The 125522-nt window shown below is 41.2% G+C and overlaps 1 protein-coding gene and 1 long non-coding RNA gene across 3 annotated transcripts; one reads left to right on the top strand and one right to left on the bottom strand.

The window, feature by feature from the left end:
• Positions 1–5339: 5339 nt before the first annotated feature.
• On the bottom strand, positions 5340–121177 carry LOC134225271 (cationic amino acid transporter 2). 2 transcript variants are annotated; one of them, XM_062705212.1, is made up of 8 exons: positions 120539–121177; positions 41192–41489; positions 40836–41120; positions 40048–40774; positions 17986–18176; positions 17658–17933; positions 15576–17507; positions 5340–6041 (listed from the first exon to the last, which is right to left on the bottom strand). In XM_062705212.1, the coding sequence occupies exons 2-7, from the start codon at positions 41433–41435 to the stop codon at positions 15715–15717; spliced, it is 3516 nt and encodes a 1171-aa protein (XP_062561196.1). In that variant the 5' UTR covers positions 41436–41489; positions 120539–121177; the 3' UTR covers positions 5340–6041; positions 15576–15714. The 2 variants fall into 2 exon arrangements, with proteins under 2 accessions (XP_062561196.1, XP_062561197.1); XM_062705213.1 differs by lacking the exon at positions 15576–17507 and having other exon boundaries at positions 120539–121158.
• Positions 105334–105903, top strand: LOC134220762 (uncharacterized). The gene is made up of 4 exons (XR_009982045.1): positions 105334–105511; positions 105575–105650; positions 105711–105780; positions 105837–105903. It is a non-coding gene; the product is annotated as an uncharacterized LOC134220762 (long non-coding RNA).
• Positions 121178–125522: the final 4345 nt, after the last annotated feature.

The raw sequence follows: 125522 nt of genomic DNA on the forward strand, positions 1-125522 counted from the left end.
TCCATGCGAGCGTATTCTGTCCAGCCGGAGTTTGGTTTTCTCGGAAAATCGGCAGCACAATTGCAAAGCGCCAACCAGACTTCACCGGCGGTGGAAAGGCTGCGGAGAAGGCAACATAATGGTTGCTACAGGCGGTGGCAGCAAGGCTCAGAGAAACATCATCAAGGGCGTCTCATCGAAGGCGTCGAGCATTATAAACAGCCTCGTAAACGACATCTTCGTGCGTGTCGAGCTGGCCAAGCCCGCCGTTTCGAAGGGTTCCAAAGAGGAGAGGAATTTGCGTACCGCGCACGCCGGAAATCTAAATTTTGAAATGAATTTCCACTACTGATGCCACTGTCAGCTAATTTATGATTTGCAACGGCTCCCTGCAAGGAGCGCATGTGCTGCTACCGACCGAATTTCGCCCGTCACCAAGCGATTCTGATTTGCATTTTTTGCAAATTTTTGTCTTGGCTCAACCTTCTCGTGTAAAAAGATGATTTTGTTTCCAATGACGCGCCTTTCCAGTAATAAACTCCTGAATCTTGGGAAAATCTCATTTGACTGCTAACGCAACTCAATAATGTGAGACGTCATCATTGTTTACTTCCCGCATTTTCACTGCTATCTATTCCAACTTTCTACCGTTACCAAGCGGTTATGATATGCAATTTAAAGAAAATGTTTCGGCTCCACCTTCTCTTGTGTACAATGGTAGATTTGACAAGAATCGATTTTGATCCACAATGTGCTTTTCTAATCATTCATAGACTAACGCAAAATGAACTCCCCCAATAAATTATGACGTTTGAGTGGGTCGCATAACGAACGCAAAATGAACTTTTGTTCGAGTGGACGACTCAATCAAATGTCAAAATCCATCGGGTGAGTGAATTTGATGAACTTCTGCATAGGTCTATAGCAAACAAACGATATTCCGTACACGGAAGAAAAAAAGTACCCAAAATTGAGTATTTTTAAACTTACTTTTGAGTTATTTTTTCTCTTCTCTTTCATCCACTCTTTCTTTTGTTGTCAAAAACAAAAGAGCCAAACAATCCAATGACGCCAGTTCAATACGGGAAGCCAATTTTGAGTTTTATTACCTGAGGTCGAAATTGAGTGAATTAAACTTACATTTGGGTAAATAAATTTTCCGTTGGGTATTTTTTTGACATGGGAGTAAAAGCAAACTTTCTCGTAACACGGTAGATCACTTTGACGTAGTGTGTTGCGGTGTAAGATCTACCAAACAGAGCCCTAGCTTAATCCATTTTCTAGTTAGGGCAATGAGTTGTGGTAATTAAGGATTCATCGTATTTAGTCCTCGCTACCAACAGCAGTCTCAGAAATAAAACATAATTAATGTTATCTTGCAGACAGTTGAAAGACTCGAATTCCTCTTGTTTGAGGCTAAACTGTATGCAGCGGAAACAACTTTTCAAGCAATTAGTTAAAAAACCTCGGTACCCGTCCCTAGGCTGAACTGATTGCTGGAAAAATCGAGTTAGGGGTTTAAATACGTACTAACTCTTCATGAACTGGTGAACAATGGTAGTGGGAATAACACACGGAAGTTCTTATTACAGAACAAATTCTCTTGCTTGAAATGGTCTTGTAGACAGAGCTGAATCCTGGGTTTGTAGCTTTACTGGTGATTTTCTAGAAGCAAGACAAGGATGTGGCTAGGGCTCCGATGCATGGCCAAAAACAGTATTACTGTTATGTTTTCTCAAGACAGGATTGATTTCCTATTGATAAGGGGCGCGCCTTCAATGGGATTGCTCTCTGTGAAGGGTCTAAATAGCGGGACCTTCTCATGGTGCTCTTGAGAAAACAAAACAACAACTGTATCGAAACCGATACTGCATTGCTTATCAATAGTAATGGAGTAATTCGACATGCACTTAAACACTAAGGATACGGGTAACGCTACAATAGATCTAATAACTGGTCGCAGTGGCACACCCGAACAGGAAAAAAAAAAAAAAAAAAGCAAACTACTTCGACTCTACTTACTCAATTTTGGCTTCCCGTACGGATGTTCGAGGTTGGGTGAATTAAACTCACTATTGGGTAGTTTATTTCTTCCGTGTACCTTGCTTAAAAATTTCACTTTTCTGCTAAAAAGCCACTATTAAGAAAACATTTTCAGTGGCACCACTGGTATCCGGGGACCGTAATCAATGCCATTTTTGCAATCAACTCTTTCTTCTCATACAATTTTGGTCCTGAGAAAAACCGATTTTCTTTCCACAATGCGCCACTAACAGTAACTAAACACTGAAAATAATACACACGTTCACACAACGTTCTTTTTCGTGTGGATCGAACGTGTTTCATCGACCGTCATTTTCACTTGCCATCCACGTTCAAGCCACAAGATATTGCCTGATTTTCTCAAAATTGCACGCGGCGAACCTTTCATGAAAGGTACCGCCGCGCTTTCTGCACCCCGTTTACTTGATTCTTATGGATGAATAGCATTGCGGTGTATCGTTTGTCGCGGCCGTACCTTTCGACAGTCATTCGCCGCGTGAAGTTTTGTGCAAGTACCCATTTGGGAACATTACAAACGCCGCGCAGTGTATCATATCCAGAAAATCTGACAATATAAATATGGATTGACACCACATGTAAAAACGTTGAGAAGAAAATAAACTGTTATTAAAAAAAGCTAGATTGATATGTTTCATTGGCATATACGTGTTCGAATGATTATACTTTCATTTGGAAATTATGAAGAAAAACACAATCCCGAAATCTGACATTTTCCACAAAAACAATCCATGAAGATTTAACGTGTTTCCCATTTCTATTCTTGATGAAATTCCTCTGTACCGAACGTTTCATTATTTGACGTATGCGACTGGAATTACATATTATTTTAGTATGGTTTACCAGTAGTGGAAATTCGCGTGTGAAACCAGTAGCATGAGTGTGTAAATTGTTTTCAGTGAACGCTAGTCCGAAGATTGTTGTTTTTGTCGATGGCCTCTCAATGTTCCGCTTTCTGCTGAGACTGCTGAACGGGTGTCATCGATGTGCCAGCTCTCCGAGAAAATTTAATTGAACCGAGGATTGGAGTCGAGCCCGTAAGTTGCACGATTTTGATGTCTGTGCTTGCGTTGTACTCAAGTTGTGTACTCTGTTACCTTCACATGATTTTTAAGCACTATTACGATTAACAAACTGATCCGAAAGACTATTGGTATAAAGTTCACTCCTCTTTTCTCTAGAATGAACCTGGGAGAATGAACAAAAATCGGCTTTCTTAATGATTTTTTTTCGTTTCTTCATTTTTACTCCTCACTCACTTTTCGCGAACATTTGTGGTAAGCAATTTCAATAAATTGTGTTTTGATGGGAGTAATTTAAAAAGAACGATTCCAAGCACACACGGAACCGCGAAACAACTCACTTTACGCCCTCAAATCCGCCCTTGCATGGAAGAAGCCAAAAATAAGTAAAATGCGAAAAAATCCGGTGAGTACTTTGCCTTTACTCCCGTGTTGAATTTTCACCCACTATGAAGTTTCACCAACTCAAATTTATGTTATTTTCACTCACTCGAGACTATGGTGAAAACAACTCAAATTTGGCTTCTTCCACGGAACAGCATACGTTGGGTCGATGCAGCTCTCTTTGTTTATAATATCATTCATGAGAGGGAGTGAGAAAACTACCTAATATTGAGTTAAAAATTTGAACTTCGTACTCAAAGTTGAGTTCTTACAACTTTTTTTTAGGTTCTTTATTTTTTCTGTGCAGAAAATATGGAGATTGTAAGTAAAAATATGGTTGTGGTTTCCCTCATAATTACGTCATTAAGATGTCCGTAACGAAACTAGATCTAAAATTAAGTTAAAATTTCAAAATAGTTTATGGGAAGGTCGGAAAAACCGAAAATTTCCACATTTTGAAGAAACATCTAACATTTTGGCGAGGCAAAACGCCTTAGTGGCACTAACGCGTCTCCACGGACTATCCATACCAGAATGCTGATTCGCCGACGCATGGTGCTTTATTCCGTAGGAGCTGCCAGCTGATGTGAATGTTATCAATATGATTGAGATTTTTGACAATTTTTGAATGGCATCAACTAACTATCTTGTTTAACTGATGCATAATGTAAAAATACCCATGAATAGCGTTACAAATAAGACAATAAAGCAGTGTTTGCTTAGCTAGGGCATATTGCCCCCCCCCTTCCCCTATTGATAATATTTAAAGAAAAAAATTAAAAAAATTAAAAATATTGATAATATTTATATTTAAAAAAAGTGGTGATATTCTGTTGCCGGAAAACTCATGAGGCAAAACGCCTTTTAGCTATAGCAGCTCCTAGGGAACAAAGCACCACGCGTCGGCGAATCAGCATTCTGGTATGGATAGTGCGTGGAGACGCAAGTACATTGTAGGTTAGTGCCACTAAGGCGTTTTGTCTCGCCAAAATGTTAGATGTTTCTTCAAAATGTGGAAATTTTAGATCTAGTTTTGTTACGGCTATCTTAATGACTGTAAATATGAGGGAAACCACAGAAGTCGTTTTGCCTCGGGGGGGCGTTTTGGGGCCCAAATTCAAGCCTGCATGGTGGGCCTGGGCGTTTTAATATTTGTGTCATATTTATGATATGCTGCAAATATTAATGCTGACAAGAAAATGCTCGGAAATACGACCGAAGTTTCAAGGATCCTTTTCAATACTGGTTGTGCATGTTCTATAAGACAGGACAAGACAAGACAAAATCTGATTAAATTGATCACAATCAAATATCTTAAAGATGAAACGTCTAGCTCAAATCTTTGTAGTGGTATGTGGCAGGACCATCATCATTATCATCATCATCATCATCATCAACAACAACACAATGATTCTATGCATACTAAAACATTACTAAAAATCGGTTTATTATATACGAAAATCGATTGTCTCGAGTGCATAATCATGTTTAGCTACTACACTATTGTTATGGCAGTTACAACGCAAAACCACTCACGCATAATACCGAGAGGATTGAACTTCCCCGAAAAATACTTTCAGTTAGTTGCCCGTAACATCACTTACGTGATGATATGAATCCTTTAAAAGCCAATCGCACATCATCATTGGCAGGTTGCCCCCCTCGTGATTAGCCCAAACCATTAGTGCAAACGCGAGCTCAAAACACGTGCCCCCCAGCCCAGTTGCGCGCACATTTGCACCGCTTGTAAGAAGATACTTACCCGCCTGTCCGCCGCCAGTTGATGATTTCATAAGCGTACAGCCCACAGACCGGCCCAGCTCTATGACTCGGAATGAATATCTTTCATGGTTTTTAGCTTTCGCTTTCGTTAAAATAAATTAAAACAAATACTAACGGTTGGCGGTTTTACTTTTTTCATATGCTCTTTTCTTTCGTTTAATCGTCTTCGCAGCGTGTGTGTTAACTGTTACAATTTTGTTTGGAATGTGTTTTTTTTCTCTGTTTTCATTGTACCCTAGTTATTATATATTTGTTTATCTCCTAATGTTTTAGTGAACGTTTTTGTTTTTGGTACCCTTTACTAATTTGAGCTAGCTGCAGCACAGCTGGGGCGCTATTAAGCATCACAACAGATTGACTCAGATAACCTAAACAGACACTAATTAAATTAATTTAGTCCGTTCAATACGTAACATCTCCTCGGTTTCTGTACATATGGCATGAATTATTTTTTATTGATTTATTTCCGTGTCTCTCTTATCTAATTTCCAGTAGACCTACTTTAATCGTAATTACTTTGATTTATAGAGGTTTCCTGTATTTGTTTCGATTATTTGGATACATAAATAAACATTTGTCTAGCTTATCAGCTACATAATTCTTCTTTTAGGGATTTAGCTTAAATTTCACAGTTTCTCAGAAGGAAAATATCACTTTTGCTCACTATTACGACAGGGTGCGAACAACGGTACTCCAGATCCCGGGGATGGGGATGCCGTTAACGCACATACTTCAGTTTGGTCCATCCGGTCATTCTGGAGTACACTTCATGGTAGCTGTTGCGGAATCCGTAGAACGCGTAGATGGTTAAACCTGACGGCGAGGGGATGGCCGATTTGCACCGTGGAGTACACGTGAAATGAAAGAGGAGTAAACATTTTAATGGTTTCAAGCTTACAGTATGTATTGCCTTGATGATAACTTCACTCTGGTGTGTTTTATATTTGTAACATCATTATGATGCATATTATCGAAGTGGTTGATTAATCAGTTAGGAAGGGTTAAATGCCATACGACGAATAGTACATGCACGCATTATCGAGAAACGCCCTTAAAATTTTTAGATAGATGAATATAATCAAGCAACTTTTATCTATCTAGAAGCAATCTATTACTAGCGATAGGAAGCTGCAAATCTCTAAACGTCATCGGAAGCTCATCATACCCGCGGCTGCGGCATCGTACAAAGCTGCAAAAGGTGTGTTGGAAGCGATAAATGATGTGCATGTTCAAAGGTGGCAAGGAACAGCGATATTATATGATGGCGATATGCAGAGGCGTTCAATCGGGTGGTGTCGACAATGTGCACTGTGCAGGTTGAGGATCGTTCCAGACTAACATTTGAAAAGGGCGTAACAGCCAAAATGTATTCCTTCTATTTTTATTCTTAGTTTATGCATTGTATCTTGCTCTTTTGTACTGCACTTTTATTTTAGTGATAATGCTCGGATAGACAACATAATCGAAAAGTGTCATCAATTGCAAGGTCATGCGCAAGCTACAACATTTTACGCTATACGGCAAGTGCTGACAGCGTTTGTTTACGAAATCAACAGGGTTGCTAAATCGCCTGGAAAAGTATTCGCTCATCTTTTAATATAGGATCCCTAGTTGGGACAACCAACTCTAAAGCGCATTTTACACCTCCCGTGAACGTGAACGTGAACAAACTGTTTTTCGATAATAACTTCTTGATACATACTCAAATCGTGAGGGAATCATGTTCAAATGAAAGGCAGATGCTGCATTTAGTAGTGAGATGCATAAAAACATGAAAAACATCAATAATATCAGATTTATGAGCATTCCACGGTCATGCCTGTGAAATCATCGTGAAATCGTATCTGCGGTGAACTCATCGCAAGTGTAAACGCGACGGTGAACATGAACGTGGAGCTGTGGTGAATTCAAAAATACAAGGAGAATAGATTGATTTGGATTGGGAGTTCACACCGACCGAGAATGTTTACTGTTCTCGTTGAATCGGTTTCGGTGGGTTCCTGCTTTGTGTGTCGTTGTCGCTCATTTTAATACTCGTATCGGTTTGGTTGGAAGAAAACTAACTATGTAGTTTCTCATAAATGAATTGTGTTTTTTTTATTATTTGGTAATATTATTTTTTCTTTTTGAATATTTATTCCATTACTTCAATCATTCGTATATTCAATCGAAAAATTTATATTTTCATAGATTACTTCATTCATAAAAAAAATAATTCATTCTTTTTCTTCTTCTTTTTCCTCTTCAATGGCTCTAAGATCATACTAATCTTGACCTGCTTCTTTACTCAATATTCCATTAACATTTCCACAGTTATTATATGATGTTTCTATTCTGTACCCGTCCATTGCATGGATATGTGTCTTATGTTGCAAGTACAAAGATACGCTATGGCCAGTGACTCGAGATTGCAGAAAACCCGAAAAAAAAACTTTTAGACCACAACGAAAATCGAGAATACTCCGCCTTTGCTGACAAGGCTAACTATAAACCATTGTATTTATTCATAATTTTATTTTATAATTTATATATGATGTAATAGTTAATTTATATACAAAATAAATACGACTGGAATATTTGTTTTTTTTTTTATAGGTGATTTATTTTTATTAAATTATATTAATTTGTACGGGTCTCCAGTTAGCCTTGCGAGCAAAGGCGTAGGATTCCCAACACAAATTCCAACGAGTTTTCATATTTTTTCTATATTTTATCTTTAGGAAATTTCTCTAAAATTGTGTTCATCTCTTCACTGTGGATTCATAGAGGTGCACTAAATATGGTAATATGAATTTTTCATGTATTCTGTAAAAATAAATAATATTTACAGATAATTGTTGATATTATTGTCCAAAAATGTTGTACAGACATTGATAAATGTTTGTGAAACAATAACTAATGAAGTAAATCATTTCGCAAATGTTTTGTTTTGTGATTTATTGGATAAAATACGATTTTTAAATACTTCTTGATAGAGCCGATGTCGAACATTTCCAAACCATACCCGATCGCACAACTAGACAAGAGTTATCATATTATTTGAGAGTCGATGTGACAATAGATAGGATGAGATCGGAAATATTCTTTTCTCATGCCTTTTCGCCCAAATTCCTCTATGCAATTATATAGCTCAATAATTGTGAGTTAATAGATGATGGAGTATTATTAATTTAATGATAATTTGTCAATTATACTATGAAAATAACAAATACTCGTATATTGCATTGAAAAAATTGATTCGAAGGGTTTTTGAGGTCAACAAGCTCAGAAGCTTATTTTATATTAGAAATAAATTCACAAAAATGCGCTTTGATGATTATTTTACCCCAAAAACACTTTAATTTTCAATTTTTGCCAACAAAATATGTATAGTGCTTTTTGAGGATCCACAATGAAGAGGAAAACACAATTTTAGTACAATATTTTAAAGATAAAAGGACGAAAAATATGAAAAAAAAAAGATTTATGGGACATTGGAGTAAAACGAGCTCAATAACTACATACAGTAGTATCCCGTCTATAAAAAATCACTCACTGAATTTTTTTGTAAATTTATTTTTGAATAAGATCTCATTCTCTTCTGTCGTCCGTGAAAAAAGTTATCCTATTTTGTAAAAAAAAATATATATTTAATGAGCTTTTAGACTTGTATGACCCCAAAGTCCCCTATAATTCAATACATTCAATGAAATATATGATTATTTGTTATTTTCATTATATCATTGGCAAATATCATTTAAATTGATAGTATTTTCAGTTTCGCTGGGAACAAATCGCGTCGATCACTTTTTATCACCTTTAAAATCGTCGCCAATATCTTTAATTTAAATCGTTGTAATGCAAAGCCAAATCATTAAAATAAAACATGCAAAAAAAATTGCTCAACTTCTGGAAATAATCTGATTATTGAAATCAAACAATTTTGTTCGTAGTAGATCTGACAGATCTTATGGCCATGTTTGCTGGCGACAATTTGCTTTGCGACGAATTCAAATTGACGCGGCCGGAAAATTCAAATAAAATGCATTTTGACGCTTATTAAACACCAAAATCCCTGAAATTTTCAACTTTTTCCAGCAAAATATATGTAGTGCCCTTTTGTCGATCCACAGTGAAGAGATAAACACAATTTTAGATCAATGTCCTAAAGATAAAATGACAAAAAATATGTAAACTCGTGATGTATGAGACATTGGGGCAAAACGAGCCCCATAACTACATACAGAAGTGTTCCACGTTCTTGATTCTTAAATTCTTTGGAAAATTCCTTTTTGAATAAGCCTTTAATCTCTTCTGTCAGTTGTCCGTAAAGAAAGTTATTATTTTTTCCTCTTTTGAAAGCGGATTACCTAATGTGCAATGAAGGAAAAAATACCATCATTATTGTTCATTAATTATAATTTGTTCATTTGCTTATTTATTGAGTCACTGATTTACTAGGTTTCAAAATAAATTTATTGATTTATTATTTTTTGTTGTTGATATATTAGATTTTTGAGTGATTAGTTTTCTAATTAGATTTCTTTTTAATTTATTAATTTACTGTTCATAAAAGCATAGATAGCAAATCATCTGAATATTGGACAGTTATGCTTGCAGCGGCAGTTTAGTAATTTATTAATTATTAATTGATTAATTTATCAATTTATTAATTTATTATTTCATTGATTTATAAATTTATAAATTTGTTTATTTATCAATTTGGTTATTTAATAATTTATTAACATACCTTTATAAACTTATTATCAAATATTTTTTTATTATTTTATTTTTGATTATTTTATTATATTTATTTTTTTTATTCAATAATTTATAAATTTTCTAAATCATTTCTGAATTTATTAATCTAAAAAATTATCCATTTATTAGTTTTTCAAATCAATAATTTTGTAATTTAATCGATTGTTCATTTTTTAATTTTAATTTTAACAACCCATTAATTTGAAGTCATTTATTTATTTATTAATTCTTTTGTTTATTCAAAGTCTTAGCTATATTAGTTATAAATGCTTGGCATACTTTTTCTGCTTTGCTAACTACTGAATCATTTGATATGCTTCCGATATGCTTGTGCATCGTCTCTGTCGTTCACGGTGAACAGATTTTCAGAATGCTTTTGCCATTCGAACGTGAACGAGCACCGTGGAATTTTTTACCTGATTTTCCAGAGAAAGCTTCTCTCCTCTCTGATATATACACCATATTCGCCATATATCCACCACAGCAATACAGGGAGAATGAAGAATCTAACAAGATGTGTAGATTGCCTCTCTGTCGTTTTCATCCTGCCTGTCTGTCTGCCCTTGTTTTTTTGGTACACACATGCTCGTATGCTCTTTGCGTTATGACCATCCACGAGGTACAGATATTAATAATAATTATCATTCAGAATGTTTGTGATTAGGTATACCTATATGAGTTTATTCAATGAAATTGTTTATTTAAAACAGTTTATGTGAGTAATTTACATAATTTGGATAATGACTATCAACAAAATCTTAGCACAGCAAAAATTATTGAATACATATTAAGACTTTCAAAAGTAAACACAACAATTAAATACGGTACGGATATACGATACGCGATCAATTGAATTTTATACACGAAAACTTGAGCAAAAATTGAGCAAAAAGTATTAAACAAATGTAAGCCAAAATAGAAAGTCAAAAATGATATCCAGCAAAAGTAAAAAAAAATTAATAACTCCTCATCAAATTAAACTTGTTACTACATGTCAAAATCAATCCTTCAAATGGGATAGAAGTCACTAGATAGAAAATTAGAAGAAATTACTTCTCTTTTCGTAAATTCGTATTTTCTTAACTATAATTGCATAATTGAACATTATTGTATTAATGTGTGGAACAGAATGAATCATGTGAATTACATGCTTCGTGGGAAGTTTTGCCAGAACTCCTTTGATGCGAAAAATCGAAAGATAATATTTGGATTCAGGTCAATTGATCACCGGAACTTGTTAATTCAGCTTTGAACGGTGCAAAATGTATACATTTGGTAGCTCAGTTGAAAATTTGCCATTCAGAAATCATTAAGTATATGTACCTACTGGCTTTTCATAACAAAAATCCCGAACATTTAAACGAAAAGATGATTAAAATTAATCAACTTGATCAATATCGTTCCGTAGATTACCCACTCAAATAATTCATATACATATATGCGACAATATGTTTCATTTTTAATTTTCTTCGTTTACTACTGCACACTTACTTGCTGCCTGCATTCATGGGCAATAATTCAACACTTCCAACTAGACTCGATTGTCCACGACGATGTTCACTGTGAAATTATCGCTCTTTCTCACCTCTTGTTCATGTTCATGTTCACGGGAGGTGTACAGAGGGCTTAAGTGGATCGATCGATTTCGCAATCGCTATCGAATTTTGGATCAAGAAAAATCCAACTCTACAATGGGTTTGTCAGTGGTGTACAACCACAATTGTTCTACGTTGGGTCAATTAAATCCAACTTTGAGGCAGTCGGTATCGCCATCGGAGGCAGAAGGGCCACATCATTGCATTGCATGATAAATTTTGCTAATCTACGAGAGCCTTGAGAAATGATTACCGAAGTAGGGTCCCGACTTGATTTTGACCCCAGCATATGTTGGACCTTGCGATATTTTCTTGATTTCTGAACTTAAGTCAATGCTGCTGTTAATTCCCTCAATGGCTTCAAGTAAACAAGATTGTTCTGCATTTGTTCAGCTAGTTTTCTGTGCCAAAAGAACTATATTTGGATAGTATTTCACTTCAACTAGTATGTTCAAGAAGAAAAGCGTTACAGTGCGTTACACTTCAAAGCATCATCGTCGAAAATTTTACAATGCACACAATAATTTCGTGTCGTAATTGTAAATTTAAAACGTAATTGAATTGAAAGATAATGTGTTGCTTAATAATTATTATTGACCGGAGTAAATTAAAAACTTTGATTAAACTAAATTGAGGGTGTCCAAAATGTATACATTTGGAAGTTCAACTGATGCCCATTTCAAATTTCCATTTCATAAATAAGATTTCCATCTATGAAGTGGTGTGATGTTCGCTTTTGTATCAAACGAGTGATTTGATAAACATGAGCAAATATTGGTGAGCAAAAATAGAAATAATTCGCGATGCACAAATAAAAAAAAACTTTTTGAATATGGGAACTTTAGACTTTTCTTGGCTCTTTGTAACCTGTTCCGGTAGTCTCATAGAATCTGAAATAGCGATCAAAACTAAGACCAAACCGTTCGACTTGTTTATTTGGGATAAAAAAATCTTTGTTTATTCTAGATTACTCAGAATATGCACACCACAGAACTTCGGACTTTATAGTCGGTTTGTTATTAATCTTCTGACTCTGGGGGCTTTGGATTTTTGATTTTCTAAAAAAGTCAAACGAAAAAAATCCCAAATTTGAAACGGAAAGTTGCCATCCAACTATCAACAAGACACCCGAATGGTGATAATGGAAATTTGATAGTAATTTACGTTATAATTGTTGTTTCGAAATGTCCAAAGTAGCCCCCGACTTGTCAAAAGAAGCCCCGAACGACGGTAGCTAATAAAATTATTCTGTTTCTCATACCGGACAGAGTGTATGTAATTAAGAGTGGCGACACTGTCAAAATTGGAACAAAATTCATCTGTCATTCCCATACAAAATCGTGTTCCAAACGAGCAGGAGACCTGTCAAATACGGCACATGTCGCCACTCTTAATTACATACACTCTGATACCGGAATATTTGCTTCTGGCACTCCCTGAGGGCTATTAGCGCCCTTGGCGGGGGCAACCTGGCCAACCGCACGTTACGGCGCTGCCCCAGGGTGTTGAGTTTTGCCAAAAACTGTTGATCTGTATTGATGAAATCGAAAGATTCCGTGCCAATTTGTTCAAAAACAGTTTTTTGTTGTTTTTTCGAAATTGTGTGAAATGGAGATAAGCAATTTCTCAAACAAATGATTCAATTACTTAAGTACCCTAAAATCTCTCTCGATCCTACTATATTTTTCTTCAACCTCGAAGCCTCCTTTCAAGAGGCTCGGAAGCCTCCTTTCAAGAGGCTCGGAAGCCTCCTTTCAAGAGGCTCGGAAGCCTCCTTTCAAGAGGCTCGGAAGCCTCCTTTCAAGAGGCTCGGAAGCTCCCTTTCAAGAGGCTCGGAAGCCTCCTTTCAAGAGGCATGGAAGGCTCCTTTCAAGAGGCTCAGGCCTCCTTTCAAGAGGCTCGGAAGCCTCCTTTCAAGAGGCTCAGGAAGCCTCCTTTCAAGAGGCTCGGAAGCCTCCTTTCAAGAGGCTCAGAAGCCTCCTTTCAAGAGGCTCAGAAGCCTCCTTTCAAGAGGCCTCGGAAGCCTCCTTTCAAGAGGCTCAGAAGCCTCCTTTCAAGAGGCTCAAGCCTCCTTTCAAGAGGCCTCGGAAGCCTCCTTTCAAGAGGCCTGGAAGCCTCCTTTCAAGAGGCTCGGAAGCCTCCTTTCAAGAGGCTCAGGAAGCCTCCTTTCAAGAAGCTCAAAGCCTCCTTTCAAGAGGCCCAGGAAGCCTCCTTCAAAAGGCTCGGAAGTCTCCTTTCAACAGGCCTGGAAGCCTCCTTTAAAGAGGCTGAGAAGCCTCCTTTCAAGAGGCTCAGAAGCCTCCTTTCAAGAGGCTCAGAAGCCTCCTTTCAAGAGGCTCAGAAGCCTCCTTTCAAGAGGCTCAGAAGCCTCCTTTCAAGAGGCTCAGCCTCCTTTCAAGAGGCCTGGAAGCCTCCTTTCAAGAGGCTCAGCCTCCTTTCAAGAGGCTCAGAAGCCTCCTTTCAAGAGGCTCGGAAGCCTCCTTTCAAGAGGCCTGGAAGCCTCCTTTCAAGAGGCTCAGCCTCCTTTCAAGAGGCCTCAGAAGCCTCCTTTCAAAGAGGCTCAGGAAGCCTCCTTTCAAGAGGCTCAGAAGCCTCCTTTCAAGAGGCCTCAAGCCTCCTTTCAAGAGGCTCAGAGCCTCCTTTCAAGAGGCTCAGAAGCCTCCTTTCAAGAGGCCTCAGAGCCTCCTTTCAAGAGGCTCAGGAAGCCTCCTTTCAAGAGGCTCAGAAGCCTCCTTTCAAGAGGCTCTGGAAGCCTCCTTTCAAGAGGCCTGGAAGCCTCCTTTCAAGAGGCTGGAAGCCTCCTTTCAAGAGGCTCAAGCCTCCTTTCAAGAGGCCTGGAAGCCTCCTTTCAAGAGGCTCAGAAGCCTCCTTTCAAGAGGCTCGAAGCCTCCTTTCAAGAGGCCTGAAGCCTCCTTTCAAGAGGCTCGAAGCCTCCTTTCAAGAGGCCTGAAGCCTCCTTTCAAGAGGCTCAGAAGCCTCCTTTCAAGAGGCTCGGACGCCTCCTTTCAAGAGGCTCGGAAGCCTCCCTTCAAGAGGATCGGAAGCCTCCTTTCCAGAGGCTCGACAGCCTCCTGTTTGGCTATACGTCTATACGTCGATACATACTGTATACGATTAACAATATTTTCTTATCCGTACACTTAACACACCTCGTGATTCATGTGGCACACACATTATCTTCTAGTTCCCCTCCGAGTATTGAACGAAGCTCTTTCCGCTAAAAAATCCTGAGAGTTCTCCGGCCAGCCTCTTTCGACGTCCACGTACAATATACATTCTGCAACAATAATCAATTTACGTTGTCCAACGTCTACATTGCGGTACAATTCTTCTGTTTTTTGGTGGAAGAACATTAAACGGAGGATATACCTACTCGAATAATTTCGTGGCCAGAACGGAGAATGGTCAAAGCCAAGACCGCGAGTTGAAGTTGAAAAACTTACAGACATTTATTTTGTTATCGATTATCGTTATTGTACTGTAGGAAACTTTGGTTTTTTAAACTGATTACAAAATTAAATAAAATTCAAAATGTTACATGAGACAAATTATTCTCAGGCAACCGTATGCATTTGAATAAGCCATAGGTGCAACTGTGCAACTATAACGCTATCACAGAACTAATAAGCACTATACTGGCTTAATTATAGCCATAATTAGCCAAAATAGCGAAATATAGTGCTAATGGTACCTAGATTATTGAGCAGTGCATGTTACAACAGGCATATATAAATCTTTAACCAGTAAATATACCAAAGCTGTTATGACTAATCGAGCGAAATGAAATAATTGAGACTACTATTGATGCTAGAGAAATTTGAAACAAATTAGTAACGTCAGTTGGGAGATATTAAACCATCTACTAATCCATAAAATGAAGTGTTTCTATGTTTACTGTTAATATCACATTAAATTAATCAAATTATGTAATAATGATAAAATAGACGATAGTACAGTAAACAATATAATAACAATGTTTAATCTGTAAATGAATATAGTTTGGTTATCATACCTCACTTCGCACTATCCCGTCCTTAGTTGTTGCCCGATCAAAGTCTCCCGCAACCGATGATCATTGCTTGTAGTCTGTTAACATCACCTTCCTGACTTGTTTCCCTCAATATGTACAACCTTACCAGAAAACACCGTCGTCACGCGTCGGGCAGGTACTGTTTCGGTAGCACGGTTTTCTTCAGATTGTTCTTAAACTCGGAAAAGGACATCCGATGTTCGAGCGAGTTCCGTATGCTGCTGGGCCGGGTGTCCGGATTGATCGCCTTCAGCACATCGTCGAATAGCAGCTTTTGCTTTTTCTTGGCAGTATCGAAGGACCTCGCCAGCTCCTGGAAAGCACTCGGCGTGGTAGGGAACACACCGGCGGATTTGGGCTCACCGTTGGCAGTATTGAGAGGAGCTCCCGATAACGGAGTGCTGTGGGGTAGTGTTCTGGCTGCATTCGTCTGGTTTGAGGAAGTTTGTCGGTCTATCATCAGAGGAGGTAGTGTTTTTGGTCGTATTTTGGGAGCGGGGCCTCGAGAAAGTATTTGCTCCAGTTTGGATTTGAACGCTTCGCGGGGATTATCAGAAGACTCAGTGTCGGTGTCGTAGGATGCTTTATCATCGACAGCCGGCGGTGTAGTCTGTGGATTGAGTTTTCGTAGGGTCACTTCACTGTACCCCGAGGGAATTATCGGTGGAGTGAGTATGCTTGGCCGTGTAGAATTGTCCCGCCCGATGGTGTTGTAAAGAATTGGATCGAACTTGGGCGGTTCAGGAACTGGAGTTTGCGCTTTCTCCAATTCACTTTCCGGTTTGACGGCGTTGAATAGTACCACATCAAACTTGGGAGGAGGAGGTACATTATCGGTAGGAGATTTTTCTGGACTATCAGTTCCACTTTCGTTATTTATGTTATTGTCTAAAAGCAGGATGAAATTAGGTTCACTATTACTGCGAGGTAGTTCTATGTTTCCGGCAGTGCTCTCTGAAATAGATTTTCTTTTAACCCGTTTCGATGGCATCTGCTGAGGTTGATGAGTAAGAAGCGTGCTCAATCTACTCATGAATTGTTTTTGCTTCTGACTATCCAGCCGATTATAGTGAACATCTTCTTCATCAGAATCTATGGGACTTTTTGCGTCTTGACCAACTACAAATGCTACGCGAGGGCGTATCGAAGGAGGTTCCTGTTCATGATTTAGAATAGATTGAGTTATCTCCTCATGCTCTTTCTCCTGAATTAGTGCCTCCTGGATGGGCTCCTCCAGAATGGGTTCCTCCTGAATTGGTTCCTCTTTTTCAATAAATGTTTCGGCTGGTCCTTCTTCAATGGGTGGCATGGATATTTCATCTTCGCGATGAATATCGGCAACAACCGATTGTTCTATGAATACAGGGCCAGCTAACGACTCATCGTCCAGTGAAGGATACATGTTATCCATGATTTTTTCCTCATCACTCAAAATATCGTCCAACAGGGCAATCGCTTTACTGGTTTCCTCAATCGAATCTGAGTTTCTTTCATTGATGTCTTCCACAAAATAAGCTTTTCCATTCGGTTCTATTTTCTCTGTCACCAGATCGGATAGTTCAGAAACTGCTATTATCTCATCCATACTGCTCTTTGGTGAAGGTGTTTTTAGCTTGGCCTTCGTTTGGATTACTTCCTCCTCCTTATCAACCTTCTCTTTATCCAATTGCCCCACCGGAATGAGCTGGAGATGCTTTTCATCGCCACTACTGATTGCTGTATTTAGATTTTGCGAATAATACCCATTCGGAGTAATCATGGTAGATCCTTCTCTGTTTTCAAAACCTGCGTTCTCCACACCCTCGGAAACGTGCAGATGTCCGTTTTGGCTCGGCCGGGCACTCGGTATTTGTTTGCTTTCCTTTTCAACAGTCTTTCTACCACAACAAACACACACTAAGTACATCGGTAGACCTGAGTTTTCGGATAGTGACGGAAGATAGTGGGAGCAAGGATTAGTCTACGTTAGGACATGCAGCATGCATAACTACTAAAGGGTCGAGACTTTTTTAGTACGGTTGTTAGTCAAGATCGAGTCTATACTTTAGTTCCCCTTCAACTTACCGATTGCCATCCAGATTCCGAAGCGGATCCACGTGTACACGTCCAGCATCAACATCAGGTAGATGTTGACGAAAATACTGATCGCAGGTAGCAGCGGCACGAAGGGCACCTTGAAAGGGGCTTCAGCCGTTTCCCGCGGTTGAATCGACATCAGAAGCAATATGAGCAGGAGCAAACCGAGCAAGGTACCGGCCAGCGTCAGCGCCCATGGCTCCATATCGTAGAGCGGTTGCTTGGCGTAGTAGATCGTTAGGGAGAGGGCCAATGCGACAAGGCCTGCGGAGGAGTTGATGGTTACTGTCCGTAAGCAACGGTAAGTAATACTCACAGTATAGGGTGACCAGCACTCCAACAACACTAGTGGACACATAGGAAGGTATCCTGACGCAGGATATGTTGAATAGTTGCCGAATGAAAGCGGAGCCCGTCATTCGGGAGCCGGATTTAAGGAGGTTTGAAGATTCGTAAATTTGCTTACTGGTAGATGGGATGGAGGATGTTTGTGGTTCTTCAGAAAATCTGTAGAATGTATTATCGATTATTAGTTCACCATTCATATTTAAACATTTGATTGATATATCATTCATTTGATTCATTTGTATAGCTTGCTCACGTATTGCAAATAGAGTTTAAATTTAGGAATAATATTTATTCAACTCCACAGCCGTTTATTTTTATTTATTTTACAAAAGTAATTACCAACGGTTTTCTTTCGATTAGCATTGATGATACACGAGCATTTCATCAATGATAACCAGCAAAAAAACGGATTAATCCACCTAGCATTGGAAATGCCTTTCTCATGCATTGCAGCATTTTATAAAAACAAACTTGTTTCAAAAATACAATGATTATCCTATTTTGTACTGTGTTTTTCTCTTTATACTGGTCATGATGGTCAATGGAACGGCAAAGGCAGGGGTTTTTTTACAGGGAGTAATGCTAATGCACTGACCCAGCACGCGTAGTATTTGCCAACCTACCACATGGCGGTGTACTAGACTGTGGGAGTCTCACCCACTCCTTGGGCTCCAACCCTAATTCTCCCGGGACAGCTTTCCAGCATTACTTCTGGAGGTTAGGCTGTACTTAATGTACACATTCACATATGCACTTACACCCAGTAGTACTGAGATTTTCATTTTCATTGAGACAGGTCACGCGATATTTACATTTTATTCTCTCCCGTTTTAATGGAAAACATAAGAATAATTCTCGCTGAGATCGGGCCACTATTTGCACGAGGTTCATAAAAATGCCTAAATTTGTATTCTTTCGAAAGCTTTCGGCGAGTATATTAAGGATCCGAGTTAAATTCTTCAGAGAGATGAACCCCTCGTTAGTTATACACGAAATCATTTTAATGGACCCCTCGATTTTTGTCAATTCTTGACTCACCAAAACTGTCATAACTCCAATATTTCTCAACCGATCATAGAGATCAGCATATCGTTGGAAAGAGGAAGAGTGTATCCTCAATTTGTAATAATTAACATAAAAGCAGCCATATTAAATTTGGCCGCCATCTTGGATTTCTTTTTGAAAACTATTTTTCTGCCAGGCTCGCAACCATCGATTTTGAATATTAATACATCGATGGAGCTTAGCTTACACACTTAAAATAAATCGCAGATTTCTGTGAAATTTCATCGAAATCTCAACAGCAGAACTGTTCGGTGAAAATTTTACAGATTTTTTGTTGGTTTTGACAGTTGAACAAAGGAAAATACCGCAGAAAATCGGTGAAATAATTACCGAACAAATCTGCTGTTGAGATTTCGGTGAAATGAAGCAAAATTCACCGAAATCTGTGAAATGATTTAAGTGTGTATATTGTGCATTGTGTCCCAAAATCTCAGGTGTATGTTTTTTCTTTCAAAAGTTATGTACGGTTTACCGAATTATTTTTTGAAGGGCCATCTGACCAACGAACATTATTTCCCGGTGGGAACTATGGCCGTATTCTGACAGGGAAGGGGGGGTTTGCTCCAAGGGCTCCATACACCTGTCACTGGCGAACAAAGCTCGTGTACTCTGCATCGAAGCTTAGAACCGGTGTTAGGGCGCAATCGTTAATGCGAACATTTTTATATTCGGTTAGTTACTGCAAATAAATTCTTTTTCGAGTCCCTATAATCAAGGGGGCCCTCCTTAGCCGTGCGGTAAGAAGAAATAATCAAGTAGGTATCTCAAGCATACCACACACTTAACTCATTTTACAGTATTCGGTAAATTTTACCGAAATCTCAACAGCAGAACTGTTCGGTGAGTGATGAACTTTGTTAATCTTAAAAATCACTCAAATAAAGAATAAAAAAAAAACTGTTCGGTAATTTTTTTTACAGATTTTTTTGTAATTTTTTCCATTGCTCAACTGTCAAAATCACCGAAAATCAGTAAAATTATTTACCGAACAGTTCTGCTGTTGAGATTTCGGTAAAATTTTACCGAATTCGGCGATTTATTTTGAGTGTGCACATCGTTATATTGTTGCATGATTGAGTGTTAAATTTTGATAAAATATCGAGAACAAAAGTGTGCATAAAAATTGCCTCGCCATAACAAAAAGGTGGTAGAGCATTAACACTGTTGTTTACATTTTAGAACCAAATCCAGATGTCGCACATGTCGGGGTAGCGATTCAGTGCTCCGCCTTCTCCCTCTGGTATGCTCCTCTCCGTAGGTGCAAACCCAAGCAACCAAAAGTTCGGATAAGAGGGGATGTTTTGGTCAGCTCGCATGTAAAGTAATTTTTTGTATGGTGAGAGCGCAAAAGTTAAATTTGAAGTTCCGTTTAAACACTAGAAGTACCGAGCCAAGATTTGTAACGTAAAGTACCAAGGTCGCAAAAAAACGTGGAACGGCAACTTTAAGGTCACTCCTGGCAGAATCCAAGTTTCAAAGTGCTCGCGTTTTCGGGGGCACACCACTCGATACGGAAGCAACGCACAACTGTCATTTTTTATTTTTCACGCATGCTGCGACGCAGCAAAGCTGAATCAACAAAAATGATAGTTGTCCGCCGCCTCCGTAACGATTGGTGTGCCTCCGAAAACGCGAGCACTTTGAAACTTGGATTCTGTCAGGAGTGACCTTAAGCACCGAACATTTTTTTTTCGGCAAACAATTTCTTTTAAAAAAATTGTCTCTTGGGGGGGGAGTATGTCCAACCAACACCCCCCCCCCTGGCACGCCACTGGTGGAAACTATAATTCCGAAAAATTCAATCCAGGATCCTTCCAAAACAAAACTTAACGCGTTTCTAAAAGTATGGCGATTTTAGATGTTAGGGAGGCGACGGTTTGAATATTGGGAATTTCCGCGTGATATACGTTATGGATGAAAATGTGTGAAGATTTCGGGCGAACACTTCTGTTCGTTCGAATCGCGCCGGACTAAGACAAGGTGATGGACTTTCGTGCCTGTAGTTCAACATTGCGCTAGAAGGTGTCATGCGGAAAGCCGGGTGAAACAGCCGGGGTACGATTTTCAACAGATCCAGCCAATTTATTTGTTTCGCGGATGACATGGACATTGTCGTCCGAACATTTGCAAAGGTGGCAGAACTGTACACCCGCCTGAAACGAGAAGCAACAAAAGTTGGACTGGTGGTGAATGTGTCAAAGGCAAAGTAAATGCTTGTGGGCGGAACCAAGCGCGACAGGGCCCGCCTGGGAGCAGTGTTACGATAGTCGGGGATACCTTCGAGGTGATCGAGGAATCCGTCTACCTCGGATCCTTGCTAACGGCTGATAACAATGTTAGTCGTGAAATACGAAGGCGCATCATCTGTGGAAGTCGGGCCTACTACGGGCTCCAGAAGAAACTGCGGTCATAAAAGATTCGCCACCGCTCCAAATGTGTCATGTACAAGACGCTAATAAGACCGGTTGTCCTCAACGGACATGAAACATGGACAGTGCTCGAGGAGGACTTGCAAGCACTCGGAGTATTCGAGAGACGGGTGCTTAGGACCATCTTTGGCGGTGTGCAAGAAGACGGTGTATGGCGGCGAAGAATAAACCACGAGCTCGCCCTCTACGGCGACCCAGTATCCAGAAGGTAGCTAAAGCCAGAAGGGTACGATGGGTAGGACATGTTGCAAGAATGCCGGACAACAATCCTGCAAAGATGGTGTTCGCTTCCGATCCGGCAGGTACGAGACGGCGTGGAGCGCAGCGAGCGAGATGGGCAGACCAGGTGCACCAGGACCAGGACCTCGAATCGTGTATTGTGGCGTCAAATTGTTGATTCAGTGTTATCTGTTTAGATGTAGACTAAATAAATGAATGGACGTTATGGATTCATCTTAATTTAGCAGAACAGAACAATGTTTGAATGAGTACAATATGATAACAAACAACGGACAAAAAAGTGAATAAAATCTTTTTTTTTTTTCCAATTTCGTTTATTTGGTAGGCTCAGGCGTGTATAACACTTTACGGAGCCATTGTTCTTTGTGATATATACAATCAATATCATTTTATTATACGGTTAGTAAGAGGGGGTAGAAGCCAGCGTACTCGTGGTGACTCGAGGTTAGTTTACAATGTTTAAGGATGGACGGGGCTTAGGATTTGGGATCAGGAAATTTCAGCTTCTCATCCGGGCATTTGGCGTCAGTGACGATGTGGCGTGTCGTCGTGCTCGAGGAATGGTTCGACTGGGAGCATCTTCCGGATGGCAAGAGCTATGGAGCTCTATGGAACAAAAAGGCAGAGACGGAACAAAAAAACTTTAAAGAAAGAAAAAAAAAACAAAATGTTAGATTTTGATGTCAGAAGCACAAAGAAAACTATAAATGGCCTGCATATAGACAACATCACGATCTCCCAAAACACCGCGAACTTCCCTGAAGGGTTGTTTACCTCGGGCCACAAGGGTATCCAATAATTGCTCTCTGGAGGCGTCATTTTCCGAGCAGGACCAAACTACGTGATCGATGTCATCATAATCGGCTCCGCACCTACATAAGTTGCTATCGACAAGGTTTATTCTGTACAGATGTGCGTTTAGTGAATAGTGATTGGACATAAGCCTCGACATCGTGCGAATGAAGCCTCGACTTAAGTCCTCACCTCTGAACCACGCTCGCCCAGAAACTTTTGGAACTATGGAAATAGCCACCGTCCAAGTTCGTTGTGTGTCCAATTTCTTTGCCAACTTTGAAGAGTACTCTGACGGACTAATGGGAAAAACTCGTTGCTCGAGTATTGTCTATCATAAACTTCACCTTCCTGTGTGCCCACCTTTGCCAGCGAGTCTGCCTTCTCATTGCCGTAGATTGAGCAGTGAGATGGGACCCAAACAAAGGTAATCTTGAATGATCCTTCGACCAAAACACGCATCTGCTCTCTTATGTTTGTAAGAAAGTAAGATGCGTGCTTAACAGGTTTCATCGACCGGAGTGCCTCGATAGAACTAAGACTATCCGAGAAGATGAAATAATGGTCTACGGGCTGATTGGAAATTATCCCCAAAGCGAAGTTAATTGCTGCCAGCTCAGCAACATAAACCGAACACGGTTCCTGAAGTTTTCGGAAGGTGGTTGAAGTTACATTGAAAACACCGAAGCCAGTGGATCCGTTAATGCGAGAACCATCAGTGAAATATCTGTTGTTGCAATTGATGTGTTCATATTTTTCTGAAAAAGGAGGGAATAGAAATATTTCGAAGATGATCTGGTATTCCTTGAATAGCATGTTTCATGGACAGATCGTATTCAATTGAGGAACTGTCGTTGGTGAAGTGAACTCGAGGTGGATTATAACACGGAAGACAAAGATCTGAAGAAATGTAGTTGAGATAGACTTCTAAGGAATCTTGAACGACAAGTTAGTTCAAGCATATTATCGAAGTTATCTAGAACAAGTGTGTTACTTGTTCCACATTTGACGAGTATTCTAAGTGAGAGCTCCCAGTAACGGTGCTTTAAAGGAGTGACTCCAGCAAGCACCTCCAGGCTCATGTTATGCGTTGAATGCATGCAGCCAAGGGCAATACGCAAACAACGATACTGAATTCGTTCCAATTTGATCAGGTGGCAATCAGCTGCTGAGAGGAAGCAGAAAGAGCCATACTCTAAAACAGAGAGAATAGTCGTTCTATAGAGTTTGATGAGGTCTTCCGGTGAGCACCCCACCAGGTTCCGGAGATAGAACGTAGAAAATGGATCCTTTTCCGGCATTTTTGTATCAAATACTCAAAATGGAGTTTCCAAGTACATTTAGAATCAAACACGACCCCAAGATATTTAGAAGATAAAGATTGGTTGATGTCATCATTCAACAGTTTTAGTTTCAGTTGAGCTGGGTACCGCTTCCTAGTAAACACAACCAACTGAGTTTTTTGCGGTGAAAACTCGATCCCTAGATGTCTGGCCCATACAGTCAGATTATCCAGGGTACTTTGCAATGGTCCTTGCAAGACAGCTGCGCATGGACCTCTTAGAGAGACCACGGCATCATCTGCAAGTTGTCTGAGCGTGCATTGTCCTTCCAAACAATTGTCAATATCTTTAACATAGAAGTTATAAAGCAGGGAACTTAAACATGATCCTTGGGGAAGGCCCATGTAGCTATTTCTGGAAGTTGTCAGAGTGCCGAGTGTGAAGTTCATTTGTTTTTCTGACAACAAATTATACAAGAAATTGTTCAAAATAACGGGTAATCCACTACTGTGCAGATTGTCTGACAGTACTTCTATGGAAACTGAATCAAAAGCGCCCTTAATATCCAAGAATACTGAAGCCAATTGCTCCTTGTGCGCAAAGGCCAGCTGAATATCTGAAGAGAGCAACGCTAGACAATCGTTTGTTCCTTTACCTTTTCGAAAACCAAACTGAGTATTTGAAAGCAATGCATTTTCTTCGACCCAATGGTCGACTCTTGAAAGGATCATTTTCTCTAATAACTTTCTCATGCATGATAGCATGGCAATCGGTCGGTATGAATTGTGATTAGACGCTGGTTTCCCAGGCTTTTGAATAGCTATTACTTTGACCTGTCGCCATTCAGGTGGCACAATGTTGTACTCCATGAAACAGTTGTACAGGTCAAGTAATCGTCTTTTTGCGATATCTGGGAGGTTTTTAAGAAGATTGAATTTGATGTTATCGCATCCCGGAGCAGAGTTATTCGATGAAAGAAGAGACATAGATAGTTCCAGCATTGTGAATGGTCCACCCAAAGAACCGGGATCAGTGACTGATTCTCGAAATAGCGGTTCTGCTGGTACGGAATCTGGGCAGACCTTTTTTGCGAAGTTGAATATCCATCGATTGGAGTATTCTTCACTCTCATTGGTGGAAATGCGGTTCCGCATGTTGCGGGCCGTTTTCCAAAGTGTTGTCATTGAGGTTTCTCGTGATAGTCCCTCGACAAATCGTCGCCAGTAGCTACGTTTTTTGCCTTGAGAAGATTTTTGAGTTTTCTTTCGAGCCTCAAATACTCTTCAAAAGCTCTGACCTTCCGTGTTTACGGAAGGCCTTGAAGGCATCAGATTTCTCAGAATACAACTTAGTACATTCATCATCCCATCCAGGAGTGGCTGGTCTTCTTATGACAGATGTACTTGGAACGCGTCGTTTCTGAGCTTCTAGTGCGCTTTTTTGAATCAACTCAGTAAGGAATCGATATTCATCCAAAGGTGGAAGAGTATCAGTTGATTCAATACCAATTTTTACCGCCGATGCAAATTTTTGCCAGTCAATGTTCTTCGTAAGATCGAAAGGAACATTAACTGGCTCAGATTGTTGATAGCCACTCTTAATTGTGGTGACTATCGGCATATGGTCACTACCATGGGGATCTTGAATTACCTTCCACGTGCAATCTAATGATAGTGAATTTGAACATAAAGACAGATCAATACGGCTTTGTTGACCATTTGGTCCTATTCGAGTTACTTCACCAGTGTTCAAAATATTCAAATTGAAATCGTCACACAAATCATAGAAAATAGGCGCTCTATAATCGTCATACGTTTCGCCCCATCCAATACCATGTGCGTTCATATCACCCAATATCAATACTGGAGATGATAGGAGGGAGACTGCGCTCCAAAAATGTCGACGATTAATAGAGGCATTTGGAGGAATGTACACTGAAGCTATGCAAAGATCTTTATTCTTCACATTTACTTGGCATGCGACGATTTCTAAGCCGGGAACAGTCGGAATGGGAATTCTGTAGAAGGAGTAGCATTTTTTGATCCCCAAAAGAACGCCACCATAATGATCATTCCGATCTTGGCGAATAATATTAAAATCGTGGAAGTTGATTTCATCTTCAGAAGAAAGCCATGTTTCACAGAGTGCAAATACATCGCAATCGGAATTGCGAATCAAAAACGTCTAATTTATTTTTCAGACTATGACAGTTCCACTGCATCACAGTGATTGTATCTTGGGTATTGGCCATATTATCCATCGAAAGATACAATTCCTGCAAGAAGGGGCCATGAAACAGTCAATTGCTTCAGATAACTTTCCACTGTTGGTATAAAAAGGTCAATGATAGGCGTCAATGAATTCGGAATATTAAATAAATTCAAAAACGGTCCACAAGGTCCTTAAAGGAGATCAATCCTCGCTTGGACGGAATACTTTTACTAGAAGTGCGAATTACTTTTTTCTTTCGTTGATTCTCCTAGCCGGATGTTTTTCGAAACATCGGATTTTGGCAATGGCGGGAATGTCTTACTGCAACTAGGATCAAAAGAAGCAGTAGGAACAGGTTGCTTCGGGATTTTAAATAAACCCCATTACCTTCAGATTTTGCCAAGCTTTTATGGATGATTTTTGTTCTCTTGCGGCGCGATCCCGGGGAAGACGGTTGCTTCCTCTTTTCGGGCACGTGTACCTCCGCAGGATCATCCATATCGGCTGCGTCAGAGTCCAATTCATCAATGGATATGGAATCATAATAATCACTTACACGAACGGTGGCTGAAATAGCAGTCGATGCAGTGGCTGTGGCGGATGTGTCTTGCGACTTAACCATTTCCGCATACGACTGCTTGGAGCGCTGTACCAACGAGCGCTTCACTTTTGGGTGCGCTTTTGTACACCGGGCATTCTTGCAAACCATGGGGAGGTTCAAACCACAATAAGTACATTTTGTTGCTTGTTGCTGGCATAACTCCTCCCGATGTCTTTCTGAGCATTTGCCACAACGTGGTTTGTTGTCACAAAACTCGGCAGTGTGACCAAGTTGTTTGCAGTTGGTACAATTCAATACCATTGGAACAATAAGACGCACCGGAAATAGCATGTTTTCAATATCAACATATTTTGGGAGCATCGAACCGGCGAACGTCACCCGAAGCGAACCTGACTTGGAATATACCTTCTTTCCATCTACCGTGGCTGCTGAATGCAATTCCTTGCAGTCCAGAATATCCACGGTAGACTCCATTGCATTCTTTAGGCGGCCTTTTCCCGCAAGTACATCCTTGCAAGTCAGGCTCGCTGCGTTGATCACACCTTCAATTTCGACCTCCCGCGAGGGGACATAAACCATATATTCAACATTGTACGCCCTGTCGCCAGCAATTTCATTCGCCACCTGGTATGTAGGTGCGGTGATGCGTAGTTTGTTCCTGTTGATCTGGCTAAAATCAAGCTTCGGAAAACGACGCGTCAAATCTCGTTTAATGCCGAGAAAATCTAGGCTTTTTACTTTCTGCCGAAAGTAAACAACCCAAGGCCCAGGCGAAGCCGCATGGTACAATCGAGTGCGCCCTCCATCTTTAGCAGGCACACTGCCTTCTCCAGTCTCCGCCTCCATTCTCACCCCGCAAGGTGGAAGGATAATTTTGCTTATACTAACTTAAAACTAATAGCAAATTAGAAAAAAAAAACTTAAAAAAAACTAATTTGATTAATTCTAAGCAGTCCCACTCTGTATCAAACAGAAGGAGAACAATAAAAGGTTTGCCACTTATCTGCCCCTGCTGCTGTAGGTAGCAGCAGTAACAATAGCCTGCTTCACTGGCGTCGCCAGAAGCAGCTACTTCACTCGCCGACAGTGATCGCCTTGGATCCGTAGGTAGGAGCACAACACAATAGCCTTTTCACTACCGAACACAATCCGCGATGAGACACAGCACACACGTCTGGCTCGTTCGAACTATCGGCACGGAATGAATAAAATCTTTAATTATAATTGAAATTGAAATTGTGGAAAGTAGGTACACAATTAGTTCTTCATGCTATTCAGGCTTACAAAATAAAAAATCTAATGAATATCTATCTATATATCAATCTATCTATATAAAAAAAGAGTTTACATTTCCTTTGAGGCACCGCGAACCATCTTCCTTCTCCCAGTGACCATAATCTTATCAACAGCACAATTCATCTAATTTCTAATCCCGTTTACTCGGTATAAGAAAATTATTTATTTTTCTTGCTCATTTTTCGCAAACTGGATTTTTCGAAACACAGATGAAACGTAATGTTAATTTTCACTTGGCGTAAAAATGTTTGATGGTTTCAATTTGAACAGCTTTCATACAAGCAGTGCGGAACGACTTGTAAGCAACGTATTGCGACTTGTAAGTGTTGCAAAAAACGTGGAACAGAATATTCCGGCTGGTTCTCATCGGCCAATGTACGGATTTACAATCTGTAGTCGCAAATGAAATCCTGGAATCCTACAGATTGTAACTGGAAAGAATCATGACCATCGGAATAAAAACACCTGAGATACATCGGGGCAAAGTTGCCTCAATGTGAACCAAAAGTGAACCAATTGGTTCGGTTAGGAACAAATTTAAGTAAAATCTGAACTTTTGGTTGCTTGGAAATCTTACTGAGCGTCTGTTCTCCATGTTAGAGGCGGCTGATCATCGTTCGAGTGTCAGCGAGGGACTCTAAGCGAAACTGTGCACCATGGTCCTCCGAAAATTTAGGCGGTTTGGTGTCAGGCCCTGCAAGCCAGTCTTTAAAAAAAACTTACGCAACGAATAATCAACAAGAGAGTACGGACTGGAGCCATCGGTGAAGACCACTACGACGAAAAGGGACTAGCGGTTGGAAACTCGGTTCGTTGAACTACAAATCTCTCAACTTCTTCGGGAGCATATACATACTCGCCAATGTGCTCAAGGACCGATTCGGCATTGTAGCGCTGCAGGAGGTTTGTTGGAAGGTATCAATGGTGCGAACGTTAAAAAGTAATCATAGCATCTGCCAGAGCTGCGGCAACACACACGAGCTGGAAACAGCTTTCATATATAGTGATGGGCGATATGCAAAGGCGCGTGATCGGGTGCCCGAGCAGCACAAGTCAGACGAAAATGGTTGCAGCAACTTGATTGTGACTGAATCCGGTCACATATGAGTTGCTGTAACCTATGAGGAATTTGTGTGCTGCTAGGGTGGTGGCCGATCAATGAGAGAATGTGCAGGTTGAGGATCGAAGGCCGGTTCTTTAACTTCAGCATAATCAACGTCCATAGCCCAAACTCCGGAAGCACTGATGATGATAAGGACGCATTCTACGCGCAGCTGGAACGTGAGTACGACAGCTGCCCAAGACCCGATATCAAAATCATCATAGGAGATCTTAACGCTCAGGTTGGCCAAGAGGAGGAGTTTAGACCGACTATTGGGAAGTTCAGCGCTCACCGGCTGACGAACGAAAACGGCCTAAAACTAATTGATTGAAATGTGTGCATCAATCATTGGAAATTCGTGACACAATTACGACTTGTTCCCAGCTTTTTTGGATGTGCAAAGCCTGTACAAAAATGATGTCCAATGCAAATTTTCGGCGGGCCATTACATCCACCAATGATGCTATGGAATATATGGTCGAAAATCAAAACAAAATGCTAAGTGAATTGAGGAAAGAAATAGCTCTGAACACCAACAAAATCAACACGATCCTACAACGTACGCCAATACATACAACACCACACATAACAAGATCACACCCGGTTGTATCATCAAGAAAACGACCAAGGCTTCATATTGACGAACCGCAACATACCAGTGTATCCTTCGGAACTAAGGAAATCACCGCTGATGAACCCATTCCACTGGCGCCCGAACAAAGAGAAGACAAGTTTTGGCTGTATTTATCTGGGTTTGATCCGCAGGCTTCCATTCAGCAGATAACCAAGTTGGTAAAGAGCAATCTGAATATCAACGCGGATGCTGCTGTCGATGTCATCAAATTGGTGCCAAAAGGAAGAACCTTGGAAGAACTCACCTTTGTGTCTTTCAAAGTTGGTATGGAATCGCAACTGAGGGATGTTGCCCTCTCTGGGTCAAATTGGCAGAAGGGAATCATCTTCCGCCAGTTCGATTTCAGCCACACTTCGTCATCGCGCACAAATTTTCGTTTCGAATCATCACCAGCAGGAATTGTTTCCCAATAGTAACAACATAATTGACGACAACGAACGACCCACTACACTATTCCGAAACACACCACTCACACCGATCGCACCTGTTTATCAATCGCCCGCACATGATTCATCAATCAACCAAACGTTTACTGTTTATTATCAAAACGTTCGAGGGCTCCGGACGACAACAAACGAATTGCTTCTGGCGTTGTCCGTATGAGATTATGATGTTATTGCTTTCTCTGAAACCTGGCTCAAAACTGATATCCACAACTCCGAGCTTGCACACAATTACACGCTTTATCGTTGTGATAGGAATGCTAACACTAGTCGTTATGGAACGTACACACGGTCAAGCAGTTTGACCAACATTGACTCCACCTCTCGTTTATTCCAACATCCATCAAGTTTTACCAACAGCGGCACGAACAATCAATTTATTCGACCAACAATATCACACACGAACGACCGAAGCGCCAACTTGAGCACCAACCATCAAAAAATATATGGGGGTTTGTGCAACTTCACTACAAATGCTCAAACATGATCGGCGAACCTTGACTCCACCCCCGACAACTCAAACCAAAATCAAACCGTTTTAATTTTTTCCAACCGAGCCGCCAACTGTCAAATGGTTGTTCGAACAACTTCACACGTTCAAACAAAGCAGCAACCGAAGCGTTTTCTTGGGGGTGGAGTCAATGTTCGTCAAACTGCTTGACTGGTGTGTACGTTGCATTACCTACGTGGCGGCGGAGTGTTAATTGGTGTAAGAAATGAACTGCAGAGTATGTCTGTTAGTGTTGCGGATAACGAACGATTGGAACAGATCGTGGTCAAAATAGTGTTGCCTAGCTTTGCACTCTTCGTTTGTGTTATTTATCTTCCACCAAACAGCGAGACGATTTCGTACGAACAACATTCGGCCTGTATTCAGAATCTTCTGCATCAAGCTGGTGATCATGATCATGTGTTGGTTGTTGGAGACTGCAATCTGCCCCATCTGTGTTGGATGCATGACGAAGAAATGAATTCTTAGGCTCTGTCTCATTTGGAGAATTAAACTGAAATTAAACTGAAAAGTGACATTTCAATAATTATCAAATAACCCTGCTCGCAGAGCAAGATTACTTTTGACAGATATCGAATCATTTTGCATCGATGTCTTATTGGAATTGCTGGGTAGCACCAGCTATTCTTATGACTGGGTTATTTGGTTATTTTCGAACTGTCACTTTTAAGTTTAATTCTCCAAATGAGACAGATCCTTATTTGCCTGTAAATGCTTCTTCCGAACAGGAGCTGGCTCTAGTTGAAACTGTAGTGGGCAGTGGACTCTACCAAATTAACGACTTGACAAATATGAGTGGAAGGCTTCTCGATTTAGCATTTGTCAATGATGATAAATATGTGGAATTGCTTGAGCCACCTTTACCATTATTGAAACTTGACTAACACCACAAACCAATTGTTTTAAAATATGAAACAGCAAACAAACGTAACGACTGGGATGGTTTGAATTCCTTCAATTTTGATTTTAGCAAATGTGATTTTGCTTTGCTGAATGCAACGATTGCCGCCGTTCGCTGGGAAGATTATCTGACGGGCTGCAGCATCAACAACGCGGTTGATAATTTCTATCATCGACTACATGAAATTCTTCAAAACGCTGTTCCGCTGAAAAAGGATCGTCGAGCTTTGAGTAAAAGGCAGCCGTGGTGGAACAACGAGCTCCAACATCTTCGAAATTGTCTACGCAAGACACGGAAAAGGGACTTTCGTTCGAGGAATGAACAGCAAAAAGTTGAACTGCGTGTCATAGAAAGCGAATATAATTCTTTACATGGGCGGGCAATGCTGTAGCTGCTACATTCGTCGCACTGAAGAGAATATTAAGCAGGTTCTCAAATCATTCTGGTCGTTTATTAGAAGTCGAAAGCAGAGCAACGGAATTCCTCAACGTGTTTATTATAACGATATTCCAGCTGAAACGCCATCTGATTCGTCGTTCTTTCGAAGTGTGCTAAGTAATAACCGACCACCTTCGTCGGATGTGTACTTGAATAGTTTGCCTCAATATGATCTGAATGTGCAACATTTTTACTTTTCTGCCGAGAATGTGCAACTCAAGCTTCAAAGAATTGATGCTTCCAAAGGTGCAGGACCCGACCGCCTATCACCGTTTTTAACCTTTTGTCTGTGCTCTGGGGTCAATATGACCCCAGGCCACTTTGAGTGGCTGCCATTTTTTTAGTTTTCAACCGATTCTCCTAATTTTTGGTAGTTTGGTAAAACTCGCCGAGATCTGTCTCCTAGGTGCAAATTCGCTTGAAAAATCTTGAAAATATGCGCTACAGTGTCCTTTTTTCAAAAAACTTACGTTGTCTGTGCTCTGGGGTCAAATTGACCCCAAATTGAAATTGCTATAACTATTTTAATGTTTGGCCAATTTTGGATTTTTGGGGCTGTTTCGAAAGATAATTTAATCATCTTTCATGTCGTTACCAAAGATTGACTATAGGTGGGCGGGTACATTGCGGGGAGGGTTTTCGTTAAAAGGGTACAAAAACAGTGATTTTTCATGCTTATTTTATTATATCTGAAAATCCTACCCATTTTGAACTGCACCTTTTCAAAAAGGTTATGCAGGAAGGCGTCTGCTTTGACATGAGGCATTGATTAGTTTAGCGCTTGGTCGCTAGGTGGCGGTATATTTGAATTCATTATTTTACACTACTCAAGTAACTCCGATATATGGAGTTTTCGTTATTGTAAATATTCTTATCGCACAATTTTGAAATTTGTAAAGATGACGTCTGTAACAAAGTTCGTCTGGTGGCAATAGACTGTCATTTGACGGAATAAATAATAAGGAAATTTACAAATAGGCGGCGCTACTTGCAATATTCTTGCATATATGAAATATTGCTTTAGCTTGAGATCCCTCATACCTACACCAAAGTTGTATTCGGCAACATTGTTCAGGATGTCTAGCACTACAAAGCGGTGCTCAATATAATGAGCACTTCTTCTCATTTTTTAATTTGTGCGATAAGAATATTTACACTGAGGAGAATTCTATATATCGGAATATCTTGAGTAGTCTAAAATAATGAATTCAAATATACCACCACCTGGCGGCCGAGTTCTAAACTTATCAACGCCTCATGCCAAAGCACATGCCTTCCTGCATAGCCTTTTTAAAAAAGTTGCAGTTCAAAATGGGTAGGATTTTCGGATATAAGTAAAATAATCATGAAAAATCACTGTTTTTGTACCCTTGTTTACTAAAACCCCTCCCCGCGATGTACCCGCCCACCTATAGTCAATCTTTGGTAACGACCTGAAAGATGATTAAATTATCTTTCGAAACAGCCCAAAAAATCCCAAATTGGCCAAACATTAAAAAAGTTATAGCAATTTCAATTTGGGGTCAATTTGACCCCAGAGCACAGACAACGTAAGTTTTTTTGAGCACAGACAGAAGGTTAATAAAGAACTGTGCCACTTCAATTTCTGTTCCCGCAAGCATACTTTTCAACCGTTCCATCGCAGAAGGTGTTTTTCCAAGTGCCTGGAAAGTCGCTGCCATCATTCCCATCCATAAAGCTGGGAATATTCACAACGTGGAAAACTACCGAGGTATTTCCATCCTGAGCTGCCTGCCGAAAATGTTTGAAAGCCTCATCCACGATTCGCTTTATCCGCATGTGCATCACATCATATCGGAATTCCAGCATGGTTTTGTTAAAAAACGTTCGACCTCTACCAACCTGATGGTTTATGTTTCCTTGCTAGTCAACGCAATTGAAAAGCGAAAACAAGTTGATGCTATCTACATCGATTTCACAAAAGCATTCGACAGAGTACCGCATTCTTTGGCAGTGAAGAAACTATATAGAATGGGTTTTCCTAGTTGGCTGACTTGCTGGATCCTGTCCTACCTAACTGAGCGCAGCGCATATGTACGCATCGATGGAACGAGATCGGATCCTTTCCCCATCACATCAGGCGTGCCTCAAGGTAGTCACCTCGGTCCACTTCTTTTTGTGTTATTCGTCGACGACCTCTGCGATGCGATAAAATCTCCCAAGCAGATGTTTGCAGACGATTTGAAATTTTATCGAATCATTTCATCATTGGTTGAATGCTGTGCCATCCAAGCCGATATCGATGCTCTGCTCAACTGGTGCACGCTAAATGGAATGGAAGTTAATATCCGCAAATGTAATGTCATCACTTTCAATCGAACAAGGAGTACAACCATTTTTGACTATAGGATATCAACAGAAAGCATCGATCGCGTAAACACCATCAAGGATCTCGGCGTTCTGCTGGATGATAAGTTAAACTTTACCCAGCAGATAGCTTCAACGACCGCCAAGGCGTACGCGGTGCTTGGTTTTATCAAACGGAATACCCAGCAGTTTGAAGATGTTTACTGTTTAAAGACGCTCTACTGTGCTCTGGTACGTAGCGTACTAGAATATGGTGTGCTCGTATGGGCGCCTTATCATGCGGTGCAAATCGAGCGCATTGAACGAATACATCGCAACTTTATTCGATTTGCCCTTCGCTTGCTGCCGTGGAATGACCCTGTTCGACTGCCACCCTATGAAAATCGTTGCATTCTTATTAATTTGCCGACTTTGACTAGCAGGAGAACATTGCTACAACGCCTGTTTTTGTTCGACATACTGTGTAACAACGTAGATTGCCCGATGCTTTTGAACAGCATTAATTTGAACGTCCCCGCCAGAACGACTCGCCAAACCGATTTTATTCGCTTACCTATGCATCGCACTCTATTTGGGCAGAATAATCCGTTAGATGTCTGTTGTCGACGTTTCAACGAAGTGTCTTTTAATTTCGATTTTAATTTGTCAAAATGTATGTTTAGAAATAAGATTAGTTAGTAATGATATTTGTCTGTCCGACTTTTAAATCGAAGACTAGTAAATAAATAAATAAATAAATAAATAAATAAATAAATTTCGCCGCCTCCAAGAGTATGGCCATTCGTAGCACCTACTTCCAACACTGCTTTCCGTATCGGTACACCTGGAGATCACCACTGCAGACATAATCACAAATCAACCACGTTCTGATTGATGGACGGCACTTCTCCGACATTATCGACGTCAGGACATATCGTGGCGCTAACATCGACTCTGATCACTATCTGGTGATGGTTAAGCTGCGCCCAAAACTATCCATCATCAACAATGGTTGGTACCGACGGCCGCCGCGATACGACCTAGAGCGACTGAAGCAACCTGATGTTGCCACTGCATACGCGCAGCATCTCGAGGCAGCGTTGCCGGAAGAGGGTGAGCTCGATGGGGCCCCTCTTGAGGACTGCTGGAATACAGTCAAAGCAGCCATTAACGACGCAGCGGAGAACAACGTCGGGTATATGGGACGAAGTCGACGGATCGATTGGTTCGACGAAGAGTGCAGACAGATTCTGGAGGAGAAGGAAACAGCGCGGGCGGTCGCACTGCAGCAAGGTACCCGGCAGAACATGGAACGTTATAGACTGAAGCGGAGACAGCAGACCCTTTTTTTTCAGGAAAAAACGCCGCCTGAAAGAAGCGGAGTGTGAGGAGATGGAACAGCTGTGCCGTTCTCAAGAAACACGCTAGTTCTATCAGAAGCTCAACGCATCCCGCAAAGGCTTCGTGCCGCGAGCCGAAATGTGCCGGGATAAGGATGGGAGCATCTTGACGGACGAACGTGTGGTGATCGAAAGGTGGAAGCAGCACTACGAGGAACATCTGAATGGCGCTGAGAGTACAGGCAGTGAAAGTCAAGGCAGCGGAGGAGATGACTACGTCAGTTCAGCGGACTATGGAAGCCAACCAGCCCCCACCTTGAGGGAAGTTAAGGATGCCATTCAACAGCTAAAGACCAATAAAGCAGCTGGTAAGGATGGTATCGGAGCTGAGCTCATCAAGATGGGCCCGGAAAAGCTGGCCACTTGCCTGCACAAACTGATAGTCAGAATCTGGGAAACCGAACAGCTACCGGAGGAGTGGAAGGAAGGGGTTATATGCCCCATCTACAAGAAAGGCGACAAACTGGAGTGTGAGAACTTTCGAGCGATAACCATCCTTAATGCCGCCTACAAAGTGATATCCCACATCATCTTCCGTCGTCTGTCACCATTAGTGAACGAGTTCGTGGGAAGTTATCAAGCCGGCTTCGTTGACGGCCGCTCGACAACGGACCAGATCTTTACTGTACGGCAAATCCTTCAAAAATGCCGTGAATACCAGGTCCCAACGCACCATCTGTTCGTTGATTTCAAGGCGGCATACGACAGTATAGACCGCGTAGAGCTATGGAAAATTATGCACGAGAACAGCTTCCCTGCGAAGCTTACCAGACTGATCAAAGCAACGGTGGATGGTGTGCAAAACTGTGTGAAGATTTCGGGCGAACACTCCAGTTCGTTCGAATCGCGCCGGGGACTAAGACAAGGTGATGGACTCTCGTGCCTGTTGTTCAACATTGCGCTAGAAGGTGTTATGTGGAGAGCCGGGTGTAACAGCCGGGGTACGATTTTCAACAGATCCAGTCAATTTATTTGCTTCGCGGATGACATGGACATTGTCGGCCGAACATTTGCAATGGTGGCAGAACTGTACACCCGCCTGAAACGTGAAGCAACAAAAGTTGGACTGGTGGTAAATGCGTCAAAGACAAAGTACATGCTTGTGGGCGGAACCGAGCGCGACAGGGCCCGCCTGGGAAGCAGTGTTACGACAGACGGGGATACCTTCGAGGTGGTCGAGGAATTCGTCTACCTCGGATCCTTGCTAACGGCTGACAACAACGTTTGTCGTGAAATACGAAGGCGCATCATCAGTGGAAGTCGGGCCTACTACGGACTCCAGAAGAAACTGCGGTCGAAAAGATTCGCCACCGCACCAAATGTGTCATGTACAAGACGCTTATAAGACCGGTTGTCCTCTACGGACATGAAACATGGACAATGCTCGAGGAGGACTTGCAAGCACTCGGAGTATTCGAGAGACGGGTGCTTAGGACCATCTTTGGCGGTGTGCAAGAAGACGGTGTGTGGCGGCGAAGAATGAACCATGAGCTCGCCCAACTCTACGGCGAACCCAGTATCCAGAAGGTAGCTAAAGCCGGAAGGGTACGATGGGCAGGACATGTTGCAAGAATGCCGGACAGCAACCCTGCAAAGATGGTGTTCGCTTCCGATCCGGCAGGTACGAGACGGCGTGGAGCGCAGCGAGCGAGATGGGCAGACCAGGTGCAGAACGACTTGGCGAGCGTGGGGCGTATCCGAGGATGGAGAGATGCGGCCTCGAACCGTGTATTGTCAAATTGTTGATTCAGTGTTATCTGTTTAGATGTTAACTAAATAAATGAAATGAATGAATCCTATAGAAGATTCTTCGGAAATACCTATAGAAATTGTTTCAGGGAAACCTTCCAAAATTTGCTTTATAAATTCCTTTGGAAATTTATTTGGGAACACCTTAACTTTTTTGAGAAATTGCAATTATTCCAGAAATTTCTTGAAGATATTATTCCAGCAATTCCTTGATTTTTTTTCTAGAATTTCATTCTGGAGTTCTTTCGATATTTTTGGGACTACCTTCTGACATTTCTCCGATAATTTAATTAGAAATTCTTTGAACCTTCGGATATTCCTTTAAAAAATTATTCATCTGAAGAAATTTCTAAATGAATTTCTGAAAAAAATCCTTAAAGAATTCCTAAAGGAATGTTCGAAAAAAAAAACGATTTTTTTTCGAATTCCTTCTTTGAATTTTCGAAGGAATATGTTGACAAAATTCCAAATGAATCTCTAGATTCATCTACGAAGTAATTTCCGGGGTATTTTCTGTAGAAATTCCAGAAGAAAATTTCGAAAGAATTCTTAGAGAAATGTCCAAAGAAATTCTTGGAGAATGTTTTCGAGACGAACCAGCCACGGGCTGAAAATCTTGGTAATAAAGATAATAATAGTAATATGCCGTGCCCTTTTTGACGTACAGTTTCGAGATGGTGAAGTGGAGCAAGACTGACTTGGAGGCGTTAGGTTGAGCAGTACGAGTGGCGTTCACTAAGCATCGCATGCGCCATTGAGAGAGTCACCCTACCGCGTACAGTAGGAGGAAGAGACTTCACCGATATACAAACATTATGTGTTTCCCAGATCCAGCAGTTGCGGAGATACTTCGTGGAGAGCCAGAACCGCCACGAAATCTATCGCGCTGTATGTGAAGCTGTTCACGGATTCAGTGCCCTGCATCTGGCGCAGGTTGACTATCAGCTGAATTGCGACATCAAAACTGTCGAAGAGATAATCGCATCGTGGAAGCAGAAGGATTTGCATGGGACGAATCTTTATCAACTGGAACTGTAATATATCGACAAAGTGGCGTCGAATACGTGGCTGATGCGGAGTGAACTCTTCTCAGAAACAGAAGGATTCATGGCAGCCATCCAGGACCTGGTAATTGTGACGAAGAACTATCGGCACTATATATTGCACGATAACATGGAGGACCGCTGCAGGAAGTGCAATTCAGTAGGAGAGACGATCGAGCATATCGTGTCCGGGTGTTCAGCCTTAGCTGATTCAGCCTATCTCGGTCGCCATAACGAAGTAGCCAAGGTTGTGCACAAACAACTTGCTTTAACACTTCCTAAAAACTAGCTTGCTTAATCCCTCCTTTCCTTCACGGCATACAAAAAACAAGGCAGGCTCAGCACGCATGTAAACATTCTATCTTCGGACAAGCTAAACCGAGACGACGCTCTACGGTCATAGCATGCTTACTTTTGTACTCTAACATGTGGCGATAAAATTTGCGTCACTCTTTAAGTGTCATTTTTCTTACGAGCCTACCTTGTTGTCTGTATACCGTGCTTTCCTTGATGACCTTAAGGACGTAGCCGGCGTCGTTATTGACTTAGTTAAATGCAATGAATTTCCGAAATTTGTACATTGAGAATGATAGCTAAAATCCCAAGCTCAATTCAATTGGTTCCCTGTGCAATTTCGCAGGTTCTAGTCAATCACGGAGCCCTCCTTAGCCGTGCGACCATGCTGAGGGTGAGTTCGATTCCCGGTGCCGGTCTAGGCAATTTTCGGATTGGAAATTGTGTCGACTTCCCTGAGCATAAAAGTATCATCGTGTGCTAGCCTCATGATATACGAATGCAAAAATGGTAACCTGGCTTACAAACCTCGCAGTTAATAACTTTGGAAGTGCTGAATGAAAACTAAGCCGAGAGGCGGCTCTGTACCAGTGTGAGGATGTAATGCCAATAAGAAGAAGAAGAAGAAGAAGTCAATCACGGATTAGCAACTACGAATTGTACGGTCATCCTGCTCATGCTCATGTTGTACCTTTTACAACATGCGAGTTCTCGTGTAAAAGTTGAAGCAAGTCGTGGCGTGTCGAATGAAACTTTTTGCTTAAAAATTTGTGTTTTTGCCTTTCCCGAAAGGCTATCATTTCGCTCCGAAAACGATCTTTTTATATAAGTCTAAGAGACCCATAGTGTTATATACCAATCGACTCAGCTCAACGAGCTGAGCAAATATCTGTCTGTCCGTGTGTATGAGTGTGTATGTGTGTGCACAAAAGCTAAGAAAAACATTAGACGATTTTCTCGCAACAAGTTGCATTGGAAAGGTGGTAAAGCCTAGTTAATCACTATTGAATTTGATCATGATCGACCGTTGCGTTTGAAAATTATTAAGAAAATGGTACATCGAACTGTATTAGCCCTATATAAGGTTGGTGTCTTGGCTAAATGCAAGAAAGGCAGTATCACTACTTGGTGAATTGAGTTGGGGTTTTCAGATTATTGCTATTTTGGCCTTATATGATTCAGATTTTAGTTGGAATTCTCAGAACATACGTTCAGCGCATGGCTACAGACAAGAAATTTAACAATATGTGAGATAAGATAGTACCAAATAAATTCCAAAATGATCAAATTCACAGTCATAGATTTCTTATTTAATTATTTTCTAACTTACCTTAGAATGAGTATTGAGATCGCTACCACCGTGTACGCCATTAGCGTACCAATCGATAGCATATTGACTAGAGCTTTTAGATCAAACAAACCGGCCATTGCCCCGGTTAGTAAAGCGGCACAGAGGGTTCCAAACACAGGAGTCTGAAACCGATCATTGACCTCTCCGAAGGCCTTAAACACCAAACGATCCTGAGCCATCGCATAGATGATCCGGGGCTGAGGAAACATGGCACCGAACAAGCTGGCTACCAAACCGATGATTCCACCAATGGCCACGGTCCATTTGGCAAACGTCCACCCGATTTCGTTGAACACGAACGGAAGCGGTGCGTTGACGTCCTGCTTATAGTAGGGCCACATCAGCGTCAGAACCGTCGAGACTCCGAAATACGCGAGAAATATCGTACATAGTGACAGAAGGATGGCTCTGGGGATTGCCTTTCGTGGGTTCTTAACCTCCTCCCCGGTTGTGGCAATACAATCGAACCCTACAAACCCGAAGAAGCAGGTCGCAGCTCCCTTTAAAGTTCCCTCAAAGCCAAATGGAAAGAACCCTCCTTCACCTACGTTGTAGATCGTAGATACGTTGGCTGGGTTCACGTTCCAGTTGGACACATCGGCGTTAATCGCTCCCGCGATTATCACGAACAACACAATTCCGATGTTCAGCACCGTGAAGCAGTTGTTCACTATGGTCGATTTCTTGAGGCCGAAGGCCAGTGCGACTGTTATAAGGAAACGTAATTTGTTCAACTTATGAAATATTTCTAAACAACGTCAACTTACCTCCCAACAAAATCGCCACCGAGAACCCAAAGAAATCGAAGTAGCTGGACATGAAGTCCCACTCCATAGGAGCAATCTCCCGAAACCTAATCTTCATTGTGTCGTTGGCCAACGTGTCGATGTACAAACTCAACCCACGGGAAACACTTGCCGATCCGATGATGTACTCCAGCATCAGATTCCAACCGATGACGAACGCCATAAACTCGCCGATGCATACATAGCTATAGATGTATGCCGAACCGGACTTTGGTACACGGGCTCCGAATTCAGCGTAGCAAAGGCCTGTGATTAAAATGTAAATTGGATCATTATCTTCTATCATTTAGATTAGTTATCTCCGTTACGTGACTTACCAGCTAGAAAGGAGGCTGCAGCCGCTATCAGAAACGACAAAACCACGGACGGTCCGGCCTGGTCCTTGGAGACGTGTCCGGCCAGAACGTACACGCCCACACCCAGTGTGGCTCCGACGCCAAGTGCGGTCAGGTCATAGGTGTTCAATATCCGGCCCAGTTTGCCATTTTCTGCGGCACCGTCTCCGTCCAGCGGGAGGACTTTCTTTCGCGTCAGAATCGTCCAGCATGAGGGGCCTGACATATTAGGTGCCGGTTCGCGGTGACTAAGCCGACTGCCGGGGCTTTCGATAAGTAGCTGAAACAATCGGAGAACGAGAGATAGATGGAGGAGCGTTATTAAAACTGAGCTGTGATTACCCTGATAGGAGGGTGGGTGTTTATTATTGAAGTGTGAAATTGATACGTGCTACCATTATCGCAAATGCTGTCTGTGTATAGACGGTTTCCGTCGGGAGAGAGATGGTGTTATCAATGGAAGATCTCTATTTGCAGTGTGAATAACACAGTTTTCGTTGGATTGAGGTATTCTTGCTGATAAAAAGTATGTGCTTCGAGATATGACTCTTACGATATTGTTTTATTGCCAAGCTGTTTGAAAGATTTAAAGCTGGCAATGCGATGACTGCAAAGTTTGATAATTCACAAAGAAATAATCTCACATGATTTTTTTTATGATATTCAGATATTACGGAACTTACTTTTACTATTGCTATGCGTGCAGTTAAATTAATTATCTGCAGGATCTATTTAATGATTAGGTATAATATGATGCGTCGAGACACCAAACTCAATCGCTATTGAATTTTCACATATTTCAAGTTCCATAGGTTTCAAGAGGGTATCGTGTTCACCGAATGACTAGTTCCGTTCCGGGAAAAAATTGGGGTTTCTCATAAATCTTCTTCTTCTTCTTATTGGCATTACATCCCCACACTGAGACAGAGCCGCCTCGCAGCTTAGTGTTCATTAAGCACTTCCACAGTTATTAACTGCGAGATTTCTAAGCCAAGTTACCATTTTTGCATTCGTATATCATGAGGCTAACACGATGATACTTTTATGCCCAGGGAAGTCGAGACAACTTCCAATCCGAAAATTGCCTAGACCGGCACCGGGAATCGAACCCAATCACCCTCAGCATGGTCTTGCTTTGTAGTCGCGCGTCTTACCGCACGGCTAAGGAGAGCCCCGGGGTTTCTCATAAAGTTATGAACAATTTGAAATGTCGGATGACCAATAACTAGAATAAGCTTGAATCAGAGTTGTGGGTCCTAATTACGCCGAACGAGTTATCCGTTGGTTGATCGCTTGTGTACTGCCTTATTGAGCGTGCAATTCCGTTCGTTGCCCGACGGAATTCGGATTCCTACCGAACCGTTATACGGATGATATTTGCATATCTGCCATCAATGCACGCTGGATGTGGATTGCCCAATTTCTAATATTTCGCACCCTCACATTCCCCTTCTTCTCTCACTAAAAAAGAGAAAAAAACCATCGACTTGGGATTTTCATAACAACTATTTATATCACATTTTGTGTAATTTGACAGCCTAGTCTAAATTTACAATCCAATATCCAATATCCGTGCTCAAGTATTCATATTTCAATCTTACGTTTGATATGATTTTCCAATCTGATACTCAAATCCAATGTATGAACCCGAAATGCAAATCCAATGTTCCTATTTTATAAACAAAGTTTTAATCCCAAACCAACATTGCACTATGGTCCAGGATACAGATTTACGCGGAAAGATGCATTTTATGCCAAAACTATATTTTTTAGAAAAAAAAACTGTTGTTCTACAAAATTGTTCGAAATAGTAAGGCCATCATTATGGTGCTACCAAAAAATAGGGTGGCCCATCATATAAAAAAAATTGAAAATATTTTTTTATTTCTCGGAATACTGACATGTTGTGTTCTACAAAGTTGTAGCGCAGCTTATTCCAATAAATTTTGCTGAAAAACCTTTTTCTGTAGCTCTTAAGTTGGCTGATTTAGAGCAATTTTACCTAATTGGATTAGGGTGTACCTAAAAAAAACAGTATTTTCTCGGAAAATTCATCTTCGAGTGGCTTTTAGAGCTCAAAAAAATGCTACTTTTGGTTCAATATGCTCAATATCTTTTTCCGATCAAAAGTTATAATCGTTTTTCTGTCAAAATTACATTTTTTTTTTCCAAAAGTTGATATCTCCGGTTAGGGCAGACCAAAAACATATGTTTATACGGCATTTGAAAGAGCAATTCATTCTTTTTATTATGTAAAAAAATGGAGATATGTTATTTTTTTATCTCAAGTTTTACCAATTTTACTAAAATCATGTTTTTTCAAGTAAATTGATATAACTCGACAATGGAACAAGATACAGACGATTAGCATAACACGCATTTTGAAAAACCCAAAAGTCATTCATTCGTAAACAATGGAAAATAAAAAATCTATAGCTTTAACACTTTTTATAACTTTTATCATTATCACCCTATTGCAAGATTAACGAGAAAGGATGCATTTTCGTCCCTAAAACTAATTTAAAGAAAAAAATTTGTTCTACAAAGTTGTTCTGGATACTTGGGCCCTTATTATAGAGTTATCGAAAAATAGGGTGGGCCATTTTATAAAAATGTGATTTTTTTATTTTGCGGAATATTGACATAAAATGTTCTACAAAATTGTAGCGCAGCTTTTTCCAATCAACTTTGCTATATAAACTTTTTATGTAGCTCTTAAGCTCACTTGTTTAGAGCAATTTTACTTACCAGGGTTAGGGTGTCCCTCAAAAAACAATATTTATGATCTGCTCATTTCATTTTTTATTTTTCACGAATGTCATCTTCTGAAGACTTTTGGGGCTTTTCAAAACGCGTGTTTTGCTATAATAACATCGTCTGTATCTTCTTCCGTTGTCGAGTTATATCAATTTACTTGAAAAAACCCAGATTTATCCACCTAACGGTGATGGTGCCTTTCTCGTTCGTTCAAAAGGTTTGGAAAAATCTAAAATAACACCAATATGTGCTAAGAAAATTATTTTGAGCTTTTTAGTGGGATGTCTTCACTTGTCAAAAGACGAGTTTGTACGAGTTCCACCATTGGGATTGTACAAACTCGTCTTATGACAAGTGACCAATGTGTGGTTTGGTCTTATTTTTCATATTTGTTTATAGGCATAACAAAATTTCTCGCCAAACGCAACTTGTTGCAAACAAAACGAATGAGCATAAGTGCAAAAAATGGCATTTAATTTTGTAGTTTTAAAATTAGTATTTTCGCCATTTCGCCTGCAACTTCTGACCCAATTGTACGATCCAGCCAAGTATCCAGGGGCGTCTCGTGGACTTTTGGTACACCTGTTCTATCACCCTGCTAAAAAAATTGATACATGAGTGGTTTCGTATGAAAGTTGTGCGTTTAATCTAATATTACAATCGTTTCTTGTAGAACTCAACCTAATATTTGGTATATATATATATTTGGTATATATATATTTGGTAATATAGAGATATTACCAAATATGTTTTGGCCATAACTCCGAAGCCCATAGTCTGATTAAACCAATATTCGATAAGAAACAATGAGACAAGATTCTGCATCGGGCAAATCGGCTAAGAGTAAGTGCCTAAAAAATGAAAAAAAAAGTATTTTGGCCATTACTTCAAATCCCATAGTTCGAATCGACCAATTTTCAATACGAAACAATGGGACAGGATTCTGCGTCGAATGCAACTTGTTGCAGGCAAATCGGCTAAAAGTAAGTGCCTAAAAATGAGTGAGAATTTGTCTTGTCTACAAATGTATTTTGGCCATTACTTCGAATCCCATAGTTCGATTCGACCAATTTTCAATACGAAACAATGGGACAGGATTTCGCGTCGAACGAAACTTGTTGCAAGCAAATCGGTTAAGCATAAGTGCCTAAAAAACGAGTGAGAATTTTGTACGTGTTTCTCATGTGAAAAAGTGGATTTTGGCCATAACTTCGAAACCCATAGTCCGATCTGTCCAATTTTCAATACGAAACAATGGGACAAGATTCTGCGTTGAATTAAACTTGTTGCGAGTAAATCAGCTAAGAGTAAGTGTCTAAAAAGTGAGTTTTTTTTTTTGTTGTAAAAAAATATATTTTGGCCATAACTCCGAATCCCATAGTCCGATTCGGCCAATTTTCAATACGAAACAATGGGACAAGATTCTGCGTTGAATGAAACTTGTTGCGAGTAAATCAGCTAAAAGTAAGTGCCTAAAAAGTGAGTGAGAATTTTTCTTGTAAAAAAATATATTTTGGCCATAACTCCGAATCCCATAGTCCGATCTGTCCAATTTTCAATACGAAACAATGGGATAAGATTCTGCGTTGAATGAAACTTGTTGCGAGTAAATCAGCTAAGAGTAAGTGTCTAAAAAGTGAGTGAGATTTTTTGTTGTATAAAAATATATTTTGGCCATAACTCCGAAGCCCATAGTCCGATTCGGCCAATTTTTAATACGAAACAATGGGACAAGATTTCGCGTCGAATGCAACTTGTTGCGAGCAAATCGGTTAATGATAAGTGCCTGAAAAATGAGTGAGATTATTTTGCGCACACACATACACACACACATACACACACACATACACACACGGGCAGGGACTTTGTCCAAGGGCTTGACGACCCCTCCCCATGGCCACTGCGAGTTAGACCGGGACCATCGTCCCTAACCCCTAATCCCAAGGCGTCAAGCGACCCGTGCCGAGGGGATGCATGGCCAGGGGGGTGAAATAATAAGCTAGGCCTTTAACGGAGCCTGTGGGGTACCTGGGCACCCTCCACAGTAATTGTCCCTTACCGCGTTATGCTGGGCTCTGGCGTGGTGGACCTCTTTTCCCGAGCAACTCGTGGGACCAAAATGGAAAACCAAGTCAATTCTTCAATTAGTGGTAGTAGTATAGGCGACAACCCCTTCGCAAGAGGTGGGTTGTTCAGGTCTCCGCCTAGGAGGCCAGAGGCAATAGTCGGCAGCTCAGTGCGCAGCGCCAGCGTGGGTCACTCAACCTTCCTCTCGGCTATAAAAACGCCGGAAGGGGTTATTGACGGCCCATGGCTTGTGAAGGCGATGAACCGCAAACGCGATGGGCTTTCGGCCTTCGAGGTGGCGACGGAACAGCTGGACGCCATCATCGACTTTGCGTCATCGAAGCATAATATCAGCAAGGACCTCAAGAGGAGCTTGCAGAAACTTCGAAAGTCGATGCTGGACGCCAAGCTGGAGAGGGCGGTCAGGACGGCCAAGTGTAAACCCGTGAAATCGGTGGAGTCGAGGTCTACCCAAACTGAGGCCCAAGGATTCGCGGACTCGGGCAAGGTCGAGTCGACCGAAGGCGTACCAGCTAAGACGGTGGTGCCAAAGTCTACCCAGACTGAGGCTCAAGTATTTGCGGGTACGTCGGGGTGACTACTCCAACGGAGCAGACACAAAAACGGGGAGACAGTCTCCAGGGGATGAGCTCCCTGGGGGCCGCTCCAAAACGCGGAGGGTTACTACCCCGAACAAGGGTAGTGGGGCTGGAAGCTGAACCCCGGTCAGGTACCTCCAAAACCGGGGAGGAAGAACCTGGAAAGGTCCGTCCACTCAGGCAAGACGGTGGTAAGGTTACGGCAGGCTGAAAGTTCTCAGCCGCACCAGACCAGGGAAATAGAGGGAATGACGCCTCCTGGACCCTGGTCAAGAACAAGAGGAAACCGAAGACGTCAAGGGCCGAAAAGAAGGCCCAGGCGAATGAGGGTAGCAAGAAGTCTAGGGTAGGCGCCAATCGCTCCAGGGGCGATGCCCTAGTCATCACGGCGGACGAGGCTAAGTACTCGGATGTTTTGAAGGCGATGAGGAGTGACGTCAAGCTCGGTGAACTCGGCGCCGACGTACGTCGAATAAGACGTACCCGGATGGGCGAGATGATACTCGAGCTGAAGCGGGGCGTCTCGCAAAAGGGCGCCGCCTACAAGAAGTTGGCGGAGGAGGTTCTAGGCGAGACGGTCAAGGTGAGGGCACTCACGACGGAGGTGAATCTAAGGGTTAAAGACCTGGACGAGATCACTGAAGTCGAAGAGCTCGTCACGGCACTGCGGCGACAGTGTGAAGTGGAGACGCCCACCGCAGCCGTTCGGCTACGGAAAGGTCCGGCAGGGACGCAGGTAGCATTGGTTCGGCTATCTGCAGCGGACGCCTCCAAGTTAGTCAAGTTAGGGAGCGTCAAGGTGGGATGGTCGGTATGCCCTGTGCGCATATACGAGCAACCCGAAGTTTGCTTCAAGTGCCTGGAACCGGGGCACAAGCAATGGGACTGCAAAGGCCCTGACAGAAGCAATCTCTGCCGACGCTGCGGATTGGAGGGACATAAGGCACAATGCTGCACGAACCCTCCCAATTGTTTGATTTGTTCCAGCAAAGCTGTGAACAGCAAGCACCCCATGGGGGGCTCGATGTGCCCGGCGTTTAAGCGTGCTGCAAAATCAAAGAGCAGGTAAAGCAACTGGCTTGCTCGGCTTCGCCCGAGTGTTTGGTGTGCGCAGGTTTAGAGGAAACGGCGGAACACGTGTTGTTCGTGTGCTCACGTTTTCGCGCAATGCGTGACCACATGCTTGCCACATGTGGTCTGGACACTACCCCGGATAACCTAGTTCGGAGGATGTGTAAAGATGAAGTTGGCTGGAACGCCGTTTTATCGGCTATCGCCCAAATCGTCTCGGAGCTACACAAAAGGTGGCGGACTCAAGGATGGCTAGTTTAGGCGCAAATAAGAGGTGGTTCAAGGGAGTCGGCTTCATGGGTCATACCGGTGGTCATGCTCTATGGTCGAACTCGATCCTTTTATCGAACAAGTGGCCACGCGAAGAACAACATGGTATCGTCGCTTTCGCGGCGTCGGTCAACCGGGCGGGTTCCGAGCCCGAGGACGGAAAGGGGTCCTCGTCAAGGCTGGGGCAGGCGTAGTCCTCGCGTCGGCAAGTCCCTCTGTGTGCTGGCGAATAGGCCCTATCGCAGAAAGGTCAATTTGGGGTGCACGCGGCATCATCATTCTTAATACCAGTCGTGCAGAGGGAAGCAGGCGCGAAGTCGACCCTGCCCACCTTCCGAGGACATAGGGCGTGGTAAGGCCACCTGGAAAGCCGGCAATGCGCTGGCACGATACCATGGTGTTCTTCTAAAAAAGCGAGTCACGATGTTCGATGCTGCAAGGACACGCAGCTAACCTCGAGGGTGCGTCATGCACTGGCCCCCCTTTGATGCATTACTTTCTGGTTGTACCGAAGGGACGAGGGGCTTGGCGGCAATGGAAACGGTTCAGCTGGTCGGGGATGCAGCCCTGCCTCCCTCATTGGAGGTGGCCCCTAACCCAGCACTTCCTGGTCAACCCAGGATGTCTGTTGAGCAGATTCCCCCTCCATTGTTTAGGAAGAAAAAAAAACACATACACACACACATACACACACACACATACACACACACATACACACACACATACACACACATACACACACACATACACACAGACATCACTTCAATTCGTCGAGCTGAGTCGATCGGTATATAACACTATGGGTCTCCGGGACTCCTATAAAAAGTTCGTTTTTGGAGCGAACATATAGCCTTTACGTATACTTTGTATACGAGAAAGGCAAAAAGGTTTAAAAAATAAGAATAAATTATTTCTTTTCCCGGTTGCATTTCATTGGAAGTATTGTTTATAAGGAACGTTTGTAACATTTCTTTCTGAATGACCTCTATTTTATACATCTTCACGAGCTTCAAACGTTTCTAAAACCCATCGCAAGCGGCACGCACGGTCTGCATGGGCAGACGGATTCCAGATTTTGAGAATAACTTCTTGAACTGGTCCAAGGTCTGTAAGTTCGAAGTCCGTGGTCCGCAAAATATGAACCCTCGGTTGAGGAAAATTCAAGTAAATTCTACCTGGCAGCCAAAATGTCAGCTCGATTAGGCAACTACAAGCAGTGATACAGCCCTCCAAAGTTGGTCATCTATATCAGCGGTTCTCAACCTGGGGTACATGTACCCCTGGGGGTACCTTCGCTGGCCTCAGGGGGTACCTCGGACAACGATGCTTAATGGCGGATGTATTACAATTCCAATCAAAACTGATGAAGTTTTCATATTTGTGTACTTTTTTATATTTTAAAACTATTTCTAGTACATAATATGCATGGCAATCATAAAATCAAAGCCTATTTAATCATGCCCTCCACAACCAGCCTAGGACATAACGTCTAAAGAACAAATTTTGAAAATGTTCAATGCAATCTACCTATTCGAAACCAAATGTTGAATAATATGTTCAGAAGATTCTTCTCCATTTCAGAGGCATGAAGACTTTTCCCGAAAACCGCAGTTGCTTTGTCGCAAGAGAATTCCAAGCATCCTTCTAGGCTTCGGAAACCTCCTTCCAAGCATCTCGGAAGCCTCCTTTCAAGAGGCTCGGAAAGTTCCCTTCAAAAGTTTCAGAAGGTTCTTTTAAGAGGCTCGTAAGGCTTATTTGAAAAGGCTCAGAAGGTTCCTCCCAACAGACTCGGAAGCCTTTTTAAAGAGGCTTGGAAGTCTCCTTTCAAGAGGCTCGAACAGTTTCTTCCAAGAGGCTCCGAAAGCTCCTTTAAAAACTCAAAGGTGCAGCCTAATCGGGTTGTACGCAAAGGTGACGTAGGATTACGTAGCTATTCGAAATTGATGGTATTTGCCATAATAATTTGTGTCGTTTTATTAACATTGAGCAAACTGCTCGGAGGCCAACTGAATCAAGAAGTCGACTAGTTGTTCCCAGTTGGATGGACTTTGAGTCTCTAACCGTGGAATTAACATGACTCATCGGCCGCTGAAGCCACTCGACTGGCTATCAGTCGGGGACATCACAATCCTTACTTTGCCACGTGCGCTTACATCCCGGGCGAAAACCAAACGTTGCAAATAAATATATTTGCGTTTGGTTTCACGCCACTTTTGATTCTGCTTATTACTCCTTTATTTCGGCCATTTTTGAGGATAATGTCCTCCAAAAGATCTTTATACAAAAGAAGGTTGATCCGACAATCCGATTTGAACTTTCTTCAAAGTGCAAAACTCAATCGTAACTAGCAAATTTGATAGCGCGGCGGAGGGAGATGATGCAATTAATTTGAACGGGTGGAATCACTAAAAGCAACCAAGCTACCACGCTAAACCCGATGCCGCCGAAACAATCCATTTTCGCAATTAACTCTTTCTTTCCATAAAATGCTGGTCCTGAGAAGAACCAATTTTCTTTTCCCAATGCGTCTTTCCAATAACTAACTGCATCCAAACGCTTGACAGCACCTTGCGTTGAAATTGTCCGACCGCCTTCGTGCTGCTGTGTCCGCTCCGCAGCATCGAATGTCGAATCGCTTTTTGTGAAATCCCGATCAAAATAGCTCGCGCGCGTAGTAGTAGTAAAATTCTTTTTTATTTAATCATTTTCTGTTCTACAATTATTTTTTACATGTACAGTGCTCGGCCGGCTTGGCCCTCCAATTTCAATTTGATTTTTTTTTGTTTATATTGTTATTTAAGTTTTAAGATATGATGTATCATGACGGCCTTTAGGAGGCGCTAGTGTGTTTTTTAAAATTTGATAACCTAACTACTATGTACACTAATATTACTATCTGTACACTACTATTTACAATAAAAATTTGATAACCTAGATTGGAACTAGCGCCCTAATTGGAGCCTGATCCAAATGCAAGCAACGGACCTTAAACTTTTCTTTACACTCACCAAAGCGTTCATGTAAGGTTTTTATTCCGGCCAGACGGTGGACCTCGGATGTTCTTGTCCTGGGAGGGGTGCTGAGGATCATCCTCAGGAATTTGTTTTGGACCTGTTGAAGTTTCAGGTGGTGGGTTTTAGCGCAGCTCTCCCAGACCGGCATGCCGTATTCGATCACAGGGAGGATGATTTGCTTGTAGACAGCAAGTTTATTTTTCAGGGACAATGACGACCGGCGGTTGATCAAAGAGAACAGTAGTTTCAACAAAATTGTCACCGTTTTGTCAACCTGTTTCCTGAAAATAAGTTTGTTTTCGAGGGTCAAGCCAAGGTAGTCGGCCTCATTGGCCCATTTCACAGTCGTGCCATTGAGGATGATTTTACAGTCGCTCGCGCGCGCCGAATAGCAGCTTTCTTGTACACCCGATTCTTTTTTTACACGGATTATTTTAACACGGATTTTTTTTACACGGCTTTTTTTACACGGATTCTCGAAATAACACGGATTTTTTTTGCACGGTTTCTCAAAATAACACGGATTATTTTTACACGGATTTATTTTTACACGGAACGCATCCCCCATATTAACAAAGAGCCAGTGACTTTTTTACACGGATATTTTTTGCACGGCTTTTTTACACGGTTTCTCGAAATAACACGGATTTTTTTTTGTACGGATTCTCCAAATAACACGGATTATTTTTACACGGTTTCTCGAAATAACACGGATTTTTTTCACACGGCACGCATCCCCCGTGTAAAAAAAGAATCGGGTGTATTTAATAAATTAAGCCCGTTAGCCCCGCCCCTTTGTGATCTGATATGGGTGTAAATATAATGTGCACTCATAACTATTAATGAAGGGGCGGGGCTAATGGAATTACTTCATTAGATATAAGAAAGCTGCTTGTCGGCGCGCGCGAGCAATTTCGATCGAGATTCCGCAGACAACGGACCGTTCGACGAATGACAAATTCTAAGAATCATATGAAATTTTCTCGATTCTGAATTTGGTTATGAGATGTAGTCTATCTTAGATGCGTATTGTTGCGAGGAATAACAGCAAAAATTTGACTCAAGACGAAGTTTCTTCATATTACAAAACATTATCTCTTGGCATCTGTCTGTCCGAGCGACGTTCACCGATGGGTGGTTGCTGTGTAAAGTTTCCACTGAGGTGGCGTCTTCATTAATTTTATACAAAAGCCACCATTTTATACAAAAGAAGATAAACCTTCTTTCTTTCCTTTCTTTCCTTCGACTATCCGAAATAAACAACAGCAACAGCAATAACAAGGCAACAACCAAGGTACCACGCCAAACCCGATGCCACCGAAACAGTTCATTTTCGCAATTTTCTCTTTCATTCCATAAAATTTTGGTCCTGAGAAGAACCAATTTTATTTTCCAAATGCTCCTTTCTAACTGACACCACGATTTGTAATAAATTTTCAGCATCGGCACTGTCGGTGTGAGATCGTCACCGAGCTATTTTTATGGTCAATCCTTTCTACATATGAAATGCTGGTTTGTTGAGGTTGAATGATCTGCAGCAACACATTGAGTACCATCACCAATGCGATGGATTTCCGTTGAAAATGTTACCAGCGCCTCCGTGATGCTGTGTCCGCTCCGCTGCGATCGCTTTGGTGCGTCCGATGTGCGTGAATATAGGAGTAGGCGATACCGATACGATATATCGGGAATCGATATTTTCGCTCCGATTAATCGATATTTTGTATCGATTTTTTCATGTTCGATATTTGACCGTATCGATTTTTTTTAGCTGATATCGGATTTCGATTTTTTTAAATCCGATACATTAAAAAATATAGCACATTAGGCACAATCTGTTAAAAACAGTGAAACTATGATGTGTGATTCGATGACCTGAAAAAGAAAATCTAAAGTTCCCTTTTTTTTGCTCGTGATTTTAAATTTTTGGACGTATCGATATATCGGAATATCGATGTTTCAACGCCGATATTTTTCGGCATCGATATTTCGACAATAAAAACATCGATTCGGCAGTATCGATATTTTCCCGAAAAACGCCCATTCCTAGCGTGTTCAAACTGAGGATTTGATCCAAACCCGCAAGTGATTGATGTTTTGATGTGCTAGTGATGCATGTACGTGATTGGTTAGTTTACCTATTGCTAAACATTTTATCAATTATCGATAATAAATAGTTGAAAAATAGTATTTTCATATGAATACAAAGAAGCGTTGACTCATCCTTGATCGAATGGTCAAAAAAAAATGAAAATCCATCGAGAAACGGCTGAGATATTAAAGTTTAAAGTCTATCATATTTTCGTGACGGTCCCCGATTTTCGCAATCGTAAAATGTACCCCAATATAGAAAAGACAGACGTAGTCCTACGTTAAAAGACCTCAGAAGAGGCTCTGAAGGCTCTTTCAAGAGGATTGGAAGGCTTCTCCCAAAAGGCTCAGATGGCTCTTTTCAAGAGGCTCGGAAGTCTCCTTTCAAGAGGCTCGAACAGTTTCTTCCAAGAGGCTCCGAAAGCTCCTTTAAAAAAACCTCAGAAGGCTTTTCCAAGAGGCTCGGAAGGCTCCTTTGAAGAAGATCGGAAGGCTTCTCCCAAAAGGCTCAGATGGCTCTTTCCAAGAGGCTTGGAAGTCTCCTTTCAAGAGGATGCTAAGCCTCCTTTCAAGAGGCTTGAATAATTTCTTTCAAAATGCTCGGATGGCTCTTTTCAGAAGGCTCAGAAGGCTCTTTCAAGAGGCTCGGAAGGCTTCTTTGAAGAGGCTTGGAAGGCTCCTCCCAAAAGGCTAGGAAGGCTCCTTCCTAGAGGCTTGGAAGTCTGCTTTCAAGAGGATCGTAAGCCTCCTTTCAAAAGGCTCGGAAGCTTTTCTTCAAGAGGCTCGAAATTCCTCTTTCAAAAGGCTTAGAATAGTTTCAAGATGCTCAGAGGCCTCCTTTTAAATGGCTCGAAAGCACCCTTTCAAGAGGCTTGGAAACCTCAATTCAAGAGGTTTGAAACCTTTTTTGAAGAGCCTTAGAAGCCCATTTGAAAAGGGGCGGAGTCCTACTTTTAAGAGCCTCAGAGGAGTCCATTCAAAATGCTCAGATGGCTCTTTTAAGAGGCTCGGGAGGCTCCTTTCAAGAGTCTCGAAAGCCTCCTTTCAAGATGCTCGGAAGCCTCCTTTCAAAAGACTCGATAGTTGCCCTTCAAGAGGCTCAGAGTTCTACGTTCAAGAGGCTCAGAAGTCTTTTTTAAGGGGCTCGAAAACCGTTTTTCAATAGGCTCGAAAGCCTATTTTCTAGAAGCGTGGAAGCCTACTTTTTGGAGAGGTTTGGAAGCTTCCAATATTGCCGTGACGTATGCGCTAAATTACAACATACATGTTTTTAATTTTTCTGTTAAAGAGCTCCATGAATACTACTCATTAACACCATGATTCGAAATTGGCGTATACGTCACTTTTTCAGATTACTGCAGAATAGTCATAGGTCTTGTAGAAAGCTTGATTTATGAACTTAGTTAAATTAATTCCACATAATAATGAGAATTTCAGCCAACTTTTTGGCCATAGATCCCGTTAGTTTTCAGGTCCGATTTTCATATATCTTATCTACGGCTATTTTAATTTGCACAAAAAATAGGGGGTACCTCAATAATTGCAAAAGTTTGAAGGGGTACCTCTCAAGAAAAAGGTTGAGAACCGCTGATCTATATAATAAAAATGAAATGGTCTGTGTTCGTATCCGCATAACTCGAAAACGGCTGGATGGATTTTCTTCATTCCTTCAGCAGATATGTTAGTTATCGTTTCCGACAGGTTTCTATGATATTTCCTCATGCGAAAATCACAAGTAAGGTTGAATAAAACGTGAAAAGCTAAAATTATTTATTTATTTATTTATTTATTGACCAAAATTTCGTAACCTAAGACTGACAGTCTTTTTTATGTTACATTGATTATTACTAGTAGAACAAGCGCTTTTAATTTTTTGGTCTTGATGATATTTTTACTATTTTACTTATTAAATTTTAATTTAATAATTCCTATTATTTGAAATGCTGCATGCAAGGGGGAGGGAAGAATATCAGTGTGGAAGCTGATATATCTCCACTGGCAAAAGGAAGGTGGTTTGACTTGCTCATATGCCATCGCGTGCGGAAGGATTTGCTATCGACGAGTACTGTCTCCAAATTTCTAATATGACATCAGCATTTAGTCGAATAGCATTTTTATTGCACAGTTCAGTTTTCTCATTGCGTCCGTCTCGTCGCAACCAACTTGGCTGCCTCGGAGAGAACAAAGCAGAGAAAGGCACTGCTGCTGTACCGTCGACCAATAACAGCTGAATTGATGGATGCCCCCCAGAAATTTGGAGACAGTACTCGTCGATAGCAAATCCTTCCGCACGCGATGGCATATGAGCAAGTCAAACCACCTTCCTTTTGCCAGTGGAGATATATCAGCTTCCACACTGATATTCTTCCCTCCCCCTTCATACGGGAGCTTGGCAGAAGGAAGGTCGTGTGATATGTGCCATCACAAATATTGCCCTCCGCTCGCTTTCAAATCGACTTCTGTAAAAACATTCTTCATGCCTGCCGTATCCTAACGGAACTATCAATTCTATACTTTCGCCTCTAATTCTATCATGAACATGTACGTCCAAGTTTGGAAGATGATATTAGCATTTCCATATCATTGAACACCTTATAGTTTTGCCCGACACTGTGTCAGCTATGTATGAAGCTATGAATTTCATAAACCATAATGAAAAAAAAACAATTCGAGATATATAAATCGTGCTTCAACATCATAGTGATGTGAACTTGACAGGTTCCTGAATACACCATATAATGTATATCAATGGGCCACACGTAGTGTATTCTCAGAAAACCTTCGCGGGCCGCAGGAAAAGGCTTGGAGGGCCGCACTTTGGGGATCACTGCAGTAGCGCCTCCTAAAGGCCGTCATGATATATCATATCTTAAAACTTAAATAACAATATAAACAAAAAAATCAAATTGAAGTTGGAGGGCCAAGCCGGCCGAGCACTGTACATGTAAAAAATAATTGTAGAACAGAAAATGATTAAATAAAGAAGAATTTTACTACTACTACGCGCGCGAGCTATTTTGATCGGGATTCCACAAAAAGCGGTTCGACATTCGATGCAGCGGAGCGGACACAGCAGCACGAAGGCGGTCGGACAATTTCAACGCAAGGTGCTGTCAAGCGTTTGGATGCAGTTAGTTATTGGAAAGACGCATTGGGAAAATAAAATTCCCAAGCAACCAGAAGTTCAGATTTTACTTAAATTTACTCTTAACCGAACTAATTGGTTCACTATGGTTCACATCAAGTTCCAAGCATCCTTAACGGAACTCTAAAGTTCACTTAAAGTTCCGTTACATACAAAAAATTACTTAAAATGAGAGCTGATTAAGCCAAAATAGTCCTTCTTATCCGAACTTCTGGTTGCTTGGGTTGGTTCTTCTCAGGACCAGCATTTTATGGAAAAAAAAGAGTTAATTGCGAAAATGGATTGTTTCGGCGGCATCGGGTTTAGCGTGGTAGCTTGGTTGCTTTTAATGATTCCACCCGTTCAAATTAATTGCATCATCTCCCTCCGCCGCGCTATCAAATTTGCTAGTTACGATTGAGTTTTGCACTTTGAAGAAAGTTCAAATCGGATAGTCGGATCAACTTTCTTTTGTATAAAGATCTTTTGGAGGACATTATCCTCAAAAATGGCCGAAATAAAGGAGTAATAAGCAGAATCAAAAGTGGCGTGAAACCAAACGCAAATATATTTATTTGCAACGTTTGGTTTTCGCCCGGGATGTAAGCGCACGTGGCAAAGGAAGGATTGTGATGTCCCAGACTGATAGCCAGTCGAGTGGCTTCAGCGGCCGATGAGTCATGTTAATTCCACGGTTAGAGACTCAAAGTCCATCCAACTGGGAACAACTAGTCGACTTCTTGATTCAGTTGGCCTCCGAGCAGTTTGCTCAATGTTAATGAAACGACACAAATTATTATGGCAAATACCATCAATTTCGAATAGCTACGTAATCCTACGTCACATTTGCGTACAACCCGATTAGGCTGCACCTTTGAGTTTTTTAATCACTTATGTATCAGTTCAATTGCCGGACCCTGTACTATGTGTACCATCAAAAAATTATCTACAGGATCTGTGATGCGTCGAGATACCAAACTCAACCGCTAGGTAATTAATTTTTAAATATTTTAAGTTTCATAGGTTTCAGGAGTGCCGCAATATGTATCGTCGTCATCAAATGACTAGTTCCTCTCCGGGAAGAAAAAATGGGATTCTTCACTGATTTCTCATAATGTTATGAACAATTGAACTGTCGGATACTCAATAACTAGAATAAGCTTGAATCAGAAAAACAATCTGCCTACCGTGTTCCAGCTTTTGCAGCGTAAACAATCATGACCTAGCTGGTTAACTAATTCGATCACCCTCGTGACATAGTCGGCTTATGTACGACGTAAATAATCGACATTAAATTGTTTCAGATTGACCAATTACTACAGGAGGTTTGATAAGAACCCGTTGGAACATAAATCAACCGCATTGAACAGAGAAAGCCAATTAATTATGTTTGTCATTATTCGTTATCGGTGATGCATTCGTCGGGACGGCTGGATGAGGATTTTGAGGCCATTGCCTATGACTCACTCTGGAATAATACGCTCTATTTTCGCTGATAGCGACACTGCTGAACCATTTCTCACAATAATTGTACATAGTAGAATAGCGGCGTTTGCAATTTCCCCGCATTGCATCCGATGGAGTACAAGGCTGCAATCCGTCATCCCGGCCACCAACTCAGACAATCCGGCGTCCTTGCTCTGACTTACGCGAGTTGGAAAACCGCGCACGCGGCAAAAAGTTCGCCGGTCTTATCATTTCGAACAGCGATGGACGGTGTCCGTCGATCACTCAGCGCTGTTCGTCCGGACGGCGGCCGTCGCGCCGGGCGATCGTGAGTTGGAAGCGCGCGTTTATCAGCTGTTTTGAGCTCTCGCGGAGTTGCCTCTCTGCAAGCCAATCAGTGTTCAAGTGCAGTGAGTTTGTGCAAATGGACATGGTTCAGTCACTGTTTCAACTGTGGTCAATCACTTTATCGACGTGTTTGTAATTCACACACTCGACCCGGTGGAGCACATGATGCGGTAATAAACAAACACTGTCTGAAGCAAATAGCAACAGATTTGATTATTTTCTTTTACCGAACTACTTTCAACAAAGTATAGTTAGAATTATTTTAAGTATGATACTGTACTATGAGCGTAGGTGCCACTTCAGTTGATAAATTCCGAGACAACTGTAAGTGCATGATAAATGTAGAACATTGTACTAAAAAGCTCTGAATAATTTTCTGTCCAATGGAATGTTTTGGATCAGTTGGATGTGGAAGAACGATACGTTGTAGGTAATTCCCGTCCCTAAGGATTGTAATGATGTCAACCAAACCATTGCTCTTAAATACATATAATTTGTTTGTGAATGCGTAGCAATAATTGGTGATAATCAAAAGTTCTGCCGTCTAGGTCCTTGGTACGCCCGGATGGCGGAATGTGCCATTATCAACGGGCTTCACACTGCCGCAGTGTGTCATGTTTGTTTTGTCAATGCTTTGTTTGAAGTGGATTGATAGATTTGGGTCAACCGAAGCTGCAGTGCATGCGATTGAGTGCTGCGTAGCGTTGCGGAATTCAAAGAATTTTGTTTATTGAAAATTCACCGATCCTGAACGGGCAGCGGGGCATTTTATTAAGAGGTTCGTTGAACGAACAACATTTTCTTCTTCTTCTTCGCTGGCAATACATCCCCCACAAGGACACTACCGCCTCGCAGCTTAGTGTTCATTAAGCACTTCCACGCAGTTATTCACTCATATTCACATGTTTGCATTCGGACCGACTGAGCATGGTCTTGCTTCGTAGCTGCGCATCTTACCGCACGGCTAAGGAGGGTCCCAACAAACAGAGTAATCTGTGACTCATAGGAATACAAGAAACACAATGAAATTTGATGTTGATCTAGGCTTTTGCATTTTTGATGTCTAAAGCTCGGATGCAGGTTGTAAAACGAAAAATTTTAAATCTGGGACCATCACTGTGAAATTTTGCACATAGCACCTTTATCTTTCGATGGATTTTTGAGATTTTCTTATCGATTGAAATTATTAATTATCAACGTTAAACTATTGAAAATTTCATGTTTTTACCAATCCCGTTCATGCGTCCCCAACACGGACATCAGATTAATGTAGGTTACGAGTTGTTTGGCCCAGTACTGGTTTAGTTTAGAGTCCCTCGCTGGCACTCGGACGATGATCTGCCTCCCCTAACATGGAGAACAGACGCTGTTGTGAGCCGATCCTGACATGCAGAACAGACGCTCAGTAAGATTTGCACCTCCGGAGAGGAGCAAACCCCGCCCCCCCCTTCCCTGGCAGCATACGACCATAGTTCCCACCGGGGTTGGTTACCCGATCTTCCCCAAGGTGGCTCGTATCCCGACCAGCACCACGAGGAGGTAGGGATAGGAGTTGCTGGGTAAGGTGCTAAGGACCACGAGATGGGGTCTATTTTATGCCATTGCTTACTGCATACTTAAATTTGTTTATTATTTTGATTTTTGTTTGTTACATTATTTTTAACATTTCAAGTTTATTTGTTTATTTGTTTATTTGTTTATTGATAATACTTCAACTGATCATTATTGATCTCATTGAATAACTTAATCTAGTTGTCATCAAACATTTACATTTTCCTTTTCTAAACATTAACAATCAAACTTAAAAATGTGCATTACATAATAACATAAACAATACGATCTGTAGTACATATAATACGTAAAATAACATTGACCAATATTACACGCTCAAGTCTGTTCACATATCGGCTTCCACGTTTCATTCAATCTGCTGACAAATTCTCTACATTTTATATTTCGTGGCCAAGTCTGCGCATGCATAGCTGTTTGCTTCCATCGTGTATTCAAAACAATTTTGAAAGAAATGTAATCTAAATCCTCACATCTTTTCCAATTTGGCACTAGCTTAGCAACGTTCAAACATTCGGGTATCGGAGCGCTTAGAGAACTTGAGACTAAACTTACGATTTCTGATTCGGACACACAGCAATTAATGTTTGTTAAAACAAATGAAAATGACTCTTCATGATTTCGATTTGGAATATTGTTTGCATATAACAACGGTTTCGGCGAATTAACTGGTGTTGAATGAGAATGTGTTGGAGTAATAGAAGACATGATTGTGTCGTTTATCCTGCCAATCGCGTCGTTGATATTGGCAACCTGGACCTTCAGCTCATCCAGTTCAGTGACAATTGTTGACGATGAATCGATACGGGGTGACTCGGAAAAGGTTTTCCTTGCCATTCAAAATTCTTGCATTCACTTCATCACATATCCAAATTAAGGCTCCCCCAGACCTAAGCGATTTTATCGCCGCGACGGCGACAGCTAGTCGCCGCGATTCTATCGTTGGGTCGCTGCAAGCAATGTTTGATTTACGCTTCCATACCAACGGCGACAGAATCGCTGTCGCCAAGCGATAGAATCGCGTCGCGACTGTCGCGTCGCGTGTGTTTGGGGGAACCTTTATATTTTTGGATAGCGCACACAGTTGGTCCTCACTAACACCAACACATGAAGCGTGGAATCGCTTGGCACATCTTCCTTCACAGACCGTGTATAGCTCGTTCATTACGTCTATATTTGCGGTGCACTTTTTACATTGTTTATCCATTTTAGCAGTATGGCTTCTAATAGGTTGAACTTGATGGTAATGATCCGACAGTTTTGGCGTTTCCAGCTCGAAGCACGATAAAATATGATGCACATATAAACCACATCAACGAAACACAGACGACCGGAATATACTTTTGTAAAACCTGACAATTTCAGTTAATTTAATAACGTAAAAATACAACCCGAACAAGCGAGAACGTTAACGATCGATCAGCAGCGCGATGTCGATTGAGTAGTTAGTATGGATGGCCACTTGACGCTTCATCTTTGATTTTGTTCCAATAGCAATGGCACGGCAAATGCTGGGTACAGCGTACCATTGGTATTTCGCGTACCTGAAGGAATTAAATAGACCCCATCTTGCGGTCCTTAGCATCTTACCCAGCATCTCCTATCCCTACCTCCCCGTGGTGCTGGCCGGGATACGAGCAACCTTAGGGAAGATCGGGTAACCAACCCCGGTGGGAACTATGGTCGTATGCTGACAGGGAAGGGAAGGTTTGCTCCTCTCCGGAGGTGCAAATCTTACTGAGCGTCTGTTCTCCATGTCAGGATCGGCTCACAACAGCGTCTGTTCTCCATGTTAGGGGCGGCTGATCATCGTCCGAGTGCCAGCGAGGGACTCTAAGTGAAACTGTGCACTATGGTCCACCGGGAATAAGGAGGAATGGTCCTCCGGAAATTTAGGGGGTTTGGTGTCAGGCCCTGCAAGCCAGCCTTTAAAAAAACATAAGCAACGAACAATCAACAAGAGAGTACGGACCGGAACCATCGACGAAGACCACTGCGACGAAAAGGGACTAGCGATTGGAAACTCGGTTCATGGAACTGCAAATCTCTCAACTTCATCGGGAGCACACGCATACTCGCCGGTGTGCTCAAGGAGGTTTATTGGAAAGGATCAATGGTGCGAGCGTTTAGAGGTAATCATACCGTCTACCAGAGCTGCGGCAACACACACGAGCTGGGAACAGCGGTCATTTTTTTCCTGTTGGGTATTTTAATCACTGAGACCATTTGTTAGATCTATTGTGATATATGCCCCATTTCATATAGCTTTGTCAAGTTGACGCATCATTGCTATGTAGAGCAATTGCATCACCTTGACTACCAGCGTCTTCCCAATACGGTATTATGGTTCTGATGAATCGCACTACCAAATTGGGACTTGTTCTCCAAACTTCAGAGGGTTCTATCAGCGCCCTGTTGAAGAACTGTAATCTTTTTCTAACAATTGCCGGACAATGGCATAACAGATGTTCCGGGTCTTCCACATGTATACCGCAGAAGCGACATACATCATCTTGAAGTATTCCTAGCAGCTTCAAGTGATAACGGCTCGGGCAATGGCCTGTTACAAGACCTGTCTATGTGTTAAGATCTTTTTTTGAAAGATCTAAGATTTTGCGAGTGATAAATACGTTTGGTGTGATGAAACGTTTAGACTGCCTCGCAATCAAGGTGTTCTTCCAAATGTCCTCTATTTTTGAATGTTCCCAAGATTTCAGTTCCATTCTAAGAGAACACGCAGATACACCACAAAAAGGTTCTGGACCTATGAATTGTCGAGATGAACCAAGTCTTGCCAGCATATCAGCTTGTTCATTGCCTTCAATGCCACAATGATCAGGAACCCAATATAGGTTCACTTTGTTACGACTACCCAAGGTTTGGAGTGACTGAACACATTCCCAAACGAGTTTAGATGTGCATCTTGCTGATTTCAGAGCATTCAATGCTGCTTGACTATCAGACATTATGCAAATATTTGAATGCCTGTAATTTCGACGTATGCATAAATTAGAGCATTCAAGAATAGCCTGAACTTCAGCTTGGAAAACAGATGGCCACTTTCCCATGGGAATCGAAATATTCGTCCCTGGGCCAGTCACGCCTGCTCCAACTTGATTGTTCAGTTTTGAACCATCGGTGTAAAACACAATCGATCCTGAACGAAGATTTGGTCCACCATTTGTCCATGTGCTTCGCTCAAGATTAATTACATCAAAACATCGATAAAAGTTGTATCTTCTTCTCATCCAATCATCGTTGTTTGTGATCAGTGAGTTGATACTTATATTGTTTAAAATACTAAGATGTCCTGTTAGGTCACCTTCGAAGAGGTTTGAATCTCTTTTGATCTTCAAAGCACTCTTCTCTGCTTCTAATTGAATAAATTGATCCAATGGTAGCACGTGGAGCAAAGCGTCTAGTGCTGTGTTCGGCGTGCTTCTTATCGCACCAGTTATTGAAAGAGTAGCTAATCTAATCAGCGGTCATAGTGATGGGCGTCATGCAAAGGCGCGTGATCGGGTGGTGGCCGATCAACGAGAGAATGTGCAGATTGAGGATCAAAGGCCGGTTCTCCAACTTCAGCATAATCAACGTCCATAGCCCACACCCCGGAAGCACTGATGATGATAAGGAAGCATTCTGCGCACAGCTGGAACGTGAGTACGACAGTTGCCCAAGCCACGACGTCAAAATCATCATAGGAGATTTGAACGCTCAGGCTGGCCAAGAGGAGGAGTTTAGACCGACTATTAGAAGTTCAGCGCTCACCGGCTGACGAACGAAAACGGCCTACGACTAATTGATTTCGCCGCCTCCAAGAATATGGCCATTCGCAGCACCTACATCCAACACAGCCTCCCGTATCGGTACACCTGGAGATCACCACTGCAGACAGAATCACAAATCGACCACGTTCTGATTGATGGACGGCACTTCTCCGACATTATCGACGTCAGGACATATCGTGGCGCTAACATCGATTCTGACCACTATCTGGTGATGGTTAAACTGCGCCCAAAACTATCCATCATAAACTATGTTCGGTACCGAGGGCCGCCACGGTACGACCTAGAGCGACTTAAGCAACCTGATGTCGCCACTGCATACTCGTAGTATCGCGTGGCAGCATTGTCGAAAGAGGTTGAGTTCGATGGGGCCCCTCTTGAGGACGTCTGGAATACAATTAAAGCAGCCATTAACGACGCAACGGAGAACAACGTCGGGTATATGGGTCGAAGTCGACGGAACGATTGGTTCGACGAAGAGTGCAGGCGGTCGCGCTGCAGCAAGGTACCCGGCAGAACGTGGAACGTTATAGACGGAAGCGGAGACAGCAGACCCGCCTTTTCCAGGAGAAGAAACGCCGCCTGGAAGAAGCGGAGTGCGAGGAGATGGAACAGCTGTGCCGTTCTCAAGAAACACGCAAGTTCTATCAGAAGCTCAACGCATCCCGCAAAGGCTTCGTGCCGCGAGCCGAAATGTGCCGGGATAAGGATGGGAGCTTGACGGACGAACGTGTGGTGATCGAAAGGTGGAAGCAGCACTACGAGGAGCATTTGAATGAGAGTACAGGCAGTGAAGCTCTGAGCTCATCAAGATGGCCCCGGAAAAGCTGGCCACTTGCCTGTACAAACTGATAGTCAGAATCTAGGAAACCGAACAGCTACCGGAGGAGTGGAAGGAAGCGGTTATATGCCCATCTACAAAAAAGGCGACAAGCTGGAGTGTGAGAACTTTCAAGCGATCACCATCCTTAAAGCCGCCTACAAAGTGATATCCCAGATCATCTTCCGTCGTCTGTCACAATTAGTGAATGAGTTCGTGGGAAGTTATCAAGCCGGCTTCGTTGACGGCCGCTCGACAACGGACCAGATCTTTACTGTACGGCAAATCCTTCAAAAATGCCGTGAATACCAGGTCCCAACGCACCATCTGTTCATTAATTTCAAGGCGGCATACGACAGTATAGACCGCGTAGAGCTATAGAAAATTATGGACGAGAACAGCTTCCCTGGGAAGCTTACCAGACTGATCAAAGCAACGGTGGATGGTGTGCAAAACTGTGTGAAGATTTCGGGCGAACACTCCAGTTCGTTCGAATCGCGCCGGGGACTAAGACAAGGTGATGTACTTTCGTGCCTGTTGTTCAACATTACGCTAGAAGGTGTTATGCGGAGAGCCGGGTGTAACAGCCGGGATACGATTTTCAACCTTCGAGGTGGTCGAGGAATTCGTATACCTCGGATCCTTGCTAACGGCTGACAACAACGTTAGTCGTGAAATACGAAGGCGCATCATCTGTGGAAGTCGGGCCTACTACGGGCTCCAGAAGAAACTACGGTCGAAAAAGATTCGCCACTGCACCAAATGTGTCATGTACAAGACGCTAATAAGACCGGTTGTCCTCTACGGACATGAAACATGGACAATGCTCGAGGAGGACTTGCAAGCACTCGGAGTATTCGTGAGACGGGTGCTTAGGACCATCTTTGGCGGTGTGCAAGAAGACGGTGTGTGGCGGCGAAGAATGAACCATGAGTTCGCCCAACTCTACGGCGAACCCAGTATCCAGAAGGTAGCTAAAGCCGGAAGGGTACGATGGGCAGGACATGTTGCAAGAATGCCGGACAGCAACCCTGCAAAGATGGTGTTCGCTTCCGATCCAGCAGGTACGAGACGGCGTGGAGCGCAGCGAGCGAGATGGGCAGACCAGGTGCAAAACGACTTGGCGAGCGTGAGGCGTATCCGAGGATGGAGAGATGCGGCCTCGAACCGTGTATTGCGGCGTCAAATTGTTGATTTAGTGTTATCTGTTTAGATGTAAACTAAATAAATGAAAATGAAACGAAAATGAGCAATGGTTAGAATCCAAATGTAATTTATAAAGTTTATCTAATGTGTCAGAATAGCTTTAAACAGGCATTGATTATTTTGGCCTTACTACTATGTACAGTGTACACTAATATTTACAATAATAATTTGATAATCTAAGTTGAAACAATAGCGCCCCAATGATCGCCTGGTCCGATTGTAAGTAACGGACCCTAAACCTTTCCTTACATTTCCTTTCCTTCACCCAAGCGCTCGTGTAGAGTTTCAAAGCCGGTCAGACGGTAGACCTTAGGTGTTCGTGTCCTGGGAGGGCTGCTGAGGATCATCCTCAAGAACTTGTTTTGAACTCTTTGGAGTTTCAGATGATGAGTTTTTTTAACAGATCTCCCAGACCGGCATGCCACATTCGATCACGGGGAGAATGATTTGCTTGTAGACAGAAAGTTTATTTCTCAGGGACAATGACGACCGACGGTTGATCAAAGGGTACAGTAGTTTTAACAAAACGTTACACTTTGTCACCGTCTTGTCAACCTGTTGACGGAAAATAAGCTTGCTGTCGAGGGGCAAGCCAAGGTAGTCGGACTCAATGGCCCATTCCACAGTCGTGCCATTGGGGATGATTTTACAGTCCCCAGGCGGAACATGTCTGGGGGATTTAGAGTGGAGGATAGTGATGACCTGGGTGTTCGCAGCGTTGATACAAATCTTCCAGCTGGTGAGGTATTCTGTCAGGGCATCCAGGCCTCGTTGGAGTTTTGCCACTAGCGCTCTGATCACTCTAACATTCTAGACGATGGAGGTGTCATCTGCGATCAGAGACAGAATTCCGCCTTCTGGAGGTTCTGGCATGTACGAGGTGAACAGAATAAACAGCAGAGGTCCGAAGATAATGCCCTGGGGGACGCCTGCGACGATGTCGTGGGCATTGGAACTCACTCTGCTGATTGAAACCCAGAATGTTCTTGCCGACAGGTAATTGTTGATAATTTTGTGGTAGCTGAGAAAATTGTAGCGTTGTAGTTTGTACACCAGGCCATCATGCCATACATTGTCGAAAGCCTTCTCGACATACTGACTGAGATACTGATTAAAGAGCAACGAAAGGTGCCCGAAGAACGGAGCACTCATTCTTTTGAGTTCGAGATTCAGCCTGGGACCTTCATGTTTTTCGATGATTTGATATAGACCGTCAATTCGCCAGCTGTAATCTCCAATTCCTCCGAGAAGTCGTTGGGAATAAGATGGATGTTGTTAGCATGCTTGATAACGGCTGCTTCGTGTGGACTGACAATGTTCTGTACTAGATTGTGCGAGCTGACGAAGTGACGATCTATTTCGGTAACTTTCTCTGCAGGAGTTAATCAAGCGATCCTTAGAGCCATTGCTGTCAAATGGAATCAAAGGTGGAAAGGGCCGAGGCTTAGATTTTAGAATTTTGGTTAGCTTCCAGATCGGCTTAGCACAGTCTGGGAGAGCGCGGATCTTATTGGAAAAATAACTATTTCTGAGGTCAACCATTCTGACCTGGATAATTTTGGTCATGCGATTGCACCGGGTCTTAAGAGCAGACAGCCCAGTACTGCTCTTTTTAGTGGAATGTTCTACATTTATCATGCACAGTTTTCTCGGAATTTATCAACTGAAGTGGCACCCATGCTCATAGTACAGTATCATACTTGGTATGAGTATATCAATGTTTAGGGTGTTGCTCACCTACCTGCCGGGCCTTTTTTTCTAACTGATTTATTTTAGGCTCATTTGTTTTGTACTAAACTCCACGGAGCCGATAAACTTATTGAATAACAAAGTTATCTTTAATTTACAATGTTATGAAAACTCATATGTGAATATGTACGTTATGTGGTAGATATTGATTTGGAAAATGTATCGGAGGTAACCACTTTCCCTTCGATGGGACTCGAACCCATGACCCTACAGTACGCTAGACTGGTGCTTTAACCAACTAAGCTACGAAAGACCTCCGTCGGCCTTCGCAACCTAGAGGCTACTGAACGAGCTCGAGATTCCCAAATTGGACGCATAGTCAAATCACTCGCAATCCATTTCTCAAGCCAATACTTCCACATGTGTATTGTACACGTCCACATTAGAGGAGCGTGAGTATTTAGAATGTCTGGTGGCTATACACATTCTTCATCAGCAACTGTACTGATCAAGTGAGGTTGTGTAAGCTATTGGTTGGTTAAAGCACCAGTCTAGCGTACTGTATGGTCATGGGTTCGAGTCCCATCGAAGGGAAAGTGGTTACCTCCAATACATTTTCCAAATCAATATCTTCCACATAACGTACATATTCACATATGAGTTTTCATAACATTGTAAATTAACGTCCAAGTCGGGTGGTTTAATCTCCGGAAATAGGCAATTAACTTTGATTGAACCGAAAGTTATCTTATCTATATTGCATTTTTTCGTGCTTTTTGGCGAGCCGCATACTTTTCTTGTTCTAGCAGATCTTCCTCTTTCTTCTTCCGTTGTTCCTCAGCATATTTTTGCATCATTTTTTCTTTTTTCTCTGTATAATTCAGAATACCCTTGCGTTCATACCACAGCTGACCAGTTTTATTTTTTCGGTGGATTCTGTTCTTCTGTTTCCGTAGATTACTGCATCTCCTCGTCCAAAACTTCGATTGTCTCCTCGATAACTTCCTCTTAGACACATTCTTCATTTTCCTGGATTCCGCTTACTACTCCAGCATAAGTGTTTGACGATCTCTTGGGCTTCTCTTGATTCCGTTCACTTCGCAGAGGACATGCATCTTTGCGATGCCATTCCTTCCTACACTCGAAACACTTGTTCTTCAAGTCCTCGTAGAAAATTCTGCCTCTATGATTCGCGATTTCCAGCGACGACGGTATTTCATGTTTCACATCTATGAAGACGCTACGTACACCCGTGTACAAATGATCGAGGCCCAAATCCACTGGAAATTTTTCGCGAACTGAACACTCCACTCCAAGCAACAAAGATACATCTTCATCGGGTATTTCTGGTGGAAGGTCAAACACCCGGACATATCGAATGTTGCTGCCTGCAAAAATCATCCGAACTTCCACAGGCCTTCCACTCGAATACCGAAACTTTTGCGGTTCGCGATTCTTCTTTAGTGCATCCTGCATGGCTTCCGGAGAGGTGAACTTCACGAATAAAGACCGGTCCTCAGTAGTTTTGTATACAGTTTCCATATTAACATCGATGTCTAACTGTTTCACAAAATCGGCAATCTCAACCCATGTTGGATAGGAAGCGGACAGCGGAAAACGGAATTTCACCGTTTTCACTAGCGTCATGAGATTGTTTTTCTTTTACATTATCGCTCACCTCAAGGCACAACGAACGAACGACCGTATTGATCCACACACAAAAGGCCATGCCGGGCCTTAGAAACATGGTGTTCGTGAGCTAGGGAGAGCGCCTCCTGGATGGCGTTCAGCTGCTCGTCGTCGTCTTCGGATGACACCGGATGCCGCTGGTAGTCCACGTTCTCGTCCACGCACCGTTGAAACCTACCCCAGTCAACTTGATGATAGTTCCGCCGGGCTAGCTCGTGCCAACTCCCACCACCACCGGATAGTGGTCCGAGCTGAGCACCTGAAAGACGACCGGCTGGGAGACGTGATCGTTAATGTTCGTGATGAAGATGTCGAGCGTTGCATGGGCCCCGGACCGTGTCAACCGGGTAGGGCTGTCAGAGCTCAGGATGGAGTAGTGGCCCTCTAGCTCGTCGTTGCACCAAATGATTCCGTTCCGGCAGAGATGTATCTGAACACGAGAACGCGTGTTCGTGTTCAAAAAGTTCTGAACACAGCACACTGTTCAAGAGCACTGACCTAACTTAGCAACTTGTATCCTAGGAAAACAAACTCAAGCGACGGCATGCTACTCATTTTTCGGCTAGTAATGGAACACTTGTGCGTCTAACGAATAAAAATCAAGCATGCTCGTATGTTTTTGCATAGTTCCAAATCTAAGGAATCTTAGTTACCATGATCGTTTTGCTTGCGTACCAACCCAGTGCACACTGAACTGTGTTCAGAGTTCAAAACTTAGAACACCAAGGCACGCTCTTGGCTCATGTGCTGTTCAGCATGCATCTCTGCGTTCCGGTTTGGGACGACGGTGTTTCCCCACGATTGGTGCTTTGCATTCAGGTCTCCGACGATGATGAACTGCCCCTGCCGTCGAGTGAGCTTGACTATGTCCCTTCGTAGTTCGGTCGACGTGCCATCGTTGACTTTGACTTGTGTGAAATACGATGAACGTGACGACACCGACGGAAATGGTGACTTCTACTCCAACCGCTTCGATGATTTTGAGCTTGAAGTCCGGCAGCAGGCGGCAGGCGATGTTGCTTCGCGAGGCGTTTACCATTCCTCCCCTCTGGAGCTTGTTTGATCGAACCTCACTAGTCTAACACCCGGAATTCATGCACTTACCTCGGGCTTCAGGTGGGTTTCGGTGATGAAAGCCGCGTCAATCTCCTTCTTCGGAGGGAAATAGCCAGTTTGGTCCAACCAGGCCCAACCTTTGCCCAATTATTTTCAATGACAAAAAGGTCCAGAGTGTAGATCTCTCCCGGTCAAACCGGAATTTGCAGCTTCGAAGCCGAGCCGCAGGGCTGCGAAATGGTGAGTTGACATCCGGGAAGGGGCGCCTAACATAGCTCTGGTCCTCACAAGTTCCAATACTCACGCTTCCACGGGTCTTCCGATGACAATTGACCGCCAGCTAAGGGTTGCGTACTTAGCTGGTAGTGCAGCCTGGGCACTGTTGTTCTTCTGACATCAGCTAGAGTGAGAGGGTGCGTCCTGTGGGGTCTGCCTAGGATGTGGTGGGGTTCGACAGTGGGCTCTGTTGAACTTCTATAAAAAGCTGCATGTGTCCCCAAGCACCGACCGTGTGCCGCTCAAAACGCGCTAGCCTAGTCCTGGTGTTGGGTGGGACTTTAAACAAATTTGACCCGACTGACCGAGCGTCTGTTCACTAAGGAGGTACGGCTCCAACAGCGTCTGTTCTGGCATCCAGCGGCTGAGTATGAAATGCTATTCCCCGGAAGCTATACCTAAGATGGCAGCCCCATCCCGGTGGATAGGGAACCTTGGGCCAACACCCAAGTAACACCTCTTGTTTCTCGGTGAGTAACAACAACTGTGGTGTGACTTACTAAAGGTCTGACTTATGCACAACGCGTCGTATTTGGAACTTCTTTGTGACACAAAAAGCGCAAGAGGTGGAGCCAATTTGCAACATCTTGCGGCTACAATGAAAATAAAAACACAAAAACCAGCCGGGAAACGAACCATGGACCTTGAGATTTGCAATCTTCTACTATAACCATCACACCATCAATTCTATTTGGAGATTCTGCTACAAGTGCACTACATAAACAATAAAGTCATTTGTAACTTCTTTGTACCTTATACGGAACATGCAGGGAACTGTCAAAAATAAAATACTGCTCAGATAAGCTCAAAGTGTTTTGCAACATATCAGAAACATTGTCGTAACAACAATGAACCGAAGTTTTATTAATTCTGCAACTTATCTGTTTTGTTTCTGATATGAAACACATCGAATTTTAAGCCACCCAAGAAGTAAGATGGGTAGAATATTGCGACGCCACCTAAACGGAATTGAAACATTGTGATTTTCTGAAACTGGGAAGAGGCTTTAATGTAACTCGATGTATTGCCAGTGTCTTCAATGCAATTTATTAGGAACAAACACCTATTTGAAAGATGTTGCGCGTGCTGCTTGGGCAACCTACTGTTCCCGAAACATCAATTTGTTCGAGAATCCGATAATGAAAGAATACGGACTGATTTTACAGCGACGACTCTTAGCGCGAAACAACGGACACGAATAGGAACATGGAACGTTTTAACCCTAGCCCAGCAGGGTTAATTGGCACAACTTGCCAATGAGGCACGCCGCATGAAGCTTGAGATCCTGGGACTGAGTGAAGTCCGTTGGCCAAACTTTGGAGAACACAGAACGCCGTCGGGACAAGTTCTGCTATACTTTGGTTTACGAGGTGAACACGCTCCCCGGCATCGCGGAGTTGGCTTCCTACTAAGCGCTCAGGCACACTCTGCGCTTATGATGTGGGAACCTATAAGTGAAAGGATAATCTTTGCCAGATTTAGAACACGGGTCCGAAACCTTACTATAATCCAATGTTATGCGCCAACCGATGCTGCCGATCTGCAAGGCATGATATCAAGTTCTGTTTGGGCGACTTCAATGCGAAGATCGAATCCGACAACTCGAACCATGAGCGCATTATGGGACGCCATGGTCTCGGAGAAATGAGCGAAAACGGTGATCTGTTCGCAGAATTTTGTGGTAATAACGACGTGGTGATCGGGGGATCGCTCTTCCCTCATCGACAGAAAATCAAATCGACCACATCTGCATCAGCCGAAAATGGAAACTGAGCCTTCTTGATGTACGGAATAAACGTAGTGCCGATATCGCGTCTGATCATCACCTCCCCATCGGCGAAATACGCCTGCGCATTGCGCGGATTCGTCGGCAGGAGGAAAGAGTTGGACGACGATTCAACCCACGCCGACTGGAAGATGCCACGGTGAAACGGTCCTTCGTTGAAGAACTGGAGACGCGTGCTGCAGATATTCCGGAAGGTGGCAGCGTGGAAGACCAATGACCGCCACCAAGAATGCCTTCATCGCCAGAACTATCTGGGCGAACTACGCACCCAGAGAAAATAATGGATCACCGATGAGACGTGGAGAAAGATAGAGGAGCGAAGAGAAGCCAAAGCCGCGATAGAGCGATCGAAAACCAGATGAGCCAAAGTCTTAGCCCGTCAACGATACGCGGCTCTTGAGAAGGAAGTAAAACGCTCATGTCGACGGGACAAGCGAGCGTGGGCAGACTCTCTGGCCGACGAAGGAGAGAGAGCCGCCGCAACCGGGGACATTCGCCTCCTCAACGATATCTCACGCCAGCCAGTGCCAGCCAGGCCATCACCACCTCGGCATGATCTGCCTAGGATCCGACATATAACACGTGTCAATACCGAAGCTCCATCACTGCTAGAGATTCAAACAGCCATCCAAAGCATGAAATCGAATAAAGCCCCAGGGGTCGACCGCATATCAGCCGAGATGCTCAAAGCTGACCCCATGACATCCGCTCAACTACTACATCGTTTATTTCGTAATTCCTGGGACACCGCAACTTTCCCGGTCGACTGGATGCAAGGTATCTTAGTAAAGGTGCCCAAAAAGGGTGACCTGACTGTGTGCGATAACTGGCGAGGCATTATGTTGCGACTCTTCGGCGGCAGCAAGCCGGATTCCGTGCCGGAAGATCCTGTGTGGACCATATTGTCACGCTCCGCATCATTTTGGAGCTTGAGCTTGAGCTTGATTGACTGCTCGTAGTTGCTACTCCATTATGACCAGATCAGCTGTTCTTGCACAAGGAACCAACAGATGTTTGCTTGGGACTAGCACACATCTTCAATGTCCAAGTACTGGTGATCTCATTTGATAGGTCATACTGGCGCCTGCCACGTCAGAATGCAAGTCAATGTAGGGAAGGGGGAGGAAATGATGATGCAATCACTCGCCCACTGCAAGCCGAATATACCTCTGCACTTGCCACGAGTTCATGCGGAATTTGTTGGAATTTTTGGGTTAGGTTGGAGAGGCAGAGGTCCGTCTTGGTTAACGAGCTGCCAATGTGATAGATAGGAGAAGGTAACTGATGGAATTTCTAAATTGGATGTAGGAAACGAGCTCTATAGTTCATTTCCAATTCTAGCAGATTACTGTTAGAATACTCAAGTTGAAGGTATAGGAATAGTAATGGAAACGGTATGGAAGTCCATTTCCAGTTCTAGCGATTGCTAGAACATGAGAAATACAGAGAAAGATACAAAGTAGGAGAATGGAACGGACCTGGGATTGAACCCACGACCTCCTGCGTATGAGGCAGAAGCAGTAGCCATATGACTACCAAGCCCTCTTCAGTCACGCTCCGCATCATTTTGGAGCAGGAAAACGAATTCCAAGAGTCCCTTTACTTGGTATTCATTGACTACGAAAAAGCTTTCGACCGTCTCAATCACGAGAATATGTGGGGCGCCCTGAGACGCAAGGCATCGAAGCACAATACGAGGCCTTTTCGTGTAGAGTGCTGCACAATGGAGTCTTGTCCGACCCTATCCGGGTCGTAGCAGGTGTGAGGCAAGGATGTATTCTATCACCGTTACTGTTCCTCATCGTAATCGATGAGATTCTGGTAGATGCGATTCACCGTGAACCAAACCGCGGGCTGTTATGGCAGCCTATAACCATGGAGCACCTAAACGACTTCGAATTGGGGGTTGACGTTGCACTCCTCGCGCAACGGCGCTCTGATATGCAGAGTAAGCTCAACGACCTTGCCGACCGCTCCTCCTCGGCAGGTTTAGTCAGCAACGTCAACAAAACCAAATCGTTGGATGTAAACATGGTGACTCATCCAGTTTCACAGTAGCCGGGCAATCAGTGGTGAATGTTGAAAGCTTCCAATATCTTGGTAGCCAAATGGCGTCAGACGGCGGTACCAAGATCGACATAGGCGTACGGATCAAGAAAGCAAGGGCTGGCTTTACGAGTTTAAGAAATATTTGGAAAAACAGACAGATAAGTGAACGCACCAAAATACGAATTTTCAACTCTAACGTGAAATCTGTACTGTTATACGCTAGCAAAACATGGTGTGTATCAGTAGAGAACACTCAACGGCTGCAGGTGTTCATTAACAGATGCCTGCGGTATATAATTCGGGCCTGGTGGCCTCACAACTGGATCTCAAACAACGAGCTCCATCGTCGTTGTCACCATAGGCCGATAGCAACAGAAATTCGGGATCGGAAGTGGGGCTGGGTCGGCCACACACTACGTAGGGGCGGAAACGAAATCTGTAAACAAGCATTAGACTGGAACCCAGCAGGACATCGCTGCAGAGGCAGACCCAGAGGCTTATGGCGGCGAAGCCTCAATAAAGAAATAAAAGAAGTCGACCAAAATCTAACCTGGCAACAAGTTAAAGCGATAGCCGGGCAACGCTCAGGATGGGGATCTTTCAAGTCGGCCCTTTGCACCACCGGAGGTGTACAGGATCCATAAGTAAGTAAGTAATTGGAATCAGATATCTGAATTAAAACGATTTTGAGCCTCATAGAAAGCGTTTGGTACGGATGGTCCACGCTTTCTTCCGTTCCCCTCGATTTCAAGCTATTGAGTGACTTTAGGTATGCCTGAAGTCGCTCAATATCTAGAAGTCAACTCTGCGGTACATACATATGAAAAGTAAAATTACGTAATGCAGAAACCGTCATTTTTCAGGATGTTTTCAAGTATTGGCTACGCAAGTATGAGATTAGATTAAAACAAAAAATTGAAAAGTTTAGTTCAACATTTGCCAGATTTTGAACCAAAATCAGGGCAAGTATCAGGGAGGTTCTTGGAGGAATTGACTGAGACAATATTTTTTGCGGGATGGGTCAATCAATTTTACTTTTCAAGTATGGTAATGATATCGAGCTGCTTACTTGGCACGAAAAATCATGTGCCACAATAGACTGTTTTCGCTCTTTTTGAATCCTCCAGTTCCCCATGTAAACCCTTCATTCCTGTGATTTTGTTTTATAATTCGGGACTGATTTGCGGTTTAGGTGTAACTTATTTTGAGTACGGATCGAGCTTGTTAAAGATTTTAAGACCACTGATTTATATTTTTTTCTAGATATTTTACATGTTTTGACAATGATTTCACAGTAGCTCATGTTAGCATTTCGGCTGATAGGCGATCAATTCCTGGGGCTTTATTCGATTTCATGCTTTGGGTGGCTGTTTGAATCTTTAGCAGTGATGGAGCTTCGGTATTGACGCGTGTTATACGTTCGATCCTATGCAGGTCATGCCGAGGTGGTGGTGGCCTGGCTGGCACTTGAAAAAAGTGTTCGAAGTGCTCCAACCAGCGTTTCAGCTGGTCAGTTGGGTCGGTCAGTAACTGGCTATTCGCGTCTTTCACAGACATTGTTGCATTCATCTTCGCCCCGCTTATGCATCTTGAGTAGAGGAGGTTGCAGACCGGCAGCATCGGGTGGCGCATAGTTAACGGACCATATCCTCCAAAAATGCCGTGAATATCAGGTCCCAACGCACCACCTTTTCATCGTTTTGTTTCGTGGATGACATGGACATTGTCGGCCGAACATTTGCAAAGGTGGCAGAACTGTACACCTGCCAGAAACGTTGGACTGGTGGTGAATACATCGACGATAAAGTACATGGTAGTGGACGTAACCGAGCGCTACAGGGCCTCCCTGGGAATACTTTCGAGGTGGTCGATGAATTCGTCTACCTTGAATTCTTGCTAATGGCTGATAATAAATGTTAGTCGGGAAATACGAAGGCGCATTATTTGCGGAAGTCGTGGCTACTACGGGCTCCAGAAAAAAATTGCGGTAAAAAAAAGATTCACATCCGCACCAAATGTGTCAAGTAAGTACAAAACACTCATAAGACCAGTAGTCCTCTGTGGACATGAAACTTGGACCATGCTCGAGGAGGACTTGAAAGCACTTGCACACTTATTTTTTTTTCGCCGAGATCTCAGCATTTTTTGTTTATTTACCAGAGGTGGGCACCGCCGATTATCAGCAAACATGATTTTTGCCAAGAACTCAGTAAAAGTGACGTTTCAGTTGCTGAGATACGGTAAATATTTTGCAGTAATAAACCAATTTTTCTGCCGAATTTCAATTCTGAAATTTACAGCGGTGCCCGATTTTGCCGAGCTCGAGAAAAAAAACTTAGTATGAGGCGGTGTGCAAGAAGACGGTGTGTGGCGGCGAAGGACAAACCACGAGCTCGCCGAACTCAGTATCCAGAAGGTAGCTAAAGCCGGAAGGGTACAATGGGCAAAGCATGTCGCAAGAATGCCGCACAGCAACCCTGTAAAGATGATGATCGCTTCCGACTCGGTAGGTACAAGTCGGAGTGAAGCGCAGCAAGTGAGGTGGGCTGGCCAGAACGACTTGGCGAGCGTGGAGCGCAATCCAGGATGGAGAGATGTGGCCTCGAACCGTGTATTGTGGCGTCAAATTGTTGATTCAGTGTTATCTGTTTAGATATAAACTAAATAAATGAATGGACGTGTTAAGAAAAAATCACTCGCTTGATTACAGATACGTTACGAACATTTCTTACGGAATATAAGGATTCGTATTTCTAGTGGCTGCCTATTAACTGTTTACATAAATATAATAATGTCATTTTTGATGACCATGTAAGAGCCATTTTGTCAACAACATTGTGTAATGATCATTCATTACTATCCGCCTGTTCCTATGTCTGCTCAGGAATTGTAATAAATTCATCAATTAACTAACTGCTTGGTGTAAACTAACGCCTCATCAATTCACTTTCAGACCTGTGAAGCGTGATAGACTGTAACGCTTTTTTCCATTCAAAGTATTTATTTTCCGCACGCACACGTTCAGTCAATTAATTATCACTTTTCTCTGTTTTTTTTTTCACCTAGTGCAGTGCTGGATACTTTGTCGTGTATATTGAGGTGATTTTTTTAGTCTTTACAGTTTTATTTATTTTTAGTTCACTAAGAGTTCAATCCCTTGTAGTGGTCATGGGTGGTTTTAATTAGTTTTCGATACGTAATGTGCGTAATTACCATTAGTAAATATCATTAGCCGCAACAAGTAAGGGCTATATCTTTTGTTTATGCACTTGATGCCCATCGATACGTGCAATGTTGAACTTGAAACATCATACCTGTAACTTACTGACAGTAAGTGAGGTGTGTGCGCTTTGGCTAATAGGCATCGTAACAGCTGCTGTAATGGAAGAAGATGCAATGATGTGTATAGAATTATCATATCCAATCGTTTACATCGTACAGCCGAGTGCATCTGATGATGATGATGATCGTTCCATCAGTATCAACGTGCAAAAATGTTAGTCAGCATTTCACGCCACATGGGGTTTACATTCCAATAGCAACAAGTTCTTGTGTTGAACTCTTCAACACATTCTTACGCCTTCTGCAATCACATGTAACATACGCACGATTTTGTTTAAACATTGTTCGCCTTTCAAGAAGCAATTTTTCAATTTCAACACGCATTTTGGAACTTTGAATTAAAAAATACAATTTCGGGCACGCCACATTTGGACCTAAGTACCGCAGAAAACAGGCAGCTCTTGTACTTAGCTACCCACCCGGCGTTGCTATACTTATTGTGTGGTATCTAGTCTTGTCTACAGCCCAGCACGTGACAGATGCTCATTGATCCGAGACCGCAACAGACCGCCATCAGACGCCCAAACAAACACGGGCTAATTGCTTCACTGCTCGATATGCCCGCGATCCGATCAAAACAAAACAAATTCAGAGCGGTTTCCATTTCAGTTTGTAGCCGGCACGCGTTGGTTTAGCGTGCTTGGGACGCTTTGAAAGTTTTTAAAAAGGCACACTGTGGAAAACCGCAAACGATGACGCCCAGACGCACATTGAAACAATTTCATTTTAAAAATGGATAGAATCTCTCTTGCGTACACCTAACTTATAAGAAAAGAAATTTTCGTATTTCTTTCAATTACGGAGGTTCTGCATTGACGCGCGTTGCCAACTATGTGGTTCCGAGAAAAATATATAAAAATATGTTCGAAGTGCTCGAAGCAGCGTTTCAAAATTATTATTTTTCAAACAAAAGTTCCACATTTCAGAGTAAGTTATAAATACATAAGCTCTTTTAGTGAAATATTTTTAAAAGTTCCACATTTCAGAGTAAGTTATGTATTTAAGCTCTTTAAATGAAATGTTTTCACTTGTCATAAAACGAGTTTAGTACTATTCCATTTAATTCCACCAGGTTTTATAATCTTTTCAGATACGTATTTCGACGAGTCTAGTCAAGTGCGAAATACGTATCTGTAAAGATTACAAAACGTGGTGAATTAAATGGAATAGTACTAAACTCATCTTATGACAGGTCCAAATTTCAGTTCCAGTTCAGGAACTTCCCATAGTTAGCTGACGTCCATTTGTGCCCGATTCAGCTACAAATAAGCTAACGCCCTTGCCGAAGGGGGTTGGCTTTCGTGCGTCGGTGGTCCTCGTTGAGGGCTATACGTACCTACACTTTCTGTGAATTGATTTGCTCCAAGCATTTGAATGAGGGGCGAAAACAGTTCGTAAAAGCTTAATGAACTAGTTGTTGGGTTCGGCCGGGCGCAATGATTAGCTGCTTGTTAACTTTAATTCGTTTACAATGTGACTACAAACGAAACATGATATGAATTTGTCAGCCGCTGGCAGGAACATGATCTGTCGTGGCCCCGGGCTCCCCACAAATCTTATGTAACAAAATTAACCTTTTTTGTACAAGATGTCGGCCCCGGGGCCCCTTCCGGCTACAGCCGGCCCTGATTGGAGGTAACCACTTTCCCTTCGATGGGACTTGAACCCACGACCCTCAGGACGCTGGACTGGTGCTTTTAACCAAATAAGCTACGAAGGACATCCGTCGGCTATCACAACATAGGCTGTGAACCATTCCACCGATCCGTTTAACTTTTATTTAAAATTTTACAGTTCAATGGTTATTTCGTCGTGGTTAAAAATAACCCTGCTCCGGAGCATGATTAGATTTGACAGATCGATAGTTAAACTTTGTTCGCGAGAAAATTGGCGCCAAATCCATTTCGTTCCGAGTAACTATCAATCTGTCAAAACTCAAATGGGTCGGCTTCGGAGTGAAATTTTAACCAAGATGGGAAAATAACCATCGAAGTGTCAAATTTTAACTAAAAGTTAAACGAATCGGTGGAATGGTTCACAGTCTTAGTGGCCCGAGATTCCCAAATTATTATTATTAGTTATTCCCATAACTCACAATCCATTTGTCAAGCCAAACTTCCACATGTGTATAGTAAATGTTCACATGGGTATTTATAATGTTTGGCGGCTAATAGTAGTGCAATCACCGAATTCAGAACTAATGCAAAATGTGCTTAATTCTTATTGTCGCTTGAACATTATAAGAGAGATGCTGTTTTTAAAAAGTTGGGAATTAAAAAATGTGTGTGAAAATCACGTTGCATGTGCAACGGTACATTGATTGGCTCCATCAAATTTCTATTATATCTGTCTTTCCTCTTACCATCTTTTGCCTCTGAGTGAGAAACAAAATTGCTCTTGACATGTTATAGAAGACAAACTAGAAAAATCGGAAAATCAAATGGCAAAATTGTAAGTGTTCAAGAGCAAAAACTATTTTTCTCAATAAAAAGGTAATCAAATTTAAAGGGCAAAAGGCAAGAGAGAATATGACTCCTTCAATCGATTCAGGCATTTACATGGTTTTATGGCAAAGAAGGATATGATCTCTTCTTCCAAAGGATGCATTTGTCAGGCAGAAGGCAAGAGTAAATATGATTCCTTCTTTAAATTCAGGCCTTTACTCGGTTTAGTAAAAGGGCAGGAAGGATCCTTTCTTTTAAATGATGCATTCTCGCCTAACTTTTCAAAAGGTCCTAAGTAACATTTTTTTCATGAATTAATTTGAGTACTGCAATCAAAAGCATTCATGTAGTTCTGTTGATTGCGCTATTCAAATTATTTCATGAAAAAAATGTTACTTAGGACCTTTTGAAAAGTTAAGCGAGCATTTCCGTGGCAGTTTTAGGACAAAGTAAGCTATGATTCCTTCTTCCAAATAATGCATTTGCTCGGTTTAATGTAAGGGGAGATACGATTCATTCTTTCAAAGGCATTTGCCCAGCATAATGCAAAAGACACATTCCAGCGTAACGCGACACCATGAGGAGCCGACTTTCAGCGAGAAATTAGGCCTGCATTCGAAAATTAGCCTCGGGGACATATGATTAAACAGGTGTAAAATTATCCTCACTAAATTTTCTTTCTGATAGAATATTCAATTTGAGATTTTCCGCTTTGAATATGATAAATATAGCGCGCTGCATTTCGTAACGCGACACCATCGCTGAATTGCACTTTTTCGCATTTTGAAATGCAACTGCGTTTTTCAGCTCTGGTATACGGTTTGGAGTCTCGATTTATTCCAAGCATTTCTCGTATACATCAACAGAAATGCGGCTGTGAATTAAAATCGCAGGAAAAAACGGAAATTATAATGAAAATAACTGAATTGATATGAACACCGCCGCGTTACGCTGATCGACAAACAGTCTCCTGCAAATGGTGTCGCGTTACGCAAACGTGTTTATCGTTGATAGAATATGTAATTTCAGCCGATTTCGATGCGACATGTTATATTCGATACAGAATATTATCACATTATCTATCGTTGAATGTAGTTCGAGTTGGTGGTTACGATCTGGAGTTTCAGTTATTAAAGTTTGAGGGACTAACCGGCACAAATATAGAACTGAACCAATTCCATTCGTATCACATATTCAGTTTTAGAAACAAATTAAATGGTAATGGGTTTTCCTATTTTTATATTAGTCACATCCAAGTATGACCCGGATCGGTTTTTAAGTACGTGGTCAGACGATCGATCCCCCTAGAAGTGAGTTTTTTTTACACTGAAAAGTTCTATATTGCCTTTTTTCTACGTTAACCATTTTGAAAGGTGATGATGGCCCAAGAAGCTCAGCAATGTTGAAGAGGAATATTTTTGTCGTTTTTTATTCTACGTTTCTACTGGAATGTTGTCTGTTTTCAACTTTTTATTTATTTCCGAAAAGATTGGAATACGTCTCATGTCTCAACCAATGTTTACCACAAGAACGTATGCGTCGTGCCCTGAGTGCACTACTTTTAACTACATTTTCAATCTTTACGCTATCATCAACACTACTCAGAAAATAAATACTCAATTTTGAAAATAGTGTTTATATCCTGGTGTAAAATAATTGTCTTATTATTGTATATTCATTCAGGTCAAAGCGAAGTTCATTAGGATGCCTGATATAATATGTCTTTATTAACGAACCAGCCCAATGCTGGTTCATCTCGATTAACATAAAATGGAATTTTTTTTTTCAATTTATCACTCAGCAACTCTCTGTTAACCTTTTTCGATAGGCCCTTATTCTTGCATTGGTTTGGTGAAGTTTTTTGCCTGACGCTATTCATTATATTTTCGACTACCGGTGACCAACACTCTTAAATTATTTCACCGATATTGACTGTGAAAATCTCTGTTAAAGTTCTTAAGATGAAATATCGATTAAATTGACGTATGTTCACGGCATCTTCTTTGAGCGCTGACGTACTCGGCTGTGAAGATCTTGGTCAAAGAATAAAAAATGCCGAGCTGGTGAGAGCGAACGAAAGGAAAATAAACTAAAATATTAAAAATCATCAAATTAAATGGAGAAAAGAAAACACGAGTCTTTCGGTTCCTCAAAGTCGAGTCAAGTACGAGACACTGAAGACGGCCTTACTGTTGAGGTCGAAATACGTATCTGTCAAGATACAATTAAGTGGTGGAATTCAATGGGATTGTACAAACTCGCCTTATGACAAGTGAAGACATTCCACTAAAAAGCTCAAAATAATTTTCTTAACTAAAAATATGTTTAAAAATCAAGATAAAACTTGTTTTAAAAAACATAACTGCTCCGTAACGCTTCACGTCAGATGAGTCTTTCAAATAAACGAACCATTGAAAAAAATATAATCATACTTGGCATCCACAAACAAGTTTGGCAAGTATGGTTCGTGACATGGTAGAAGGAAACCGTGTTCGTCAGCGAACTGTTAGTTACGTTTACTCATATGAGTGGCATGGTGATATTGCGTGGAAAAGAGAGAGGATTAAAAAAGCCTCACATATTATTCGAAAAAAAAAACTCAATTTCACGTGACTTATTAACGGACGACCCCAAAGTGGTCACCGAACACCAAACATTTGTAATTTCCCACCACTCCGTAACATTTTTGTATGGTAACCTATTTTTTATAGTATGGAGAGTTACCAAATGGCACACCCCGTCACACCCCCAATTTTGTTACGCTTACGCTTCATCAATACATTTTCACCCAAATAGGCGCGATAGAGCACATTTGTAAAAAAAATGATTGAGGAGTCTTTTTTATACTAAAAGTCTGCTACTTTGATTGGCTATTAAACAATGTTCCGAAAACATTTTTCAGTGGAAGAAATGTTTTTCTTGTAATTCAATATGTATGTTTTCCTGTCCTACAGATATTGGATTCTAATTTTTAGTTTGAAATTTTGGTCCCTTGGTGTAGAAGTGCGTGGATTGTGTCAAAAGAGAATGGGATTCAGGCATTTGCTCGGGCTCGGGCAACAGAGACTGTGTCCAAGGGCTTTACGACCTCTCTCCAAGTGACTGCCTAGGAGGTGGTGGAGTTTGGCAGAGGGCTCTGTTTCCAAAAGCCACAAATAGCCGCAAGCAGACCCTATCAAAGTGACCATGTGCCGCTTAAAGCGCACGAGTCCAATCGGCACATTAGGATCGATGCCAGTAAGATCCTACACACTTAATTATTTTCGCCTAGATCTCAGCATTTTTTGTTTATTTTCCAAAGGTGGGCACCGCCGAGTTTCAGCAAACATGATTTTAAACGAGATCTCAGTAAAAGTGGCGTTTCGGTTGCTGAAATACAGTAAATATGAGAATCAGTAATAAACGAAATTTTCTGAAAAATATATATAGCTCTTTTAGTGGAATGTATTCAACCGTCTAAGACGAATTAAGTACTCTCCATTTAATTCCACTAGTTAATTTTCGTTATCTTTGCAGATACGTATTTCAACCACAACTGTGTGGTCGTCTTCAGTGTCTCGTACTTGAATCGACTAGAAATTTTCTGCCGAAGTTCAGTTCAGAAATTTGCTGAGCTATAGCGGTGCCCGATTTTGCCGAGCTCGAAAAAGAAAAACTTAGTGTGTAATTATGGCATACTGGCTGCGTGTTACTGGATTATGTTTTCCGAGGTTTGTTAGTCTGGACATTCCATTCTCTTTGTAAGGTCGGGTGGCACCGACCTGAAACGGCGAATGGGCTAATGGTCAGGCTGTCTTTCGTCCCATAAAACCGTGGCGGGCATTGTAGCATGCGGTACACACAGTTGTCAAACTGCGTGGGGTAGGCTCAGATGCTCTTTCCTGAGTAGCGCTGGTCTGGCTCTGAACACGTGGTGGGTCAGATGAGGTGCCGGTCGACGTAAAAATGGACAGCCCCACTCTGACCGAGGTCATAAACTCGGTGATGACCAACCACGAGGATAGTGGAGGCCAGACAATGGATTACTGATTACTGACGTTTCAGACGAAATCATGTTCTTTCTGGATACCCGCGTAAACTATACTAAGGATCTGAAACAGACCGTACTGACCCTCTGCGCTCTACTCGTGGAGGCGAAGTCAGAGTGGAAGACATTGCTTGAGGCGGAGCACAAGATCCGCATTCTTACTGAGAAGAAGGAGTCGGCGGTAAAGGCCTGGAAGGAGGCCTCCTTACTGAGGGGAAGCGGCTGGCTGAGAGCCAGACTGCGGAACTCCAAGAGCGGATGACCATCAGCGGTGCAAATCCGAAGCTAAGTAAGGTCACGCAGGTGGCGGACCTGAATGTAGCTAAAAGGGTTACAGTGCCGCCTAAGAGGAGAGATGCGGAAACTCGCCCGGACGGTTGGCCCTAAGGATTAACTGAAAACAGTGGTTAAAAGTGGAAAACAGTGCCTCAACCAAAGAAGGAAACTGAGGATCGCCGGGAGGAGGACCTGCCGTGGACGGAGGTCATGAACCCCAAAAAGGCGAAGCGGAGTCGTCAACAAGCCGCAAGGAGTGCGGCAAATGGAGCAGAGCATGACATTGCTATAAAGGGTAGAGCCCGTGAGAAATAGGGTGCGCTTTAAAATGGCAGTGGCAGGTGAAAAGACAGGGGTGAGCCGATGATCGTCAAGACTGACGATAAAACCTGTGTCGACGTCTTTAAGACTATGAGATGCAACGAAAAGCTCTCTAGTCTAGGAGGAGATGTTAACTGCATCTGTCGAACGCGAAAAGGCGATATGATTCTTGTCTTGTAGCGGAATGCTGTTCAGAAGAGTTCTGAGTATAAAAAGTTGACAGAGGAGGTCGTGGGAAATGGGGTTCAAGTTAGAGCCCTACGCCCAGTTTCGAACATCCAGTGCAAGGGCCTGGATGAGATAACCGAGGCTGGAGATCTGGTAGACACACTGAGAGATCAGTGCAATGTCGAGATCCAGGAATCCACCATTCGGTTACACAAAGGCTATGCGGGAATGCAGGTTGCCTCATTCCAAGTACCTGTGGCTGAGGCCAAGAAGGTGCTGGATAAGGCAAAACTGAAAGTGAGCTGGTCGGTATGCTCGTTGAGCACAAGCCAACCAATTCAGGCCTGTTACAGGTGCCTTGGCCACGGTCATAAATCCAATGACTGCAAGGAGCCTGACCGTAATAAGCTATGCCCTAGGTGTGGAGCTGAAAACCACTAAGTTCGCACCTGTCAGGCTGCACCAAGGTATCGGATATGTCCCCCGGGCACAGACAACAGGCATCTTACTGGTGCTCAGGCCTGTCCGGCCTCTAGAAGGGTCCAGACATGCAAGTAACACAGCTGAACTTAAACCACTGCAAGGCAAGCTGATGTTACCTTGTTGTCCAATCCATACCGCATCCCTGCTGGAAACAGCAGCTGGATAGCGGACAACTCCGGTATGGTGGGAATCTGGACTTGTGGGCGATACCCCATCCAGGAGATAATATCTTCTTCTGACGATGAGGGTCATAGCAAAGGTAAACGGAGTTTACTGTCCTCCTAGATGGAGTATAGAGAAGTTCACTAGGGTAGCCGATATTCTTGCAAAACCAATTCTTCTTTGTTCAAACAACTTGTTTGAAGAAATCCTAACGTGTAAATTTATTACAAATGTTCAGCTTCTGGTTATCGCAAATTAGCAATTGTATTACTCAAATGTCCAGGGAGGAAACAGGAATAATAATAAAATAAATAAGCAATGATTTGTAATACATTTAAGAATTTTGAAGAACAACGACTTTAAAAGGAAACAGTATTTTTATGCACTTAACGAATCGCAATGTTCACAAGACTTGTAGAGCACTCCAAAAGCTTCCGTTTAGAGGTTGTTGTGATGACTTTTGGCGTTTATATCTCTTGTTAGATTTTTTCAAAATTGAAAACAGCTGAAAAGCACTAAATCGACTTAAGCCACCTCGAAATTTTATCCGAATTAGCTGTAAAAATTTAACAGGAGGCTTATTTTAGCATATGAATTGTGATTCTGGGCAGACCGGTTGAATTTTTGATACTTTTTGAAAACATGAAGAGGTCTAATAAATATGTGAGGCGTAAAAACGAAAACCAATTCCACACAATGAAAAATTCCTCAAAAATAATAGGCCGTTACAAATATTTAATTAACATTTTGTCCTATTGGTCTCCGGAAGGTCAAGGGGGGAGGATAATTAAAAATAAATATTCAAATTAAAAAAATCAAAAAACTCCTCGGATTTGTTAAAGAATGTTTTGAAAACTCTCAAAATTATCCAAATTTTCTATTCTTCTTAAAACATTATTTTCTTAATATGCAAGCAGAGATGTCCTACACAGTTTGCAAAAAATCTGCTCTTTTATTTTTCACAATTCTTAACAATTAAATAAAATACATTCAGTGAGTGCAACTAAATAATAGATGGATATTTGTGTTTTCGAAATGTCATGTACAGAGCCGTAGCGTGGAATCCCAGCGCCCTTGGCGAAACATTCATTGGGCGCCCCTTTTCCACTAAGGAAAAAAAATGTACAATATTTTACATTTGAATTTCAGGAATTGTAGATTGCAGAAAATCCTCCTTATAATGTTAGAAATTTCGATATATTTTTTGACTATTCGCAAAATATACTAGGAGCTTAGCAGAGCCATGCCAAGCGATTTGAAAAGAGTGACGGGGTCAAAATCATAAGGTTTGATCGTAATGCACTTTATAAATAATTCCCTAATTATTTTTGTTATCTATGTTCGTGTATGGTCAAAGTATGGATTGCAAAATATCCATAAAATTCCTAGAAAACTCTTGAAAATTTAATAAATTTCCGAAAGATAGAATAAACTTACGCAAATCAAAAGGAAAGTGTATTTTTTCGTGAACCTACGCTTTAACTCTGAAGTGAGATAGTCAATGATAAAAGTCATTGTAGAAACTAGTTGGATCACGAAAAGGCCAATGGCGGAAGTCACCATCGGATCTATTCGGATAAAGAAAAATCCAAAGCCGGTCGATGATTTGAAGAAATATTACTGGACTAGAAAAACTAGCACTTTGTTAAGAGTCCTTGAGACTAAGATCAAAAAGAATCCAATTCTGGAGTATGTCAATGGTTTGAAGACAACATTGGACCTAGTCATTTCAATGAAATTCAGTCTAAGTAGTGGGTATATCGATGACCGGAACCACTATTGGACCTAGTCGCATAAAAAACCCAACTCTTGAGTCTGAGTGGATTGGTCTCGGTCCTCGAATTAAGTAAAATCCCATTAGGGAGTGAGTCTGTCGGTAAATTGGAGGCACTCTGTAAATTGTTGAGTAAATAAAATTTAACTCCAAAGGGGTTTCTGTCAAAGTCGCTATCAGAAGCAACAGCACTGGTAAAAAATACAACTTTGGACCAATATCTGGTAATTTTTAGGAAAAATCCGTAATAAACACTGAGGACATAAACCCTACTTTTCCCACGACTTTTTTTCCAAAGATTTTAATAGGAAGGAATCATCAATTAAAAAATGCTAGAACAAAAGTTATTTGGCATTTGTTTGTAAATCAATAGTTACTTGGTTGTTTTCAAAAGTTTCACTATTGTTTACACAAAATTTATTATATTTGCAGTTTAATGAAACCATTAAGTTGTGCCAAATACATTTTTTGTTGTTGAAATAATTCGATGAATGTTGGAAAGTGCAGAATTTGATGAAGCTCTACCACGGTGCCCCGGTAGACCGTTATTATAAAATAAAAATGTCCATCAAAACCAAGTACAGGGCTCGATTCCTGTGGTAATTTTGCACCTCTGGACCAATTTTTAAAAAAATCCCTAGGAGGAATCTCGAGAAATCTTGATTTGAAGTTTAAAGTTGAGAAATTTCAAAGAAATCCATATATAAGAATCCAAAAATATCACCAAATATCCTGATTAATCCACCTAGATAGATGTCCTTCAATTCTTCTTGTACCTGATGGTCGGAAGAAACTACCAGCTTTGCAGGGTTGCTGTCCTTCATTCTTGAAATATGCCCGGCCCATCGTACCCTTCCAGCTTTAGCTACCTTCTGGGTACTGAGTTCGCCGTAGAGCTGGGCGAGCTCTTGTTTCATCCTTCGCCGCCACACACAATTCTCTTGCACAACACAAAAGATGGCCCTAAGCACGCGTTGCCGTTATTAGAACTATAAATATTTACAACTGACTTATCCTATCAAACTGACTTAAGTATGTTTTTGTATGGCTAACTTGCTCGAGTTTAGTATAAGTGTTGCTTTCAATGTTTAATAGAATGAAAGGTAAAAATTAATTTTAATTTAGTGTTTATGTTCATAATGGAGATAAGTAAAACCAGAGTTCGTGTAGTGTAGTTCTACTTTAAACAAATCTTTAAGCTGCTGGTTTTATTCATCATTTTTTCCCGTACTAAAATCTTTACTTCTGATGCTCGAATACATTTGTGAATACAATAAAAAAATACAAACTTTAATCTGAATGGCATTCACCAAAGAATCTGCAGCCTGCACGTGAATGCATGAATGATTCTGAACGAGAGGTAGCATTCTTGAAGATAGACGGCTTCAAGCCATACAAAAAACATACCTAAGTCAGTTTGGTGAGCTTAATCAGTTGTAAAAATTTATAATTGTAATAAAGGCAACAAATGCAAACTTGTTGAAAACAACTTGGACCACTTTTTGGACGGCTTTGAAGGTATTTTGGGGATATTATTGAATTAAAATACAGATTCTTTTGAAATTTCTTAATTAAAAACTTCAAATCAAGATTTCTCGAGATTCCTCCTAGGGATTTTTTTTTAAAATTGGTCCAGAGGTGCAGAATTACCACAGGAATCGAGCCCTGTACTTGGTTTTGATGGACATTTTTATTTTATAATAACGGTCTACCGGGGCACCGTGTCTACAGCTACCATGGGAAGGAAAGGGTTCTTCTTCAATCATCTAATGCCAACCAATTCTACAAAACAAATATTTTTAGTAATTAATGATTTGAGTGTATTACTTCTACGTGAAGTTAAACGATTTACAATGATATGGAAATGCTAATATCATCTTCCTAACTCCGAGGCAGCCAAGTTGGTTGCAACGAGACGGACGCAATGAGAAAACAGAACTGTGCATTAAAAATCCTATTCGACCGCACGCGATGGCATATGAGCAAATCAAACCACCTTCCTTTTGCCAGTGGAGATACATCAGCTTCCACACTGATATTCTTCCCTCCCCCTTCATACGGGAGCTTGGCAGAAGGAAGGTCGTGCGATATGTGCCATCACAAATATTGCCCTCCGCTCGCTTTCAAATCGACTTCTATAAAAACATTCTTCATGCCTGCCGTATCCTAACGGAACTATCAATTCAATACTTTCGCCTCTAATTCTATCATGAACATGTACGTCTAAGTTTGGAAGATTTAGGCTTTTCATCTCTTATAGATCCCAATGAAGAATTCAAATTCTATTATCCAATATTCAATGGCTTTGCTTTGTTTTTCCACCACTATGTTAGTAGAGAGCGTCCACAAATTACGTAACGCTTAGAGGGGGGAGGGGGGTTGGGCGAAGTGTGACGACCCATACATAATTTTTAGATGTTTCATACAAGAAGTGTGGGGAGGGGGGGTTGAAAATGCCCAATTTTTGCGTTACGTAATTAATGGATCTTCCAGTACAAGTTTCTGGTTTGCTGGGATCCAAAAAGTCGCTAGGTCAAATGCGGCCGAAATGGTGTTTTTTGGATCACAATTCACATGAACATTTTTTTTAATAAAACAAGCAAATTCATCTCGAAATAGAGATGATCTAGCTAGGACTAGGGCAAGCCTTATTAGTAAATACAATAATAATCATGAATCTGTGATAAGAGCAAAATGGTTCTTCAGAACTTGGTTAACCGGCTGATCATTGAGTTGGCCCCTGAAGGAATATACTGAGAAAACCTGAGGGATTTCAAACCAATTAAATGAGAGTAAATTGTCCTCAATACTGCTTCACATTACGGTTCCGGAGGTCCCTGGATGATTAGAGTGGCCCAAGCTTATATGGAAAAAGTAAAAAGTCTGGAATTTCAAACCTTGCACCCTTAAATGACAGTTTGGGGGTCCCAGAAGCTCCCCTGAAAATTTCAGCTCATTCGGTCCAATGGTTGGCGTGCGCAAATGGCTCAAAGTTTGTATGAGAAAAGTGATCCAAATGTATGGGGAAACGCAACCGTTTCAGTTTTTTGCTTCTAGGTGGCGCTGTAGTCGACGGATTCCTGTTGTGGACAAAATGTAGAACCTTTTTTATATAAGGAAGCGACTGGTGAAGACCGGATGTAAATCCCTTTAAAATTGGCCAAGTTATAAGCATCCAAAGTCGAAGGTGTCGAGCGTGTCCCCCAGGGGTGTTTAAAATGAGAGCAACGTACCACCGACCATTGCGGCGGCTATAAAGGCGTATTCATTGCTCGCGAATTTGTATACGATTGGTGAATACTTTTCGTGCTTTGTACAGTAGTGTAGCTAGAGAGGGAGGGGGTGACTTACCACTGAAGCCAACGAGCTGAAGATTTTAAGAGGAGACAAAATTCATGAAATATTTGTAACGAGTTGTTTTCGAACACCGTGATGCCCATTGTATCAATTTTAGAACGATATGATATAATCGTTACAGACAGAGGGACAGAAGGACAGAAAGACAGAGAGACCTGGGATATTATATAAGTTATATATTTTTCAAACAACAGTTTTAATGTTTTAATGCATAATTTATTAACTGTATAAAACTACAATGTTATCAACAAACAACACTTATACCTATATTAATTATTTATTTTAACTGATAGACCTTTCTTTATAACAGAGCGAGTGCAACCTGGAAAATTTTGCCTATGTTGTTGAACAACTTTGAGAAGATATTGAAGCTGTTCTTCATTTTTTGTCAGTTTTCCACAAAAATCTTGAACTAGTTTAACTCCTCTTTCAGCACAGTTATTCACTACCAAAAATTAATTAATTTTATTTCTACTTTCAACAAATTCTTCCAATTCATCCCATATACTAGGATCTTCTTTGAGAAAATTTACAGATATTCCAGAAATTTCAAAAAAATTCATCGTATTTTGAGAAACAAAATCCGAAAGCGTACAAGAAGTCAACTTATCGATCGTAGATACTTTCAATTTTATTTTTCTTACTTCATCACCTTTACAAGATTTTAAATTGTGTGCCATTTCTTTTCTCTCATCAGTAGATATTTCTGGGTCGAAAAAAGCCAGAGCGACTAGTTCTTCACTCAAGTACCATAGATGATTTGCAAATCTTGAAGCCGCAGCCATATACACATTTATTGATTGATCAGGGAAAGCATCTCGTAAAGTTATCAATTTTTTTGCCAGGTTTAGATCATTTCGTGCTGCTGATGAGGGTAAAGGAGCTTTAAACCAAGACCAAATGTAAACTCGTAAAATAAAAGCACACATTACTGGAATTCTCCGCCTTTCATCATCGGTCATGTCAAATTGGCCTCAAAACAGCCATATTTTAAGACAATATATTGCTTTCGCCATCCATCTGGCATTGCTATGTGCTCCTGGTGGTGAAAATTTAATTCTTTTCACACCAAGAAATGATAAAGATAAATTTAGCAACTCTTTTTGTTGTGTTTCATCACCAAGGATCTCAATAATGTTTTCGTCTACCATATTTTCATCAAAGGATTGATCCATAGTAGGCCATGCCGATTTAAATTTTATAAAAATACTTGAAGAAGGGCCTTTTGAAGGAAATAGTTTTTCCCAAGCTGCTGTCATCAAAACTTCGGCAATATGATGCCTACACGCCAGCCATAAAAGATCTCTGCCAATCCGCTTCTCGATTAGGGTACAAGCGCCTTTTTTGATTCCTGTATTTGCTGCTGTTGTATCAAATCCCATTGCACAGATGCGATCGCTTAGTTCCCATGCATTCTTCAATTTGCAAACTTCGTTTGCCTGTCTTTCACCAGTTCCAAAAGACAATTTTGGGACTCCAAGCAGCTGAACATTTGCTACAGAAGATACAAAAACTGGCAATCTTTCTACTTTGTCAGTACCTGGAAAGAAAAAAAAATCAGATAGATTCTTTAAAAAAAAGTTAAAAATATGTTACAAATAGCTTCTTTAAAAAAAACAAATATTACCAAATGTAATCTAAAATTGTAGGAAAGAAATTTCAAATAACAAAAAACCTATCGATTACTTCAAATCATGCTTAGTTAGAAGATATCCAAAAATCATAACACAGAATAACACATTTCAATGCTATAAAAAATACTCAAATATATTACCTGTGAGATTTTAAAGCAGCTTTTCATCCCAATGTACAACAAGTGGTCCATTTAGATCAAAATTGCTTTGGATATTTTGAGCAATCTCTTCGCGATATTCTGCACGGGCCCTTGAGATTGTTTGTCTGCTAACGGTAAAATCGTCTGAAAAATAGATAAAGTTGATAAAGATTTTGTTTAAGTTACAAGATACTATCAATATAATAAATCTAAACTCAAGGAGAAAGAACAATACAATAAAAGTACTGTTAAGGAGAACTTACCAGCACTTGTTAAAACCGCAGAAATAACATACATTGCATTTCGGTCGCTTAGTCCAATACGGTCTAGGGTGGCAGCTAGTATAAGAGTCAATATTTTTTATTTACTTCGCTCGGAAAACGCTCTACTAGTGAAGGGTTTCTCATCTGGAAGCAAGCCATAAAAATATTGACACAACTTCTACTATAGTTACCATCTTATTCGATTATATTCTTACCTCCTCCATCAATAGTAAAAACGCTGGTAGCTGATTGAGATTCCAAGGAAGGCTCTGGTTCCTTTGTTGGTTCTTCTTCGATTTTGCCTTTTTTAACTCTCGCAAAGGCAGATCCAGGCCTTCCAACTTCCCTTTGCAGAATAAGGAACTGTTTATCCTTATCGTTTTTAATCAAATTTAATGCATTTCGTCGAGCAATGTCAAACAATCGATCCAAATTATTAATGAAACTAGACTCTTGCTCTTTCTGTTTATCTCCCACGTGAGAAGATTTTTTGATAATTGCTCGCATTTTGTTAAATAATTTTAGGAGCTTAACAACAGCATTGTAGTGTTGCATTAGAGGAATTCTATATTTCTCCCAAAAAATTTGAAGTTCAGTTACTACAGTTGTAGCAGCTGGTTTTATACTCAAGTTTTGATTTTTCATTATAAAACGTATCCGACCAAGCACATCACCGTTTGAAGGCAACTTTACACCTTAAAACTATCAATTGGGACAACAAGTTCCATACCTAATTTTTCTTTAGATTTTGAATCCATTTTATGTATTCCACTTGCACGATCAAATATCACTTCACAAAAGCAAGAAGCACATTTTTCTTGCAGGACCATTGGTTTTGGAGATACAACGATTTGAAGATTGAAAAATTAGTTACGTTATATCGAGGTATACCTCTAGAAATAAAGAGCTTTTATTTGATTTGTTAAAACAACAAATAGGCCTAATGATTTGGGAGTTACAATTTTATGAAAAATTAAAATTCCTGACATTATCGATTTTTCTGAATACCCTATATTGAAAATGGTCACCATAAAGGGGAACTAATAAAATGGGTCCAATTTTGTTCTATAAGGAATGATCCTACCAAATATAAGGTAATTTTGAGGGATCATATCAATAATGTTGGAATTGGATGGCTGTATATTTTTATTTGAGGCTAACAAAATAAATGGAAGAAGTACTTAATTTATTTCGTTTATTTACATTCACGCTTCGAAAATTGAACTCTAAACTATAGCATAAACCAAACTTGACCAAATTTTGAGTTCTTCAATTTGTGTCTATTTTGAGTAATTTTTTTAGCGTGTTAGCTCGAACATAAAACGACGCCAGAAAATTGCGAGATTAAACATTGAACAATATCCCGGAAGTGTTTTTCTACTGAAAAAAAAAGATCCACCTCCCCCTTGCCCCCCCTTATTCACCCACTCCCTCTCTAGCTACACTATTGTAAAGAGTACGGAAAGTATTTACCAATCTGATAAAAATTCGCGAGATTGCGTGATAATCATGCATTTAATTTCGCACGGCACCGAATACGCCTGCATCGCCGCCGCAATGGTCGGTGGTACGTTGCTCTCATTTTAAACACCACTGGGGGACACGCTCGACACCCTCGACTTTGGATGCTTATAACTTGGCCAATTTCAAAGGGATTTACATCCGGTCTTCACCAGTCGCTTCCTTATATAAAAAAGATTCTACATTTTGTCCACAACAGGAATCCGTCGACTACAGCGCCACCTAGAAGCAAAAAACTGAAACGGTTGCGTTACCCCATACATTTGGATCACTTTTTCCATACAAACTTTGAGCCATTTGCGCACGCCAACCACTGGACCGAATGAGCTGAAATTTTCAGGGGAGCTTCTGGGACCCCCAAACTGTCATTTAAGGGTGCAAGGTTTGAAATTCAGGATTTCATGCATTTTGGGCCAGTCTACTGTATGATATTGGCAAAATGGAACTAGTCTGATCAAGCAGTGTAGGTATTACACTTCAGTATATTCAAATAACAATTTGAAGATGATACGTTTCGATTTCCGAAAGAGCCCGAGAAACCAGAATATATGTTAAAACTTCAAAGTGTTCCATATGACATGTAGATGTGGAAATAAAGAAAAGATATTTTAGTTACTAGATAAAGATTGTCGCTGTCGTCGCTGTCCGGAACATCTTTTTCTGGCGAGGATAGGGGAGCTAAATTCCAAAGAAGGAAAATCCATACGATTTGACAGCTTGGTACCCAACATGTTCCGGACAGCAGAACAAAGGGAACCGAAGCGACAATCTTTATCTAGTAACTAAAATATCTTTTAAATAAAGTAATATTATTGTTTGCTCTACATTATTCAAAATATCTTCAAAGTCAATTTCTTATTTGTCGGCCCCTTAACTAATACAAGGTCCGCCCTTTGCACCACCGGGGGTGTACAGGACCCATAAATAAAATAAAGCTTATACAATTGTTCTATTTCTCATACGGTGATTCTTGATTTCGGCGCCCCCTGAAGGCTGTTGCCCTTGGCGGGGGCCAACCCGGCCAACCATACGCTACGGCGCTAATCATGTACAATTTTCATGTAACGGCTTGCAAATTTTATGGGCTTCAGCTGCTTACGATTTTCAGGCAAAATTTGGGTTATTAACCTAGAAAACATGGTGGCACATTTTACCCAACCAGCGCATTTTATACCTATTCCCCTACCTGGACCTACAAACAATCCTAGATCTTATTTCTGTGCTTAGTCGACGAGAGAGGTGAGATATAGACTACTGGAATAAATTCACCGAGATTTGATAGGTACTACTGACTGACAATATGAAAAAAATGTTTAATGTGTGCGATGCAATTTGAAAATGTCCATCTGTTTGTAATATGTCTTCGCTATGTCTATTTTCTACAGATATCCAAATATGTAGTTTCAAATTCAGTCACTCTATGACACTGATGTAAATTTACTGACTGAATCTGGTCACATATATGTTTCAGTAACGCCATATGAAACGTGTCTTCTGGTAGGGTTAGAGCAATGAAAACAAAAGAAAGTAGATGACATTATCAGAGGTTTTCTAAGAAATTGAAGAATAATTTATCTGACGTTTTATCTCTATACCCTTATAGACAGGCATTTTCGTCTTTTCGTCATAGTCTCGAAAACCCATAAAAGAGACACTTTTTCACCAAACTCATCCGTACCAAATCGTAAGCTCAGGAGAAACGTTCTGCTACAGTGGAGTTCTATCAAATAGACGTTGCTTTCATTGGTTTTAGCCCCTACGACGATACACGGAAATACCTCGCCCTGAATTCTTCCAAATATCAATCGTAGAATGGAGAATGGAACAGTCCCCCAAAAATAAATTAGTTTATTTTCATCCCAACGCTGAGTTCAAATTATTATCTCTCAAAGACGTACGAAAATAACGTTCTTGAATGTCTTCTTCCTAGCAGTATTCGCACGGTGGGAATCGCGCTTGTACATTGTACAAGCATTTTATCATCCAGCACCGACGGTTTGCGGCACCAGGCAAGACAAACAATAATATGTGGTGAGATGATAAGAGAACAACATCGTCCTCCCGCCGAACGATTCGTGGCCCAGTCAGCCCTGCCACATACCGCAAGGCAGCTCGCCGCTATTTATCTCAAACCATTGCCTTCATTTGCTCATTAAAGTATACCTCTACCTCAGGGATGCCAGGTGATTTTCTGGGTCGAGTGTCTTATCAATCAATTTTAAAACAGAAAGGAGTGTCTTGTTTTTTTCCTATTTTAGCAATAAAATTAAGATCTGTAAAGCATATCTGGTTGGTAAATGGTGGGTAATGCGTACCATTGGTACATCGTCTACCTAATAAAGGATTAAAATAGACCACCTTTTGGATGGAGTCAACGAAGTGAATTATAAAAACGTAACTCAATCTTAGGCTGGCTTCGAAGCCGACGACATGAATCTCCAATCTCCAGAGCGCCGATTAATTAGGAAAAAAGTGCATACGCATTTGGGGGATCTGTTGATCTTATTTTTTTTTCAAGGGGGACTTATTCGTCGAGCTGAGTCGATTGGTATAAAACACTATGGGTGTCCGAGCCTTCTATGTGTGTGTATTAGAGATGGGCAAAACGGATCACTTTGGTGAACGTATCAGATCTGGATAATTCATTCTAAGGATCCGGATCTTTCAACTGGATCGGATCCCTAGAACGAAAGCCAAGGAGAATGCAAAATAATGAAGCGTTAGTCATTCAGGCTCACACTTTTGAACCGTATTGACAATATCTTCACCCTCTCTCGTTTACAAGCGTATGGAGTACCAAAAAAGATATTTTAGTTACTAGATAAAGATTGTCGCTGTCGTCGCTGTCCGGAACATCTTTTGCTGGCGAAGATAGGGGAGCTAAATGTCAAAGAAGGAAAATCCATACGATTTGACAGGTATGTACCACACATGTTTCGGACAGCAGAACAAAGGGAACCGAAGCGACAATCTTTATCTAGTAACTAAAATATCTTTTAGTACCAACAATGAACTTTTCATTTTGTCATTTACTTACAAATGGTCAAATAATTTGCTGAACTGGCGAACCGGATCTTTTAAAAATGATCCACGAATCATTCACTCACTTCCGAGATCCGTATAATTTTAACGGTTCCGAATCTGAACGTCCATCTCTAATATGTATATACATATAAAGTATCTTTGATGCAAAATCAATTTCTGTATCCGGTAGCTGTCCCCCGGGTCCGGACAGTGAGTTTTTTAATGTGATCGAATAGCCATTCTTTGCACCTGTTTTGTTAAACTTACTTCAATTCAATTATTTTATCTTACTGAGGTATCATAAAGTCATAGAAATAAACAGAAACAAAAATTGAAGATGTCATTGAAAATAGAGGGAGTCTTGAGTAGGATGTATGAAATTGAACTGGAGAATCAAATAACTAACACGTGTTAATATCTACAACTTGAAGTGAAAAATATTACCATTCTAAATTATGTCTTCACTCATGTAATAGGAACTTGGTCATATTTGAACATGATGCAATAGTGTCCGGTACTCGGGGACACTTTTCTGAACCGTGAAAAATTTCACCAAAATTCATCATCAAAATACTTCGTCGAAAAACGAGTTAAAATGATCAAATATAGTTTGTACGAATCCTTAATGATCATATTTTGTGTATACAAGTAAACAGAATCCGGATAATTAGAGAGTTTTTCGTAAAATGGCTTATGTGTCCGGCACTGGGGGATCTCCCCCTACTTCTTCTTTTTCTTCTTCTTCTTCTTCTTCTTCTTCTTCTTCTTCTTATTGGCATTACATTCCCACACTGGGACAGAGCCGCCTCACAGCTTAGTGTTCATTAAGCACTTCCACAGTTATTCACTGCGAGGTTTCTAAGCCAAGTTACCATTTTTGCATTCGTATATCATGAGGCTAACACGATGATACTTTTATGCCCATGGTCGAGTCAATTTCCAATCCGAAAATTGCCTAGACCGGCACCGGGAATCGAACCCACCCACCCTCAGCATGGTCTTGCTCTGTAGCCGTGCATCTTACCCTACTACAAAAGTTCAATGAAATGGACGTAGTAGTTCACCCCGAGTACAGAAAATTTCGTAACGCTAATAACGCTTGCTGGGTAAAGTAAAGGAAGTCACTTCCGATGTTCTTATGTAACGCAAATAGTGACGTCACTATTTGCGTTGCATAAGATCAGTGGGAGAGTAAATGAGAGAACTAGTGGCACGCAGCGCTGATCTGCGCCACCTTAGTGAAGTCTAGCTCCTTGACTTTTCCTTACGGAAAAATATTCCATACCATTATTCCTTTTTTTAATTTTATTTATGTGTTTCATTATTCCGTACGGAAAAGTGACATTTCTCCCATACTGAATCAGCCAGGGCACCGACACCCAATTTTTTCACTATGGATTTTGACAGGTTCGCCTGTTCGTGCTTTTTTGGGTGATAAATTTATCCCCCAGTGTCAAATCACCTCAATACTGATTTATTTTGCAATAGTATGTGCGCGAATTTTGAATGTTTACGTTTTTACAGAAGAATATGATGCAAAACGTCCATTTCACTCAATAATGCAACATGATACAATCATGAGAAAATAGAGAAAAAATGAACGAACCAAAAATTAAAACTATTTTACACTAGATTCCATGCTTTAAACTTAAGCATGTTCAAATTATTTGCTCAATTCTTTAGAATGCTACTTGCACAAGGCACTGTCTATGCCTTCGTTCGTTTTATATCATTTTCACCCTTGAAATTATTTATGTTGCATCCGCAGTGCACTCGTATTGGTGACTCAGAAAAGATTTGTTTATTTGTTTATTTGTTTATTTATTTCATATTCAACTGACCTAACTGTGGTCTTATTGAACCAATTATTTATTGTACTTTGTTTATACGAAGACGAGGTTCATAGCCGTACAGACTGTTTTAACTTAAAATTAATTACACTCAACACATCGGCATTATTGAATAACTAACAATATAATCAACAAATCTACAGAAATCATTATTCAAACATATATATTAAATAAACACTACAAAGGTTCCGAAGAAAAATAGAAAAAAAAATCCAGTGCTTTCCAGAGAAACAGCATTAACGTTCAGGTCGCCAAGTAGTTTCAGTGTAATCCTTAAATTCACGATACCGTAATCCTTTTGGCCAGTTTGAAGACTTCAAAGCATCAGCACGGTACTTTCCATCAATTTCTACTTTAAACGATATAAAGTCCATTGTAGAGACATCTTTCCAGGTTGGCTTTAGGCACTTGATAGAATAGATTCTGTCAACACCGATTGCGTTGCTGATCATTTGATTCACTTCTGCTCCAGTTACGTCGTTGGCAATATTTGAAAGGTATAGCTTGAAAGTTTCATTCGGACCGTCAAGATTTCTTATTTCTTCGGCTGCGGTTTCAGCACTCAACGTATTTTGAATTATCGTAGAAGACAACGGAGGAATATCTGTTGTTAATGGAAGTGATTCTGGAGTCGAAGTTGAGATATTATCAATCAATGAACCGATCGTAGTATTTAACTGATTCACAATTTTACACAGATGTGCAACTTCCACTTCAATAGTTTCGGTTTGGGAGGAAACGGGTTCATTTATCGATTTTGCTGCAACGACAGTAGACCGAAAATGTATGTTTTCCATCAAGTCGCGGCAGTCATCGCACATCCACATGATGTTTCTGTACAAGCAAACACCCGCCTCGTCTTCGGTTAATCCAACACATCTCGCATGAAACTACTAAAATCTCTCCGGGACAGCAATCATTGGAGCATTTGAGACATTTTTGCACCATATTGTCACACATTATTGTTAATCGGTCTCTTCCTGTGTCTTTCAATTTCGGTGACGTATAACTATACAGCAACAGAAGAGCGCAGCGGTAGAAATAATAGCACGATCGAATGATAATAGGAGGTGGGCACTGGGCACGATGTTTTGCTTCAATGGTGGCACTTTACGATCCGCAGTTCAATTTTTGTATGTTATTATTTTCATCAGGAACAGTGGCGATTCATATCCTTTTTACCAAATATTGAAATCGAAGGATATTCAAAATCTCAAATAATCAAAATCCGTAGATATTACAAAAGGAAATACGGTAAAACGAGAACTTTTTAGAGCACGAAAGTTTTGGTACAACCGGAACCGAGAAGAGTAGCAATCAATACCAATAGATGTGTCAAAGATGGCTTAACTTGTCATCCCCGTGGAATCAGCTGTCAAATTTACTTTGGTAATTTGATCAAATTTTCCGTAAACCCATTCCGAAGTGGGCTCAACTGTATTCTTCTTTTCGACGGGTATCAGCATTAACGTAAGTGTAGAGTGTAACAAACAACTCAGTGTTCCTTGATTACAACCCTGACTCAAACGTTAGAAATGAAATGAGAGAGTGAGCAACTAGACAGAGAGAGCATCAGGGAAATGAACCGAAACCAAGGTAAGAAGGCAGTTGGCTCGGCAGTTGGAAACAAGTAGTTGAGACGAACGGGTGCAAATAGTGTTCCTCCAAGATTGATTAGCTCATAAGCCAAATCGCGAATATTCCTGGAAATAATATCCCGGCCATTGGATTCTACAATTGGCGCAGCGCGGTACGATCGAAACATTGGATAAGGTAAGGAATATGTTTGTCTTGTGGTTGAGCTTACGAATAATCGTATAGGCATGGAATTTTTTTTTTTCAAAAAACGAAGCCTGCACAGCAAAAAAAAATGACTTTTACTGGTAATGTAATCAACAAAACTAATGTAAATGCAGATCATGTAAGGGTCTGTTCACAAATTACGTAACGCAAAAATCCAAGTTTTTGACCCCCTCCCTCCCCCTCGTAACAAAAAGTAACATTTTTCGCACCCCCTCCCTCCCCCATATAACGCGTAACTGAGAAAATTTTAAATCCATTTTTTTTCTTTCTCTGAAGCAGGTGGGTTTTGGTATTTATTGAAAACTGTTAGAACAGGAACGGAACATGATTAAAACCAAGGATATCAAATGCAGCTAGTAAAAACTATAAAATAGAATTTGCGACCACGGTCATTCAAATTTTAGTTTAGCGGAACTGTTTTTTCGAGAAATACGATTTTCGCTTTGTTTTTTTACGCATAATGGTCCCGCTATGTGCTTGATTTCTGTAATGACTTAAACGATAACGGTAGACAAATCATTTTTAAATTGGACTGTTTATGTGGTTGAAGTGGTTGAGCTAAAATGCAATTGCTTAGAATGAAAATGCCTCGAAATTTAGCAACAATTATTCGAACAAAACTCGCTGTCTTTTAGGATTCCCATAAAACATCAAAATAGCCTTCACTGATAAAAAGTAAAAAACTACAAAGACTAGCATGAGACAATTATGCGTAGTATGGTAGTGAAGAGGAATGGTTGGTACGTATTCATCGTCGTGATAAAGACATATTAGCAATTACTTCAATCATTGATTAAAAAAACCTTTAAGATTAACTTTTATTCGCGTTATGCGTAACATTTGCTAGTACCCACCCCCTCCCCCACCTTTTAGTGTAACAAAGTATAACGCAGGTTGGACCTCCCCCCTCCCCCCAAAAGCGTTACGTAATTTGTGAACAGACCCTAATCGTTTTCTCAATGTAATTATGCGTTGAAAATCATGCACATAAACAGAGCATGAATTAAACCGTATAAATACGTCATCTTACCATTATTACTACACTCTATTGAAAACAATACTTTAATCACCCTGAAAATTCATTTATAGGCCATCAAGTTTACATGATATTATGTGAACCGAAACTAAAGATGGCCACGCTTGGGACGATCTCGGTAGAATGTAAACAAAACAAACAATTCCATCAAAGCAGCTGCAAATGCAGCGGGAAACCTTCGTTTTCGACCACCGTCAAACTAAAGTGAAGATTTTTCATTACGACTACAAAGCAGTATTCATGATGCTGCATTTCATCGGTGTACTTCATCAGGCGTTTACTTAAATCAATGGAAAAACTTCAAATTCTTTGCACTTCATCCAGTCAGATACTGCCCCTTGACGTAGCGCATGCGCTTACTCAGAGCATGTAAATTTACATTACCTAGCCAGAACCCGATCACGAGGGGTTAGATACTGTATATTTGAATCGCCATAACTCAGAACCTGTTACTCTTTGGGCAACATTGGTTTCAAGAAGTGAAGACGGTAGAGTGGTATCAGAACGGGCTATCACTCTGCGGACCTGAGTTCGATTCTCATGTTAACCGTTTTTTTATTTATATAGCATAAAATAGAACATGTAAATTTAAAACAACATATGATAAGTGATGTAAAAATCAAATGAAATGTAAATTTCTATCTTTTATCATGCTCCAATTATGTGCATGATATTTGATGTAAATGTACATGATTCGTTCGAACAGTGTGTCGCAAACAAAAAAAAAACAAAATGGCTGACAGTGAGCCCGGTAATAATCGTAGCACTAAGCTAGCCATCCGCTGAAGGTAAAACGAAAAGAGTACGACGAATAATTGAAATGTGAGACCGGTATATCCCGAAGCAAAAAAAGCTGACAATTGACAAGAGTGTGCTTCCGCTGAAATTAGCTTATTTGCGAGTTCCTGCTCCGTTAGAATCACAAGTTGATGCAAACATTTCTGAAATGCTACGCAGGGATATCATAGAGCGAGTTAATGGACCCCCAGAATGGATTTCTCCTATGGTCTTGGTTCCCAAATGCAAAAACGACGTTCGACTCTGTGTTAATATGCGTTATCCTAACGAAGCTATTCAGCGAGAGCACTATCCGTTACCCGTTATCGACACGTTCCTTAACAAATTGAGAGGATCTACCTTTTTCTCCAGACTTGACATTACATCTACGTTCCATCACGTTGAATTGCATCCCGATTCTAGAGCGATAACCACGTTTATGGCCGGAAGAGGGCTTATGCGATTTAAAAGGTTGATGTTCGGCATTAACTGTGCGCCCGAGATTTTTCAGAGAATAATGTCGGAAGTGTTAGCAGGCATTGAAGGCGTCATAGTATACATTGATGACATCGTTATAGCGGGCAGTACAATAGCTGAACACGATGCACGACTTGCAGAAGTACTGGAAGTACTCAAAGAAAACAATGTAAAATTGAACGATGCGAAGTGTTTGTATCGTGTCAAAGAGCTGGAGATTTTGGGCTTCAAGGTCGATGCTCTAGGCATTAGCCTATCCAACGATAAAGTTGAAGCAATAAGAACTTTTCGCCAACCTGAAACGAAAGAAGAAGCAAGAAGTTTTTTAGGACTCGTAAACTTTGTAGGACACTTCATACCGAATCTATCCACAAGGAGCGAACCATTGCGACAATACATTCGAGGAGAAGTAAGCGCATATGGAGAAGAACAGTGCAAAGCCTTCGACGACCTTCGAAATGAACTCTCACGTGGTGTTCACAAGCTGGGATTCTACGATCCAAAAGACGTAACCAAAAGACGGTAAACGATTTAGCAATCCTCTTTGTCAACCCGAGTAACGCAAAAGCCTTAGAGGTGATTTTGATTTAAAAAACCCAGATTAATCCACCTAACGGTGATGGTGCCTTTCTCGCGCAAAAAGGTAATAAATGTAGCCTTTACGCTTACACCTCGATGATGTACAAGAAAGGCAAAACAGTTACACCGTCTAATGTTATGATAGAAAATTAACACTAGTAGACGACAGATGGCGCTGCCAAAAGTTTCTCGAATTTCCTATGTTCGAATTTTGACTTTCGGACAATTTCATAGTACTATGAAACTGAACGAAGAGCATACTTACGCCTAAATGCGTGCAACACGAGCATCTTTATAGTGCGATGAGACTCTTAATGGGAAGCCACGGATAAAATATTCATAGATGCAAGGCATTTTTCATAACACATTATTGTTCTATGTGACTATGTCTCATCACTATTTTGATATTATCTATTTTTTGCAATTTGCAATTATTATGAAATTCAATAGTGATCAACAGCGTTTTAGTCTCTGTCGGATGCAACTTGTTGCAAGAAAATCGGTTAAGAGTTTCTATGTGAAAATTTGGCTAATGTTTTATGGCATTTTGTGCACACACACGCACACACATACACACACACACACACACACACACACACGCACACACGGACAGACAGACATTTGTTCAGCTCATCGAGCTGAGTCGAATGGTATATAACACTATGGGTCTCCGGGACTTCTATCAAAAGTTCGAATTTGGAGTGAAATGATAGCCTTTCGGTACAACTTAGTTGTACGAGAAAGGCAAAAAATACTCTTGGTGACAAATTTATGGTCTATAGATGATAGATTTCGTATCAAGATAGAACAGTGACGCATAATATTCAAAATAAAAAAATAAAAATCCCGATTCTGTTCTGTGAAACTTGGGAAATAATTCCTTTGTGTCCTTAAGGACCTCTCTTTTTCAGGCCCTAACCGCAAAGAAGATTTTGGACGAGAATCGTCCGTAAACACGCTCGCCTCGTTATTCCGGCGAGAATTCTGGCCGCACAGCTAGACTGAAGTCGCTGTGCCGGCTATTGCAGCCTTAGCAACCGAAGCAGCAACGGTATGTACCGGTATAAGAACTAGAACTATGTCACACTTAACAAATTTACACAGAACAACACACACGCCACAATTAGGAACCAATAAATTATATTAGAAAAGTGAAAGTTCCTGTGTTGTTAGTTTTTGTTCAACGCGAAAACCCCTTGATTACCTAATAGTTAGCCGACCGTGGGATTACCGGAAAGTCTCTTGTGTCCTGGTCTACCCTAAGTACTGATTGTTGTCGATTAAAGAGAAGGGTAGTTTCAAAACCTTCGCCCTAGAATAACACATTTTGAAATTTAGCTTCTCAAACGAGTTATTGACAAACTACAAAATGATCAAACTCAAATTACTAAATAATCGAAAGATTCTTGCCAGAGTCCAATTGGATATTCCGCAGAGCAGTAGCGTGGACTTGGACTCAGCAGCGCCCTTGGCGGAACCGTCATGCATGTTTAAAACGTTTCATGCATGTTTAAAACAAATAGTTAACATGCTGGGTGTTATCAAAATCAACTTTTTTTGCGTGGTGGATTTAATAAATGTTTGCTTTATGAATTCCTTAAGAATCTATAACCTGTATGTGTGCCAATAGGTGTAAGGATCATTAAAAAGGCCAAAAAGGTATAATTATATAATTTATTTTGTACATATATCAATTTATTAGGTTTACTCAGAATCAGGAGAATTGAAAAAAGAGTTTCTTTTCTGTAGAGATTTGAAAACTACAACCAAAAGCTTCGACAGCCTTGCTGCAATATCTTTGTTGAATCTGGTGGCAAGCAATGGGAAAAATTTGGGGGAGTTCGTACTGGTGATGATGTTTTGTTGGTATAAAAAGGCAATGTGCGGAATTCCCACAGGGCAGGTATAAGGTACTGGGCATCTCTATTTGTCATTTACAGTCTAGCGTAGATCGAACATCGTTGATAAAAAAGTCAAGAAGGAAGAATGTAAAAGCGGTGAAAAACAAAACAAACCTACTGAAATCATCATTCTTAAATTCTATTATTTCCTTAAACTATCTTAAAATTACAATAAAAGTGAATTAGCGATTAGCGATAGTTGGTTCATGTGTGAGTAAAATCAGAGTGGTGTGTGGTATTTAAATTGACAAATTTATTAATTTAAATTGATAACTAAGTACGATTTTCTAGGACTATTGTACATACAAAGCTAGTACGAGTATTAAACACTAGAACAGGAGTTAGTAAACTAAATCCAAAGCTCTACGTGAGTAATTACTTTATGTTAATCAAAAAATGAATGCTAACTTTAAACTAAAATATATAGATCCAACTATCAACTAGCGAACCCTTACAAACCATTGGTAGCACGAGGCGATAGGAAGAAACTATTGATTGTAAGTTGAAATACCATTATACTATTACTAAAACTAATACAAACAACTATTTACAGTTTTAGCTGCTACTACTAAGCTGCTCAAAAAATATAGTGCACCTTTTCTAAAAGAAAAATCCGAACAAACTAAAAAATCAATAATTGGATTTAACCTCAAATACAATGGTAAAGTCGGGAAATTTCACATTAACTCCTTGCGGAGTTTGTTTAGAAACATCGGATACCAATGAAGGTATGGTGGGATGCGATGCATGTGACCTCTGGTTTCATTTCCGTTGCGTCGAGGTGTCCGAAGAATCCCTTGAAGGCCTGGTTCTGCCCTTCTGAATCATGTCAGAAGACTGGCGAAATACTTAAAAAACCCGAGGAACGAAAGAAAGGAACGAAGTCCAAAGGAAAATCATCCGCCCCGGACGAATGGGACAAATCCAGCGTAAAATCCGACCGCCAATCTGGTTCTGCACTGGAAAAACAGCTGAAAGCTTTGGAAAAGGAACAGAAGGCAAAGGAACTGGAAATCACGAATGAGCAAATTCTAAGGGAGAGACGGATCGAGATGGATCGGATCTTGAAAGAGAAGAAGCTTAAAATGGAAAATGAGCTTAGGGAAAAAGAAATGCAGGTAGAGCGGGATATATTCGAACAGGCACTTCGTGACGAACAGGCCCACGCCAATCGAATGCAGCAGATGCGGGAATCGTATGAAAAGGCTATCAAAGATGTGAAAAGCATGTCAATGCGACCTCAACCATCTGCTGGTGCTGAAGCAAAAATCGAAAAGCCTTTATCGGATCCAGGAGAAGGTTGTTCATTACAGCTGAAGAAAGTGTTAAATACACCGTTGCGCAATCCGGGAGTTTCACTTCGTATGAATCCGGAAAAGCAACGAAAAGTTGTGAAAAAAAACCAATTGTTCGATAATTCGGAATGCTCGGAAGGCGAGGACGATTCTGTGGATGAGATCAGCGATGAAGAAAGCGACAGTGAAAGCGATTCGGATTCATTTGGGGATGAAGATAGAACCGATGGATCAGAATACCAATCCGAAAGATCATTTTCATCTGAAGAAAATCAGCAGCGGAAAAAAGTTAAGCCGGCTCCACACGGGTTGGGGCGAAAGCCTAAGAGACCGACAAAAGCTCAGTTGGCAGCGCGAAATGGTCTTTCTGAAAAGCTCCCTGTGTTTACAGGGAATCCTGAAGAGTGGCCTCTTTTCATCGGCAGCTTCGAAGCCTCAAATAAGGGGTGGCATTGTGCATCTCGATTCGAACGTAATTCTATCGAGTCGAACATGTTTGGCATTACGGGTTTCGATTCGATCTCGAAAACGACTCATCGTTCGAGTATGCTCGAGGAGGTACAAGAATAACGAGATGTTTTGGCATTATGGATGCTCGATAGCACACTGAAAAACCCAGATTAATCCACCTAGCGGTGATGGTGCCTTTCTCGTTCGTTCAAAAGGTTTGGGAAAATCTAAAATAACACCAATATGTGGATTGGTCTTATTTTTTATATTTGTTTATATGCATAAAAAAAATTCTTGCCGAACGCAATTTGTTACAAACAAATCGGATGAGCATAAGAACAAAAAATGGCATTTTATTTTGTAGTTTTAAAATTAGTATTTTCGCCATAACTTTTGACCCAATTGTACGATCCGGCCAAGTTTCTATAGGAAACAATGGGACAAGATTCTGTGTCGAATGCAATCTGATGCGATGCGAGAGACCTGAGAAGCACACATATTGCACATCAACCACAGTATATGACCGGATTCAGTCACAATATGGTTACTGCAACCAGATTTGTTGAACTTGTGTTGCTTGGGGAATAGATGCCCAAGTAGCACACGCAACATCTTCCTAAAAGCACCTTGTTTCTATTCAGTTTCATTAAAGGCATTGGAAAAACATCAAAGCACGAAAAAGTTGCATCAAGATGTCAAAAACGTTAGAATTGTGATCAATGTTTCATTAAAATTGCAATGCAGTACGTGTTTGACATTTGGAAACAAACAAACAAACAAAAAATACTACACTTCATGTTGCAAACACGAAACAAAATCATTAAGTTGCATATTTTTTACCATGTAACTTCAATGCGTCTTTCAAAATTTAATTGTTTGTTTAAATTAAATTGCAGATAAGTTTAATGTATCTTCATGTTTAATTTAGCATCGTTCAACGTTTTGACAACTCACATTTTTCCTGTGATGGGGCAATCAAGTAACAGGAAACCCGAGTACAAAACTTCATAATTATATGGTTTTTATTGTGAGTCAACATGCAGTCCCTTCGAAGTGTTGAATGCTGCTGTGGTAGAGTGGAGGACTATCAATCACAAGATCAATAAATCGATTCCAGTTTTATATTTTTATTTTACTTTTTTCCGCTGCAGTATTTTGCAACATTATTGCAATCTTACTGTAATCGAAGGATGTTTCCGTAGACTCCACCTCTTGCGCTTTTTAGATTGCAAGAGAGTTATATTTGATGGCACATACGTAAAGATTGTTTCTTTCCGAATAGTTGCAACACAGTGAAATGTTCAGTAGTGAAACAATTTGTGCTGCTTGGGTGAAGTCCAAGTGCTAAAAAAGTGAGCTAGACTTTTTTGAACTCTTTTTCACAATAAATAGTAATTTTACCATAACTTCTAAGCCCATAGTCCGATCTGGCCAATTTTCAATAAGAATCAATGAGACATTCTGCGTCGAATGCAATTTCATGCGAGCAAATCGGTTGAGGAAAAGTACCTGAAAAATGAGGAAAAATGGTAAAATTTTCGATCCCATAGTCCGATATGGCCAATTTTCAATAGGAAACAACGGGACAGGATTCTACGTCGAATGCAACTTGTTGCGAGCAAATCGGTTGAAGATAAGTGCCCGAAAAATAAGTGACATTTTTTACGCGATTTTTTCGTATGAATTTGTTTTTTGGCCATAACTTTCGATCCCATAATCCGATCTGGCCAATTTCAAATAGGAAACAATGGGACAGGATTCTGCGTCGAATGCAACTTGTTGCGAGCAAATCGGTTGAGGATAAGTGCCCGAAAAATGAGTGACATTTTTACGCGATTTTTTCGTACGAATTTGTATTTTGGCCATAACTTTCGATCCCATAGTCCGATCTGGCCAATTTCAAATAGGAAACAATGGGACAGGATTCTGCGTCGAATGCAACTTGTTGCGAGCAAATCGGTTGAGGATAAGTGCCCGAAAAATGAGTGACATTTTTTACGCGATTTTTTTGTACGAATTTGTATTTTGGCCATAACTTTCGATCCCATAGTCCGATCTGGCCAATTTCAAATAGGAAACAATGGGACAGGATTCTACGTCGAATGCAACTTGTTGCGAGCAAATCGGTTGAAGATAAGTGCCCGAAAAATAAGTGACATTTTTTACGCGATTTTTTCGTATGAATTTGTATTTTGGCCATAACTTTCGATCTCACAATCCGATCTGGCCAATTTCAAATAGGAAACAATGGGACAGGGTTCTGCGTCGAATGCAACTTGTTGCGAGCAAATCGGTTGAGGATAAGTGCCCGAAAAATGAGTGACATTTTTTACGCGATTTTTTTGTACGAATTTGTATTTTGGTCATAACTTTCGATCCCATAGTCCGATCTGGCCAATTTCAAATAGGAAACAATGGGACAGGATTCTGCGTCGAATGCAACTTGTTGCGAGCAAATCGGTTGAGGATAAGTGCCCGAAAAATGAGTGACATTTTTTACGCGATTTTTCGTACGAATTTGTATTTTGGCCATAACTTTCGATCCCATAGTCCGATCTGGCCAATTTCAAATAGGAAACAATGGGACAGGATTCTGCGTCGAATGCAACTTGTTGCGAGCAAATCGGTTGAGGATAAGTGCCCGAAAAATGAGTGACATTTTTTACGCGATTTTTCGTACGAATTTGTATTTTGGCCATAACTTTCGATCCCATAGTCCGATCTGGCCAATTTCAAATAGGAAACAATGGGACAGGATTCTGCGTCGAATGCAACTTGTTGCGAGCAAATCGGTTGAGGATAAGTGCCCGAAAAATGAGTGACATTTTTTACGCGATTTTTTTGTACGAATTTGTATTTTGGCCATAACTTTCGATCCCATAGTCCGATCTGGCCAATTTTCAATAGGAAACAATGGGACAGGATTCTGCGTCGAATGCAACTTGTTGCGAGCAAATCGGTTGAGGATAAGTGCCCGAAAAATGAGTGACATTTTTTACGCGATTTTTTCGTATGAATTTGTATTTTGGCCATAACTTTCGATCTCACAATCCGATCTGGCCAATTTCAAATAGGAAACAATGGGACAGGGTTCTGCGTCGAATGCAACTTGTTGCGAGCAAATCGGTTGAGGATAAGTGCCCGAAAAATGAGTGACATTTTTTACGCGATTTTTTTGTACGAATTTGTATTTTGGTCATAACTTTCGATCCCATAGTCCGATCTGGCCGGTTGAGGATAAGTGCCCGAAAAATGAGTGACATTTTTTACGCGATTTTTTCGTACGAATTTGTATTTTGGCCATAACTTTCGATCCCATAGTCCGATCTGACCAATTTCAAATAGGAAACAATGGGACAGGATTCTGCGTCGAATGCAACTTGTTGCGAGCAAATCGGTTGAGGATAAGTGCCCGAAAAATGAGTGACATTTTTTACGCGATTTTTTTGTACGAATTTGTATTTTGGCCATAACTTTCGATCCCATAGTCCGATCTGGCCAATTTCAAATAGGAAACAATGGGACAGGATTCTGCGTCGAATGCAACTTGTTGCGAGCAAATCGGTTGAGGATAAGTGCCCGAAAAATGAGTGACATTTTTTGAGTAGTTTTGCGCACACACACACACACACACACACACACACACACACACACACACACACACACACAGACATCACCTCAATTCGTCGAGCTGAGTCGATCGGTATATAACACTATGGGTCTACGGGACTCCTATCAAAAGTTCGTTTTTGGAGCGAACATATAGCCTTTACGTATACTTTGTATACGAGAAAGGCAAAACGACTCAAGTCGAATGAAAAACACTCGTCACCTTTATAGCTTTCGAATGTTGTTCGACAGCCATTTCTTGCTGAAAGTTTTTAATTATATTTGTTATTATTTCTCTACGGGAGGAGAAAAAATGTTTTATTATTGTTTCTTGAGGAAAACAATGTCATAAGTATACCTACTTTTACAGTTCCCTGACAATATGCAATTTCTAATTATCCCGAAATCCGCGTAAAAACGACTTCAACTAAAATCGGTTTTTCCAAGTTTTCACGTATTTCTTGACGATTTTGATAAACCGCGTGAAAAATCCATGAGGAAAATCTGCGGAAAAACGTGTTTATTCCATAATCTACGTAAAAATAAATGAGTTAAATAAAAAAACGCGCATGAGATGACTCAAGTGCATTTAACACATAGAAACATCAAAGTAATTTATTATCAAATCCTTCTTTGGATTTAAATTATTTAGCTCAAAATTGGATCTGTGGCATAAAGTCGAATAAACATAAAACTTATAATTTTTGTCGTAACAATATCTCAATTTACAAAACATGTCGTATCGGCAAAATGTTTAATTCGGTTGCAACTGCTTAATAAATAATATTGCTTTTTAAAGTCATCGAGCACAATTTGCTTGTTTATAAATTAACTGTCAATTCATGCCATGAAGGATGCCTATCCAACAGGCAACATACTACACGCAGATGCGCTGAAGGTTGTCTCTCCTGCAGGCGGCATACTAAACACGGAGACAGCTATCTCTTATTCTCTCTGTTTACATTTCGTTTGACAGAACATACTCGATTGAACTAGTACAACACCATTCGAAATCTTGTACTGCGACTGAATGAAGTCGAACGAAATACATAATGCCGCAATTTTTTCGAAACGAATCGAAAAACTTACGAATCGAGTGATTCGATTCGAGATGCGCAATGTCACCCAAGGCCTGCGGATTTAACGACGTGGAAAACTTAATACGTCTTCAGGAAAGCCTAAAGGGACCTGCGCTGGAGAGCGTTCGGGGACAGTTACTGTTGCCCAAGTCCGTATCTAAGGTTATTAGTAAATCCGGCAACTCTACGGACGATCAGAACAATTACTACATTGTCATTTAGAAAAGGTAAAACGGCTAGATCCTCCAAAAGCGGATAAATTGGAATCATTCATTCCCTTTGGAAATGTGGTGGAACAATTGTGCGATCACCTGGAGGTTGCTGGAATGAAGGAGCACTTGATTAATCCGCTTCCCATCAGGATTTAGTAGACAAATTACCAGCAGGCGACAAGCGAGAATGGGTTCGGTACCGGAGTAAGAAGAAAACTGTAACGTTAAGGACATTCTCGAATTTCCTTTCAAAAATCGTTTCTGAGGCGTGTGCTGCGAACGTGAGTATCGAGAACCAAGCGGATTCGAAGACAAGGTCCCTAGGGCAAACGACAAGAGGAAGGAACAAAGTGAAAGGAGCGGTTTATGCACACGATGTTACCGAAAATCTAAAGAACAATCATACCGTCGATGAAAAAAAGTTGAAACCTTGTAGAGCATGTAAGAGAACGGACCATCGTCTTCGTTTCTGTCAAGATTTCAAAGCGATGTGTTTTGAAGATCGCATGAAGGTCGTTGAAAAAGGCAAAATTTGCAAAGTCTGCCTCAACGATCACGGTAGCGCTCCATGCAAGTTCAAAATGCACTGCAATGTTGGGGAATGTCGAGAAAGGCATCATCCGCTGCTTCATCCAATCGGAAACATCGTAGTTATGAACACGCACACACGCGCATCTAGCTCTATCTTATTTCGGATGGTTCCCGTGACTTTACACTGCGGGGATGAACATGTCACTACGCTTGCCTTTCTAGATGAAGGCTCATCAATTACCTTGGTCGAACGCTCACTCACTGACCGACTGAACGCTGTAGGAGTCAAGTGGCCGCTCACCATCAAATGGACCGCCGACATCACACGAAATGAACCGAACTCCCATATGATGAATTTGTGGATCTCTGATACTATAAACAAAGAAAAACATCTTCTACAGTCGGTACAAACTGTTGAGAAATTGCTTCTTCCAAAACAGTCGTTAAATGTCGCCGAAATATCGGTCAAATACAGCCACCTACGTAATCTAGCGATATCTTCGTATCCAAATCATCATCCCGGTATTCTAATTGGATTGAATAACCTCCACACAATTGCGCCAATTGAAGCCAAGGTCCGGAATATTGGAGAACCGATAGCCGTACGATCCAAACTTGGCTGGTCGGTTTACGGTCCAACATCCACTTGTATTGGTGGTGCAAATATTGTGTGCCATCACCACGGAGCTAGCAACGAAGACCTCTACAATCTATTGAAGCAACATTACTCCATCGAAGAATCTGTAGTGGCGGTAGTTCAGGATACAAAAGAGGATAAGCGAGCGCGCAAAATTTTGGAGGAAACAACCACTCGTGTCGGCAACCGATTTGAAACTGGTTTATTGTGGAGAACAGATGATCCTACATTTCAAGAAAGTTTTCCAATGGCCTCTCGAAGGTTGAAGCAGTTAGAACAGCGACTCGAAAAATCTCCGGGTTTATACGAAAAAATAAGGCAGCAGATCTTAGAGTATCAGCGTAAAGGATACGCTCATCTTGCAACGCCGAAAGAGTTGACAGATACAAATCCTCTGAAGAAATGGTATCTTCCGCTGAACTATGTTCAGAACCCCAACAAACCCGGCAAACTTCGTTTGGTGTGGGACGCTGCCGCAATGGTAAAGGGTGTGTCACTCAATAGTCATTTACTGAAAGGTCCTGATATGCTAACGCCTTTAACGGCGGTACTCAGTCTCTTCCGGGAGCGCCGCATTGCCTTTGGAGCGGACATTCGTGAGATGTATCACCAATTAAGAATCCGAGAAGCCGACAGACAAGCACAGCGATTTCTATTCAGAAAAAACTCTCAAGATGTTGAACCAAGCGTGTACGTTATGGATGTAGCAACGTTTGGGTCAACGAGCTCACCGTGCTCGGCTCAATTTGTTAAAAATCTCAATGCGTCAGAGTACTCAGCACAGTATCCAGAGGCAGCAGCTGCCATCATCAACAAGCACTATGTCGACGACTATTATGATAGTATTGACACAGAAGAGGAAGCGATTCGTCGTTCAAGGGAAGTGCGCCTAATCCATTCGAAGGCGGGTTTCGAATTGAGGAACTGGGTATCGAACTCTACCGAAGTGCTTCAAAGTCTGGGAGAGAAACGTACAGTAAAAGACGTACATTTCAACGTTGATAAGACAACAGATCATGAACGCGTTCTAGGCATAATTTGGCGTCCGAAACAGGATACATTTTCATTTGCCACCGATCACCGACCCGACTTGAAACCATTCATCGACGGTATTCAGCGGCCAACAAAAAGGATAATTTTAAGCTGCGTAATGGGGTTTTTCGACCCACTAGGACTTCTGGCGCCGTTCACCATTCATGGGAAAATACTCGTTCAAGAACTGTGGCAAACGGGCTGCGACTGGGACGAAGAAATCGGCGACAGTGCATTGGAGAAATGGAAACGCTGGACACGGCTGCTGCCGCAGGTAGCTGCTATCCGAATTCCTCGCTGTTATATCGGTAACGCATCCGCTTCGGAAATAGAGTCACTTCAGCTGCATATATTCATGGACGCAGGTGAAAATGCATACGGTTGTGTTGCGTACTTCAGGGTTGTAGTGGGTGGTCGTGTTAGGACTTCGTTGGTAACGTCACGCTCGAAAGTAGCACCTTTGAAACGGCAATCCATCCCACGTCTTAAATTGATGGCAGCGATTCTGGGTTCGCGGTTGCTACGCACGGTACAATCACACCACTCCCTGCCGATAAACAAACATTTTCTCTGGTCAGATTCCCAGACCGTGCTAAGCTGGATCCGCTCAGACCATCGGAAATATAAGCAATTCGTAGCGTTTCGTATTGGTGAAATAAGGGAGCACACCAACATTTCCGACTGGCGTTGGATACCAACAAAAACTAACGTCGCTGATGTACTAACAAAATGGGGGCTAGGCCCTCCACTGGAGTCTAGTAGCATGTGGTTTAAAGGGCCACAGTTCCTTTCGGAGTCCGAAAATTAGTGGCCGAAGTGGCAGTTCCCGGCTGCCGATACATACGAATAAATGCGTGCGAATGTTCTACACCACGAAGCGATACATTTCGAACCGATTATCAATGTCAATTCAACAAACCGATTAGTTAAACTTCTTCGAAGTACAGCCAACGTGATTCGATTCGTAGCAAACTGTCGCAGGAAACAAGCAGGCTTTCCAATAGTAGTTTCCAAAGCTACCACTGGCCAGGAATATATGCTGGAAGCTAAACCAAAATCGATCCAGCAACCTCTGCAGCAGGAAGAACTACGGGCAGCCGAGGCGGTTTTATGGAGACAGGCCCAAATCGATAACTTCACTGAGGAAGTTGGGATCCTGAAAAGAAACCAGGAACGGGAAGAAACTCCGGGTAGAGTCTCAAAATCAAGCTCGCTCTACAAGATGAGTCCCGTTTTGGACACGGATGGAGTTATACGCGTTGGTGGCAGACTACAGCAAGCCGAATTCGCATCGTTCGATATGAAGCACCCAGTAATTCTCCCTAAGGGACATCCAATAACAAACATGTTAATTCAGTTCTATCACGAGAGGTTCCACCATGCCAACCGAGAGACGGTGTGCAATGAACTCCGCCAGCGTTTCTACATTCCAAAAATACGACAAGCCATCCGACAGGCAACAAAGAATTGTATGTGGTGTCGTGTCAACCGGTGTCTTCCACAAATGCCTATGATGGCACCTCTTCCGGTGCAACGAGTGACATCACATCTTCGTCCGTTCAGCGCTGTAGGTGTAGATTACTTGGGGCCTATTGAAGTGTTAGTTGGACGCCGATGGGAAAAAAGGTGGATTGCTCTTTTCACCTGTTTAGCGATTCGTGCAGTGCATCTGGAGGTAGTGCACAGTTTAACTACTCAGGCGTGTCTAATGGCGATTCGGAGGTTCATCTGTAAGCGAGGGACACCGGACGAAATATTCTCCGACAATGGGACTACATAATTTCTAACGACTTAGCAAGAATGAAAATGATCCAAGAAGATTGTGCTAACAGCATTTCAAGTTCTACCCTGCAATGGAATTTCATTCCCCCGAATACTCCTCATCAGGGTTCGTATCGCTCACTCAATCTCAGGAGCACAGGATGCTCCCTCACGAAAATTTTCGGGGAGAAATCGCTTTTCGGGAAAGAAAAACAGCCTGGAGAGTGATAATGATTTTTCGCTCACTTCGATTGCCGCCAAACGTTGGTTTGCTCTTTTTCTTTCATATTCGAGTCTTTTCGTGGCATCTTCAAAGCAAATGGTAGTAGCTTATGTAGAACAAATAACCTAATGCTTTCATACAGATAGCGTGGTGATGTGGCTAGAGTAACCGCATTCCTACGGCTATTATTGTTACTATTCTGGGTTCGAATCCCGGCGCGGCCATACTATGTTGTAATTGTGCTGCGATAATTCGCGCGAAAAGTGAGTGGGTGGGGAAAAGTGATGAAACGAAAAAGGATTTTCAGCTAATAGTCAAGATTTTCGTTTATCATCCAAGGGTAATTGTAGAGAAAGATTGATAGGTGAAAGATGATCCTCAACATAAACAACGAAAAAAGATTCTCCCTTGGCCCGAGAAACGCTTGCTTTGGTCTCATTGAAACGAAAAGTTGAAACCCTGCTCCTCATATGGGCGGTGTCTGGGAACGTATGGTGCGGTCAGTGAAGGAGGCTTTGAAAACGTTGAACGACAAGCGTAAACTGACGGATGAAATTTTATTAACCGCATTGTCTGAAACAGAGGACGCGATCAACACTCGTCCCCTGGTATACCTGCCACAGGAGGCAGACGAAATCCAGGCAATAACTCCAAATCATTTTCTACGCGGTCTAGTTAAGGATACTGACCTACCTGTAGATGAATCAATCGACTTCGCACAAGCTTTACGGAACACGTACAAGCGGTCGCAATATCTGGCCGACCGAATGTGGCAACGTTGGTGCAAAGAATACCTCCCAACTATAAACTATCGTCCGAAATGGGTTGATGACCGGAAGCAGCTTCAAGTTGGGGACATGGTGTTCATTGTAAACGACGGGCAACGGAAGACCTGGATCCGAGGAATCATTGAGGAAGTGTTTGAAGAAATAGATGGACGAATCCGTCAGGTGAGTGTACGAACTACAAAGGGCGTATCCAGGAGAGCTGTTAGCAACATAGCCGTTATTGAAATTTCCTGTAAATCCGGCGATTCCTGAGTTAGACCGGAACCGGAGTTACGGGTTGGGGTGTGCGGAATTCCCACAGGGCAGGTATAAGGTACTGGGCATCTCTATTTGTCATTTACAGTCTAGCGTAGATCGAACATCGTTGATAAAAAAGTCAAGAAGGAAGAATGTAAAAGCGGTGAAAAACAAAACAAACCTACTGAAATCATCATTCTTAAATTCTATTATTTCCTTAAACTATCTTAAAATTACAATAAAAGTGAATTAGCGATTAGCGATAGTTGGTTCATGTGTGAGTAAAATCAGAGTGGTGTGTGGTATTTAAATTGACAAATTTATTAATTTAAATTGATAACTAAGTACGATTTTCTAGGACTATTGTACACTAGAACAAGAGTTTGTAAACTAAATCCAAAGCTCTACGTGAGTAATTACTTTATGTTAATCAAAAAATGAATGCTAACTTTAAACTAAAATATATAGATCCAACTGTCAACTAGCGAACCCTTACAAACCATTGGTAGCACGAGGCGATAGGAAGAAACTATTGATTGTAAGTTGAAATACCATTATACTATTACTAAAACTAATACAAACAACTATTTACAGTTTTAGCTGCTACTATTAAGCTGCTCAAAAAATATAGTGCACCTTTTCTAAAAGAAAATCCCAACAGGCAATATTCTTAACGTTTCTGAATTGGGTGATGAAAATAATTTTCTTGGAAAGCCTGGATAAATATTTTTGCGTGTCAATCTCAATGATGAAGAATGGCAGAAACGATTCGCTCGCCTTTCAAACATCAGGGGCCTGTAGCATAATCTAAATTTTACTAATAATATTAGTAGAGTAGCTTGTAACTTGTATTTTTCTGTTGCATAATGAATCTACAAGTATCAATTTACAAGTCTAATATTACAAGTAAAGCGCACTAATAATATTAGCAGAATTTACAAGTAACTGTTGCATAAAGAAAATACAAGTACAAATTATTAGCGTTGGCTTGTAGTTTCTTTTACAAGTATGAATGGTGCTGTAATTTAATTTACAAGTCGTATTTATTTTATTATTTCAGCTGTGCAAAGCAAATATACATCGTTTTATTGTTTTAACGACTTAAAAGAGAAAGAAACTATTATTCAAAGTGCATTAAATTGTCATACAGTGAAATACTATGCACTAAGAATAAATTTTTCGTTCCAATACCAAACTGAGAATTATGAAATTTTTCAAATAACTCTGGAGAAAGCAGAAATACTTTAAGCCCTGACGTCAATTTTGTGTAAAATAACTCTTCTAACACCACGTAGTTTACCCTAATCCACGTAAAAACATATTACCCAAAGCAAAGCTTAGTAACTTTAGTTTACCTAAATATGACTTTATTCAAATGTGAGTTGTTATACTGAACAATCTCGGGTGGGGCTATGCATCTTGTCCTATTTTTGATAACAATCATGGAAAAGAAAGGACAAACTACTTAAATTTTTAATAAAATTTGATGCCATATTATCATCAGTACAAATTGGGACAAATTAGTCTGTTGATGTAGCAACAATAAATAAATAAATAAAGTAAGAATTTTGAACTTAAATTTTGAATTGATTTATCTTTCAAGAAATCGCCTAAATTTCATAATAATTTCAAAAATTTCAATTATTGGTCTAAAAAAATCCAAACCCGCAAAACACGTAAATTGAAACCCGCAAGTACAAATCGCAATAATTAAAATCCATGTCAATCCCAAAATCCGCATATAAAAACCACGTAAAAAACCACTCCCAAAAACCACGAAACCGGATTAAATCAATAAATTAAAGAGAGAAGGATAATAAATTCGTTTTTCGTGTATACCTATCGCAGTATTCTATGCACAAACTTGCAGAAAAACATAAACAAATCATTTATCGCCGCATTGACAGTGAACTTTCGGATGAATTTTGACAGGTAAATGAACCTGACAGACTTGTCATTTCAACGTTACTAATAATACAAGCACTAATATTATTAGTTGGCGAATCACTTTTATGCAACACAAATTACAAGTACTTGTAATTTTTTGACTTGTAACTTGTAGCTAATATTATTAGTCTGATTATGCTACATGGCCCAGGTAAACTCGTAGCACTTGAAGTTACAAAGTAAGAAAACCAATCTGATTCAGTTCAGATACACTCTGCAAGCAAAGGTTAAAAATTAATTAATTTAGATGCAGATCTCAAATTGGAATTTGTGGCTTATCTTGACTCACTGGAGTAACAGTTTGATCGATATTTTCCTGAGTTGACCCAATAGTCCGCAGTCCGTTTTTGTTTTCATTGGACGTGACTAGCCTTCCCGATGAAATCCAGAATCAAATATTTGACGGAATGGTTCGTTATCTCATGATTTATCCAGTGAAAAAAAAAAACTTGAGCCAGGTTTGGGGTGGAATATACGAAGCGTATTCCATGTATATCAGCGTTCCAAGCTTTGGAGATTCTAATACCGTTTGCTTCTGCTTATCGTACTGCTTCTGCTTCTGCGAGCATGGATTTTCAATACATCTCCAGATAAAGACCAAAGCGAGAAACAGATTGAACATTTGAGATTGGCTTAGACACGCAAACTCGTATACCGATGCTGGTATCACAAATGCAAGTACAAAAAACACATTGAATGAATTACTGCTGAAGAATGTCATAATGGAATGATAAAATATATTGAACAAAAATGACATGGCAATATGGGTTTGTTCTTGATTCTAGCATGACATATCCAGGGGGCCGTGGGCCACTTGGCTTAGCATAAAAGAGGTCGCGATTCCGAAAAGGTTGGGAATCACTGATCTAGCACTTCTTCCCCAAAAAAATCTTCTTCTGATTTTTAATTCGAGTTCTTTTTTATTTTTCGCTTCCTTTTCTCATCAGGTAGATGATAAAAAGAGTCAGTGAATATGCTCTCTGAACCGATGTTCTGATACCTGTATCAGTTATTGACGGAAAAGGGGGGCCCCCTATGAATCCTTTGACCTCCTGAGCTAAGCGAAACGATCCTCAATTGTAGATAAGAATCTTTAAATCACTAGAAGAATTCAGTCTAGAACCACAAATTATGTAAAATATAAAATCAGAGATCTCAGAAAACATTTCCTAATTGAACTTCACAACGGATCTGGCATCCCAGCTCTACCTATAATCTTGGTAAGAAATGAACAAACGAACGAAAAAGAAAATAACAATACAGATAGGGCCCATATTGCGGAGGAGTGATGATTAAAATCATCACAGTTGCAGATAGCCGAGGTGACACATTCGAGTGCCTATTGCTGATGGTGCTCGATGGAAGCCTTACACGCATGACGGTCACACTATTATCGGTTATGGCCGCCCCAGCAGGTCAGGTGACTCTAACGTTTTTTTACCTCTCCTACTCACCTCTAATGTTTATTGGCGAGCATCTGCACCAATATCTGACGGGCTAAGCGTAGACGGCACGGATGGCGACGTGATTTATAGTAGACCACCTTTTTGTTCGAAACTCACTGACGTAACTGCGAAACAATTTCTGTTATCACTGCTCCTGAACGATTGTTGTACAATCAATCGACTTTGGCAGAAGCAATAAACTTTTCACCTCGTCGAACAATCGATTGGTCACTTGTCTTCACTGAGCTGGAGCTGAGCTATTTTGCATAGACCTTAGACACTTTGCAGGTTAGAACTTTCTGCGCAATGCACAATCACTGATTTCACTTCGTTGGAACAGTATGGATAGCTCTTCTCTTTCTGTTGCACCCACAAGACACTGTAATCATCTTCACAGTCGAAAACAATTCAGTATAAAATCGAGATCACAATCTTGATTATCTAAAGTTAACTCAAGCTCAACCTTTCACCCCGTGGACTGGAACCCAACCGCCGTCAACTCCTTTCCCTCAGATCAACGCCGTTGCCGCGAGTAATTGCAGAGCACGACCGAACCGCTCGAGAGCCTAAGCGCAATTAAAATCTAAACCGATTCGCGAAACAATACTCGCTACTACGATGCACTTATCATAACGATTTAGCGCCATCTACTTACTGCCGATGGGCGGCCCACGCACACACAAACCGCGCCGACAGAACCGGCGGCGACGCGCAACAACCTTCGTGAGAGCTCTTCGTACCTTGCTACTGTATAGGATGCAGCGTGGTGGATAGGAACACGCTCTGCGCTCCAATCTTCGAAGAGTGGAGCAGAGGCGCGCACACACCAAAGTGGCGTCGTCGTTGGGTGCTTTTGGAGAAGCAATCAGCTGAATGCAGCTTTGTTGCGGCTTATCAACGCTAGTCCTCGCGCGGTCAATCGATGAGCATTTACACAAACACTTTTGAGGCCAATAAAGCTGGGGAGGAATGTAAAGCGCCCGTAGAATGGTCGAAATATGTTGGTTAGTTTAACTAAACTGAAAAACTTTGAGCTTGAGCTTGAGCTTGATTGACTGCTCGTAGTTGCTACTCCATTATGACCAGATCAGCTGTTCTTGTACAGGGAACCAACAGATGCTTGCTTGGGACTAGCACACATCTTCAATGTACAAGTACTGGTGATCTCATTTGTTAGGTCATACTGGCGACTGCCACGTCAGAATGCAAGTCAATGTAGGGAAGGGGGAGGATATGATGATGCAATCACTCGCCCACTGCAAGCCGAATATACCTCTGCACTTGTCACGAGTTCATGCGGAATTTGTTGGAATTTTTGGGTTAGGTTGGAGAGGCAGAGGTCCGTCTTGGTTAACGAGCTGCCAATGTGATAGATAGGAGAAGGTAACTGATGGAATTTCTGATTGGATGTAGGAAACGAGCTTTACAGTTCATTTCCAATTCTAGCAGATTACTGTTAGAATACTGAATTTGAAGGTATAGGAATCAGTACTGAGATTTTCATTTTCATTGAAAGAGGTCACGCGATATTTACATTTTATTCTCTCCCGCTTTCATAGAAAACATAAACAATGAAAGGAATTCTGCTAAATTTTCACGGATTTTTATTTCATGAAAGCGCATCAAACTATTGTAAACAAGCTGTTTCTTCTTCAATAATGATACTTCTAACTCGAAAATCAAAAACAATACAACCATTTTATCGACTAGTCATCGTTATTTGCACAGATCTATTAAAACTATTTGGAAATTTAGATTTCAAAACAAAGCAACATTCCCATCATGACTGCTTGTAATGTGACAGGTGACCGGGAAACGGCTACATTTTCATTTGGTCTCTTGAAAATGAAAATGCAATGTTTTCGCTTTCACATGACAGTCACGAAAACTACCAGTACTGATAGGAATAGTAATGGAAACGGTATGGAAGTCCATTTCCAGTTCTAGCGATTGCTAGAACATGAGGAGTAAAGAGAAAGATACAAAGTAGGAGAATGGAACGGACCTGGGTTAAACTAAACTGAAAAACTTTTAATATTAAGTAACAATAGCTTGTCGGTATGTAAGAAGATATTTATTGCAGAATTTTCTGATCCTTAGCTTAGTAGGGGAGTGTAGTAGATACGATCAGGTCTATAAACTATCGAAAAAAAGTGATTCACTGTACTGCATTTTGGTATTGGCAATCAGATACATTTGAATATGCTTTTTTGGTGTGTATTTCTTTCGAATGGGTAGCAAGCTACCTTAGTCGGAAACATTTCGAATAATCGTGTCAAAGCGAAGAGCGAATCAGTTTGCTGAGTCATGTTGCGACTAGAGATGTCGTAAAATCCCGATTAATCGATTAGTTACTAATCGATTACTCTTGATTCTTGTCGATTATTGAATCGATTAATCATTGTATAGTAATCGATTCAAAATTAATCGATTATCACAACGATGAATCGATTAATCGAAATAATCAATTAATTTTCGACATCCTTATGATGTCGTAAAATTCTGATTAATCGATTAGTACCTAATCGATTACTCACGATTCATCTCGATTATTGAATCGATTAATCGTTGGGTAATAATCGATTCAAAATTAATCGATTATCACAACGATGAATCGATTAATCGAAGTAATCGATTAATTTGCGACATTTCTAGTTGCGACGAACGAACGAGTCTAGTAACCTCGTCTTGGTCACGACAATGACGCAGCCGGTAGATTTAAATGGGAACCTCGGTTTTTCGGTTGACTTTGTTTTGTAGTGCTCCAGGAAAATATAAGATCACGGTGTGCCTGTGACCGTTATTAACAAACAAAATGTCATTCCATTCCGAACTCGCCTTTCAAAAGATATAATATCCAGGCGTCTGCTATGAAAATTTCAAAATATTTCATCTAGGGAATCGAAAGTTATAGCAGTTACAAAATAAATGATTTTTGCGTTCGATATTTCACTAATATGCAACCATATATACCGTGAAATTCCTCCTGATTACATCCAAATAAATTATCATCAAATATGCAATTTGCAACCTCAATCAACTATAACCTAAAACCTATTCTTTGAATAATAGAAAAAAAAATATCAAGTGTGTTAGAGATAATATTGTTCTAATATCAATGACAAAATAGACAATACAACCACAATACAGTATTCAAATTACAGAATTATTGCACTTCAATCATCTAATCATACCAAAGTCTAAATACTGTCTATGACAGACAAGTAATTACACTCTGTATGATGATTCTGCTTTTATTAAATATGATAATAGTTGGTAACATAAAATAACGCGCTGAAACAATTTTGTCTTTCATGGGTACTGGGTAGAAACCAACATTTAAACAACAATGTGCATCATTTGGTGTCAGTTGTACAACCATCATCCAGTTCGATAGCAGTGGTACGAAAGCGAGTTCCATTTGGAAAACAATGGGAAAGGATAGATCACACGAGGAAAACCGCCTTTTCCGAGAACGGTAGACGCAAAAAGCATATATGCACCACTTCGGAACGTCTCTACAATTTAACTGACTTTTTGAACTACGATGCATTTACTACATAAATTGACACAGAGAATACTAGTATCCGACATAGAACTAGAAGAGGGAAACCATCGCATTTCCATAAAGCCAGGTGAGAAAATGAGAGATTTTAAATGACTGAAACTATTTAAGAAATATTTCACTGTCATGAGACGAGTTTACTACAATTCCATTTATTTCCACCAAATCGTATTAATTTTCCATATACGTATTTCGACCTCAACTGTAAGGTCGTCTTCGGTGTCTCGTACTTGACTCGACTCAAGTCTGTTGACTTGTAAGGTCGTCTTCAGTGTCTCGACTTGAGTCAGGTCAAGTACGAGACACTGAGACGACTTTAACCGGGATCTTAGCAAAATGGTCAACTTTTACCGAGATTCGAACAGCTGTGCTCCAGCAAACATGTTTTTTGTCAAGATTTCTATCAAAATTGAGTGTGTACAGTTAAGGTCAAAATACGTATATGTAAAATTAATACGATTTGGTGGAATTGAATGGAATTGTACTAAACTCGTCTCATGACAGTGAAAAACTTCTTAAATAGTTTCAGTCTTTTAAAATCTCTCATCTTTTTACCTGGCTTTATGGAAATGCGGTGGTTTCCCTCTTCTAGTTCTAAGTCGGATACTAGTATTCTCTGTGTCAGTTAATTTATGAAGTAAATGCATCGTAGTTCAACAAGTCAGTTAAATTGTTGAGACGTTCCGAAGTGGTGCATATTTGCTTTTTCCGTCTACCATTCTCGGAAAAGGCGGTTTTCCTCGTGTGATCTAGCCTTTCCCATTTTTTTCCAAATGGAACTCGTTTTCGTACCACTGCTTGAATCGAACTGGATGATGGTTGTATAACTGACAACAAATGATGCACATTGTTGTTTAAATGTTGGTTACAAGTCTTACTAACTACCCAGTACCCATGAAAGACAAAATTGTTTCAGCGCGGTATCCTATGTTACCAACTATTATCATATTTAATAAAAGCAGAATCATCATACAGAATGTAGTTACTTGTCTGTCATAGACAATATTTACACTTTGGTATGATTAGGAGATTGAAGTGCAATAATTTTGTAATTTGAATACTGTATTGTGAATACAATCACTATTGTCATCTATTTTGTCATTGATATTAGAACAATATTATCTCTAACATCCTTTGTTATTTTTTTTTTCTATTATTCAAAGAATTGGTTCTAGGTTATAGTTTATTGAGGTTGCAAATTGCATGTTTGATGATAATTTATTTGGATGTAATCAGGAGGAAATTCATGGTATATATGGTTGCATATTAGTGAAATATCGAACGCAAAAATCATTAAATTTGAAACTGCTATAACTTTCGATTCCCTATAAGAAATATTTTAAAATTTTCATAGCAAACGCCTGGATATTATATCTTTCGAAAGGCGAGTTCAGAATGGATGGACATTTTTTCGTTAATAACGGTCAC

The sequence above is a fragment of the Armigeres subalbatus genome, chromosome 3, assembly GCF_024139115.2.
Source record: "Armigeres subalbatus isolate Guangzhou_Male chromosome 3, GZ_Asu_2, whole genome shotgun sequence".
In the NCBI taxonomy this organism is placed as follows: Eukaryota; Metazoa; Arthropoda; class Insecta; order Diptera; family Culicidae; genus Armigeres; species Armigeres subalbatus.

What these genes read in the sequence shown, in the direction of transcription:
- LOC134225271 (XM_062705212.1), bottom strand. Translation starts at nt 41,435, where the DNA reads ATGTCAGGCCCCTCATGCTGGACGATTCTGACGCGAAAGAAAGTCCTC. An exon ending in ATCTCAATACTCATTCTAAG is followed by an intron (nt 18,177 to 40,047) that starts GTAAGTTAGAAA and finishes TACATTCTACAG; the next exon opens with ATTTTCTGAAGAACCACAAA. An exon ending in AGTGCTGGTCACCCTATACT is followed by an intron (nt 17,934 to 17,985) that starts GTGAGTATTACT and finishes ACTCCTCCGCAG; the next exon opens with GCCTTGTCGCATTGGCCCTC.